Here is a 144,179-nt window from a genome sequence, read left to right on the forward strand (position 1 = left end):
AGATGCAGCCTCTGGGCCCCTTGGGAGAGTCCAGGGCTTCTACAAACAGAGCTTGTACCTGGGGCCTGTGCCGGGGGCCCATGCCTGCTATTGAGGAGCATAGGGCTACTTCAGGGGCTTTAAAGAGCTGCCTAGAGCAAATATTCTGAAGGTGACCGTGGCCTATTCCAAGTTCTTTGCACTCTCTCTGGGTGCCCCTACTTGGAACGATAGCCAGCTTTAGAGCAGTCCCCGGTGGCTATTTCAGCGTTTGTCGGTGGGTCAGGCTTTTAGGATCTAGGTATTAATAGTGCCATGCTGTAAACAAGAACTTTCCCGTATTTTTCACATCAAAGCAGTGAGAGGAAACGGTAACAGTTAGAGAGCCCCTGGGATAATTGGGTGCTGCTGCTCCCAAGCAGAGGTTCAGTGCCTGGGGTATCAGCACCTGCACACACCGGAGACCGACCCACCAAGGCCAGCTCGCCTGGCTGCGTGGATTCAATCTCAGTAGCCGACCCACAGAGCATTGATCATCTTCCCTACGCTCTCTTAATTTATCCTACCGTGTTTCATTTTAAGGATTTTTACAAGTCGTCTTAGACCAATTTTGAAAGAAGAACCAATATGTAAATTAAAAAATAAAATAGCCACAAACTAAATTCACTTGTAAATATGAAGAGATACGTACAAAATGTGTCCAGAACAAATAGGGTAGAGAATCCTACTTTCCCTCCAATTTTCCCATTTCTGGGTCCTCGGTAATGTGGAAGGGAAAAGCATCAGCAGATTCAGTTTAGCCCCCTTTGGCTTAGTGGTTTTCTCTCTTCTCTACCTTATTTTATTAGTGGAGAAATGCCCCAGCAGAAACTGTTGTCTGGTTAGACTGTGAGAACTTGAACCACTGAGGCGGCACCACACGTTGATGAGCTTCCAGCAGGCCAAGGAGCTCCGGAAGGGCTAGTGCAGCTTCTGGCAGCAGCAAACATCAATGGACCCGTGGGACTGAGGCCCTGCTGCGGTGAGTTTGCTTGTTTGGTTTTCAGTGGATCCTATCTTCTGATTAGAAGGGGTCACTGAACTAGGAAGGAATGACAGAATTGCTTTCTTTTCTACATTTTGCTGTGTGTCGCATCGCAGCTGGGTGCTACTGTCCTTCCTATGGGCTGTTTGTATTTGGGCAATTCAGTGAAGTAAATACTACTAGGTTCAAGTCTTTGTCACTCTGAGTCTCACCTCTCCCAAACCTCAAACAATTAAGATTCCTGCCATGGGCTCCTGCAGAGGTTAGGTTTGGATTTCAATAACATAGAAACAACACTTTTCATGCTTGTTTTGGTCAGTCCATTATTTTAGGAATTCTACTCCACTTTAGTGTGAAGTAGAGGTTGTTACTTACTGAGCTTGAGATGTTGGTTTTCCTTAAGGTGGAGCACAAATGGAGGACATGGTTTTTCTTTATTTGTGATTCTTTGTTTTGACTACATAATGCAAATATAACTGAGTAAAAGAGTTAGAGATTAATTCACGTGACTGGGTGATTTGTGGGTCTTCATTACTCCTTATGTGAGTAGTTTCACTCACTAAATTTATGGAACACCCAGCAGGGCCAGGCTGATGATAGGTAAGGGGACGCAAGAAAGAATGAAACACAGGCCTGCCCTGGGTAAGGTCATGGGTTAAAGGGAATACACAGACCAAATCACTTCAGTTGATTTCCAGTAAATTATGTGATTAGAGTCCTGCTCTGATACATTAGTCAAAATGGTTAGTATTGTGTAGACTTAGCTCTTTCCTCTGTTTTTTGAATTTCTGAATGTGTGAAGTTCTGAATGAAGCACAAAAGATGAACAGGAGGAAGTTGATCAAGAGGATCAGAGAGAGTGGTGGGCTCATGTGGGGGGCGTGTACAACGTACACACGGAGGGAAGCTGGTGGCACGGACAACCACACGCCACCTCCAGGAACAGCAAAAGACATAGAGTTTTCACTTTCGATTGTGTGGTTAATGAGTCTTCAGACTTAAAAAGAAAGTATGCATTTTGCAACTTTAATTTATAAGGCTGCGTATTAAAATTTCGGAACATCCCACCACAATAAATGTGACTGTCGGGCTAGGTGGATTTGTCTGAGTCTTTGCAAAGGGAACCTAGGCTCTGCAAAGTATAACTCACTTCCAACTGGACCATATCCAGTTGGAGAAACATTCGAATGGGTACATTTTGAGAGCGCCTTAGGCATGGCCATTGGTGTTCTCTCATCCTTGACCAGTGATATACATATGTCTTTTTAAGTCTTTCATGTCCTTCTGTCTGGAGCGTGAAATGTCCATCAGTGGAAGCAGGCCAGCACCATCACCCAGGACTTCCCAGGTCCCACCTGAGGCTGGACCTTAACGACTAAGGCCTGTTGCTGTTCTGCCTCCCTCACTTTTACTTAACTGCCTAGGGATGTGCTCTTCCATCTGCTTCCATTGTGAAGTCTGTTCATAGCCAGTAAAGGTTTTCCTCTCTGAACCAGCCTTCAGGAATGAGAAGGGAAGTCTCGGAGAGCAGGGAAAAAGAGGGATGGAGCAGAGCCCTGTCAAGGTGACCCAGGGAACCCAAACCTCTCTGTAAGTAAAGGAAATAAATGCCTCTGAGAAATGTCTCCAAGAAGATCAGCTGAACAAAACAGGAATGCAGGTGAGGTTGTAGGCATGCAGCGTGCTTCCAGTGGCAGGAGGAGTTCATGAGCCGGTTGCCGAAAATGTAGATGGCAAGAGGATATCAGTCAGGCAAGGATGCTCAGCCAGGGGGTAGCCAACCCTTTTGCAAACAGCAGGTACTGTCCCAGCTTCAAAGCTCTGGTGTGGAGGACTGTGATTACCACATACTACTGAGCAAGACCTAAAGGTGTGGCAGGTGCCACACTGGCTGGGGTTGGGAGCTAGCAATTGGTGAGAAGCACTTAGAGATCCTGCAGACCAGTCACCCAAAGGGTTCCCAGAGTACCTGCTTCAGTGGTTATTCTGGGGCCCAGTCAAACCTCAACAAAACAGTAAAACAATATGTCCACTGAGAAGGAGAGCCATTATCAACTGGCCGATGTGGACATGGCTAGAGACCGTCTCCTTTCAATATTTACTTCTGTCTAATAGGAAGAATGGCCAGTGTAATTCACAGAGTGCTGAATAATTGACTCACTGTTGTAATGTATGAAGTTTCCTTTCAATTCTCAGAGCACAAATAAGCAAATCACTATTTTGTACAGAATTAAATCATGGGTCTTTTTTCTATACAATAATTGAAATTCTGCTGGAAATAACAAAGGGCAACACTTCCCCAACCAGAATTTTAAACCTCCTGATGCAAATAAATTGCACATCTTTGACATTGCAAATGAGTTGCTACTATTATGAAAGCATTAATAGTAGTATAAGTATCCTTAAAAAGATGTGCATCAATTTATTCCAGTAGTAAATCCAAGATTTACTTAGATCTTCACATGGATCAATCATGCCACTTTCCAAGAAGAGTGAATATTAAAAGAGTTGATAGTGCATACAGCGATAGCAAGAATTAGAATAGCTTACCAATGTACATCAAAGACTTATCTACCTTAAGCTTCTGCAAAAGAGGAAGTTATTTTTTTCACAGTGGTATATACTATGCATGGATAAATAATCAAAATTAAACTGAGAAAAGATGGATGCAAACAGAGCTGATACGGGTTGGGAAAGAGCTTTGTTGTTTTGTTTCATAATTATGAGATGTAATGGACCCAGGAATATTTGAGAAAGAAATTGTCCAAATGAAAATCTGAATAGCTTTAGAAAATGTGTGTACATGCATACACACACCATCCCTGTCCCTGGAAAGCAGATTTCTCTCTCATTATGAGGAAATAATTAAGCAGAGGGGACATCAGCAGTCACCCTGAGGGTGTTAGAGGAAAAGAAACTGCAGGCAGTTTATACAGTTGGGACAGATAGCTGCCTGCTCTCCTGTCTGAGTTCAAAGGACAAAGTGAGAGAGGTCTGTAGTTACAGAATTTAACAAAATCAAAAAGCCTGAGGCTGATGTTGCCTCAAACAAGAGTCAACGCTGTGACCAGGCCCTTAGAAGAGATGAAAAGTTGCAGCTGTTTCCCACCTCCTGGTCACCATGTTTGCGACTGCGGTTCTTAGATATGAATGAAGGAGTATAAACTTCTTAAGTGCAGGAATGTGCCTTCAGTTGCAGGAAGCATTGTATCTTGTGTATCCTGGGTGCCCAGTAGCAGCTATCAACCGACCACTGTCTATTCTGGTGAAGGGTCTAGAAACAGTTTTGTGCAACTAATACATTGAGGGCCAGAGGGTGTGTCACATGAACATGAACAGACATAGAGCGGAAGCTAGTGGCTCTCTTCAAATATTTTAAGGGATGCCAGATGGAAGTGGTGTCTACTTTAAATTTTAACCAAGCAAGACCCTATGGGGCCTTCCCAGGACAGAACCACCTTGTCCTTCACCTGCCTCTTGTCTGTAGAAAAACTTTAGTCAAAGAATAAATTTAATCAGAGAAGTGAGAAAATGCAGAAAGAAAGGAGAACAGTCAAGCAAGACAAAATGATGATAATTTAACCGTAAACAAAGTCAAGGACCTTTAATTCCTCCTCAAGGGCTATAGATAATATTCTGAGGCATATCCTTTGAGCTGTTTTGCCGATACTGAAACCCCCATCAGGTGGAAAAAGTTAACTCCATGATAAGCAGACTGTAACCATGACATAAGCTGCTCCGTCTTACACAGTTCCAAAACTAACCTCAAGGAAATGGGAACAAAACGACCCTGGAACCGAAGGTTAACTGTACTTAAAACAATCAAGATGATGCTTGTCAGAACACTGCAGGACCAATTTCAAGATGATTGCTGGAGCTGACTGTGCTGCTCTGAACGTAGCTCCCTTCCCCCACACACCCCTGAAACTTCCCTTTAAAAGCTTTTACCCCTTGATCGACAGCAGAGAGGTGGTTCTTTGGGACATGAGTTCACCTTCTCCCCAGGTTGCTGGCCTCCTGAATAAAGCAACCTTTTCTTTCCTACCAATACTTGTCTCTCGAATATTGGCTTTCAAGCTGCAAGCAGCCAAAACTGAGTTCGGTAGTAAAATCACCAAAGGGAAGGTCTAGAACTAAGGGGTGGAAGCTACTTGGAAGCAGATACTCATTGTAATAGAGAATTTTTAGCCATCAAAGTGCCCCAGCATTTTGGAAGCAGTGAGCTTTATGTCTCTTCAGACTGAAAATGAGTAAGTTCGTGAACAGCTTCTCAAATCCTATCCCAAGGCAATAGGATTTGCTGGAAAGTCTAAAGAAGAGCTGTGTTTACATGACACATAAGTATTGGTAAATGCATCAAACTCTTGTCGAGAAAGTAAACTAATTTTACAGTTGTCATACAGCCTGAACATTAATTGAATTCAAAGGTCTTTGTCACTAATACATAATATCAGCTGGTTAAGAAAAGAGTGATAATCTCTCGAGTGACAACTTTGAGACCTGAGAGAGTTAATTGTGGAATTAGTGAACCTGGCCCTTCTGCTTCTGACACTTCTATACAACATCCTCCGCTCTCCTCTTGACTGACCATCTTGTTGTCCACAGTGGCCTAAAGGGCTGTATGGCCTTTTGGGATGGAGCTCAGATTTACCACATTCTCTTCCATGAGTGCACGAGGCACATGGAAGTCTCGGTGGGATGGCCATGTCTGGCCTCACACACTGGACTTGAGAAGAATTCTCTGGAATCAGACAGCAGGCAAGAGAACGTGTGACAAGTAAGATTTATGTTCTCACGGGAGCCTGATAAAATTACTGCAGCATACTAAACCAGATGTGACTAAGTTTAAAACAATCTTGTTAGGATAAATAGGTTCTTAAAACATCATTAAAACTGAAGGCTGATGACGTCTTGGACAAACACTGGCTTTTCTGAGTGTCTGCTCAGTCATTTTTTTGTGAGGAAGAAGCTGCAACACCGAGTCCTGGTCATGAATAATGTATGGTAACCAAGCCAGTGAAATGATCTCCAACAAAAACATGTCTCCATACCAAATTCACACGTCACAGGACCCCAGTTAAGTAGGTAGCTATGATTTCTATTGTGTCCCCTGCTTCTGGTGTTCTTGAACATTTGAACATATGTCTCAGGGCTCTGCTGAGAGTCCCTCTGTTTGAACGTGGAAGGGAACCAGAGGGGGAGAGTGTGGATACCTTCCTGTTGATAGGCCTTACAGTGCAAGACCTGGAGGGCCAGTCACAGAAAGGAGCAGGGGAGAGGCTTCCAGACAACCCAGGAGTGCCAGAAACTCTAGAATCTGCTGCTTGACCTCTTATGGCCAGAGAATTTGGGTCTATATTAACTTCCATGAAAAACTTGGAATTAGATCTAGGAAGAGTAGCTTGTGATGATGATGTTTTTAATCACTCAACTGTAACAGTTGGTTATTTTTAACCTACTGCTATCTTGGAATCCATAGAGAGAAGCAAGTTAGAAAGTGTCTAAGAGCTGATAAAATTTCAGCAGGAAATATGTGGAGAGGATTAGTGAGCAAAGCAATAAATTTGAACGTAGATCTATGACTGGCTAAGGAATATCTTTCTACTCTTCCCGTTGCCTTGGGGATGTTTCTCCTCCTCTGTTCTTATCCCATTTGTTTTCACTATGAGGATTAGCTGATATTGGATGATCACATGCCATTAGTTTGTGGGTCACTGCTTAGAATTGTCATCATTTAAAATTTGGTTAACTGATTTCTGTGAGCATTGTATTAATTACTAGTAGATGTCAATCATTTGCACTTACGGCTTCTGTTCTGCTTAGGTGTGCTGCTGGCTCTGGCTCTCCTTTGGGAAAAATCTCTAGTCTATCATTCACACGTCTTCCTTAGCGTCTTTCCCTATAGCTGCCTACAAATAGATAGAATGTCCTAATTCAGTGTATCAGTTGGATCACAAGATGTGGTGAAGAAATCATTTGTAGAGCTTCAAGATGGCGGAGGAGTAAGACGTGGAGATCACCTTCCACCCCACAAATACATCAAAAATACATCTACATGTGGAACAGCTCCTACAGAACACCTACTGAACGCTGGCAGAAGACCTCAGACTTCCCAAGAGGCAAGAAACTCCCCACGTACCTGGGTAGGGCAAAAGTAAAAAGAAAAAACAGAGACAAAAGAATAGGGACGGGACCTGAACCTCTGGGAGGGAGCTGTAAAGGAGGAAAAGCTTCCACACACTAGGAAGCCCCTTCACTGGCAGAGACAGTGGGTGGGCGGGGTCAGGGGAGGCTTCGGAGCCACAGCGGGAGAGCACAGCAACAGGGGTGCAGAGGGAAAAGCGGAGAGATTCCCGCACAGAGGATGGGTGCTGACCAGCTCTCACCAGCCTGAGAGGCTTGTCTGCTCACCCGCCGGGGCGGGTGGGGCCTGGGAGCTGAGGCTTTGGGCTTCGGAGGTCGGATCCCAGGGAGAGGACTGGGGTTGGTTGTGTGAACACAGCCTGAAGGGGCTAGTGCGCCACAGCTAGCCGGGAGGGAGTCCGGGAAAACGTCTGGAACTGCCTAAGAGGCAAGAGACCATTGTTTCGGGGTGTGTGAGGAGAGGGGATTCAGAGCACCGCCTAAATGAGCTCCAGAGACAGGCGCGAGCCACGGCTATCAGTGTGGACACCAGAGACCATCATGAGACGCAAAGGCTGCTGCTGCAGCCACCAAGAATACTGTGTGCAAGCACAGGTCACTATCCATACCTCCCCTTCTGGGAGCCTGTGCAGCCCGCCACTGCCAGGGCCCCGTGATCCAGGGACAACTTCCCCGGGAGAACACACGGCGCGCCTCAGGCTGTTGCAATGTCAGTGGCCTCTGCCGCTGCAGGCTCGCCCTGCATTCCATACCCCTCCCTCCCCCTGGCCTGAGTGAGCCAGAGCCCCCGAATCAGCTGCTACTTTAACCCTGTCCTGTCTGGGTGGGGAACAGACGCCCTCAGGCGACCTACATGCAGAGGCAGAGCCAAATTCAAAGCTGAACCCCAGAAGTTGTGCGAACAAAGAAGAGAAAGGGAAATCTCTCCATGAAGCCTCAGGAGCAGTGGATTAAATCTCCACAGTCAAATTGATGTACCCTGCATCTGTGGAATACCTGAATAGAAAACGAATCATCCCAAAATTGAGGTGGTGGCCTTTGGGATCAACTGTAGACTGGGGTTTGCTTTCTGCATCTAATTTGTTTCTGGTTTTATGTTATCTTAGTTTAGTATTCAGAGCTTATTATCACTGGTAGATTTGTTTTATTGATTTGGTTGCTCTGTTCCCTTTTTTTTTATATGTATATATTTTTTTCCTTTTTCTCCTTTTGTGAGTGTGTATATGTATGCTTCTTTGTGTGATTTTGTCTGTATTGCTTTGCTTTTACCATTTGTCTTAGGGCTCTGTCTGTCTGTTTTTTTGTTTTTTGTTTTTTTAGTATAGTTTTTAGCGCTTGTTATCATTGGTGGATTTGTTTTTTGGTTTCGTTACTCTTTCTTTCTTTTTTCTTTTTATTCCTTTTTTATTTTTAATAATATATTTTTAAAAATAAATTTTATTTTATTTTTCTTTCTTTCTTTTTTTTCCCTCCCTTTTCTTCTGGCCGGGTAGCTGACAGAGTCTTGGTGCTCCAGCCGGGTATCAGGCCTGTGCCTCTGAGGTGGGAGAGCCGAGTTCAGGACATTGGTCCACCAGAGACCTCCCGGCCCCACGTAATATCAAACAGTGAAAGCTCTCTCAGAGATCTCCATCTCAGTGATAAGACCCAGCTCCACTCAACGACCAGCAAGCTACAGTGCTGGACACCCTATGCCAAACAAGTAGCAAGACAGGAACACAACTCCACCAATCAGCAGAGAGGCTGCCTGAGATCATAATAAGGTCACAGACACCCCAAAACACACCACCGGATACGGTCCTACCCACCAGAAAGGCAAGAGCCAGCCTCATCCACCAGAACACAGGCACCAGTCTCCTCTACCAGGAAGCCTACACAACCCACTGAATCAACCTTAGCCACTGTGGGCAGACACTGAAAACAATGGGAACTACGAACCTGCAGCCTGTGAAAAGGAGACCCCAAACATAGTCAGTTAAGCAAAATGAGAAGACAGAGACACACACAGCAGATGAAGGAGCAAGGTAAAAACCCACCATACCAAACAAATGAAGAGGAAATAGGCAGTCTACCTGAAAAAAAATTAAGAGTAATGATAGTAAAGATGATCCAAAATCTTGGAAATAGAATGGAGAAAATACAAGAAACATTTGACAAGGACCTAAAAGAACTAAAGAGCAAACAAACAATGATGAACAACACAATAAAATTAAAAATTCTCTAGAAGGAATCAATAGCAGAATAACTGAGGCAGAAGAACGGATAAGTGACCTGGAAGATAAACTAGTGGAAATAACTACTGCAGAGCAGAATAAAGAAAAAAAAATGAAAAGAATTGAGGACAGTCTCAGAGACCTCTGGGACAACATTAAACACACCAACATTCGAATTATAGGGGTCCCAGAAGAAGAAGAGGAAAAGAAAGGGACTGAGAAAATGTTTGAAGAGATTATAGTTGAACACTTCCTTAATATAGGAAAGGAAATAGTCAATCAAGTCCAGAAAGCACACAGAGTTCCATACAGGATAAATCCAAGGAGAAACATGCCAAGACACATATTAATTAAACTATCAAAAATTAAATACAGAGAAAAAATATTAAAAGCAGCAAGGGAATAGCAACAAATAACATACAAGGGAATCCCCATAAGGTTAACAGCTGATCTTTCAGCAGAAACTCTGCAAACCAAAAGGGAGTGGCAGGAAATATTTAAAATGATGAAAGGGAAAAACCTACAACCAAGATTACTCTACCCAGCAAGGATCTCATTCAGATTTGATGGAGAAATTAAAACCTTTAGAGACAAGCAAAAGCTAAGAGAATTCAGCACCAGCTTTAAAACAAATGCTAAAGGAACTTCTCTAGGCAGGAAACACAAGAGAAGGAAAAGACCTACAATAACAAACCCAAAACAATTAAGAAACTGGTAATAGGAACACACATATCGATAACTACCTTAAATGTAAATGGATTAAATGCTCCAAGCAAAGACATAGACTGGTTGAATGGATTCAAAAACAAGATCCGTATATATGCTGTCTACAGGAGACCCACTTCAGACCTAGGGACACATACAGACTGAAAGTGAGGGGATGGAAAAAGATATTCCATGCAAATGGAAATCAGAAGAAAGCTGGAGTAGCAATTCTCGTATCAGACAAAGTAGACTTTAAAATAAAGACTATTACAAGAGACAAAGAAGGGCACTACATAATGATCAAGGGATCAATCCAAGAAGAAGATATAACAATTGTAAATATTTATGCACCCAACATAGGAGCACCTCAATACATAAGGCAAATGCTGACAGCCATAAAAGGGGAAATCGACAGTAACACAATCATAGGAGGGGACTTTAACACCCCACTTTCACCAATGGACAGATCATCCAAAATGAAAATAAATAAGGAAACACAAGCTTTAAATGACACATTTAACAAGATGGACTTAATTGATATTTACAGGACATTCCATCCAAAAACAACAGAATGCACTTTCTTCTCAAGTGCTCATGGAACATTCTCCAGGATAGATCATATCTTGGGTAACAAATCAAGCCTTGGTAAATTTAAGAAAATTGAAATTGTATCAAGTACCTTTTCCGACCACAGCGCTATGAGACTAGATATCGATTACAGGAAAAAATCTGTAAAAAATACAAACACATGGAGGCTAAACAATACACTACTAAATAACCAAGAGATCACTGAAGAAATCAAAGAGGAAATCAAAAAATAGCTAGAAACAACTGACAATGAAAACACGACAACCCAAAACCTATGGGATGCAGCAAAAGCAGTTCTAAGAGGGAAGTTTATAGCAATACAATGCTACCTCAAGAAACAAGAAACATCTCAAATAAACAACCTAACCTTACACCTAAAGCAATTAGAAAAAGAAGAACAAAAAACCCCAAAGTCAGCAGAAGGAAAGAAATCATAAAGATCAGAGCAGAAATAAATGAAAAAGAAATGAAGGAAACAGTAGCAAAGATCAATAAAACTAAAAGCTGGTTCTTTAAGAAGATAAACAAAATTGATAAACCATTAACCAGACTCATCAAGAAAAAAAAGGGAGAAAACTCAATAGAATTAGAAATGAAAAAGGAGAAGTAACTGACACTGCAGAAATACAAAGGATCATGAGAGATTGCTACAAGCAACTATATGCCAATAAAATGGACAACCTGGAAGAAATGGACAAGTTCTTAGAAAAGCACAACCTCCCGAGACTGAACCAGGAAGAAATAGAAAATATAAACAGATCAATCACAAGCACTGAAATTGAAACTGTGATTAAAAATCTTCCAACAAACAAAAGCCCAGGACCAGATGGCTTCACAGGCGAATTCTATCAAACATTTAGAGAAGAGCTAACACCTATCCTTCTCAAACTCTTCCAAAATATAGCAGAGGGAGGAACACTCCCAAACTCATTGTACGAGGCCACCATTACCCTGATACCAAAACCAGACAAATACGTCACAAAAAGAGAAAACTACAGACCAATATCACTGATGAACATAGATGCAAAAATCCTCAACAAAATACTAGCAAACAGAATCCAGCAGCACCCAGGAATGCAAGAATTCTTCAATATATGTAAATCAATCAATGTGATAAACCATATTAACAAATTGAAGGAGAAAAACCATATGATCATCTCAGTAGATGCAGAAAAAGCTCTTGACAAAATTCAACACCCATTTATGATAAAAACTATCCAGAAAGTGGACAGCGAGAGAACTTACCTCAACATAATAAAGGGCATATATGACAAACCCACAGCAAACGTCGTTCTCCGTGGTGAAAAACTGAAATCACTTCCACTAAGATCAGGAACAAGACAAGGTTGCCCACCCTCACCACTGCTATGCAACATAGTTTTGGAAGTTTTAGCCACGGCAGCCAGAGAAGAAAAAGAAATAAAAGGAATCCAAATCAGAGAAGAAGAAGTAAAACTGTCATTGTTTGCAGATGACATGTTATTATACGTAGAGAATCCCAAAGATGCTACCAGAAAACCAGTAGAGCTAATCAATGAATTTGGTAAAGTAGCAGGGTATAAAATTAATGCACAGAAATCTCTTGCATTCCTATACACTAATGATGAAAAATCTGAAAGAGAAATTAAGGAAACACTCCCATTTACCATTGCAACAAAAAGAATAAAATACCTAGGAATAAACCTACCCAAGGAGACAAAAACCTGTATTCAGAAAACTATGAGACACTGATGAAAGAAATTAAAGTTGATACAAACAGTTGGAGAGATATACCATGTTCTTGGATTGGAAGAATCAACATTGTGAAAATGACTCTACTACCCAAAGCAATCTACAGATTCAATGCAATCCCTATAAAACTACCAATGGCACTTTTCACAGAACTAGAACAAAAAATTTCATAATTTGTATGGAAACACACAAGACCCGGAATAGCCAAAGCAATCTTGAGAAAGAAAAATGGAGCTGGAAGAATCAGGGTCCCTGACTGTAGACTATACTACAAAGCTACAGTAATCAGGACAGTATGGTACTGGCACAAAAACAGAAATATAGATCAATGGAACAGGATAGAAAGCCCAGAGATAAACCCACACACATATGGTCACCTTATCTTTGATAAAGGAGGCAAGAATATACAATGGAGAAAAGACAGCCTTTTCAATAAGTGGTACTGGGAAAACTGGACAGCTACACATAAAAGTATGAAATTAGAACACTCCCTAGCACCATACACAAAAATAAACTCAAAATGGATTAAAGACCTAAATGTAAGGCCAGATACTATAAAACTCTTAGAGGAAAACGTAGACAGAACACTCTGTGACATACATCACAGCAAGATCCTTTTAGACCCACCTCCTGGAGAAATGCAAATAAAAACAAAAATAAACAAATGGACCTAATGAAACTTAAAAGCTTTTGCACAGCAAAGAAAACCATAAACAAGACAAAAAGACAACCCTCAGAATGGGAGAAAAAATTTGCAAATGAAGCAACTGACAAAGGATTAATCTCCAAAATATACAGGCAGCTCATGCATCTCAATATCAGAAAAACAAACAACCAATCCAAAAATGGGCAGAAGATCTAAATAGACATTTCTCCAAAGAAGATATACAGATTGCCAACCAGCACATGAAAGGATGCTCAAAATCACTAATCATTAGAGAAATGCAAATCATAACTACAATGAGTTATCACCTCACACTGGTCAGAATGGCCATCATCAAAAAATCTACAAACAATAAATGCTGGAGAGGGTGTGGAGAAAAGGGAACCCTCTTGCACTGTTGGTTGGAATGTAAATTGGTACAGCCACTATGGAGAACAGTATGGAGATTCCTTAAAAAACTAAAAATAGAACTACCATACCACCCAGCAATCCCACTACTGGGCCTATACCCTGAGAAAACCATAATACACAAAGAGTCATGTACCACAATGTTCATTGCAGCTCTATCTACAATAGCCAGGACACGGAAGCAACCTAAGCATCCATTGACAGATGAATGGATAAAGAAGATGTGGCATATATATACAAAGGAATATTACTCAGCCATAAAAAAGAAATGAAATTGAGTTATTTGTAGTGAGGTGGATGGACCTAGAGACTGTCATACAGGGTGAAGTAAGTCAGAAAGAGAAAAACAAATACTGTATGCTACACATATATATATGGAATCTAAGAAAAAAAAATGGCTCTGAAGATCCTAAGGGTAGGAAAGGAATAAAGACACAGATGTAGAGAATGGACTTAAGGACACGGGGAGTGGGAAGCGTAACCTGGGACGAAGTGAGAGAGTGGCATGGACATATATACACTACCAAATGTAAAATAGATAGCTAGTGGGAAGCAGCCACATAGCACAGGGAGATCAGCTCAGTGCTTTGTGTCCACTTAGAGGGGTGGAATAGGGAGGAGCTGTAAGAGGGCAGAGATATGGGGATATATGTTTATGTATAGCTGATTCACTTTGTTATACAGCAGAAACTAACACACCATTGTAAAGCAATTATACTCCAATAAAGATGTAGAAAAAAAAAAAAGAAATCATTTGTATTCAGAACAAAAGAAATACTGTATGCAAAGAAAAACCAAAAATGCAAATTAAGGAAAACATCCATTGTGCTGGATTTTTCTGATAATCCACTTGCACATGTTAAAAAAAAAAAAAGCACACCTAACGAAAAAGAGAAAGCCAACAGAATATTTCAGGGAAATAAAATTTTCAAGTGAAGAAACCCAAGAAAAATAGGGTTTAAATGTGTATTTGCATTTGGAGTTGAAAGATCTCAGTGTCAGGAATAATAGGGTGTAGCTTCTTTTTTTTTATTGAAATATAGTTGATTTACAATAGTATATTAGTTTCATAATTTCTTTTTAACTATGGGAAAACCAACCACCAGGATACCCAATGTGAGATGATAGATCCCCATCTTACTAATTCTGAAGGGGAACCATATGGCACCCCAAAGGCATGGAAATACCCCAGGAGTGCTCACATGCACACGCACTGTCATACTAGCCACACTTTACTAGAGAGATTTTCCTAGAATATATGTGCTTTTTAGAAATCGCCTTGTTTCCCTTTCGTTAACTCGAGCTGTAGGAATGAAGGGTGAAGCTAGTGTAATGTCATGATGCATTTGTTTGTTGCCTTCTTATACCTCAGTCTTCCAGAAAAATGGTCTGAGAAGGGAAAGAAAATCATTAATTTTTTTGTTTCCGTTTATAATTTATGCCCCCAACTGTTTCTCAAATGGGTGTGAAGTCACAATGATCCTGGTTACTTGACCAGCTGGGAACTAAATTATTAAATAATCCTTTGAAAATGAAAAGAACTTCTCATACTTATTTTTTTCCTCTGATGTTCTTATTTTTAGTGTTTTTCATGACATTTCAAATTTGGATCTAAATAACAGCATTAACTCTCTTCAGATTCCCAAAATATTATAAACTAACAGTTATTTCATGTGGCATTATGCCAGGCTCAGATGACAGAAGCCACATATGTAACATCCAACAGGTAACAACTCTGCTCTGTCAGACGGGGTAGCCGTGTGTCAGCCAATGGAGCCCCAGGAGTCACCGGGAGACTTATCAGTGCCAGGAGGAAATTAATAATAATGATAAACTCAAGAATGTTTTTGTGGTGTTGGAGGACAGACTCATTTTGAAAACAACTTATGGTTGGTGGGAGATAAAGAAATAGAAATGTTAGAAGTGTTTTAAAGGATAAAAAGGGGGCTCGTGGCTTTCACTGATACTCAAAGTTTGTATCAGTTAACAAGAACTGGGTAGAGATAGAAAAAAAGGAAAGATATTTGAGACTGGATAGAGCAAAGTTTGATCTCAAAGGCAAAAAGCCAGCTTTGAAAAGGATTCAGAAGTCATGATGGAGTAAAAAAAAAACTTTGAAGCATTCATTTTACTCCAGGGAAATTAGAAATTTCTTAGAAATGAGCTCTGCTGGAGCAATGATATGGAAAAATATCTTCACCACAAATAAGTCCATTGGAGAAACAACTTAGTTTCTCAAGTATGTGGAGCCACTGATGCAAAATGCATTTGACTCATCGTTGGAAGGGGAGTTTTATTTAGCTGTGAGGCTGGCATGATATTTTTAGAAATAGTAAAGTTCATGGAGTTTTTAAAGTGTTGAATGTCTTTAGCACATGACATTTTTAGGGGGTGTACAGAAGTGACCGTTCTGGGCTGGAGGCTTTAGCTCCTGTCCTGCTCTCCTCGAGGCTGGGCCCGGGGTGTGGCTCGGCTGCACTGGGGAGGCTCTGGGGCTGGGGCTGTAAATTCTCCCAAGGCAGCCCGCTCCTGAATTCCTTCCAATTCTCCAGGAACATGTGGTTCCCTGGAGAACACCACATCAGAATTTCAGAGCTGGGGTGGACTTTAACATCCCTCACCACGTCCTCCAGTCCCCACTTGAACCGGAGGAGAGGGAGGCGGAGTTCAGTGAGTGTACGCCGGTCAGCCTCAGCTGCACCTGGAGTCTCCACGTCCCCCCACTTCCCCCAGCTGCCTCTCGTTTTCGCCAGATGGAGTAGCGTGGGACGCTGCCCAGGGTGGGGAAAACTCTTGCCGCTTTACAAGAATAGTACACTTTTGGCTGAGGCTGGGCTGTGGTTTCCTGAGAAGTATGTTGCCTGGTCATCCTGCCTCTTGCCTTTCTGAGTAATACAATTTTTCTGTGGAATGGATGCAGAGAAGTGTCACCCTTCCATGGAATGACCAGATGTGGCCAGGCCTCTGGCAGGCTTCACCGTTCCAGGAGCGCTCCTGCCCTCCCAGCTTCCCTCTTACCCTTCTTCTGTCTGTGACTCGTGATCACCCACCACATCTGCCCCCAAATGACAAGTGGCCTCAGTGTTTTCGTGGGTCCAACCATGGCAATGAGAAGGCAGATAAGACACCAAACAAAGCCCACATGCAGAAAATCCATCTTTCTCTCCTTTAAAAAGAAAATCTATTGCTTTTTTTAAAATTGAAGTACAGCTGATTTATAATATTATATTAGTTTCAGGTGTACAACATAGTGATTCAAAATTTTTATAGACTATACTCCATTTAAAGTTATTGCAACATAATGGCTATATTCCCTATACTGTAGAATATATCCTTGTAGCTTATTTATTTTATACATCATAGTTTGTGTCTCTTAACCCCCGACCCCTATCTTGCCCCTCCCCCTTTCCTCTCCCCACTGGTAACCACTGGTTTGTTCTCTGTATCTGTGAGTTTGCTTCTGTTTTTTTATATACACCTGCTTGTTTTATTTTTGAGATTCCACGTATAAGTGATAACATAAGAGTATTTGTCTTTCTCTGTCAGACTTATTTCACTAAGTGTAATACTCTCTAGCTCCATCTACATTGTTGCAAATGGCAAAATGTCATTCTTTTTATGGCTGAGTAATATTCCATCGTATATATGTACCACATCTTCCTTATCCATTCTTCTGTCGATGGACACTTAGGTTGATTCCATACCTTTGCTATTGTAAATAGTGCTGCTGTGACATTGGGGTGCATGTATCTTTTCGAATTAGTGTTTTTGTTTTCTTTGGATATATACCCAGGAGTGAAATTACTGGATCATGTGATAGTTATATTTTTAATTTTTTTTTTCACACAACTAAGATATGAGCATATTAGTATATTTTGGATCTGTTTAGTTGTCAGAGGCTTAAGTAAATGTTTTGCTCATTAGGACTTGCTAAAGAATGTCTGAACGTACGTAGGACGTTGTTTTGTCATGAGAGCTATAAAATAAGAAATGTGAAATTCCAAATTTCTTAACATAAAGACTATAACATGACCCACCCAGACCAGATCCAAGTGGAATTTGGAGCTAGTGGTCATGTCTGAGTGCTGATTAAATGTAGAAATGAGAGACAGCCACCCATCCAGCTGCATGCCCTGGGCTCTCAGATGGTGTACTGGGTATGTTTTTTAGAAATTCTCCTCAGAATTCAAATTTCTGGAAATTCAGAAACTAGACAAAGACATATGTCAGTTTTGTTTCTGAAATATTGACTCAGGAAAAAAATCGTTCTCAATGAAAAACATTTTATTGTGCTGTTTCCTAATCCACCTGTGTAGTGGGGACTCTCCCTCATTTTGTATAAGACCAGTCAGTTTGATTTCTCAGCCCCTGGGATAGAGCATCGTTATAGCGCAGAGAACTCAGCTATGTAAACAAGTAACTTGAAACTTGCATCCAATCTATGAAACCAACTTCTAGATGGTGCCAGGACCCCACTAAGATAGTACCACCTTACCCCATTCTCCAGGAGGTCTCATCAAGAATTCACATTAAATCCCTGGGAAATCTGGGGATGGGTTACTAATGTCTACAGTGCTGAGAGGTGTTGTTTAATTTGATATTTGCAGTATGTTTATCAACTGGTGATAAAGCAGGAGGGATGAAGGTGTCCCAAGAGTAGTGACTGTTGAGGGCTCAGGACTTTGGCTCTCTTTTCTCACAGTGATCCTCTGCTTGGTGATAGGATACAGTCTCCACTGTAAAGCCTCTCTTTATATGGATAACTCCCCAATGTATATTTGGATCCTAGACCTCCCCTACATTCCAGATAGTGCAGCAAACCACCTATTCAACATTCCCACTTGGGTGGTCTACTGGCATCTCAAAACCAGCACGTCCAAAACTAAGCTAATGCTTTTCTCTGGCCAAACCCCTCGTCATTCAGCCTCTCTTGTCTCTACATCAATTCTGTTCTTCTGGTTGCTCGGGACAGAAACTTGGAGTCCCCCTTGACACGTTCCTTCATGTCACATGTTTGATACACCAGCAAACCCTATTATATACCCATATCTGACCACTTCTCACTGTCACATGACAACACAGACGTGAGCAGTTCAAGTTTCTGAGCCAAATTATCACAGTAGTCTCCTAGCTGGTCTTTGTGCTCTGCCCCATGCTCTATTACAGTCTATTCTTGACACAGCAACCAGAGAGAGTCTTTAGGTTGAAAATATAAGTCAAATAAAGTCACCTCAGGACTTCCCTGGTGGTGCAGTGGTTAAGAATCCGCCTGCCCATGCAGGGGACACGGGTTTGATCCCTGGTCTGGGAAGATCCCACATGCCGTGGAGCAGCTAAGCCCGTGAGCCACAACTACTGAGCCCATGCACCACAACTACTGAAGCCTGAGCGCCTAGAGCCCATGCTCTGCAACAACAGAAGCCACCGCAGTGAGAAGTCTGCGCACCTCAACAAAGAGTAGCCCCCACTAGCCACAACTAGAGAAAACCCACGCGGAGCAACGAAGACCCAATGCAGCCAAAAATAAATAAATTTTTTAAAAAGTCACCTCTTAGCTCAGTAGCTCCCCATTTCACTGAGTCAGAGTGAAGTTCTACCAGCAACACCCAGGATTCACTGGTGCCTGTTGCCTCTTTGAACACAACTCTGCTGCTCTGTTAGTGCTCACTCTGCTTTAGCCATACCTGCATCCTGGCCAGATGCCATCTCCCCCTAAGACCGTCATGCCCAGCCCCTCAGTTCTGCCCAGCCTCGCCCTGCTCTCCTTCCCCTCCCTCCCCTACACCCTTACCCTGTAACACAGTGTGATTGACTGGTGTGAACTCCTGTGTGAGGAACACCTTACACCATCAGAATGTTGATGCCACATCATGGAGATCTTTACTTCTTTGTTTGCTGATGTATCTCAAGTGCCAGGAACAGTGACTTGCACGTAGTGGGTGCACATTTAACGTTTATTGAATGAATGCATGTTTCTATGTGATCACGAGCACCCTGAAGGATGTGAAGAATTCTGTCTCCACACAAGCACACACAGCTCCGACCAGAGCCCACTCTCATCCTTCCATCTCCCACCAGAACCCGCAGTTCAATGTTCTCACAATGACTGTCCCACTTTACCCATCAGTCCAGACCTTGTCCCCCTCTTTTTAGACGATGACCAACTTAAGTGCAGAGAGTCATGTTTTCTTCCCTTGCGATCTCCCCATTTTTAAAGACAGTAATGCTTTTGAATGAGACTTTTCCTGATGACTAGGACTGCCTCTTAAAGTTCAAAAGCCAAGGTCAAAGGTACTAAGTATCCCCACATTCTAGTGAATGTTCTGGAACATTCTAAAGAATGCTGCAGTGCTGCCAGAATCATGCCCTCCCCCAGACCAAGATGTAGGTGTCCTGACCTTTGACACTCTTCACCCCACAACCCATCCAGCCTGCAAAACCAGGTCTGGAATGCGTTTTGCTCGAGTTGAGGACTTTTCTTGAGTTCTTGGCCCCCTTGGGGTGTTGTAGCAAACGGGTACTCCCTGGCCCCAAGACAAGAACTGGGCTCCAAAGTAACCGCTTCTGGAGATTGGGGTGCCTGGCGTCCCACACCCTGCCTGAGCACTTGTGAACAGCAGAAGGTTATAAGTCTTCCCCATGTGGCCCCCCATTGTAGCATGAGAAAGGATTCCAGGAACTCCACCTAGAGACACATACCCACCACTTTACTGAAAAGGGAAGCTAGCCAGGCAAGAGGAGAGGCAGCAGTGGCGTCTGTGTGTCTCCTCCACCTGATGTTGGGAGTGGAAACGAGCATTGAAGGGACGTTACTCAGGGGTGGCCTTGAGTGATAGCTCTTCTTCCCTGATGATTCTTGTACATGGTAGGGTTTTTTAAAGGGAGGACATGGGTGGATTACCCACCATGTTTTCATAACTCACACAGAATATTCCTGCTGTTTGATATGGTTCTTTCCAATCTTAGATAATTGAAAACAAATATCGTAGGAAAGAGGGAAGATGCTTCTGGAAGACTGGGCTTCAGAGTCAATAGAAACATGACAAATTGCTCTTTATGGACAATAGGGCAACATTCTCTTTCTTTTTATCCATTTTCCTGGAGCACTGAAGTATGACTCTTTGCAGTACAGTGTCATCTCCATGACACACTATTTCTCAGAAAGGATGCTTTAGCACTGATCAATCTGTACACAAGCCACGGTGTGAGTACAGAGTCCAGAAGTTTTGTGCTTAAGGAAATGGGCCCTTAGCAATAAAGCACTATTTACAGGACCCCTCATCATATGGGCATCCAGAGTGTCTAATATAAACACCAAGGAAAAGTAAATGTAGCTCAGTCACAAAGAAAATCACGTATGATGAGTTCCAATTTATTTAGAAGATTAACTACATGAGTGGTGCCATGGTCTCTCTATTTATATGGTTTCATAGATAAATGCTATGCTCAGAATAGCTCCAAATGCCTCACAGAATATGAGAATATCTTTTCTCTTCCAGAGACATTTTTCATGGCAAAATGAAGGATTAATTTATGTTAGAAATTATAATCTTATTGGGTGTACCTGATTGGATTATTGAAAGCAGGTGTGTTTTGAGTTGGTTTAAATGTTTTCTCCATCACTTCGCCATCTCTAATAAGACTAAACTTTTGACTTTGTCTCCTACCTAGAGCAGAATTTTTGGGAAGAAAGGAAGTTTCACAAACAGTTGGTTCAGCTCCCTCTTTTGCCGTCATCCCACAGTGGGCGTTGTCTTCTCATGTGTACAGAGCTGCCCAGCGCTGGGTAGGGCTCTTGCCCAGCATCAGTGCCCCTTCCTGCTGTGGGTTTTCTCCTTATTAGTACCCAGCCTCTGTTGTTTACTAGCTGTGTGGTCTTGGGCCTCAGTTTCCTCATCAGTTAGATGAAAGAGTTCAGTTAGATCATCTCTGAGACCTCCTCCAGCTCTGAGATGTAGCATCTCTAAGACTCACAGAGAGCCTTGTAATGAGCAAAAGTCCCTTAGCATAATGGAAGTGTCTGATCCAACAAAAAATTAACAAAATTCATTGTGGAGTGTATTTCTTCTTTTGTTCCGCTTGTCAATCAATTACTTAACCAGTGTTTCTTGTATTTTCTCAGTGACTCAGACATTGTATTATTTTTTTTCTCGTTCATCCAAAGGCACCCTCTCCAATTGCGTGATGTGCCAGCTACGTGGCCACCCAGAGAGGTCCTGCATCCTCTCTGGGTCAACTCCGTTCCTGGATAGTTTAGAAAGCCCTCTTTGTCCACTCTGACCGTATTTGTCCGTTCCTCTTATAAAATCAGAGTGATGCACAGATCCTTTGGCATTCAGGATGACAGTCAGTCCTTTGCAGTGTTAACCTTTATCATGTGCAGCTACTGGCATTGTGCATGTTTGCTTGTTCTGTATGCCATCTTCCAATGTAGGCTGTGAGGCAGGGCGGGTGCTCTTACCTACCAAATAGCGTCTACCTCAAGGCTTGGTCGAAGTCAAGTGTTGGTTGAATGAATGGTAAAGAGATAGTCCCAGGAGCCTGAACGGGAGGAGGACCAGCAATGCTGGAGACTGACAAGCAGGGCGAGCCTTCCGGCAGAAGAAGCCTCCTCGGAGTTAGGCATTGATTTGCTGTGGGGACATTTTCCACGATTCTAGGCCTGGTTTTCAGCCACATTGAACCAGAAATTAATCTAGAATGCTGACATATACAGCATAGTAAAGATTTCTAGCTCTGAATACATCTCAGAAAGAGAAACACAATTAGGTGATGTGGAGAAACATGTCAGGAACTATGAGTTATAGCTGCATTGACTGAGAGCCTGGCAGCACGCCAGGGTTTTGCATAGATGCTTTCTGCAAAGGAGTTTCACACAGGATGACATTGAAGATAGGAGATCCCGTAAAGCTAGATCCTCCACACCAAAGCTTAGGCTCTCTCCAGTGTGCCTCACTGGATCTTTCACCAAAACTCAGTAGAAAACGTACACCATCTTAATGAAGGTAGAAATAGTACGTATGAGAGTGTAGTGTGCTGTAGTATTTTCATGTGCTTTACCTCACTCAATACCTTAGGAAGGTAGAATTTTCTCCTTCACAGAAATGGGATAACCTCAAAATCACACAGTTTGTAAGTGGGTTAATACAGATTAATGAATGCAGGACTTTCAGAGTTCCAGATGTAGTCAGAATGGGCCATGCAAAGATTATTAACAGAAATGGTGCGATAATTATATCAACTTAAAATGCATATAGAAACTGGGAATGAGAACCACCTGTTCACTTCTTTAGAGGAAAATAATGCTCACCCTCGAGATAAGAGCAGGTATCTCAAAAAGAACAACAAGGTCTTGGAATTGTGTGTTGCATGTCTGCTCCTGCTGACGCAGTGGAGTTGGAGAGAGTTTAAAGTGAATCCTTTTTATTTTGTGCCCAGCTTGCAGCTACAGCTACATTCGCAGCCTGTAAGCGGAGACTAGCTAACAGAGAAACAGCATGGAGGCCAGGGGAGCCCTGACATTGATGGGGGAAATCACAGCAGACAAACTTGATTTTTGTTTCTGGTAGAATTATAAGGTTGGTGGAAATGGGGAAGACAGTGGACGCCGTATATGTTTATTTTAGCAAAATACTTGATATATTGTGTTTTCATGATGTCTTCTTTTATAAAGAATATCAGGTGGTTTGGAAGCAATCACTGTCATTTGTGTTTGAAAGTAGCTATGTTGTGGTAAATAAAGGAAAATAACAAAAAATCCAGTGGGACTAGGTTTCTCCCACGTGGTGAAAACAGTAGGGATGAGAGGGCTGAACTCCAGAATGCCTGATGCTTAACGAGAGACAGGGAGATGCGAAGGTACAGGTGGTTTGGAACAGTGAGTTCAAATGGAGTGGAAAGCAGGAAAACTCTAGAAATACCCTTAAAAGACAGAATCGGGGATAATTCACTAAATAAGTTCAAACCTAAAGGTTCCGGAAAGCACCTGCCAGGTGAGAAGCACATTGGAAATGGGGGAGCTAGCATATCGCTGGATTCTAGCTGCTGTTTTCCTGACAGTGGGCCCTGCTGCCTCTTGCTGGAAAGATGTCCAGACAAGTGTCAGGAAGGCCCCTCCCACGAGTCCCTGGGGCCGAGCGGCACCCACGGAGTTGCTGACTTTGCCCAGCGTGTCGCCAGCCTGGTCTCCACAGACCCGTCTGGCAGTACCAGTGTAAACATTCAGGTTTTTCTTTTTTTACATTTTCACCACAAGTTTTATTTCTTCCCTGTCCATTCAATACTGTTTTTCTACTAGAAAAATGTACTATTCTTTCACTTAAACAATAAAAATAATTGTCCTTGTGCTTCAGTGATTTCTGAGAAAATGGAATAAACAGGAGGAGATGTCAGTAAACGTACTGTTATCTTTTATTTTAAATGGGTCAAGGATTTTTGTAAAGCAAAATTATTCAAATGATTCATTTATAAAAATGCCTACTTTTTGTACTTTAAATATGCTAACAATATTAAGGTTCTCTGCACAGATAAGAGCAAAATATCATATTGGTTCTGTATGCATGTGTGTATACACACACACACACACACACACACACACACACACACACACACACAGAGAGAGGTTGAGATTTACTCTGAGGAGCTGGCTCATCAATTACGGAGGCTGAAAAGTCCTGCTCTCTGCCGTCTGCAAGCCAGAGACCCAGGAAACCTGGGGTTGTGTTTCAGCCCAAGTCTGAAGGCCTGAGAATCAGGGAGCTGATGGTGTAACTCCCAGCCCGAGGACAGAAGAAGATGAGATGAGAGGTCGCATTCAAGCTGTGAGGCAGAAAAAAAAGGCAGAACCCTCCTTCCTCCACTTTTTGTTCTATTCAGGCCCTCAACGGATTGGATGATGTCCATGCACTTTAGGGAGGATCATCTACTTTACAGAGTCTGCTGATTCAAGTGCCAGGCTCATCCAGAAACACCTTCACAGACACGTGCAGAGATGATGTGTAATCTGGACGCCCCATGGCCAGCATGGCAGCTACTTATCTTAACACTTGTTTTCACCCTTTGAAATCTATGGCAGAAGACTTAACACCGAGAGACTCCCTAACCCCACCTCCCAGATACATTAGAGCAGAAGATAGAATCACAGACATCTAAATCGGGAGAATTGTCAGGGATCACAGGCTGGGTGATAGAACTTCCTCTCCTGTGCCATTTATTCTGGTCAAATGCAAGTTCGCCTTCTTAGAATCTCATGTCCTAGGGGGTCTTGCTTAAATGACCACCATGTTCACTGGGGCACTGGCAGGGACAGAGGTCTCCGTCCAGAGGGAAATGGGGGTCTGGGGTGTAGGCAGCTGTTCCTTGAGGTCATCCAAGGACCTAGGTCCATTCTCTCTTGTTGCTTCACTCCTGCAGGATGCCTTCTCTGGTCTGCAGAGGTGAATCAGGCCCCTGTCCACAAGAGGGGAAGGAGGAAGTGAAGCCCAGTGAGTCCGTCCACGGCCATTTGATCTCTCTCCTTTATCTGGAAAGTAGTCACGGGCTCACCCCAGCTGTGCCTTCTAAAATCCCCCAGAGTGCAGATGAACGTGGGACACAGTGTCTGTTATTAAAAGGAAAAGGGAGGAAAGAGATGGGGTGACAATTAGAGCCTCTTTCACAATTACCCATCCACGTGCAAAACCTCTTTCACAATTACCCATCCACGTGCAATTACCCATCCTTATGCTAATAATAGCATAAGGTAAAGATAATTTGGTCGGGACCAGTCAGAAACAGGGATGAAATGACCACCTGAAAGAAGTTTGTGTTTAGTTTTCTGATGTAACAGAGGAAACTTATTAATAGCAGAAGGCAGCAGAAAAATGGGCATCCACAGCACAGATGTGTCCTTCTCAGCTCTGATGAAATGCGTCCCTTGCTTTCTGCCTGAAGACACCTCCTGTCACCTGGCAGTGCTCAATAACACAGGTTATGCCCTCCAACTGGCCTCCCTGCCTCTCGGGTTCCCCCACATCTAATCTCTCACACACAACCTTCTCCTCGCCCAACACCATCCCACCAAGGCAACAAGAAGCTGGGAGTGTCTTCACATTTACTACCAAAGCCCAGAACCCCTGGCCTGGCTCCTGGTCCTCCACGGCCTGGCCGCATGCCGCTGACGAGATCTTTTCTCATTCCTGCTCACGGATTCAGGCAGACATGCCCGCAAACGCCTTTGAATGTTAGGCTCCTAATCTTTTCATCCTTTGTTAAGAAATGCTTTTCATTTTAATGCCTCTGTACTTTCTGTTTGCGTTTGAAGCCCTTTTCCTGTTAATGACCTCAAGGTAGATGTTTCCCCTAATTGAAGAAAGAACAACAAAGCTTTAGCATCACCATCTTGCATCTCATGCCTGTTGCTCCCTTATTAAAGTATCATACAATGCACAAACAGCTGTTTTCAGAGCGCTTTTTACTTTCCGCTCCTGAAGCAAAGAAATATTAATGGAAAATCACCGTGAAGTGCCCCAGCCGATAGAACTAGCTGCTTTCAGAAATAATCACTCCTGATGGGGTCCCAAACAATATATATGTATATTTACAGAAAGAAATCAGTCAAGAACACTCCTCTTTGACCGGTTGGTAAGATGTGGTGGCTTTGGTCCTAAAAGAAGCTCCTCGTGCCTTTCATCTCAATTAGCTAGTGCACCAGCCCAGGCAGAGACAACAAAAGCTCCTTTCAGAAGGCCAGGTCAGAGGGCAGAAGGTAAATTGATAATTGGATGCCGTTCCATGGCAGAGACCTCACGGATAGAGGATGGGGAGCCGGCTGGTAGCTGCTAATGGGCAGACAAGAGCAGTGTCAGCATTTTATTACATATGGTCAGTGGTCAAAACACATCTTTGATCTTCCTCGCCCACTCTTTATAGAGCACTTTGTTCCTTCCCTCCTGAAAGCTTATTAATATCTGCTGTTAGGAAAGACGGTGGGATGCGAATGTGTTTTACTTGTGGGTGAATCACCTCTTCAGGCGTCCGTCTTCTGAAAATGAATCTGTTCTTGTGGAATAGAGGCTCCAGCCCCAGGTTTGCAAACTTCTGGCCATGCATGAGTTACTACCAAGGTATTTGTCTAAGTAGTAATAATGGTAATGATAAAAAGAAAAGTGTCATTCAATCGTTGTATTAGGCAAAATGGGATGAAAAAGTCCACAGTAAGTCTGTAATAACATTAAAATAGTTGGTCAGACACAGCCAGGCAGGTATGGATTTTAAGGGTGGTACATCCAGAGTAAAGATTGAGAAATAGCTTAACAACGGGCTGCTGCATCCACGGTGGATGCCAAGAACTCTCATTTCCCCTCCGTTCAAGAGCTTCAGGATGGAGGTGAAACTCCAGCTCCATTTGCTGTCATTTAGGAAGATGGATTGAATTGAGGAAGCCGTGAGGAGGCTTAGATTTCCACAGGGCCATATCTTACGACCAGTAAGCCAAGCAGCCTGTTAAGGGACAGTCATCTGCTTCTAGTTTTCTGGCTTGTTTTGTGACGAGTCACTGGGATTATAACAGTGCACCTGAAGTGTTGAAAACCACAGATGGATATTCGCTTACTTCGTGGGCACGTAGAGCCAAATTCTTGGAGGTCAATATAGGACATATTTTACCTAAGCTTTCACATTTACATTTGCCTGGAGCTCCTCGGGTTATAGAACAACAGGAAACAGTGCACTGGTTTCATTGTAATTTTTTTTAAGTTCAGTCATATCATAAAATTTTAATCAGGTATAACACAGGTTATGAATCCTGGGATCCTTGGTACAGTGAGAAGGTGACTGGTCCGGGAGACGGAAGACCAACATCTGCGTCTGGCCTGAGCTGTAAGCTTGTAGTATGAGCCTGGGCGAGCTGCTTCATCTCGCTTCCTCAAACGTGAGAAGGTGGTTGAGGATCATCTCCTCGGTCTCTCTAAGAGCTAACAGTCTACAATCCTTTTTTTTTTTTTTTTTTTTTTTTTTGGTTTTCCTGAGCAATTAACAAGGATGATTGAATGGGTGTGCTGCCTTTTCATCTTGTTTTATAGGAACTTAAGTTTGAAAAAGAAAAACCCGAAAGCTAAACAGAAAACCACAGCTCACTGCGCTGTGTGTTTACCGTAAGGCTGTCCTGGATGTTTGTGTGTGTCCTTTGCCATGTGACATATGCTGTGTGCCTTCCTGTGAAGGTCCAGGAAGGAAACACACATGTCACCTCCAGGCTCACCACTGACACCTGGGCTAGAGGAACAACCTTGAGGCACTTAACAGTGTTGGCCATTTTCCAGGGACCTGCCTGAAGCATTTCACAAGCAGATGCTTTTAGATTCCTTTTCCCTACAGCTTTCTCGAAAGGAACTATCTCACACTTGTGATTTTTCCATCATTAAACCAAAACCCACAGCCATTGTACCTGCCACACTTATGCATAGGTGCCTCGTCCTGAGAGCTGCATCATCATCATCTCCTGAGCCACGTGTTGTTTAAAAAATGGCACAGGCTCTGAGATGTCTACGTTATTTTTCTTACTTGCCTTTTCAAATTTAATCCTGCAGATTTATTCTGCCCTTTCACAAACAAGAATATATTATGTACATTGAATTTGCTGTTGATGCTGTGTCAGGCTAAAAAAAGATACTCTCTCATACTAAGAATTTTTGAATAAATAGGCAAGAATTTTAGGTAAAGTAGAGTATATATGTCAGATAAGGAAAATGAATCCATTTTCTTTATTAAATATGTGAGAGGATCTTGCCCGTGCAATGTGTGCTACTATAGCTTCTTGCGCTGATTGATTTGTTTTCAGTCATTGGTGTTGAAATCCTACTACGTTCACCGTTTTTGTCTCCTGGTTCTCTGTCTGGCAGCCCTCAGGCCTGGGCTGAGGGACGTGCAGGCACCCAGGGCAGCTCAACACTGACCCAGAAGTGGTTTCCTGTCTCTGGCAGTGTCATGGAAAAGCTGCTACCATGGCTGCCATCAACCTGCTCAAAATACTTTCTAATCTTTTAGTTGGCCAAAAAATCACCTATAAAGAGGAGTTGCTTCTTGTTTATAAACCTTAGCAGAGTCAGTAGATCTGTTTTACAGGAGAATAAGGGGGCAGTCAGGACAGTCGTGCGCCCAACCAACAGTAAGGGTTATTGACAGTCTTGCTTCAGTAACCCTGTACTTTTTCCCTGTTGCTGATCTAACAAAAGCTCAATGGGTTAAAGCAACACAAAATTATTATCCTACAGTTCTGGAGGTCGGAGTATGAAATGGGTCTCACTGGGCTGAAATCAAGATGTCAGCAGGGTTCATTCCTTTCTGGAGACTCCAGGGGAGAATCTGCTTCCTTGCCTTTTCCAGCTTCTAGAAGCCCCTGCGTTTCTTGGCGCATGGCCCTATTCCTCCATCTTCAAAGCCAGCTATGCCAGGCTGAGTCCACCTCATGCTGGCGTCTCTCTGTTTCTTCCTCTTCTATCTCCCTCTTCCAGTTTTAAGGACCCTTGTGATTACATCGGGCTCACTGGGATAAACCAGGATGAGCTCCCCCTCATAAGATCATTAACTTAATCACAACTGTGAAGTCCCTTTTGCCATGTAATATATATAACATATTCATAGGTTCTGGAGATTAGGATATGCACATGTTTGTGGGGTCATTATTCAGCCGACCACAGGCCACCCTCTGGTCCTCAGATTCATGTCTCTCACATGCAGAATATATTCACCCCATCCCAAGGTCCCTAAAAGTCTCAAACCATTACAGCATCAACTCAAGTCCAAAATATCATCTCTTATCAGTTCAAAAGTCCCAAATCTCATCATCTAAATCAACTAAGTCAGGTACGGGTGAGACTCGGTGTGATCTAACATAGGCCGAAATCCTTCTCCATTTAAGAGCTTGTGAAACTCAAAAAACAAGTTATCTGCTCCCAAAATACAGTGGTAGAACAGGCATAAGATAACAGTTGCAGACATTCACATTCAAAAAAGTAAACAAGAAAGGAAAAAAAGGAGTCCCCACCAGTCCTACATAATTCCAAAATCCAATGGACAAACGTTATTAGGATTACTAAACGGAATAATCCTCTATGGCTTGAGGCTCTGCCTTCCTGCTGGACCTGCAGCTCTGCCCTCAGAGACAGTCTTCCTAAGAAATAATGAATCAAGACCAAGGAAGAGTGTGTATAATAAGCTCCATTATGCCTGCCTTGTTGGAATTGTCCCCTCCTACTTCTTCACTGAGTCAAATCTGGGTTATCCAAGTCCAAATCAGGAACACTCAGAAGATCATTTGTGGGTCAAAACCCACAAATAGTATGGAGAGAATTCTCTGCAGGTCTTCGAGGCTGGAAAGGCTGATAAAGTGTTTCTGCTTTTAGTTCAAGATCTGGAGGCAACTAAGGTGAAGTTTCCTACAAAACAAAGGCCAACATTTGTAGAGAACATTTATTTAAAAATGACTCTTCTAAAGTTTGGTACTTTCCTAAAAGTGAAGAAGTCTACTTCTAGACATCAGAGAATACATATGCTCATCTAAAAGAAGATTAAGTTCCTATCTGTTCTGCTGCTCTGATTTAATGGTTTAGCCAAACAGGTCATAACACATTTCCTTGCTTTATGTTGGATTTGAATTCCAGGTCTCATGTAAGTCATATAAGACGAATATTAGCTTCCCATTTATACCTGGAGAGACAGACGCAGAAACAGAAGAATATGCATTAAAGCCAAACTCAAAATATAATTTATAACCTAATCCACTGTTTTAATCACTAAACAATTAATTTTGTTCATGTCCGGGGAATGTGAAAACTTGTGAAGGATTTCCATATTTAAGAAAAGAGACTGTAAGAGCTAGAAGAAGTTGAGTTACACCCATAATTCTGTATCTGTAGGGTCTCCTTTGCACCTCTGTGATTCTGTACACACGTTCTAGAATGTCCTTGCTAGTCTTCAGTTGCCATAAAATTAAAGGAGAACGTGGGAGAAACTACAGCTCACCCTAGACTCCTCGTCACAGTCACTGCTAAGGCGAGCTCTTGAAAGGTTAGGAGCAGTGACATTAACATAGTCCCACAAATGCTGACAGGCATTCTAAGCTCCCAAATGTATATAAAGAATTTTTTTGCAATCTCAAAATATTATCATTGGAGGGGATTATAAAGATTATGTGGTCTAATGCACTAATTTCACAGACGGGAAAACAGAGGCTTAGTGAGATTAAGAAGCGTAGGTCGTTATTCATGGCAGGGCCAGGACCAGAGAATTCAGTTCTCCTTCAGCCCAGTACATTGTTTCTCTGCCTTTGTGTATAAAGAAAAACGTATAAATCCTAGTAACTTCCCATATGTATGTGGTTTCCCCCATGGTGTAGTAGTCCAAATCTAATGGATTGATATTGTCATATTTTCTAAGAACTAAACATACGCACACATACACATAAAGACAGCTTGATAATTCCCATACCTTGTGTGATCAGAAATAAGGCGTCTCACAAAGAGCAGGCACATTCTCCGTGGTTAGCCCTGGGGCGGGCCCCTGGCTGGCCTCTCAGGTCTTCTCCCCACCCAGGCAGGGCCTTCAACGAGGGTGCGCCTGGGGCCAGGAGATGGGTTGATAGGTCCACTTGCCATGTGACCCTTCAGCTCCAGGACAGCTGAGGCTTCACCTCCATCAGAATGCACTCTTTCCATCACAGGCAGACTGCAGCATGTTACCCAAATACCGTGACCTCCCACTCATGCCAGGACTGAACAGGCGTCTACTATTTGGGGTATATTTTGTGTATTGTATTGAGTGCTTTACAAATATTACTTCATCCAATCCTCACATCTGTCAACAGAGTGTCACCAGTATTTGATCTTATTTGGCTTAGAGAGGTGAAGTGACTTGTCTTGAGAATGACAGACCCTGGATCCAATCGAGAGGGTGCGGGAAGGAGTCAGAAAAGCTTGTCTAACCTACACCTGCATGTTGTTGGAGTGAAACAAGACCTCCGATGCCCTTCCTCCTAGCATAAGAGAGCAGCAAATCAGAGACAATCATACTTTTAAAGACCATGTGCTTGAACTGACTCATATTAAAACACTGTTGTCCAGAGAGGGCAAAGTGGTTTGCCCATCATCATGTAATCTCTCTAGGACTCAGAGGGTGGGATGTGGACCCAAATGATCTAGGAGGTCCCTTGGACTAAAATATTATCTAGTAAACCCTTGTCTTTAAAGCTTTAATTGCTGGGAAAATTGGCAGCCGACCACCACTATGCAAGCACGGTAAATGCTTCAGCAGCCCGCTGACCGCCTGCACAGATGCCCTCGGTAAGATGTGCATCTCCCTCCACCCACTTGGGAGTAGGATGAAATGGCACATTCCATTTTCAAAGTGGGCTCCTTGCACGTATCGGCAGTATCAAGAATTTGAAAAACTGTACCGTGGAACCCGTAGTAACTTGCTAGCACGATTTACTCACCCAGGTAATCCAGGTGACAGAGGTTACAGAGTCACGCAAATTCCAAATGCCATTTCAAAGCCAGCCAGGGGGAGAATAAGCAGATTTGTGTTTATGATAATGACATTTAAAAGTCTAAAATTATAGGGTTGTTTACAGAGATGGACTTATTATAAAATAATTGCATCCAACTTCACATAAACATAAAAGAAAGTCGTTTTGTTGTGGATGGTTGAAAGGAAAGGTTTTCTTAAAAGAATGGAGAAAATAAGACTCAGTTTCAGACAAAAATCTTCAAAGGAAATTCATGGAATCTTAAAAAGAGAATCTCACTCAAAGAATTCTCTAGAATTTCCTAAATTTAAAAGCATTGTTTTTCTTCAGACATCTAATTTAGATTACATACCAAACCCTATAATAAACCTCCCACAAAGAAATAAGAGTAGACTGCATGCATTATAGATGTTCGGGGTTCGCTCCATTTAAATACAAGTATTGACCTTTTACTAACAGTCAGGATGCCAATGTTCTATGGCAACAGCGAAAGAAAGGTCACAATAATATTTTCCAAGGCAATTTTTGGCCCTTAGTGGGGAATTCACTATTATGCTTTAGAGGCTGTGCCACCTGAGAAACAATGGGTAATGATCACATTTCACCTTGAGCATGTTTTTTTTCTTTTTCTAGTCGCAGACAGCTTGCACCTAAGCGGTAGTTATTGTTCCTATAAGATACGTTTAGTCACCATTTAAGCATCAAATTGGCCATGGTGGCGGTTCGGATGGGATGTGTCTGTTAGTCTTTGGGGTGTTTGACAGCCGTTAAGCCCAGAGGCAGTGTTTGGAGAGATGTTATCGATAAAAAGCTTTAATTCTGGGATCAGCAAAACCTGAGTTTGACACCCAGGTCAGCCTGTTTCAGCTGGAGACTTAGCCCATCTCTGCCCCAATAAATGGGGAGTGAGTGACAGCACTCACTCTCAGAGCCGCTGTGAGGATTCCAGATGGTCAGATCCAGGCAACTCCTGAGACAGTACAAGCAGTCAATAAGCATAGCCATTCTTGTTATTGTTCCACACTTAATTATCTCAGTAGTTTAAGTTACATGTTTCGTTAAGTGTGAGCAGATGGTACAAAGCATTTTAAAATATAAAATATGAATGCATTATTTTAACAATTTCCCCTTGGCTCATACAGCTTGAAGCAGTTATTGTTTCATGGGTTTTGAAGCGGACTGAGATTTATTACTAAGTTTTATATATCATAGGAATAATAAATATCATTATACCATTGGTACATATATACATAATCTGTATATGTTTACATGTATGTATTCTTATGTGAATTTAGTCATTTTAATGATCTTGGCAAAATACATTGATGTTGGATTCTCCAACATCATGTGTTCTGAAAAACAAATATATTAAACAAAACTACAGTATCAAAAGATACCATTTTAGCAAATATGGGACTGACGATAAATCTTTTGTAGGCTGAAGTCATACCATTCACAGTAGTTTAACTGAAGAATCTGCAGATTCTACAGCTATTTCAATCCCTTCTGGGTTAAGGATTTCCCTTAATCAATATTTCATTTTCTCTATGGAATCTGTTTTTAAGAAGTAGAACAAGGAACCAGTTTCTCTGATTAATGGTATCAGGTGTAAAAGTTTCAGTTACTGAGGACTTTTTTTTTTTCTTTTTTTGTGTGTGTGTGTGTGTGTGCGTGTGACTGGCTTTATTTTGATATTCCCTTTATGACATATATCTATAAACATATCATATGAACCTCATAACAACCACAAAAGTAAGTATATATTATTATTAAACCATTTTTTTTCTTATTGATCCAATATTTTTTTTTGAATTTTAGAATTTTATTTTTTTTTATACAGCAGGTTATTAGTTATCCATCTTATACATATTAGTGTATACATGTCAATCCCAATCTCCCAATTCATCATACCACCCCAACCCCTGCCACTTTCCCCCCTTGGTGTCCATACGTTTTTTTCTCTATATCTGTGTCTCTATTTCTGCCCTGCAAACCACAGGTTCCACATACATGCGTTAATATACGATATTTGTTTTTCTCTTTCTGACTTACTTCACTCTGTATGACAGTCTCTAGATCTATCCACGTCTCTACAAATGACCCAGTTTCGTCCCTTTTTAATGGCTGAGTAATACTCCATTGTATATATGTACCACATCTTCTTTATCCATTTGTCTGTCGATGGGCATTTAGGTTGCTTCCATGACCTGGCTATTGTAAATAGTACTGCAATGAAACATTACAGTGCATGTGTCTTTTTGAATTATGGTTTTCTCTGGGTATATGCCCAGTAGTGGGATTGCTGGGTCATATGGTAATTCTATTGTTAGTTTTTTTAAGGAACCTCCATACTGTTCTCCATAGTGGCTGTATCAATTTACATTCCCACCAACAGTGCAAGAGGGTTCCCTTTTCTCCACACCCTCTCCAGCATTTGTTGTTTGTAGATTTTCTGATGATGCCCATTCTAACTGGTGTGAGGAGAGACCTCATTGTACTTTTGATTTGCATTTCTCTAACAGTGATGTTGAGCAGCTTTTCATGTGCTTCTTGGCCATCTGTATGTCTTCTTTGGAGAAATGTCTATTTAGGTCTTCTGCCCATTTTTGGATTGGGTTGTTTGTTTTTTTTAATATTGAGCTGCATGAGCTGTTTATATATTTTGGATTAATCCTTTGTCCATTGATTTGTTTGCAAATATTTTCTCCCATTCTGAGGATTGTCTTTCCCTCTTGTTTGTAGTTTCCTTTGCTTTGCAAAAGCTTTGAAGTTTCATTAGGTCCCATTTGTTTATTTTTGTTTTTATTTCCATTACTCTAGGAGGTGGATCAAAAAAGATCTTGCTGTGATTTATGTCAAAGAGTGTTCTTCCTATGTTTTCCTCTAAGAGTTTTATAGTGTCAGGTCTTACATTTAGGTCTCTAATCCATTTTGAGTTTATTTTTGTGTATGGTGTTATGGACTGTTCAAATTTCACTCTTCTACATGTAACTGTCCAGTTTTCCCAGCACCACTTATTGATGAAGAGACTGTCTTTTCTCCATTGTATATCCTTGCCTCCTTTGTCATAGATCAGTTGACCATAGGTGCGTGGGTTTACCTCTGGGCTATCTGTCCTGTTCCACTGATCTGTATTTCTGTTTTTGTGCCAGTACCATATTGTCTTGATTATTGTAGCGTTGTAGTATAGTCTGAAGTCAGGGAGTCTGATTCCTCCAGCTCCGTTTTTTTCCCTCAAGACTGCTTTGGCTATTTGGGGTCTTTTGTGTCTCCATACAAATTTTAAGATTTTTTGTTCTAGTTCTGTAAAAAATACCATTGGTAGCTTGCTAGGGATTTCATTGAATCTGTAGATTGCTTTGGGTAGTATAGTCATTTTCACAATATTTATTCTCCCAATCCAAGAACATGGTATATCTCTCCATCTGTTTGTATCATCTTTAATTTCTTTCATCAGTGTCTTATAGTTTTCTGCATACAGGTCTTTTGTCTCCCTAGGTAGGTTTATTCCTAGGTATTTTATTCTCTTTCTTGCAATGGTAAATGGGAGTGTTTCCTTAATTTCTCTTTCAGATTTTTCATCATTAGTGTATAGGAATGCAAGAGATTTCTGTGCATTAATTCTGTATCCTGCAACTTTACCAAATTCACTGATGAGCTCTAGTAGTTTTCTGGTGGCATCTTTAGGATTCTCTATGTATAGTATCATGTCACCTGCAAACAGTGACAGTTTTACTTCTTCTTTTCCAATTTGTATTCCTTTTATTTCTTTTTCTTCTCTGATTGCCGTGGCTAGGAATTCCAAAACTATGTTGAATAATAGTGGTGAGAGTGGACATCCTTGTCTTGTCCCTGATCTTAGAGGAAATGCTTTCAGTTTTTCACCATTGAGAATGATGTTTGCTGTGGGTTTGTTGTATATGGCCTTTATTATGTTGAGGTAGGTTCCCTCTATGCCCACTTTCTGGAGAGTTTTTATCATAAATGGGTGTTGACTTTTGTCAAAAGCTTTCTCTGCATCTATTGAGATGATCATATGGTTTTTCTTCTTCAGTTTGTTAATATGGTGCATCACATTGATTGATTTGCATATATTGAAGAATCCTTGCATCCCTGGGATAAATCCCACTTGATCACAGTGCATGATCCTTTTAATGTGTTGTTGGATTCTGTTTGCTAGTATTTTGTTGAGGAATTTTGCATCTATATTCATCAGTGATATTGGTCTGTAATTTTCTTTTTTTGTAGTATCTTTGTCTGGTTTTGGTATCAGGGTGATGGTGGCCTCGTAGAATGAGTTTGGGAGTGTGCCTTCCTCTGCAATTTTTTGAAGAGTTTGAGAAGGATGGGTGTTAGCTCTTCTCTAAATGTTTCATAGAATTCACCTGTGAAGCCATCTTTTCCTGGACTTCTGTTTGTTGGAAGATTTTTAATCACAGTTTCAATTTCATTACTTGTGATTGGTCTGTTCATATTTTCTCTTTTTTCCTGGTTCAGTCTTGGAAGGTTATACCTTTCTAAGAATTTGTCCATTTCTTCCAGGTTGTCCCTTTTATTGGCATAGAGTTGCTTGTAGTAGTCTCTTAGGGTGCTTTGTATTTCTGTGGTGTCAGTTGTTACTTCTCCTTTTTCATTTCTAATTTTATCGGTTTGAGTCCTCTCCCTCTTTTTCTTGATGAGTCTGGCTAATGGTTTATCAATTTTGTTTATCTTTTCAAAGAACCAGCTTTTAGTTTTATTGATCTTTGCTCTTGTTTTCTTTGTTTCTATTTCATTTATTTCTGCTCTGATCTTTATGATTTCTTTCCTTCTACTAACTTTGGGTTTTGTTTGTTCTTTTTTCTCTAGTTCCTTTAGGTGTAAGGTTAGATTGATTATTTGAAATTTTTCTTGTTTCTTGAGGTAGGCTTGTAGTGCTATAAGCTTCCCTCTTAGAACTGCTTTTGCTGCATCCCATAGGTTTCGGATCGTCATGTTTTCATTGTCATTTGTCTCTAGGTATTTTTTGATTTCCTCTTTGATTTCTTCAGTGATCTCTTGGTTATTTAGTAACGTATTGTTTAGCCTCCATGTGTTTTGTGTTTTTTATGTTCTTTTCCCTGTACTTGATTTCTAATCTCATAACGTTGTGGTCAGAAAGGATGCTTGATATGATTTCAATTTTCTTAAGTTTACTGAGGCTTGATTTGTGACCCAAGATGTGATCTATCCTGGAGAATGTTCCATGTGTACTTGAGAAGAAAGTGTAATCTGCTGTTTTTGGATGGAATGTCCTATAAATACCAATTAAATCTATGTGGTCTATTGTGTCATTTAAAGCTCGTGTTTCCTTATTAATTTTCTGTTTGGATGATCTGTCCACTGGTGTAAGTGAGGTGTTAAAGTTCCCCACTATTATTGTGTTAAAGTCGATTTCCTCTTTTATGTCTATTAGCAGTTGCCTTATGTATTGAAGTGCTCCTATTTTGGGTGCATGTATATTTATAATTGTTACATCTCTTTCTTGGATTGATCCCTTGATCAATATGTAGTGTCCTTCCTTGTCTCTTTTAACATTCTTTATTTTAAAGTCTATTTTATCTGATATGAGTATTGCTACTCCAGCTTTCTTTTGATTTCCTTTGCGTGGGATATCTTCTTCCATCCCCTCACTTTCAGTCTGTGTCTGTCCCTAGGTGTGAAGTGGGTCTCTTGTAGGCAGCATATATATGGGTCTTGTTTTTGTATCCATTCAGCGAGCCTGCGTCTTTTGATTGGAGCATTTAATCCATTCACGTTTAAGGTAATTATCGATATGTATGTTCCTATTACCATTTTCTGAATTGTTATGGGTTTCTTTTTGTAGGTCCTTTTCTTCTCTTGTGTTTCCCACTTAGAGAAGTTCCTTTAGCATTTGTTGTAGAGCTGGTTTGGTGGTGCTGAATTCTCTTAGCTTTTGCTTGTCTGTAAAGCTTTTGATTTCTCCATCGAATCTGAATGAGATCCTTGCCAGGTAGAGTAATCTTGGTTGTAGGTTCTTTCCTTTCATAGTTTTAAATATATCATGCCACTCCCTTCTGGCTTGGAGAGTTTCTGCTGAGAAATCAGCTGTTAAGTTTACGGGAGTTCCCTTGTATGCTATTTGTCGTTTTTCCCTTGTTGCTTTCAATCATTTTTCTTTGTCTTTAATTTTTGTCAATTTTATTACTATGTTTCTCAGTGTGTTTCTCCTTGGGTTTTTCCTGCCTGGTACTCTCTGTGCTTCCTGGACTTGGATGGCTATTTCCTTTCCCATGTTAGGGAAGTTTTCGACTATAATCTCTTCAAATATTTTCTCGGGTCATTTCTCTCTGTCTTCTCCTTCTGGGATCCCTATAATGCAAATGTTGTTGCATTTAATGTTGTCCCAGAGGTCTCTTAGGCTGTCTTCATTTCTTTTCATTCTCTTTCTTTATTCTGTTCCTCGGCAGTGAATTCCACCATTCTGTCTTCCAGGTCACTTATCCATTCTTCTGCCTCAGTTATTCTGCTACTGATTGCTTCTAGTGTATTTTTCATTTCAGTTATTGTATTGTTCATCTCTGTTTGTTCTTTAATTCTTCTAGGTGTTTGTTCTTTAATTCTTCTAGGTCTTTGTTAAACATTTCTTGCATCTTCTCCATCTTTGCCTCCATTCTTTTTCCGAGGTCCTGGATTTTCTTCACTATCATTATTCTGAATTCTTTTTCTGGAAGGTTTCCTATCTCCACTTCATTTAGTTGTTTTTCTGGGGTTTTCTCTTGTTCCTTCATCTGGTACATAGCCCTCTGTCTTTTCATCTTGTTTATCTTTCTGTGAATGAGGTTTTTGTTCCACAGGCTGCAGGATTGTAGTTCTTCTTGCTTCTGCTGTTTGCCCTCTGGTTGATGAGGCTATCTAAGGCTTGTGCAAGTTTCCTGATGGGAGGGACTGGTGGTGAGTAGAGCTGGGTGTTGCTCTGGTGGGCAGAGCTCAGTAAAACTTTAATCCACTTGTCTGCTGATGGGTGGGGCTGGGTTCCCTCCCTGTTGGTTGTTTGGCCTTGTTTGGCCTGAGGAGACCCAACACTGGAGCGTACTGGCTCTTTGGTGGGGCTAATAGTGGACTCTGGGAGGGCTCACGCCAAGGAGTACTTTCAGAACTTCTGCTGCCAGTGTCCTTGTTCTCACTGTAAGCCACAGCCACACGCCGCCTCTGCAGGAGACCCTCCAACACTAGCAGGTAGGTCTGGTTCAGTCTTCTATGGGGTCACTGCTCCTTCCCCTGGGTCCTGATACACACACTACTTTGTGTGTGCCCTCCAGCAGTGGAGTCTCTGTTTCCCCCAGTCCTGTCGAAGTCCTGCAATCAAATCTCGCTAGCCTTCAAAGTCTGATTCTCTAGGAATTCCTCCTCCCATTGCCAGACCCCCAGGTTGGGAAGCCTGACTTGAGGCTCAGAACCTTTACTCCAGTGGGTGGCTTTCTGTGGTATCAGTGTTCTCCAGTTTGTGAGTCACCTACCCAGAAGTTATGGGAATTGATTTTATTTTGATTGCGCCCCACCTACCATCTCATTTTGGCTTCTCCTTTGTCTTTGGATGTGGGGTATCTTTTTTGGTGAGTTCCAGTGTCTTCCTGTCGATGATTGTTCAGCAGTTAGCTGTGATTCTGGTGCTGTCGCCAGAGGGAGTCTACTGAGGACTTGAAAAGGGTAAAGAGGAACCTTGGTCTTCTGGTGCTTTTCCTGGAAGCTGTGGGAAGAGAAGTCAAACTTCATTGACTACTAATTAGGATTTTCACAAAACATTTTCTCTTAAAAAAAAAATCCATAATATATATTTATAACATCTTGCATATTTTGAATTCTCAAAAACATATAATAAGAAATCTATGCATGTTACAAAGATCTGCACATTCACTACATCTAGATCTTTACTAAACAGTCCTTCAGCCCCTCATTCCTCCTCTCCTTTCTTCCCTAAGGGCCAAAGTCACAACATCTCAAGGATTTGGGCAAATGAATTCTTTTGTCTTCAATTTCTTTTTGACTACATGCAAGAGAAAAATAGATGTTAGTGAAAGCCAAAGAAAAACCTTATTTTTCTAAGTGATCTGACATATCAAATGAAATACTGACTTCTAAAAAAAATAAAAGATTTTTGAAAAACATAGGTTATTTACAGTTCTCAAGAATAAAAAGTATTACACAAGGTGTACATATGCATACACTGCTTCCTTTTATTGGAGACCTGGCACTATCTTCCCATGATGTTTTCCTTGCTAGCTAGCTAACACTCTCTTTTGTTTTATCATTCAAGGCCTAGCCCTGATTTCTCACATCACGTGACAGTGTTGCTATGGGAACAGCGGCTTTGTGTGTCCCTGAGGGAACAAAGGGTGATTTCCATTTGAGGACTTCAGAGCAGGCTTGGTTCCCTGTTGGTAAATGATTGTGGTAACCAGCATATTAAATGTTATCGGCAAAATTCCATTCATATTTTACATGTCCTCTCTCCAGCAAACAGTTCTTTCAGTACATGTTATACGACAACCTTGGGAAACAGGCCAGAACAAAATGAAGCTTTGCAGGGTTGAGAAGGACCACCAGTCAAAAGCAAGTAGCAGGATTTTGAATCATGGCTTTTGTCTTCTGAATCCCAAGTCACAGCTGTTTCCAGGAGATTTAAGATTCTGCTGTCATTTTTAAAGAAAATCTTGGTACCCATATGACTGATTTTAAAGTGAATGAAGAGGCAGTCAGATAGTCCCCAGCTTTCCCAACTCCTTCCTGGTACCAATGCAGGTACCTGGTTTACGTGTGTAGACAGCCTTAGTGAAAAATCCAGAAAAACTCGAAATCTATTGAAAAAAATAAAATAACATTGTAGTGATTAAAGTTACAGCTGTTACATCAAATGAGTACGCCCACGTAAGTATATAATTGTTTACAGATACGATGTATTTAGTGCATTTCTTTTACTAATATATTTAGTTCATTTCAGCCTTAAAATATTATAACTTTTTTCTTACATACACCATTCATGTTGTAAAGTATACAGATCATAAGTGCACAGTCCATTACATTTTTAAAAAAATGAGCATATGCATATAACCACCATCCTGATCAAGTTATGGAACATTACGAACACCCAGAATTTTCTAATCATAGCCTTTCTAAAGGTGACCACTGTTCTCACAGCTACCATTACAAATTTATTTTACTAGCTTTGTAGTTCATATAATTGATATCATATAGTATGTCTGACGGGTGTGCATACATAGTTTGTTCTTTTTCATAGCTTTAGGAATTCCATTGTATCAGTATAACTCAAATTATTTAGCGCTATGTTGTTAAGGGACTTTTGTGCTGTTTCTAGTTTGGGGCTGTTGTGAATAAAGCTACTATGAACATTCTCATAAATATCTTTTTGTGTATATCTGCGCACTTTTCTCTTGGATAACATTGTTAAACTCATTTATCCTTATAGTTTATCTGCATAGTCTAATGAATTTTCTATCTGCACAGTCATGCTGTCTATGCAAAATGACAGTTTTCTTTCTAAGTCTCAGGATCTTTATTCATGCTATCTATGCAGAATGACAGTTTTCTTTCTAAGTCTCAGGATCTTTATTTCTCTTGCTTGTCTTATTGCACTGGACAGGAGCTCCAGTTTACTACTGAATAGAAAGTGTTAGAGTGAATTCTCAGTCAGAAACAGAAAGCTCTCAAAGTTTTTTTTTCTCAAGTATAATATTTTCAGGGGTTTTTGGTAAACATCCTTTACTGTATAAGGAAATCTCTCTTTATTTATAGTTTGCTACGAGTTCTATTATGAATGGGTGCTGAAAATATAGAGGGCTTATTTTGCATCTTTTGAGAATCTCATGTGATTTTTTTCCTTTAATATGATGTCACATTGTTTTAATTTTGAGTTTTAAATCAAACATACATCCCTAGAATAAACCCAACATGGTTGTAATGTATTACTCTTTTTATACATCATTGGTTTCATTTGTTAATATTTTGTCCAGGATTTTTGTGCCTGTGTTTATGAGAATGATTTGCCTGTAATTTTCCTATCTTATAATGTCCTTGCTAAATTTTGACATTGAAGTTATACTAGCCTCACAGAAAGAGTCTGGAAATGTTCCCACTTTTATTGTTTTCTGGTTGAGTTTGTGTAGGATTAGTGTGAGTTCTTCCTTAAGTATTTTTAGTGATTTAATGCTGCAGTCCTCTGGGACTTGAGTTTTCTTATTGGGAATGGTTTAAATTGTAGATTCAACTCCACTGAGAAATAGAATTATAAAGATAGCTGTTTCTTCTTGTTTTTGTTCTGGAAAATTGTTTTTAAAAAATTTGTTCATGCCATCTTAAATTTCAAGGTTATTTGCAATACATGGTTCATAATACCCTGTGTTTCTTTTTCCCCAGAACTGTGAATATGTTACTTTACATGGCAAAAGGAAGTTTCTAGATGTGGTTAAATTAAGGATCTTGAGATGGAGAGATTATCCTGGATTATCCGGGTGGACCCAGTGTTAATCATGGCATCCTTTTAAGTGAAAGAGAGAGGCAGGAGGGTTTGAGTCGGAGAAGAAGCAGAGGATGGATGATGGTATCCCTGAGAGTGGGACACAATCCAGGGAATTTGGGTGCCTCCGGAGGCTGGAACAGGCAGGAAGCAGACTCTCCCTAGAGCCTCGAGAAGGAACACATGTGGCCACCACCTTGATTTTAGCTCTGTAAGACCTCCTGGACCTTCAAATAACAAAATCTGTGCTTTTAGCACCAAGTTTTTGGCAACTTGTTACATCAGCAACAGGAAACTGATACAACCTGCCCTTATTTTTAATGTCTTTAGGATCAGCATCGATGCCCCCACCTTTTCATTCCTGATATTATGCACTTAGGCTTTTTCCATTTTTTCTTAGTCAGTTGTGCTGTTTTGTCTCTTTTGTCAGAGGACCACATTTGGCATTTACTGATTTCCTCTATTGCCTGCTTTATATTTCCTTGATAACTTCTCTCATCTTTATTAACTCCTCACTTCTAACTTTTCTCATTTTAGTTGGATTTTCTTTTTCTGTTTTATAAAATAGGTTACTTAGATCTTTAATTTTCAGCCCATTTGTACATCCAAAGAAACATCTGTACAAAAATCCTGAAAGATAAGTGTAAGAACTCATGGTAGTCTTGGTGCAGCAGCCTTAAACAGGAAATAACCTAAATGCCCATCAATGGTCTTGCATATTAAAGAGTTTGACTTTTATCCTGAGACAGTGGGTAGGGTAGATGGGTCATTGCCAGGTTTCCAGCACATGAATGACATTATCAGCAGGCGTGTTTGAAAGTCCCTCGCTTTGGCACAGCGTGGGGATGCACTGGAGGGGCCAGACTGGGCTGTAAGCAGCCCAGGGTCTGACACACAGGCAGAGGGCATGCCGAGAAGGGGCAGGTGCGTGCCGTACTGTTAGTATTAACAAGGGGACATCTGTGATTCACAGTCCATTGTGGCCAGTCTGGGATGACCTGGGGCTGAGGCATCCGTCCTGTCCACCTACCTTCAGTTTCCTCCACCTCCGCATCACCACACACCCTTGACAGCGCCCCTCCTGGAACCTTCTCCTCGGTGACAAGGATAGCAAGCTCTCTCGGCCTCTGCTTCCCTGGTCCATTCTTCTCTGTCTCTCCAGCAGCAGCTTCTCAACTTGACCTCCAGCTGTTGACTTTTCAGAGGGTAATTCTGGACCCTCTCTTTGTCTTTGTCTACACTCTGTTCCTAAGTGTATCCGTCTCCATCACTTAAAGTATCCCGCATGTGCTAATGACTCATAAACGTATATGTCTGGTCCTGCTCACTTCCTTCAGCTCCAGAATCTTGCCCCCACACACACACCGTCTCCAACCAAATAACCTACAGTGTCCTAAAATCCCTGGGTGCCTTGTGTAGACAGGGAAAACCAACCTTTTAGCCCCATGTCTACCTCATCTCTTTTCTTTCACAGCCACCTTTAGCTCACTAAGTCGGATCATCATCTCCTTAGTTACTTAAGCCAAACCTTGGTTCATTTTCTCTTTTGTTTAAAAGGAAAACGAAAAAGGAAAGAACTTCTAACTGAGGTCTGCAGAACCTTGTGAGACCTGGCCATACCCACCCACATCTCATAGGCATGTCCTGCCGCTCTGCTTTTATGCAGTAGCTCCAGACACCGTGGGCCCCTCTCTGCTCCCCAGGTGAGGCCTGCCCTCTCCTCTCTCTGGGCTTGGGCTGTGACACCTGCATTCCCTCTGCCTGGAAAGCTCTTCCCCCACCGTTCATCCTCCACTTGGATGCCGTCTCCCCAGAAAGGCCCTCCCTGGTCCTTCTGTCCAGGAATGCCTCCCTCCTCTGCCTTTTTTCATCTCGGGACCAAGGCTGCTTTCCTCCTGACTGTCACTGCAGGTTGTAACAACACTCAAATTTTCCATTTCCCGACTATTGTCTGCATCCTTTGCTGGAGTGAGAGCTCCATGGAGGTGGGGACCACACCCTTTGTCCTCACCCAGAGTAAGATGGTGTTGAGGGGATCTGGGAGGGAGGTTCAGAGTGCTCTTTAACAAGTTGGGAGACAATGTTAAGGGTGGTTATTCTGGGTTATGGGATGAAGACATTTTTATTTCCTCATTATACTTTATACATAAACCTGTACGTGTATTGATCACTTATTACCTTTATAATCAGAAAAACAAAACAAAACCAACAATAAAAAAAAAGGCACACAGAAGATGCATTTGTGATGTGGAATATTATCATGAGAAGCTTGTTTTTGAAGGTGCTTAGAGGGTTCACCTTGCCTGATTGGAAAGCCGCAGCTGTCCTGGAGCATCCCACACCCGAACACTCATTTAGTTAGTGTTGCTCTGGGTTTATAACAGTGAGATTATCGTGTCCATACACTGCACATGGGTAGAGGTAAAAGGAGGGTCAGTACTTCTGGCTTTTTAATCTTGGGTCTAAATCAAGAGTTTTCATTTCTAATACTTGGTCCTTTCTCTTTTTTTTTTTTATCTCATTTCTCCTTGATTTCAGAAAGAGATGGGATTTTATTTTTTTAACATCTGTCCCATGAGACTTAATTAATTTAAAGGGCATGGGGTTGGATGGAGTTGCCATTCTGCACAGAAGGTGTAAACTTTGTTGTAAACAAACTCCCTACTGACTTCCCCAAATAGCAGAGAGGAAATGTGGCTGAGCATGTCTTCAATCTACAGAGGTTCATTTGTGTGGATTCATAAGTGAGTCACAGCTATACTGTTATTTTATGCTCGAGCCATCGGCAGGGCATTAAAAAGACATTCTTTTGGCAGTTATCCTGTCTGACCAGATGAAACATGTCTCTGAGCTATAGTAGCCCGAATATCCACAGCCGACATTTACTGGACATGGACTCAAAGGGGAGGACTGAGTGGAAGTTAGTGTTTATTGGTCTCGTGTCATAGGTAAGGAAGTGGAGGCCCAGAGGCGAAATCCCTGACTCCTGGGCTCAGAGCCTCTCCTCGCTCTCATTCCGGCTCCACAGGTCTCTCTTCCTTCCTTTCTCCATCTCCTCCCCCTCCCCCACTGTCTCCCTCAGGCTCCAGCTCCTAAAGAAAGTAGGAAAGAAATAAACATAAAGCAAACCAGTGTCATGAATCATCTGTGAGCCAAGCATGATTTGACTTCAATATTGCACAGCATGTAAGGCTGATTTGGAGACTGCTTGCTTTTTCCCCTGTGGAATAGCATGATAAGGTCACTTTCTTGAGGAAATACAGCTGCCCCAAAAAAGACAAGAAACCACTTTCCCTGTTCTGACTCCCCGTTTGGAACTCTGCAAGGCTGTGTTAAGAACAACTGTCCTGCAATTCGTCCTTTCACCACTTCCTCCACCTGGAAAAACCACATGAGTCAGAATCACGAGCGTGGCTACATCCACAGCCTTCTTTCTCATGGCTTGGAAGAAAATGTGCATTTATTGGAAAACACCCTGATAAATCCCATAGTTAGTACTTAGAATATATTTTTACTTAGCAAAACAGAACATGATGGTACTCATCCAATCAAAGCCAGAGAGAACAATCTAGTTTGCCATATATGCACCAGTTGGAATTCACCAGTTCTCTCTGATGTTCACGTACTTCTGACAGGAAACAAGACAGTTCACGCTCCACACAGTTGCTGAAAGAAGTCTGGATAGAGTAGTGCAGAGGAAAAAGCACGAGGACTGTGGAAAACACAGAACCATGGACCAGCCAGCTGAATGATTTGATGGCTGTATTACAGAAGACAATCCACAGCACCTACTCTGACTCCTTGCAAACAGGATGTGATCCATTTTCCAGTGTCTATTATTTTATCATCCATGCTTTGGGACATGAGTTGGAGTCTTGAAAAGTCTGAGCTTTGGAGTGGATTATTTCATGAGGCAGAGGACTTACAGTGTGGCCTTATGTAACTGCCTCCTCTGTGACGGAAGTGCTCTGAGAGGTAGTCCATTCCCAGGCAAGAAAATGGACATTCGGATTGACCAGAAAGATTAGCCTCTTCCTATGTACAGATAAGCAAGGAGCTGAAAGCTGTAATGACAGGCTTGGAGAGAGAAGTGTTAAGGGGTGGAGACACCAGAGGTGCTACGACCTGAGGCAAGGCACTTAACTTCTCCAAGCTTTAATTTACTAACGTGAAAATGAGGATAATGATACCTGTCCTGATACCATCATTGTTGTAAGACCAAATGAGATGTTTTATGTGAAAGCACTTTGAAAATTCTAAATCACAACCAACTATAAGATAATCACAACTGACTATAAGCAGTGATTCCATTCATGGAATTTGGTGCAGAAAATAGCTTTTCCAAAAGAAATTAATCAAGAAAAATTAGTACTTGCAATCTAAGGTAGTGTTTGTTTGTATTCTATTCCCAGCACCTAAGTAGAAATTACTTGAAATTTATTTATATGAGTTTGCTTGCATTATATTCCTAGAAACAATATTTGTTTTTGAAAACAACAGAGATCCACTCTGGCTGTAACATGATAACTGTGTTTCTGGGGAAGCTTATACTGTTAAAGATTCTTTTATAAACTATTGTTTCAGTGATAAAAGTGGGGGATAGAGGTTAGATTTTATCAGGCTTACAACTGCAAAGTTGTTTTTGTCAGAGGACATTCTAGTCGTTGGCTGATTCAGTCATTGTGGATGTATAATTTAAACCTAAGCATCGTTGAGTAAATCCCACATTTGATGACATTGGTGCTTTATTCATGGACAGCGGCCTTTCCTTTATTCTCACCACCCGTGCGATCATTTATGTGGTGCTTCTTACACATTCTAAGTAATTTTGTCACTCTTCATTATGATGCTCAAAGAACAAAACTATTACTCGGACAATAACAATTAGTAACAACCAATTTCTGGCTCCCAGTGCAAATTCTATTCTCAGAATAATGCACCTCTTTATATCCAATTAAAATAATATGAGCTCTTGCTGTAGAATTGAGGTCTGTATTTTACTTTTTTTCCAAATTTTTAAAATAAAATTAAACTTGGGGATCTCCACCAATTTCCTGCTGTTCAAGGCAGGAGAAAATCGATACCTTACAGCTTCTGGCACCTTGCCCTTTCTCTCCAAATTCCCAGGATTTGATGTGAGAGGAGTCACTGGCATTTGTGCACCATCTTTCAGCATCCTGAGACTGTTAACTCAAAAAAAATTGACCGTGTGCTCCCTGTCTCCTCCCTTATCTTGGTCTTCAGTTTCCTCATCCTGAATGAGTTTTAACCTTTCCAGATTGAAGGTTGTGTTTCCTTGATGAGGAAAAGGGGAGAGAAGTGGGAGGTGCATCCTTTTCCTACTAGAACCCAGCTAATGACGCCATCTCTGCCTTTCTTAATAATAACAATGGGCCTCAGCCCTCCCGATTCAGTTCTTAAGCTTCCATCCCTGCTCCAACCGTTGTGCTTTGTCTTTGCCAGCGTTTCTCCTTCCCTGTCATCATCAACGCCACGTGTCACTGAGTCCTTGAGAAGCCATCTCAGTCCCTGGAGATACCCCCTCATCTGTCCTCATCAAAATCTTCTGTGATGGTATTGTTCAACTTTCTCAACTCAGTGGCTCAGACATAGGAGTGGGTGCTATGGACTGTGTTTGTGTCCCCTCCAAATTCATATGTGGAAACCTAACCCCCAATGTGATGGTGTCAGGAGGTAGGAACTTTGGGAGGTGATGAGGTCATGAGGGTGGGGCCCCCATGATGGGATTAGTGTCCTTATAAGGGAGACCCCAGAGAGCTCCCTCACCCCTTCCTCCATGTGAGGACACAGCGAGAAGATGCCATCTGTGAAACAGGAAGTGGGGTCTCCAGATCTAGATTGGACACCAGATCTACCTATGCCCTGATCTTGGCCTTTCAGCCTCCAGAACTGTGAGAAATGAATGTCTGTTGTTTGTAAGCCCCACAGTCTATGGTATTTTGTCATAGCAGCCCCCCCCCCCCCCCAGTGGACTACAGCAGTGGGCACTGGAGGGAGACCTCCTGGCTCTGGCTCCTAGCTCTGCCACCAGCCAGCCATGTGACTCTTGAAAATCACTTCACTTCTCTGTGCCTGAGTCTTCATCTTTAAATTGGGGCTAGTAAGAGCACCAACCTCATAGACTCGTACTGAGGATTAAGTAAGAAAATAAGCAAAATTCTTGAATAGAGCTTGGCACAGAACATGCACTCAGTAAATGTCAGCTATCATCATTATTTAAGGAGGGCAGGTGCCCTTAACCACAGGCCACACCAATCCTAATGGCCTCATCCTTGCCAGATTTATGTTTCCTACCTGGCCCTGGAGGCATCTGGGCTCCTGACAGCACCCTTAGGTCATAACTGAGTATCAGCCTATCACCCTGAGTTCTGTCAGAATGAAGTTTCCACCTTCACAGAACAAGCCTGTCTACATTTGAGCCCAGAATTTTTCCATCATATCAGTACTTCACGAGGGAAGTGGGTCCACCTGGGGCCTTGCTATAATGTGCAACGAGGCTGGGGTGTCCCTCTCACCAGGCAGAGCTTCCTTTCTGCACCTTGCAGCAGCTGCAAGGATGGAAGGGCCAATCTCTGGTGGGTGGGGAACCTGAAGAAGACCAGGTCTGTCAGCGGGGGCCCGGTGAGGCAGCTCACACCTCTACACCCCCCCTACCCCCACCCCCATCCTCAGGGGCTACGTGCCCACTGGTGCACTTCCACCAGTTTTTTCATGACAGTCTTTGCTGTCACGTCATTGCAAAGGCATTATTTTGGAAGGGCAAAGCCCCCTTTCTGGCTCCCGTCCAAAGCCTCACACGTCACACCTGGCAATGTACCTGTTTAAAAATACACTTTCCCCTTTCTGAGTAACTGAGGATGAACTGGGTCAGCCCAGGAATTTGGGTGTCATAGAGAAGTAGCCCTGGGTGCCGACCTGGAGAGCACTGGCTTCGGCTCACATAGAAGTCAGAACAACATAAAAAGAAGGATCCTTAACCTCCAGTCGGCAGCCCTTCTCACAAATCCGACGTGATGCAGAAACCACCTGGGAAACCCCACTGTTGCCATGGAGATGGGCACCTGGTGCTTTTCAGCTGCCATCAGCTTCCTCCTCGTTTCCAGGCCACGGAGTTCTAAACCGATAAAGTCAGGCTGACCCCATCTTGGTGCTGGACAGCAGGGGTTGGATTTGGTTTTGCTTTTTGCTTTCTTGTTTGTTTTTTTTTTTGTTATTTTGGGTTTTTTTGTAAACTACAGGGAAATTGGTTTAAACATATACCTAATGAGAAATGCACGCAACCCAAGTCCCTCACCTGGATAAACACACTGTAGGCAGGCTATACAAGCTTGAGCCAGTTATAAAGCTGGTTATAACACAGTGGGCAATGATCTTGCAGATGTTATGGTTCAAGGGGGGGCCTCCTGCTGCCTTCTTGGCTGCTGAGCGTCCTTCTCACAGGGGGTAGGACTTTGAGGTCGTTGATGCTGTGACACTTCCCAGTGTGGCCCAGTTACAGAGATGTCAGCGATCAATTATTTCTGCTGATCTGATGAAAAAAAAGGCCCCAAGTACCTCACTGAGCCATGGCTAGATGGTGTGGCCGGAAACTGCCCTCGGGCTGTAGACGAAGTCAGGGATGTACTGCTTGGAGATGAGCAAACGCATCTATCTAAGTGCCCTGCTTTCATGCCCCATCCGTAACAATTGTTCTTAAAAAGATTTTATTTTTTTAGAGCAGTTCAAGGGTCACAGCAAAATTGATGGGAAGGTACAGAGATTTCCCATGTACCCCCTGATCCCCCACATGCACAGCCTCCCCACTATCAACACCCCCACCAGATGGTCCATTTGTTATCACTGATGGACCTACATGGACACGTCATCATCACCCAGAGTCCATAGTTTACATCAGGATTCAGTCTTGGTGTTGTCATTCTATGGGTTTGGACAAATGTATAATGACATGTATCTACCATTATTGTATCATGCAGGGTAGTTTCACTGCCCTAAAAATCCTCTGTGCTCCTCCTGTGCATCCCTTCCCCCCAAACCCCGGCAACCACTGATTTTTTTACTGTGTCCACAGTTTTGCCTTTTCTAGAATGTCTTATAGTTGGAATCATAAAGTGTGTAGCCTTTTCAGATTAGCTTCTTTCACTTAGTAACATGCATTTAAGTTTCCTGCATGTCTTTTCATAGTTTGGTAGCTCATTTCTTTTTATCACTGAACGATATTCCATTATCTGATGGACCACAGTTTATCCTTTCACCTGCTGAAGGATATCTTGGTTGCTTCCAGGTTTTGGCAGTTGCGAATAAAGCTGCTATAAATATCCATGTGCAGGTTTTTTATGTGGACATAAATAGTCACCTTATTTGAGTAAATACCAAGGAGCTTCATTGCTGGACCGTATGAGTACGTTTAGTTTTGCCACAGTGTCTTGCAAAGAGGCTGTACCATTTTGCATTTCCACCAGCAGTGGATGAAAGTTTCTGTTGCTCCACATACAACTGTTCTTGGTTGGTTGGTTGGTTGGTTGGTTGGTTTTTACCATTTCCCCATTCCCTTTCCTTAAAATATACCTAAACAGAACTCATTTTAATCAGAATCATGCAGAGAGCTTCCAAATCCCGAGCTCACTGCTCAGTCAGAAATCCCACTCTCCTAGGAAGAAAAATGTATTTCTCTCCAAGAAATAAAAATATAAGGTGTTTTGGACATGGGTGTCACTCTGCATTTTAATCAAGTAAGAACCCAATCTGTTACTTAAGATGTCTGTGTTTACAACATTCTCAAATAGAGATTTGATATAAGTATGATCAGGGCATTTTAAATAGTAAGGTATCCTTTGTGTTCACCAGACAACTCTGCTAAATACTATCTTAAAAGAAAGGTGGTAAACAATAGCTTGTTGGAAGCAATATATTTTTAAGAATCTAATCTGAAATTTTTCCTATCTTTGTTTGGACAAGGACCCACTTAGGTCAATAATCCAGTGTTAGCCTGATGAGGTACTGTGACCGAATCCTGCATTAAGAATCTCAAACTCATTCACCTCCTAAATCTATGCTCTGAAGGCCTGACCCGCCTCAAAGCTGGGGAGGGCAGCCTTGAGCTGTCACTGCAATGTCCCCAACTTCACTTTAGCTCAGAGAAAACATGACTGGACTCCCCCCCATTCCACCATCCACTGAGGGCTGCATTTTTGCCAGTGAGATTCCTCATCACGTAGGAAGAGTAAGGATGAACAAATGCAAATAGACTGGCAAGAGCATGGGCTATGGTTTATACGTAAACAGAAGAGCAGGTTTTTGTTTGCTGCATTTAGACAACACCAAGTGAGAATTTAACATTCATCTCTAGCTGCAACTCAGCCTGACTGGAACATGCACAGTGGCATTGTCAATGTCTCCATGTGGCCGCAAGCCAGTGTTCAAGCAAGAAAGTGGGACCCAGGTGTCCCGAGCCACGTCCAGGACGGAGAGGAAGGCCTTGTCGCCCTGTGCACCTCCTCCCATCTGCGGGGTGAGGGAGGGCAGCCGCATGCTGTAGGTGGCTTTGCTGTCTGAGCACAGACCAAGCAGGTGGAGATACTCCCGTGGAAGGTGGCTGTGATGACATCATGCTAAGCAGGTGATTTCCCCACCTGGTCTCCACTTTGCAGGGGGCAGGACACAAGATGCTACTTATTCGAAAATTTGAAGAGTAAAATAGGCAGGAAAGAGTACAGACAATGATAATTTGGCCTAATGATAAGAACAAGAGGAACTCAGAATTGGGATGTGTGAGAATGTTCCCGTGTTCAGCGTGGGCAGGTACTTCCAGAATCTCTGGATAATGAGCAGGAGGCCCCACCCTGAGGTTCCCCCAACCAGGGTGATTCCTCAGGAAAGCAGGGACCAGCCCCACACACGGGAGCTTAAGGCCAAAGTTCCACGGCACCTCTAGCCATGGAAGATAATCTTTGCCAGAAACACTTCCTAACCAGAGCCTGTAGTGTCACAACCTCTTGCTCATTATAGCAAACAAACCTTCCATCAGCAGCTCCAGGGTCTCTCTGAGGGGCAACTCCACGGAGCTATGGACTTTCTTTCCAGAGCTTACTATGTTTCTCTCCTATTTAGCTAAGTAAAATTACCGGCTTTTTAAGGACCAGACCACAACAATTTTAATGCAGCCTCTATTGTTTTGAAGAAGGAACCTTTCCACGCTCATTAGATTGTCTACCTTAAACCCTCCTGATATTCCTCCTGTTCTTCCTAATTTCAGAGGGACAGAATGTTTATTTCCTTTCTGTAATTCTATATAAGAGATACCTAAAAGGGGATTCATGTCTCAAACAACAGTCTGACCAAGGTTTTAAAAGTGGCTGAATGGAGTAAAACTAAGGGATTGGGGAGGATGGGAAGGGAGGCAGGGTGCTGCCTCTGGGCACTTTCTCTACGCAAATCATTCGTTTTCTCCTTCGTTAACAGGATCTACTTAGAGGCTCCTGCTACCTATGTCTATTTCTTTTTATTTTATTTTATTTTATTTTTTTATACAGCAGGTTCTTATTAGTTATCCATTTTATACATATTAGTCAATATGACATATATATGTCAATCCCAATCTCCCAGTTCATCTACCTATTACTATTTCTATCACTGGCCCCTGCGACAGAAATGTACATATTTCAGACAATATTAAGGTATGAAATTACAATATTGTTATCTTTATACACACATTCTCCCATTCCCTGTAGGTAGAAACACTTTTCTATTTAAGTCATGTTTACAGCTCGCTAACTTACGGCATCTTCCTAATTTGCACTTGGTTTCTTACCAAATAGCATTTAAAGGGCTGAGCAGAGCCCAGAAGGCAGAAGCAGAAAGAAACTGCCAAATTGAAAGTGGTCCGATCAGACTGGGAGTGAAGCCAGTCATGGTAAAGGTAGAACCAAAGAAATCACAGGAACGGGAAATGACAGAGTCTTCAGCACAAAATAGACTTGTGAGAAACTAATTGCTGCAGATTGCATGATGCCCAAAATAAAACCCAGGGAAGATAGCATGAGCATGCCGTAATGCATAAAATCTTGACATTTCTGGTAAAATACTCCAAATATGCCTGGGAAGGTTGGAGCTTGTCTTCAGTGTTCAGTTCTTTAAATCATTGCAAACAGCTAGCCGTATTTGTGAGATCACATTGACTGGGTGTTGAGAGGAAGAGAGGAAACAAAAATAGATGCTGCTCCGCCTTGAGGAATGTGTGTCCCGGAAGGTGGCTTTTGAGCAGCGCAGAGCGGTGGCGGCCGATGGCAGAGTCTCTTTTCTCAGATGCAGAAATGGCGGCCAAGACGGATAAAGGATTTGGTCAAACCACCCTTTTCCTGGAGGCAAAAACTCAGAACTTGTACCACACAGCCTCTCCAAGACGGAGGAGTGGCTGCTCTTTGCAGTTATCACGAACGGTTGTTTATTCCTCGGGAGTTTAAGGAGGCCATGCAAAGATTACATTCCAAAGGCTTGATCGCTGAAAATGCTGGGGTTGGAACTGTAACTACCAGTGTTCTCAGAGCCCCACACCTCCCCTGGGATTACGTGCATAAAGGTATTGCCTGGGGCAATTCCTGGAAACAGCTGTGCCCTCACTGTCCTCCTGCGGGGAAGAAGGCTTCCCAGGTTAAGATTCTGGCCTAAGCCCTCGATCACCAGCCTCTGAGTGGCAGTATCTTTATAAAAATAAGCACACAGTGCTGTTTCTCTGTCGTTCTCCTGGAATATATCTGGAATAATCACGAGCACCAGTGGAGGGTATGAGCCCGGGGACTCTCAGCCGGTGGTTTCAATCGAACGTTGACCGTGGTGATAGTAGGATTGGAACTCGTTTTATTAGAAACCAGAAGGTGGAGGAAACCAGAGCTGGTGGCGGGGGTGGGGGGGGGGGTGCACTCAAACAGGCTGGGGTTTGGAGCCAGAGAATCCAGAATTTGAATCCTAGCTGTGCGTTGGGAGGGTCTGATGAAGTAGTGGCTGATGTCAGCGGGCAGTGCTTTATGGGTATAGGTGCTGGCCCTTTGGAACCTTCAGCAGTAGAGTGTGCAGAGGAAGAACCTAGAGAAGGGAGGCTCAGAGCCAGGAGGGGGTTGCTTGGTGGCCCCGGTGGAGAAAGTGGAGCAAGGTCCGAGTTTGTCCAGGACACGCCTTACAGTCCACTCCCCTCCTCCCAAGCCACTCACGCCACAGCTTGAAGGGGATCTATGTGTTGGCAGAGAAGCCCAGTGGGAAGAAGACACACTTTCAGGAAAGAGCTGGAGCCAGGGGTTCAGAGGGGAATCGCCCCTTCACCTGCAGAGTGTTAGTGAGGCAGTCATCCCTCTGTGAGATCCTTCTAGGCAGGACTGTTCCCCAAGGCCCGATGGCACCAGGGTGGTAGATGCTCTGGAACTTTCCACGGACTTTTCCTCTCTGCCTGAGGGACCCCCATACATGGCGTGGGGATGTCATGCCCAGTGTCACAGCTCCCTGTTGGAAATCCTACACATACAGCATTCAAGCTGACCCGTCCCGAGTATCAACTCCCCCCATGCCAAAAGGAGACCTCTAATTCTTTATATTAACTTGACTTCTACTAGTAAGTGTTTGCTTAACCGTCAGCTTGCCTCCTAATTTCTGATCTCATAAGCAAGGGATCTCTAACTCACCCATCATAAATGAGCCGTGGAAGCTTCTGAGCTGGTAGAGTAACCTCACCTTTCATCTCCAGTCACTTGGCTATGGGAAGCTCTTGGATGACCTTATTGGCTCTACAACAATTTATGTGCCCATAAATTCACTACATAAATATACCACGATTAAGGAAAGCACATGATTATTTCCTGAGCAAGTGCTGACTCAAGTATTTATCCAGTCAAGGACAGGGCAACAACAGTGCAACCATATGCACTCTCATTGATGATATTATATGATTTTGTTAAAAGGGGACCTAAGATACTCAGGGACTTAGGTTTAAAGGAAGCATAACCCACTGAGGGTTTTCTTCCCTCTCTTGACTGGGGCACGTAATAAATAATCTCAAATAAATATTGCACTGTAATTTTTTTTTAATAAATTTATTTATTTTTGGCTGCATTGGGTCTTCGTTGCTGTGAGCAGGCTTCCTCTAGTTGCGGCGAGCGGGGGCTACTCTTCGTTGCGGTGTGCGGGCTTCTCATTGCAGTGGCTTCTCTTGTTTTGGAGCACGGGCTCTAGGCATGCAGGCTTCAGTAGTTGTGGCACCCAGGCTCAGTAGTTGTGGCTCACAGGCTTTAGAGCACAGGCTCAGTAATTGTGGCGCACGGGCTTAGTTGCTCCGTGGCATGTGGGATCTTCCCAGACCAGGGCTCGAACCTGTGTCCCCTGCATTGGCAGGTGGATTCTTAACCACTGCACCACCAGACAAGTCCCTGTGCTATAATATTTTAATGAGATTTCTCTTACATCAGTTTTCTTTTTGTGCCTGATCATCCATGGCAAGTTTTTCAGGTTTCTGGACGCAAAGGTCTAATTACAAACACAGTGCACAGACAGGCAGGTGGTGGCGGGTTATTAATCTTGCAGACAAGACCTGGGCACACTTTTCTGACTTGTGCGATCATAACTAAGAAGCAGCTGACTGTGAGCACAGTGTTCTTACACGTCTTGGTGCCACCAGGGTGTGAGCGGAGTTTCCCGTTGTTCTTCTCAACGCTCGGCCTGACAGTGTGAACTCTGAGGGGTAAATGGACACAACCGCTGGCTCTTCTGCTCGTTCACTGACGTCCTGGATTGTGCTGCTTCGAGAGGAGGGTCCTCCTCTGTACACGTGGGCAGATGGGCCATCACTCTTCTCCTTTGTAGTCTTTGGAAGGTGACAAAGTTGTCCTTGATCTTCTCTCCTGTCAAATTCCTCGTGGGATGGGCTGACATATATCTTCTCCCAGGAACAAAGGGGTGAAGAATAAAGGCAGCTTGCTCCAGACTTCACGAAATTTCCATCATTTCTGCCTCAAACCTGCTCTCTTCGGAATCTAACAACTGTCCCAAATGAATTTTCACAATCTTATCCAATTTCATTATTACAGACATTTTCATTCATTCATTCATTCATTTTTTCCCCTACTTACCCCTTCCTCCACGTGAGGACACAGCTGTCTGTGAACCAGGAAGCAGGTCCTCACCAGACATAGAATCTGCTGGAACCTTGGCCTCAGGCTTCCAGCCTCCAGAACTGGTAGAAATCAGTATCAGTGTGTGTTGTTTATCAGCCACCCGGTCTGTGGTATCCGAGGCGGCAGCTCAGATGAACTAAGACACCCTGTCCCCTGAATTTATTTTACAACTCACAGAATTCATCAGTGAGATCTTGAAAGTGAAGTCACAGTCTACTTCTCTGCCCAGAGGAGTCATCTGGGTGCTTCCTGTCACTGGTGACTTACAAAAAGGCAGTGGTCAGTGACCTCATGGGAAGGCAGCTGGTTCCATCGAATTGGTGTTCTGACAAAGCCATACTTCCTGTGTTCCTCCTGGTTATACTGGGGACTAGACATTGGTTCTCAGCCATGCTACAGATTGAAATCCCCGGGAGCTGTAGCAATGTTGATGCCAGCTTCTGCCCCAGAGACCCTGATCTGACCACTCTGGAGAAGGCCTGGGCATCGGATGCTTAAACCTTCCCTGGGAAATTCTGACGAACAGCCATGGTGGAGAATGTCTGCTCAGGACCATCCCAATGAAGCCACCTGCTCCCAGTGGACTCAGAGGATGCTTTACATGTCTCCTCAAACAGCCGAGCTTCTGTGAGTGCCAGGCTGATGAGTGTAAATCGGATCCAATCCAACAAGTATGTCCTTGGAGCCTAAGGTATGGACAGTTCATGGGGGATTGGGGGTTGAAGCAAAAATAAAGCATATGCAGTAAGCACTCCAGAGTTTGGATTTTGTTTCCAGAGTGAAACTGATACCTGGGGGTACCTGCTCTGCATCAGAGGTTCACCGGATGGCATTTGTTCTGTGATACTGCTGTAACATCCCTACTTTACACCCCGGTCAACTAAAGCCCAGCAGCTTTCCCAGAGCTGCATGGCTGATCATGGCAGAACTGTGCCATCCTGGGGCCCAAGCCACCTCAAGGCCTTGCTCTTCCAATGGAAGACATTGTAAATACAGTGGGTTCTAGAAGAGTTCAAGGAACAAAATCACATGTTCAAACAATTTGTCTTCACCGGCTGTGTTCTTTCTAATAGCTTACCCATAAGTCTTCTTGGAAATACACTCCAGGGCCGAGAGCCCACAGGCTGGAGGCAGATGTAATCCCCTGCCTTCCTCGATGCATCTTGATCCTAAGAGCCCACTAACATGACTAGGAAACCCCCTCCCCAATGAGACACTGAGACTCTTCCCACAATGTGACTTTGTCCCCTGTTCTGGAATCCACTGGGTTGCCACACCTAATCTCCATTTACCTGCTATTCAAGTCCAGCCCTTCCCGTTTAAGCTGTGCTAGACCCATTCAAGGCCTTGCCCGAGCGGCCCAGGGGCCGTGATCATCCCTGTTTCCTTCCAGCCACTTTCTCAGCCAGACAGTAGCATCAGTTATTTGTAAGACCCACAGAATTGAGAGGATGCTGCTCTTTCCTGGCCCTCGGACTTTTCATGCACCCTTTCCATGAAGTCCCAAATACTGAACAACTCATGTCTGCCACCAAAGTGGCATGAGCCTCAATCTTCCTTTCGTGGTTGTAATCTGTAGGTTATGCATTCGTCTTTACTCCGGGGAATCAGGTCACTTTAAGCTTTGAGTGATGTCATTTTTTTCTGTCTCTGAACTTTGAACACTTCAGTGGAATACTGACTTATTGAGCCCTCAACTTTATTTAACCAAGTAATTCCCAAAAGCCCATTTCCCTAGTGAAGCTCTCTGAGGCTCCTTGGTCGTGAGCAGATGGTGTCCCGGAACAGATTCTCAGTGTGCGTTCTTGTTACTATGTTCAATTGTTGACACCATCTGTATCAACATATATCTGTATCAACACGACTTCGATTCTGATGCTTAGAGCTCATGTTCACTCCTCTCTTCACCAGGATTCATAACTTGGTACAAAACTGGAATATAGGTCAGAGGTTGTGCTGGAATTCCACTTGGATCATTCAGCTAAGAGTCTGAGTGAAAAGGCTGTCTGCAGACACGTGGGCAGAGTGAAGAGTACCAAAGGGACACCAACAGGGACACCAAAAGGGACATTGAGGCCCTGGAGACAAGCAGCAGCAGCAGGAGACAGTGTTACCAGCTCGGCCTCAGAGAAGGGGCCCCTAGTGGGAGCTAAAGCCGGGGAGGGTCCACATGCTCGCTTTCCCCGTCCTCCCATCTCCAGGAATTGCACTGGCCACACTGACCTTAAGGGCAGCCTCGCAGGACAGGGATGAGGACGGCGATCGTGGAGGATGGATGAGGGGCGGGAGTGGGCAAATGGGAAAAACCACACAACCGATTCTCGGTACAGTGGGCCGGCAGGGCGTGCGGCAGCGAAGAGAGGAAACCATCTAACCTTGAGTTAACGGCAGGAACCTGATTTCTACAGATTTCCTACTGGAATGAAAGCTCGAGGGGCATCGGTTTCCGAATCTCCACCTCTCTAACCACGCCTGGCACCCCTCAGGGGCTTGGTTCGTTGGTTAGTTAATTAAACACGTGATGTGTGTTTTAGTCAAAACACATCTAGTAGACGTCTGTGGAGGTTTCCCGAGGAAGCAAGCAGTGGCTGACGGCCAGGCAACACGAGGGCTTGTGAAGAAGCGGGGAGCAGACGTTCGTCCGTGCTTCCCAATCCATGGAGGCGGACGCCATCCAGGGTGAGCGAATTTGTAAAGGTCACGTCTGTAGCTGGTGACGGCAGTTTGTGAGACCACCTCCTGCCTGTGAGGCTGGGCGTACTTCCTCTGCTCTCTGTGTCAGTGCATTCGCTGGCCTCTGTCTCCTGTTGCCCAAGTATTAAGTCAAGAGGCTCACTCACTCAACCCCCAGACCCTCTGCGTACATGGGGCCTGTTGGCAAAATGTCTGCTTAGAGTTTGAGAATCATTTGATTTCGAGGAATATTTTTCAAGGTGCGCAAATACACATCACAAATATATGTTGGCTTTGCTCTTCAGGCCCCTCATAAAATTTCTCCCTTCTGTACCAAGCCTTTGAAATATTATTTATAAAATAGTTAACTGGGAAACGTAAATAGGTTTTCTCTCATGCCATAAACCATATAACTTACTCATATATTATGTTTATTGTTCATCTACTTCCATCACCATTGCTTCCTCATTCTACCTGACGAAATATAAACTCGGGAAGACAGGGATTTTTGACTCCTTTGTATGATGATGTAGCCAAAGAACTAGAACAGTGCCTGACTCAGTGCTTGAGCCATAGATGTTTGTTGTGCAAATGAAAGGATTCTAGTGTTTGTTCCATGTGTGTTGTTGTCCTACATGCAATGGAGACCACACTGAGAAACACACAGCCCCACCTTCACGAGACTTGCAGTCTGGTGTATGGGGAAGAACAGGGTTTGTTTCTGAATTACCCCCTACTTCCTGCAAGAGGAGAGAGGGTGAGGAGGAGAGTCAGAAGAGAAGGGGAAAGGAGGAGGGTTGCTTAGATGCTACTTTTGAAGCCCCAGGTGGGAGTGGCTCCCTGGCTCTTCCTCAGAGCATCCGGAGGCCTGTGGTCCTCCTGTGTGTGTCAGGGGCATTCGCAACGGTGTTCACCCGGGCTCCTTCTCTCCGTGGCTCCTGACGCCCCAGCCCGTTCACCGCTCGGTTTCTGCTGTTGCTCTTTCCTCTGTCGGAGCTCTCTTCCCTCCCCTGCTTCCTATTTACCTAGCAATCTCCTACTTATTCTTCAAAACCCACCTGCTACGAGAGTCTCCATGCTTCCTGCTCATGTAAGAGCCTTCCTCTGCCTCAGACAATGATAATAATAATAATAGCTTAGGTTTCCTGAGGACTTAGTGTGCTCCAGGCACTGTCTTCAGGAACCCGGAGTGCAGAAAAGCCCGCGTACCGGCTCAGCCCACAGCTGCTGTCACTTCTCGCAGGTGTCTTACCCACTAGACTCTGAGAGGGAGAGTCACAGTGCCTGTTTCTTTGTATCTTCTGGCGCTGGTACGGTGCTGGGCACTTGGTAGATGCTGAATACATATTTGTGCCATAGTTGGATAATTATTCTCTTTAACTCCTAGATCCCTCTCCCTCTGTTAGTCTCCCAGATCCAAGCTGCCTGGTACATTGTTTTCATGCCGAGAGATTAGAACAGTAAAGGTCTCATTGGTTTGGGCATTTGAAAGGAGAATTGGGTGGAAAATGTAATGCTTAGCCTAAAGGGAATGCTGGATAAGTGAGCACCACCCTGGAGACAGCTTTCCAGAATCTCCGGATTTTCAGTTTAGTTGGTTCCCTGAAGGGGCCTTAGCTGGGAAGCATGAGGGGGTGGAGCGGCAGCCGCAGGTTAGAGGCAGCTACTTTGTTCCGCCCTCACTCCCACAGCATTGGAGACCACGCTCAATCAGAGTGGGTCCTGTGTGACTTACATGGCAGCTACTGGCACTCCGGTCACGGTGGGGGGAGAGAAGGGGGGTGAGCACCTGGCAATCGTATGTGATGGGCTTTATCCTCACCCCAGACACCATGGGTGATGGACACACAGAGGAATTTCACTTTAACTGACAACAAAAACAACAGCAGCAAAACAACAGCCACAGTGACAGTCAACAGACAGAGCCCTGACTTTTGCAAAGTGTAGTTCTAGGTTCTTAATATATATAAATTCAATGATTCTTCCAACAACCTTACATGGCAAATATTCTTTTTTTTTTTAATTAATTTATTTTTATTTTTAGCTGTGTTGGGTCTTCGTTTCTGTGTGAGGGCTTTCTCTAGTTGCGGCGAGCAGGGGCCACTCTTCATTGCGGTGCGCAGGCCTCTCACTGTCGTGGCCTCTCTTGCTGCGGAGCACAGGCTCCAGACACGCAGGCTCAGTAGTTGTGGCTCACGGGCCCAGTTGCTCCGTGGCATGTGGGATCTTCCCAGACCAGGGCTCGAACCTGTGTCCCCTGCATTGGCAGGCAGATTCTCAACCACTGCGCCACCAGGGAAGCCCGGCAAATATTCTTATCTCCATTTTATAGATGGAGAAATTGAGGAACAGAAAGACAGTGAAACTTGCTGAAGGTCGCAGCTGGTAGCAAAAGATGAAAAAGTAAAGGGGAGACACCACGCACACACACACACACACACACACACACACCACAAACACACAGAAAAGAACAGAGTTAAGGATGTAAGATTAAAATTTATACATAATATAGAAATGGAAAACAGAATAAAATATTTTAAATATTGACATTTATTAGAACTAGAGAATTTGGAAGCATAACTAGGACAGGGTGATGATCCTGTCTTTAGTTAAAATTTTGACATTTTGTTCATCATGAATGTTTTTGCATTAATTGTGATTTTTAAAAATTGCATTACAATATTATTTATCTAGATTACTGAGTTGCTTGCCACCTCTTTAAACTTTATGCTTGAAGCAGATATGCCCAGTCTAGCCAGACACAGGTGGAAGATTTCAGACCTCAGAGCTTGAGAGCGAACATTCCGATGTGGTGATTTGTTGACGGGGAGCAGAGTCACCCAATACAGGACGAGATGCCTGAGGGAGAAAGACCCAAATCCTAGAGGAAAATGCTGGACTGGCAAAGCAGTGACCTCTTGGACTCCAGCCTCAACTTCCTACAATTCTAGGAATGTATTTCCTTTCTTTACAGCTGGGAGTAAAGGAAAAATGGTCTCTAAGTGAAGCTGAAAAACTCCTTGGGGCAGAAATTAAACAAAAAATTTGGCTCAAGAGGAAAAATTTAAATCACAGTTTTGTGAAACCAACCTTAAACCAAAATTCTCCTGATTTTCCTTACAAGTTGATTATTAATTCTTAATAAGAATATTTACAATTTGATCAACTAAAGTTTGATGCTAATCATCATCTGAGCCTTCAGCAAGTTTCAGTAATAACGTCAAAGATCACTGGACACACATCACCATAACAAATATAGTAAGAGTTAAAAAGCTTGAAATATTGTGAGGATTACCAAAATGTGACAGAGACACAAAGGGAGCAAATGCAGTTGGAAAAATGGCGCCGACAGACTTGCTGGAGGCGGGGGAATCAGACGTATTGGGGGAGGACGCCCCCTTCTGGTGAGGATGTGGGAGTCCTAAGAGAGTCACATTCATCCTCAGCGAAAAATAGCCACATCATCTACAGAATCGTAGGATTTTAAAACCCTTTAGAGAACTGAGGACACAGAAGAACCTAAATGAAGTAGATTGCAGAAAGTGAAAAGCCCTGCCCCACGTGGACTGCTCTCCCTTGCACAGAGGGGAGATGAGGTGAAGCCACCCTACACGTGCAGGAGGAGCCACCGGCTGGGTTTCTCCTGCATTGGTGGCCGGAGTGGACTGGCCTGATAGGCCCAAATCCCAGGTGAACCCAGCCCAGCTGCGCCCACTGGCCACCGCCCTGCCTCAAGCCCCACACCACAGGGAGAGGGAATACGCTCCCCAGGCCGCAGGAGCACGGGGGCCTTCAGCACCCTCCCAGCCAAAGAAAGCCAACAGGAAGAATGCCAGAAGTGATGGTTTGGAGGGATTCACTGGAAAGGGGCACAGGAGAACTTTCCATGGAGATAGAAATGTCCCGTGTGCTGTTTGGAGTGATGGCTGCCCAGAGGGTCCTCACACAGCACTATTATAACTTACACGTCAATAAAAGCAAAGTATTGGGCATCCTTGAAGCTGGAAGTTGAGCATCTATAAAAGTACAAGTAAATTTTTCAAATTATTTAATAATAATTTAACTGCTATGATATTTTGTAACTTAATTTTACTTATAACATTTTGCACTTACTAGAAGGGAGGAAGAAAGAAGCTTTAATTTACTGGAATTCCTTTTTTTTTTCTTTTAAAAATGGCATAATTAAGGTTTTGATGAGAAATTTTCATTTTCCAGATGTACTAGTAAAATTTCACTTTCATATTAATTTCTCAATTTCACCTTCTGACACACACACAAAATCCATCATTTTATTTATCTTTTATTTGTAACTTTGCCTCAATATCCTGTTCTTAAACTCAAAACTAACCTCCCATAAATATAAGCCTGGTGAAGAAGAGAGTTAATCTTCAAAGAGCTGTCACATAAGTCATCCAGTAAGATAGAAAGATGTGTTTGTATGCAAACTTCAGCTTTATAACTCTGACTCACTAAGAAATTCAGTGATTTAATGCGAAACAAGCCAGTTAAGAAAGTAAGCTGTTGGAAGAGGAGTGAATAAACATATTAAGCAATGTTACAATGAAATAGAACATGAGGCTCCTAAGCCGTAAGACAGTGAATTTGAATTTCACGTGGGAAGGACTCTGCCAGAGAGGCTTTTTTTTTTTTTTTTAAACTCAGTATGTAGTTTTAATTAAATTACAACTCTGAATTAGACATAAATCAACCAGACCCGTTTGGGTTTCATTTTTAGCACAAAGATCCTATCATCTTCAGTATTTCATTCAGAGCTAATTAAATATGGATTTATGGCTCTTGCTACCTTGAAACCAAGGAGGACTTCCAGAACATGCTGAGCCATTGAGGGGGAACTATTTGGGGGTAGTCACTGAATGTCAGTTGTTTGCCACAGCACTCTGCTTCTGAAAGCTAGATGTATTTTCTGGTGTGTAAACAAGCCTCCTAAACCTCTCATTGTTTCCACCCCTAGAAACAGTGGAAATCCTCCACACACTGAGCAGCCCTGTTTCCGCCAACACTATTTCAGCACAGTGCTTCTCTCCCTCCAGAGCCTGCCTGCTCGGCATCCCTCTCCAGGGAGCCCCAGCTAAGCCAGTGTGTGCACAGTTTCCATATTCAGACATCCCCCCAACCCTGACTCCCGGCAGAAATTTGTGCTGAGGATTTTCAGTCCTGGTGGTGGGTTAATAAATATATTCAGGGTGAGTTTATTGAGTCCCTTAAAAGGCAAAATGCCAGCTTCATCTCCTAATAACTATAATGTTTTCCTGGAACGGGCATGCTGCGTATAGCTCACAATTGAACACTTTCAGGTTGGAGAGCAGAAATATGCCAAGTAAAAACAACTTACTTCTTTCCGCTGTTTGCAGAGACAGAAAAACGCCCTCCTGGAAGTGAGGATCCAGGGGTACAAGAAGAAAAATACTGTTTTTAATAACGAATGGAAATTAAGTACAGCAAACCAATTTTTAAAAAAAAACAATGTTGGTGTGTGCCTTGAAAGGGATGTGGCAGCTCTGAGACACATAGAGGGGTTTTTGTGTAGAAACAGCAGGAGGGCAGGCTTCCGGCTTTCTGGTGCCTCCTTATAGTTTTTGAGATACTGCAGCATGCCTGTAAACAAAACATTTTTGGATTTTTTTTAAAAAAATGACTAAGAACATAATCAAAAAAGTTTTGATCAGAAAAGAAACTTGGTGGAGAATCCATTAGAAAAGGGGGAAACCACGATGTGGGGCATGTGATGTGGTGTGGAAAACAGAACAGAGGTGACAAGCTTGGAGGAGTCTGGACTCCCCCCGGGAAAGCCTCCTATAGACGGACAGGACCCCGTTTTGGTCAGTTGGTGGCATTTAGTGGTGAGTCGTCCTGGGCCCTGGTCAGGTTGTTTTGTACCTTGGTTCTAAGATTCAAGATTTCTAAAATGCACGTGTTAATTATTCTGTAGTTTTCACTACACACACACACACACACACACACACACACTCCAAAAATTTTTTTTGTTGTTCAGTAAAAGAAAAAAATAAAGATTCCCTTTGAAACTCATTATCTACCTTGAACCAGAAAAAATCTAATAATACCATCAAGGATCTGTTGCTCCGTAGGTCCTGAGGTCCCCGTTCTGGGGCTAGGCGACAGGAGCTCCTTTCTCTGGCCTTACTCGCCAAAGGTATGAGCTTTCCTAGAACAGATCCTTGTACACAGCTGGAACCTAAATCCCAATGGCAGGGGTCTGCCGTGGTTTGTCCCCACCGCAGGGCCATCACTGTGTGGCTATGACTGGCCTTCAGCAGCCAGCTTTCCATGAGTGCAGGCGCTGCTTTGTGGGCATTTGAGTTACTCTTCCCATTCTGGGCTACATCAGTCACTCTGAGGAGGGATGGCTCTCGCGTCCCTGTTGACACAGTGAAACCCAGGGAAAACAGGGAGTTTCAAACAGGGAAACCCAGGTCCCTGCCAGCACGGGGCAGCCATCTGTTCATGTCCAAACCTGAACTGCATTTGGCCCACACCCACTTTTCAAGGTGGTGTCCAGTGGTGGGAAAGAAAGGTCGACTTTGCCCCTTTTTTTTCTTTTGGCGCTAGAGACAAGCCCTTCCTTACTTCAGGTTCACTGCTATAGAAAGCCTGTTTGTCTTTTTCTCTCAGTGATTGAGCTGGTAGTATTCCTCCCCTTCTCTGCCCACATCATGCTCTGAGCCAAATTCTTCAAAGAAGAGAAAGACGTTGGCAGACTCAGTAAAACTTAACATTTCCAGAGTGTTAGAGGCGGGATACGGTCGAACGGCAGCTGTGGCGTAGAATCCCCCGCTGGACCCGTTTCTGTTCAAGATGGGGAATAGACCAGTGCCTTTGGGAACAGAAGCAGGACCCTCTGCTTCCACCCCTTCTGGCCCGAGTGGGAAAAGCTGGCTCAGCAATGTCTAAAATCCTTGGCTACTGCGGTTGGTCGAGCCCCAGACTCCACGGAACGTTTTTGGCTGTTTGCAATAGCACTGGTGAGTCATGCATTTCACGAGCATTTTTTAAAAAGGGGAAACACCTCCCTATTTGAAATGTGACTCTCAAGTGAAAAGAGACAGTGTCAAAACACCAAACAATTCCTCCACTCCTGGGTTCCTTTCATTCTTCCTGATTGAGTCTCTTTTGAAGACTAGTTTTAACTGTTTGAAGCCTGAAACCCAATCCAGTTGTAAAGCAAGAAGCCAAGTTCTCTTTGTGCTTGCCTATGAACAAACAAATTACCACCTCCCCTAATCTAAGGATCAGGTCCCAGGCCAAAAGAAACACAACTAGCTTTGCAGATTTAGATAGAAATGCGCTGAACCTGAGCTTTAAAAAAGAAAAGAAAAAAAAGAGGAAAACTGGCTTGGCCTGTACCTTGTGATGTGCTGACCTGGAGATGGATGGAATGCAGCTCTCCGCCACCTTGTTGTTTTTAGCCCCAGATGCCTAATACCTAATACAGTCACTTTTCCATCGGGGCTTCTCCCTTTGGGTTTGAGTCTTTCCATAACCATCCAGGGCTCCTAGAGCGTGTAGAGAGTTGTGTCACATGTGCATTCCCCTCACAAGGAAAAGTCCTCAGGTTTCCAGGGGTCATATTCTGCTTAGGCTGTCCTGTCTGACCCTAAATCAATCTCTGCATCCTTGCTCTTACATCTAACTGAGGATGAGCTCTTTCTCCACAGAGAAAGAAGAGCAAGATCCAGTCAGATGTGGTACCGGCTGTTTTGGGTTAGATGATTCAGCTCATTTTTGTGGATTTCCCAAGATGCTTTCTGAAACTCTGTTGAAAATATCTGTGTGATCTTGTAACAAATTAAACAAAAGGCAAACCACCAAGTGTCTGCCTGTTTGAATAGCATAACCACAAAAACTCTGATTCACCGGGCCCTACTGTGGAGGAGGAGAAGCCAGGGATGATCATCAGTTAAGTTCTAACTTCCTCAAATGCCAGCTCACCGCAGCCCTCTCTGGGGCGTATTGGAAGCTGGAGGGAGGGTTGGTTACATTTTTAATAGCCCTCAGGACCACTCCACTATGTCTTTATATTCACATGCCTCCTCGGCTGACTGTACCCGGATGCACTGTTTGGCCAGCTTCAGTTTTAAACGGATTGGGAGGTGGAGGGATGTGTGCTTGTTTTTTTATTTTGCTTTAATTTTAGGAGCCAAACATCATTTTATATACATTTTCCTTAATTAAAAAATGATTCCTACATTTTGTTGCAGTCTGTTTTCTTCCCGGCAGCACACACCCACATTTCTTCGCCAGCTTACTCACTGAGCAAAACAATAAGCGCCAAATCTGTTTTTCACCAGCCAGGCTTTTCCCAGCACACTTCATGCAGATGGAATTTCTAGCACACCCACTCATTATGCCCTTCTTGTTGATGTTGATGTTGTCGTTGGGTGTTTTCCTTGGTCTGAAGAGGAGGGATGCTCCATGCTCTCTCTTATCTCTCGGGGAACCATCACAACAAAGAAACATCTATTTCCAAGATGCACAGCCCTGCCCAACCCAGTGATGTGGTTTATCCAGCCATCACGCCTAAGACACAAATGCGCTCATTCACACACACAACTTCCTTTTCTGCACAATAATTACCTTCCTCCCCACTGGGGAGGTGATTCCCCAGTGTCTGGGAGATGTCCTGTCCTACAGGGTGAGTTTTGAAATGTGTGATTCTGCGAAGAACCACAATGACAATACTCTTTGCTTGTTCTTGTGAAGGTTGTTTTGTTGCTGCTCTTGATATCACTATTCCTCTTCAGAAACAGGAATTTCAGCCTTTAGAGAATTCCCAAGTTAGAAGGAATGCACAGACTCGGAAAACTTTAGCGCACACACTGAGAGAGGCGGAGCACCATGTGTTTTGCCAAAAACATCTAGAATTTCCTGTTTTGCAAGTCTAGGATGTAACTTTACCTTTTTGGGTCAAGTTTTCCATGTTCCTGGAAATATGGAGCTTTCTATTTCTGACTTCTCTAAGGATTTATGAAAGACATTCAGCGGGCTTCTTATAAAAACTACATAGTGCTTTTTTTTCTTTTTTTTAAATTGAGGTATAGTTGATTTACAGTATTATATAAGTTTCTGGTGTACAACATAGTGATTCACTATTTTTAAAGGTTATACTCCATTTCTAGTCATTATCAAATCTTGCCTATATTACCTGTGCTGTACAATATATCCTTGTAACTTATTTATTTTATGAATAGTAGTTTGTGTCTGTTATTCTCCTACCCCTATATTGCCCCTTCTCCTTCCCTCTCCCCACTGGTAACCACTAGTTTGTTCTCTATATCTGTGAGTCTTTTTCTTTTTTGTTATATTCACTAGTTTGTTTTATTTTTTAGATTCCACATATAAATGATATCATACAGTATTTGTCTTTCTCTGTCTGACTTATTTCACTTAGCATAATATCCTCCAAGTTCATCCATGTTGTTGCAAACAGTAAAATTTCATTTCTTTTTATAGTTGAGTAGTATTCCCTTGTGTACATATACCACATCTTCTTTATCCAGTCATCTGTTGATGGACACTTAGGTTGCTTCTATATTTTGGCTGTTGTAAATAGTGCTGCTATGAACATTGGGGTGCATATATCTTTTTGAATTAATGTTTTCCTTTTCTTTGGATATATCCCCAGGAGTGGAATTGCTGAATCGTATGGTAGTTCTGTTTTTAGTTTTCTGAGGAACCTCCATACTTTTCTCCATAGTGGCTGCACCAATTTACATTCCCACCAACAGTGTAGGAGGGTTCCCTTTTCTCCACACCCTCTTCAGCATTTGTTATTTGCGGACTTTATAATGATGGCCATTCTGGCAAGTATGAGGTGGTGTCTCATTGTGGTTTTGATTTGCATTTCTCTAATATCTAGTGATGTTGAGCATCTTTTCATGTTGGCCTGTTGGCCATCTGTATGTCTTCTTTGGAATAATGTCTATTCTGTTCTTCTGCCCATTTTTAAATCAGGTTGTTTGTGTTTTTGATGTTGAGTTGTATGAGCTGTTTACATATATTGGATATTAACCCTTTATCTGTCATATCATTTGCAAATATTTTCTCCCATTCACTAGATTGTCTTTTCATTTTGTCGATGGTTTCCTTTGCTGTGTAAAGGCTTTTAAGTTTAATCGGGTCCCATTTGTTTATTTTTGTTTTGTTTCCTTTGCCTTAGTAGACAGATCCAAAAAAATATTAATACTATTTATATCAAAGAGTGAGAGTGTTCTGCCTATGTTTTCTTCTAGGAATTTTATGGTTTCTGGTTTTACATTTAGGTCTTTTATCCATTTTGAGTTTATCTTTGTGTATGGTGTTAGAGAATGTCCTAATTTCATTCTTTTACATGTAGCTGTCCAGTTTTCCCAGCACTGATTATGGAACAGACCGTCTTTCCTCCATTGTATATTCTTGCCTCCTTTGTTGTAGAGCAATTGACCATAAGTGTGTGGGTTTATTTCTGGGCTCTCTATTCTGTTCCATTGATTTATGTGTCTGTTTTTGTGCCAGTACCATGCTGTTTTGATTACTGTAACTTTGTAGTGTAGTCTGAAGTCATGGAGAGTGATACCTCCAGCTCTTTTCTTCTTTCTCAAGATTTGTTTGGCTATTTGGGGTCTTTACGCTGTGCTTTTTTAATACAATTCTTTGTGAGCTGGACTCACTGGATCTGAAACTATATGCACTCAGTTTCCCTTTAACTATTTATCTCTTTATCATGAAGGGGGAAAAACCACCAAAAAGTGTATAAAGAATTTCATTTTATTGTTGAATGTAGGAAAATAATTTCTGACATTTAATAGTCTCTGAACAGCTAAAAAGTTATATTAAATATCTTATATTTAAAATGACTTAAGTCAATAGAAACCTAAATATCTTAATTTTCATTTCATATGGTCTTCAGCCATGTACAAATGCTAGAATATATAATCACATACCTACTATATAATATAATGCTTTAGTAGTCATAGAGGGAAAACAGCAAACAAGTGGTTATTTTTATATATTTAAGAGCAAAGTCTCTAATGGCTCCTCAAAGATTAACATATATATGTATATAGTTAGTTAGTTGTCTCTGAATACAGAAACAAATGCAAACACAGACTCTCATTGACATAAAATTGAATGCTATAGAAACTCCCAAAGAAGTTGGTCTCAAGTCTGAAATCTGCTTACTTCTTCTTTCAAATCCCCAAGGAAGTTAGTACTAAAATTAGTTGAAAATATAGCCTTATGAGCAAGACCATCTACTCTAGAAATTTCCTCCATCAAACTTAGAATCTAAAATAGAAACACTGTATGCTTTCCTTGATAAGTCACCCTATAATTTTTCTGGAAAATGCTCAGACGTGTCACCTATTGTTATAGCAGCATAGTCCTGTGAAAGATGAAGATACTCTTCTGGCTACCTCCCTGCTTAAAAACAGAGGAGATGCAAATACTCTGTGGCAATGCTGTTAGCTGGAGTGACCCTGAATTTTCCTGTTTGTGTTCTATCATTCTTATCTCCTGTGCAGATTCTAGTGTAGGCTTTAATTGGCTTTTACAAGCCCCTCTAATTATATACATTCATGTCTCCCCTGTTGAGTTTCTGTTCCTGAAGTTTGTTTAATGCTGAAGTTAAATTTTTACAAGCAACATTGAAAAAGACTTCCTGCCTTGAAATTAGCAGCTGCTGCAAGCTCTACTCACAGGCCAGTGGCAGCTCCTTTTCTCTCAGTGGACTTCTGTCTGGTGGCAGCTTGTAAGTGTCGGATTGCCTTCTATCTGTGTGACCAAGAGAAAGTTTGTCAGGAAGAGGTTGTTAAAAATGCATATCTGCTTGATAGTCATAAGACTATAATATTCATAATGTCATTTTGCTGATGACAGAAACTTAGAATTTGAAAAGTAAATCTTTGCTAACTTTTGAACGCATCCCATACTAGTCAGATAAACAAACCAATCCAAGTTAACTCCAGAGCTCAACTGTCATTACAGTCTTCCTGCTGCTTAGAAAAAATGGTGGGTTAAGCAAACTGTAAAGCCGGTGTGGAACAGGAGGGAGGAATATTCCTCTGAGTGGGCTTGAAGGACAGTCAAGTAAATGAGTGATTATGTGCTGATCTTTAATTAGCTCTTCTTTCCAAGCAGACACAGAAATTCATTTGTGAAGTTTCTATGTGTCACCCTTTCCTTCTTGATGAGATTTTAATAATCATTTGTCTTAACAAAGCCTGGAAAGGTGTTGAAAGAAACAAATGAGCTAATGGCTGTGAAAGCACTTTTGGGAGAAGCTATATAAATACAATGCTGTAACCATCTATTTGTGAGATTGGGGAGGGAGCGACTGGTTTCACGTGTCTGGAAATACCTTCACTTAGAATTTTGTGTCCAAGCTACTAATCACTTCTGATCATTAAACACACACATGTGGGGCTTCCCTGGTGGCGCAGTGGTTGAGAATCTGCCTGCCAATGCAGGGGACACGGGTTCGAGCCCTGGTCTGGGAAGATCCCACATGCCGCGGAGCAACTGGGCCCGTGAGCCACAACTACTGAGCCTGCGCGTCTGGAGCCTGCGCTCCGCAACAAGAGAGGCCGCAATAGTGAGAGGCCCGCGCACCGCGATGAAGAGTGGCCCCCACTTGCTGCAACTAGAGAAAGCCCTCGCACAGAAATGAAGACCCAACACAACCAAAAATAAATAAGCCTACACCTTTAAAACAAAAAAAAATAGAAAACAGAGTTACTGAATAATGACATAATTAAAAAAACACACACACACATGTGCATGAACACATACAGTACACACGCAATTAAGAAATACTTTTCAGAAAAAGATAAAATCATTACACTGATTGAAAGAGAATACATGTTAAAGAATTTATGTAGGGACTTCCCTGGTGACGCAGTGGTTGAGAATCCACCTGCCAACGCAGGGGACATGGGTTCAATCCCTGGTCCAGGAAGATCCCACATGCCTCGGAACAACTAAGCCCATGCGCCACAACTATTGAGCCTGCTCTCTAGGGCCTGAGAGCCACAACTACTGAGCCCGCACGCCTCAACTACTGAGGCCTGTGTGCCTAGACCCCGTGCCCCGCAACAAGAGGAGCCACCGCGATGAGAAACCCGTGCACTGCAATGAAGAGTAACCCCTGCTCGCCGCAACTAGAGAGAGCCGGCGCGCAGCAACATAGACCCAATGCAGCCAATAAATAAATAAATAAATAAGAATTTATGTAACTTATATGCTGTGAGGGAACCAGGCAGATGTGACAACCCATTCAAAGGAAAAGTCTAAACAGCACAAATGCACATGGAATAAGGGAAGGTTGAGATCTATTGGAAGTGGGCACAAGACTGGAGAGGATGGGGGGAGAAGGAAGCCAGTTAAATCACTACCAGAAAGGAAAGAATTTGCATATAATCAGTTACTTCTAACTTACAAAAAATTACAAAAAACCTCAGACAATGCACAGAGTTAGAATCTGATAACCCTGAAGGATGTGCTCTATAAGATACAAAACTTTCTCTACACACACAAGAATATAGATTCTTTACATCAGGGACTGGCAAACTCAGGCACATGGGCCAAATCCAGTGCAGAGACTGTTTTCATAAATAATGTTTTATTGGCAGCCAGCCACGTCTGCTCATTTATGTCCTATCTGAGGCTGCTTTTGGTGCCACAGCACATTTGGGCAGTTTCTACTGAGACTGTCTGGCCCACAAAGCCTAAGATATTTCCTGTTTGACCCTTTATAGAAAAACTTTGCCGGCCCTTGCTTTATATTAATACACAGAATTCTAGACCATATTTAGTTAATTGTGCATTTATTTCGTAGTTAAAGTGTATCCAGACATTCTTCTTTGCAGTGGAGTTTTGCCTCCAATAAGCCAAAAGTTTGTGATTGTCATTAAACATAATAAGCTGCCACCAACTCTTTTTATTATATCTTGAATTTTGCTAAATGTTTTAGTTTTAACAAGTTGGCAAACAAAGATATTGCTGTCTAAGATCTTTGGAGATATTAGTCTAACTGTGGGATCTCTTCTATGAAGGGCATATTTAGGTAATTCATCAGTCTTGGATGGCATAAATTATATGCCTTCAAGTGTATGGAACACATTTGAGTGAGAGCATTTATGTTATCTTCATCATCCTTGTATTCTTCATTTTAATCAACTTTATATTCTGCCATAAGACAGAATATAGAAGTCTAAAATCTCTAAAAAAGATGTCACCCAAATTACAAAGGTCAGAGCGGACGCTCTTGGGGCAGCTGAGAAACTGTTCCACATTTCTCCAAGATCACTCCTAATCAATACAACTTACTTGTAATAGGGTGGGCTAGTTGCTATAACAAGCAACCCTAAAATAAATATAAATAATATCCTGAAATATGTAATAGCTTCAACACAGAAAGTAGCATAAGAACACACAGAACTAAGTCAGTGAGTGTGTTCATAGTTGTCCAACTTCTACACAAAGACTCTGCCATCTTTCGCGTGTAGCTTCTAAGGTCATCCTTTGACCATCCTCATTTTTTTCAAAAGGGAAAAGAGTGTGGAGGGGCCTCAGGGGAGGGTCTTATGGGTACAGTTCTGCTCGTATTCCTTACTAAACTGTACTAGTATGGATGCCTCTGACTGCAAGATGGGCTAGAAAATGTGGTCCCAACTAAGGGCAGCTCCTAATGTGGGTGGGGAGTATGGACGGACGCTGTTGGTGATGCTCTCACTTCTGCCTCTGCATCCCCGGTACAGGCAGTTCTCCTGGCTCCCAGAGCCGTTTCCAGCTTACCCAATGAAGCTTGAGATTTCTGTAACAGCAACACGATGTCTCCAACTCTGCAATTAGCAATACTGATTTTAAAATACAAACATGCCTGAAGAGGAGAGACAACGATAGGAAATAATTCTCATCATGGTGCAAATAACTTATTTTAGCTTTGTGTTTTGATGTGATTCCATGGATTTAAAGGGAAAGAAAGAAATGCTGGGAGACAATTCTTTGTGCACCCCTTCTGTTTTTGCATGCCCTGTGAGCATTTGTTCTGGACACTCTTGATGGATGTTTGTAGAGTGAAGAGCTTTGGGAGACAGTGACAATGTCTCTCTCTGAGAAAGGGGCAAGTTTGCTTACAGGAGCACGGACGGGATCCCCCTCTGGAGCACAGGGCAGGCATGCCCCTTATGAAAGATTAGGGATTCCAAGCTTTGGGTTCCACTCTTGTAACCCAACTGTGCTGGTTAATCTTATGTTTGGACCTGACTAGCCACGTAGTGTCCATTTTAAATATCATTTCTGAGTGTGTCTATGAGGGTGTTTCTGGAAGGGATTAGCATTTTAATTCATAGACTGAGTAGAGTAGATGGTCCTCCCTGATGTGGGTGGACACCATCCAATCCACTGAGGGTCTGAAGAGAACAAAAGGCACAGGAAGGAGAAATTCACCCCTTGTATCCTGCCTGACTGATTGAGTTGGGACCTGTCCTCTCATCTTCTTCTGACCTTGGACTGGGACTGGGACTTACACCATTAGTTCCCTGGTTCTCGCGCCTTCGGACTCAGACTGTCACACCCCCGGCTCTCCAGCTTGCAGACGGCAGATGGTGGGCTTCTCAGCCTGCGCAGTCACACAAGCCTATTTCTATAATAAATCTATCATCTATCTACCTGTCTATTGATATAGATGATGTAGATACAGATATGGATATAGATATCACCTATTAGAGAACCCTGACTAATCCAGCAACCTGATGCATGTGCCTGTGTCACCTGGCCCACTTCATGGTGCTCCATGGGAACTGGAGCTTTAAGGAACCAGCACAGGAAAAATGGTGATATTCAGGCAACTGCAATTTCTGTGAGTAATAGATTGTCCTTTACCTCTGACCCAGGAATCTCACATCTTCTGCCTGCACCCATGAAACTGTGGGAAGCTAACATTTTAGCTTGCAAGGAAGGTAGAATCACAGACCTTTCATAGCTTTTGACAAGAAGAAATCATCACAGAAATAGAAACAAGTGACAGAGAAAGGAAATCTTTTTTTTTAAATCGTTACCTAGAGCCAGACTAGCCTTGCACCAGTTTTAGGATAAATGTGCAATGAGTACATTTATTATCTGCACCCTTTCACGTAAGAGCCTAGGTCCACCTCCTTCACATAAGGGCAGAGAAGCAAACCTTGTTGCAAACATATTTCTTGCTATATATTCTTGGTTTAGAGGCAGCCAGTTATCCAAGATTACTTATTTAGACTAAGTCTATTATTTTCATATTTATATTTCTCTATTACACTTTTATATATATCAGCCACACATATGATTCCAGATGGTTCTTCAGAAGTTAATAAAATTTGCTTACCCATAATGCATCTTAACCATGGACTTACACTAAGAACATGTAAAAATACACAGGAATACTAAAAACCTGGAATGGCTGCAGGACCACCTCTCTCCGGAAGGAAGCAAATAGCAGACCAAGATATATCGTCACGTGCCCTGAGTGTTCAGCCTTATCTGAGGAGTGGGAGCAAGATTCTAAACCAAGTTCTCAGTCCCGACAGTATCAGATGCTGATGACATTACATCAAAACAAGGATCTTGCTAAATGTTAAATGTGGAAATACAAACTTTGAGTAAAAAAAAAATAAAAAAGGCTGATGTCTCCAGGCCAAATACAACACATGTTATCTCACCAAGGTGACTCAGGAAAACTCGTAGGCTCCCAGTGATGGAACTGGCTTAGGGTAATAAAAGTAAAAATGGCTTCTTAGCGTCTCGTGGACTCAGTCAGTTAGTTAAATGGATTACCTTCTGGACTTGCTTCCCTAAGAATCTACTTGATACGTGTAGGTATAAGAAAGGTCATTTTTCTATAATCAGGTTCATTGTTTTGACTCTAATCTGAAGCAAATTATCCTTCTTCAGTAAAAGTGAAGAGGTTTAATCATGCAGGTACTTTCCAAAGTCAGAAACATCATATTATGCCAGCATATGAAAATCATATTCAGCTCATGTGTCTTGGTATTTTTGGCTATACTATGGCCCTTTCCAGTTTGTGTAATCACTAGATAAGACAACTGTGAGCTTATCGTCACAGAGCCAGGACATGTGTATTTATAAATCGAAGCTATTACCATCAGTCCTGAGTAACTGAGACCAAAGCATACATCTCTCTTTCAATGAACACCCCTTTAGCATCTCCAGAAACAATGAGCATTCACCATGACAGATTCCTACCAGTGTCACCTTGAGTGGGAAATAACAACTGGAAGATGCTCAAGTTTTCCTAAGTCTACTGCCTAATTTTTGTCAGATCTAACACAGCATCGCCATTGATCAGATTGTCTATCACTATGAAGTAGAGATTTCCCAGCAAACCTGAGAAGTACGCACTGTGGTTACCCCACGTTACCAATAGAAACAGACACAGGATGATTACTAGGTGTCAGAGACAAGACTTACACACACATGCTTCTGCCTCCTAAGCAACAGGAGCCTGGAGCAGGGAAGAGCAGAGGACACCTCTGGAGAAACAGAACTGTGGTATCTGACAAGATGGCAGGGAAATACCAGGAAAATGGGAAAAGGTTGGGAATTTAAGCTCATAGTCATTTGCTGTCTCTGGAGTTGACAGACCCCTGACTTGCCCGATGAAGATTACCTTGTACCAAGAGAAGGTGTTGGGTCACCAGAGACCGAGAGGCTGTTCGGGCAGCCCTGGTCTGTGGCCTCACTCAGGGAGTTCTTTGGGCATTTCTTCAGCGGGAGAAGCAGCATCAACCAGGCTGAATTCTTTAGGAGTTAGTGGGCTGTGGGCGAGTGCAGTGTGGACAGGCACCTGATGGTTCTGTCTGGAATCAAGTCAGGAGAGTGCTGTGTCTTCAGCACCCATGAGAGCTGAGGACGGGTCCCTGCAGGAGCGTCGGGTGGGCTGTCATCTTCCAGGGCCTCTCAGGGGCACCTCCCAGAGGGTGTCAGAGAAACTGGGCGGAGCCTTCAGCCAGGGGAGCTCTTGAGTAACTCGATGTGTGAATGCACTTCGGGAGTAAAGAAGCAGAATGTTAAGTAGGAGGTTTCAAGCTCAAGAATTACAGGACTGCAGCCTGGTACTCAGTGAAACTGCCTCGTGTACTTGGAAAATGACGTACGATGCAGGAAGGTGACAGGTTGAAAGTAAAGAGCAAATACCATAGTGGCAGGCGACAGCAAGGTGAGGGAGAAGCCTGGTGTTTGGTGCCTGCTTCCTCTCTGGAAAGAGCTGTGGGGTTTGAGTCTGAGGCAGGGTGGTGAGCACAGGAGTCACAGGAAACACAAATGCACATCACCTAATGGCAGAGGGACAAGGCAGAAGGAGACTGGGACCGATCCCTGTTCAGGGCTTTCAGGTCTCAGAACTGGCCACGATTTAGGGAGTCATGGTGTGGCATCCTGTCAACCAGGTTGGACTGTGTTTCCCGTCACTGGAATGATCCCCTCAAGCCCGTGGGCGAGAGGAAGAGATGCCCCAAGACACAGTACCCTCGCGGAGCCGTCAGGGCATGTACATGGTCCAGTGCTGCCAGGACATGGTTCTCAGGCTCTACAGCTTCTTTGTTAATGTAGCTCTCTTGCATTTCTTAAATCCATTTTCTTTCTTTAAATTAAAAATAAAAGTCTAGTTCAGATGTGAATAGCTTAGTTTGTTCTAAGAATATTTTGAAAACGTTCGTCTCTAGACTTGCAGCCAGATCCAGCTTCTCCCAGGGCAACCGTTCCCTGAATGGTAAACGCCACTCTCAACCCAGTTATTGAGGAAGATACACTCTCTACATTCTGCCAGAGAAGCTTAATCCCCCCTGCCAACCCCCATATGGAGATGTAAAGGAGGAAAAACAGTTGAATTTATTCAGCATCTACTTCGTGATTTTTCTTTTAAATATGTAGAGTATTTTAAAAGTTTCATTTCTAAAATTGGTGAGGGGGAATCAGAGCTACAAAAAAAACTAAAAGCATCTATTGAATGGCATAGAATTTTGGGGCCAAAATTTTGATTCAAAGATCTCAAGTCACTTTAAAATGTTTAGATAAGTGATTATGTTTTAAAACAATCATTTGAAGTGTTGGTGCTGTAAAACGTCAGCACTGTTGGAAAGAGTATACATATGGGGTCCTTGTGCTGCTTGGCCATGAAACAGAAGGGGAGCCGAGGGGCGTCATGGAGAAGGAAAGCTTGGCTGAGAAGCGGGAAGGATTCTCTAACCACCTCGCTGACAGTCAGAGGAACAGTCTACCTGTGGAGGTGGCCAGACCAGCTGAGCAAGCAGCTGTCAAAGATGCAGAGGGAGGTTCTTTTTCTGTTGAGTAGGAAACTGAATTACATTCACTTAAAGTTCTACTAGGTTCTGATATTTAATGCACATGTTTCATAACATACAGATGATATTACACGGCACTGCTGTGAACCTTCCACTTGAAAAGGTCCACCGCCCCCTGAGCAAAACCCTGAGATACATGTTTCAAAGTATATTTTTTGTCTGATTTTAGGAAGGTAATATAGTATATTCATCATATTTTGTATAACACCCCCAGCAGGGGCTGAGGCAGTGTTCTGTTTTGAAAATACAGTATTTTTTACCTAATTGTGTTCATATTCAGAATAAATGACATATAGATTACTAGGAACATGATGTAAATTCTGGTTAGTTTTTGCTGCCATTGAGTTTGGACATGAATATAACTTTTTGTTTCGGTGTCAGGGTTGCCCATGAGTAGCCCAGGTTTTAGGTTTAGAATTAGACTTAACCAGAATTTAACCCTCACCTTCCCAGCTAGTCGCTGCGTGACCTTGGGCCAATCTTTTAATCAGTTTCCTCACAGGCAAATGGGCATTACTAATCAATGTCTGTTCAGGATATCAAGGTGGGGTTAGGAAAGGTAAGACGTGCCCTTGTATATAGCCAAGGTCCAAACCTCTGGCTGGAAGTGAAAGGTATCCTGTTGACACCGGTCAGAGGGAAACACCGAGCTCGCCAGAGGACACACTCTTTCTGGAGCCAGAGCTCTTTGAAGTAGCATTTGTGTGTTTCTTGTTCGTACACAGTACTGTGTATCTAGTTTCCTTAAATTACGTTGGATCACACGAAAGAAAGAGAAATTCGGTTTACAGATAACAGACTCCCAAACCTTTGGAAAGGAGGTCCTGGCACCTCTCTGGCTGAGTGGTCCTGCCAACACAGGCAGGGACAGGATGGCCTTGGGACCACTTCCTTCCCCAAGTTCTAATGAATTCACCATTTCTGGCCTTCTCAGTGACAGATGGCAAATTAATAGTGATAATAGTAGTAAAATAATTATGATGAAGAAAGCAAAGATCCTCATTGGAGTGAGTTGCCAACATGACACGAATATCTCAAATAGTGGGTGTTGAATGAGGTGATTCTCTCTACACCCATTTTCAGATTATCCTGTTACACTTGTTTGTAAATCCCTTTCCCAAAGCTGGGTGTTTTTATTGTCCTGCAGCCATTGCTGCAGAGAAGAAAGCGCTGATCTGCAGCGGGCTGGGCTCCCTCCTGGAAGGAAGGAACAGGCCCTGCCTGGCAACCACCCACCACAGAGAAAAGCCTGTGGCTGTTGAGATGAGGCGGGGAGCAGAGGAGCCACGGAAGCTCCCTGCAAAGCACCTTCCTGGCTGAGTCCTCTCAGCAATGCGAAACAGGCCCTGAGTGTTATTGCAGGCAAAATCCTATTTTAATCTGCCCTCCTGACTCTTGGAATGTTAAATTTAACTGCACTTTGGAAAGCTCCAGCCCTTTGATCTCCCCTCAAAGTGGGCCGGCTTAGCCTCCAAGCAGAAGCTCGACATCTTCCAGCGTGATTTTTAAGTCAAGTATGCTAAGCATCCTCGCTGATAAATGGGAAAGCAGGTGCTCATTCCCTGGGGGTCCTGTGTCTACACGAGGGCAGGGCGGCAGGGGAGGACGGCGGACGTTGGGGGCTTCCCCAGAGAGCTCAGCGAGGACGTGGAGTGAAGCAGCAGGAATCCCTGCTCTATGTGGGCAGCCAGCGTGCCTACTGGTGGGCTCGAGCCCCTAACCAACACAGCCCAGACTCTGTGTGCCGAGAGTGACTCTGTCATATCCACAGCTCAACACATGACAGCCCGGAAAACAGCCCACTGCAGCCCAAGGCGGGGGAAGGGTGGGGGTGGGGGTGGGGGGCATTTATGGTGCTTTTCATGGTGCAGCCTCTTTAAGTGCTCACCACTTCGCTGGGATCGCAGACCAGCCCTGTTCTCTTGGGGCGTCGGGTGAGTTCTGAGCTAGAGTTGGCGGCCTGGAAACAGGCAGACATGGAACTGGGAGGGAGGGGGTGGGGGGAGGAGGAGGGGCAGGGGCGACCTCCTAGTATTTGGAGTGTCCTGTGGCCACTGCGCTCTGTGCGGTTCCTTCGCACGACTCCAGGCAGGTGTCACCCGGCGGAGCTTCGCTGTGGGGACCGAGCGATGTTCAAGGCCCAGTGGGTCTTTGCAAAGAGGTGCGGGAAGAAGAGCCATCCCCTGAGATGCTGCTGGAAACTGCCCGTGGCTCTTTGTTCCTCAGGATCCCAGAAAGTTAGGGCATGTGAGGATGCCATGAGTCACCCCGCCCAGCTTCGTAAGGCTAACCCCTTTCTCCACGATGTGACTCAAGTCATGAGTTTGTGACCCTCTGAGAAAAAGTGTGTGTCTTACAGCTGTGGTTACTGTAATGACGCCATGCTCCTTTGCAGTGACTGTCACCTGAGGAACGTGTGGCACCTCCAGCATCATTAGCTCCACCACCTTTTGCCTTTGCAGTGACCACATGAGCCACGATCCATCTCAACTCTCCGCACCTCAGGGACTTCCTTGTAGGGGTTAGTGATGAACCAAGAACCTGAGCACGTTGACCTCCAGTCCCTTATTAGTCTGGGGACAACAGTACACTGGAAAAAAAAAAAAGAGTATTATTTGAATCCAGTTTTTAAAACTATTCTATTGACATTAACAAGGTTAAGAAAAGGATGATTCATTGAGTCATCCATCTTCAGAGGGAAAGAGATGGAGACACAAGGGGAAAGTGATGGAAAAAACTAATGTGGAGGTTCGGGAAGTCTTTGTATTCCGCACACTTGTTTCATGGTTCATTTACATTCCTGGGGAACCAGTGTACCAGACCCGGACTCGAGGCCCGAGCTCAGCATCAGGCGGCCTTCTGGTCATACTTCTCCCTCCTTTCCAAGACGTGTAGCCCTGCCTTCTGTTAACCTGAGGGCCTGCTGTGGGTCCAAAGAAAGAAAGGAAGAAAGGAGGAAAAGAAAGAAGGAAAGAAGGGAGGAAGGAAAGAGAGAAAAGAAAAGAACAGAAAGAGAAAAAAGAAGGAAGGAAGTAAAGGAAGAAGGAGAAAAAGAAGAGAGGGAGACAGGGAAGAAAAGGAAGAAGGAGAGTAGCTGAATGGCTGTGGAGAGTGTTTAAGAAGTTTGGAGGGGTGTCTGCCACTTCCTACCTGTTTGACCAAGTTATACAGCTTCTCTCTAGTCTCGGTTTCTTCATCAGTAAAATGAAAATTATAATCATTTGCTATATATATATGATATGATGTACAGTCATATCATATATATAGTCATATATATAGTCATAATATGATATATAATATATGGTGATATATGATCTATATGATATGATAAATGACATATATACTTCTAGCCTACTGATTGGCACACAACTTTAACCATTGTTTCTATTCATATTAACAAGAATAATAAATATTATAATTGCTAATAATGTCTTACAATGCATACTTTCCAGAGGAATAATTTTTTAACAGTACACTCTTGCAGCAACTAAAAAAAAAAAAAAACCCAATGTCCACAGGTGAACTTTTAACAGAAAAAGAGAGGCAGGTAAATGTAGAAAGAACTTTGATTGAAGACGACTTCTTTTTAGTATCCCTCAACCCCAGGCAGATATAAGGTCAACCTTGAAGAGGAAAATAGCATTAAACCACCCAAATATGCTGCACTTAACAGCTCCAGCCAAGGTTTGATGAGATGAAATTTTATATTATCAACTAAAATGTAGTTCTGAGATTAGGATAGATACCACATAACCTTCTGTCTCCCTGGAATTCTGTAGCCAGACAATGATTCAGTGAAGGCTTCATATATGTTAATTGATAATGATAAAAATTATCTAGAGATTTAGAGTCTCGCTCTAAAGCTTTCCTAGAATAAAAAGACCTAGGTTTTTTTTTCTGTTTTCTTTATTCCTTCCCTATTGTCATTAATCTGGTTTTTAATCACCCCGAATATGATGGCCTCATGGTTGCACACGTTTCCTAGTTGTCCAGGAGAGGTTGGTGCATTCCAAGCTGCCTGTTTTCCAGGCCGTCACCCATCAGGGATCTCTGTGCAGATACAGGAATAGTCTCTCAATAGCTTCTCCTCTGCTGCTTCTCATCCATCTGCCGTTTTAGTTTAAGCTTTACAACAAAAAGTGTTCTGCAAAATCCAAAGGTGAGATGCAGTCAGTATTTCAAGAAAATGGATGAATCGAAGCTTCTGCACATAAAAAAATCTTGGATGTTGGTTAGTGACCCTTTCATTGATTTGGGGGCAACTTTTTTTCCTTTATAGGGAAGAGGATAATTAGCTTGATTCTTCCTTTCAAATGGAGACAGGATTTGACCAGGAGGCTTCAGCTTTTCTCAGCAGCGCACCCCGAAGATGCTTAGGTCCAGATGTTACCACTGGAGTCACAGAACGCTAAGCCCATCATGGGCTCCACTGCAGTTCTTAGCTGAAATTGCTAATTACAGAGCCCGAAACACAAGCCGACAAGTGAACGTTCTCCACCAAATGCTGTCTATTAGCCTCTTTCATCAAAGGCGATTTTTTCAATTTTAATGTCATTATGAAGAGCAATCAGTTATACTGAGGCTATTTACAATGTTTATGAAATGTCCAAAGTCTCCTAATAATGCATTAGCACTGAGCCAGCTGGAGTCCTTTTGACAGCAGCAGTTAATGGGAATCCCTGTAATAAATGACAGGCCCCCTTCTCGTGGCACGCATGGGATGTTAGCATCTTCCCTGGAATTCTGTTAGCATCTTCCCTGGAATTCTGTACCAACCACTCTAGGAGTGCAAGTTTAATATTGGCGTGCCCTGTTTTACCAGTGAGGAATATCTTGGGTTTGGGGAGGGTCATGTTTATTTATTGTTAGAACAAAAACAGTGTCACACATTTTGGCTACTTAAAAAGAATGAGTTCGGGCTTCCCTGGTGGTGCAGTGGTTGAGAATCCGCCTGCCAATGCAGGGGACACAGGTTCGTGCCCTGGTCTGGGAAGATCCCACATGCCGCGGGGCAACTGGGCCCATGAGCCACAACTACTAAGCCTGCGCGTCTGGAGCTTGTGCTCCGCAACAAGAGAGGCCGCGATAGTGAGAGGCCTGCGCACCGCGATGAAGAGTGGCCCCCGCTCGCCGCAACTAGAGAAAGCCCTCGCACAGAAACGAAGACCCAACACAGCCAAAAATAAATAAATAAATAAATAAATAAATTTATTTTAAAAAAAAGAATGAGTTCTTCTCTTCCAAGGGTCAAGGAGGTGGTGAGAAAGTCTGCTGTGAAAGTCCATTCCCGTCACTTCCTGGCGATCGTGTGCTCAAGCCCTTCTTCATCATTTCTCTTATCCTTTGTAGCCAAGTGGCCACTCCCTCTCATTAAAAGCCCAGGAGGATATGGGGAGGGGGAAGGGTAAGGTGTGACGAAGTGAGAGAGTAGCATGGACATATATACACTACCAAACGTAAAATAGATAGCTAGTGGGAAGCAACCACATAGCACAGGGAGATCAGCTCGGTGCTTTGTGACCACCTAGAGGGGTGGGATAGGGAGGGTGGGAGGGAGGGAGATGCAAGAGGGAAGAGATATGGGAACATACGTATATGTATAACTGATTCACTTTGTTATAAAGCAGAAACTAACACACCATTGTAAAGCAATTACACTCCAATAAAGATGTTAAAAAAAAAAAAAGCCCAGGAGGGCTAGAACTTGCTGGATGAGGGTGAGACAATCCAAAGGAAATCCAGGCTGCCTGGGTTTAAAGAGCAGACAGTCATCTGTAAATAATGAGTAACCTTTGAAACCAGCTGCCCTTGGGCATCTGTGGAAAGTGGAGGCACCTGGCACCCTGGTTTGCTCATCCATCCTCTGATGGGTCATCCTCTGGATCAGTAGACGCCTCCCGCAGGGACCTTGGTGCTACCGTCGGGGTGCTGCATCAGCACATCTGCACACAGGGCCCAGAGGACTAGAATCCTGCCTTCTCCGCCTTTTCGTCCAACTCAGACCAGTGAGTGCACTTCACTGAGCCTTGATAGACACCTCTGGTGTGATTATTTTATACTCTATTGCAGCATATTGTAAAAGGAATGTTTGTCTTCGTCGTAGGGACAGCACTGGGTTCTCAATGTAGCTCCACTTTCTGACCTCAGCAAGCCTCATTTTCTGAGCTGGAGAATGGAAATAGCAATACGTTCCTGGTCAGTCTAATGGGATAGTTGTGAAGAGCAAATGCAAAGATGTATATTCAGGTATCTGAAAAAGCATAAGCCATGAAGCAAATGTGAAGTATTGTTTATATTCTTCTGAAGGGTAGCAGGACATGCAACCCCACAATATGCCACCTGAGCGTAAGGACTATTTTGAGCAAAATGCACTTAAAATAACACCAGGTGCAAGAAGGGTGCTCTTCCTGGAAGCCCAAGAGAAGACTCCACATGGAAGATGACCCCCCTGTGCCTGGAGGGAAGTAACGATCTCATCCTGCAGGACAGGGAGTCAAGCTGAGGGCACTCTGTGCAAACAGACCTTTTAAAAATAACTCACATTTCTCAGCCTCCCCATGTATTTTAGTTACTTTTCCGCAATTCCTTCTCTTTGTTCAACCCAGTATAAAAGCATTCAGGTTTGTCGCTTCTTTGCGTCTTTGCTGCCTGTGAAGGCTTACCTAAACCTATAGTAAATGAACCTGTATGCTTTTCCCCTCTTGATTTGTCTTATATCAGTTTAATTCTCAGGCCCAGGTGAAAACCCTGTGAGGGCAGAGGTAAACTTTTGTCCCTTTACACTTCTGACCCTTCCCCTCAGAAGTCTCAAAATTCTCACGAAGCCAGCCTTCCTCCTTTCTCCTCAGAGGGGCATGTCTACCTGCCTCCCCTCCCAGCCCGACATAGAAACTGTACAAGTAAGATGGGGACAGGCACCTCTGGGGTGAGACTGGCAAAGCCAAGTCCCCAGAGAGCCCTGGAGCACTGTCACTTCGGTCATTCCACCCTTGGGGCTACTCTTTTGCAGGCAGGATCAGACGCCTGATTTGTCTGAAGGCTTCTTTCTTCAAGGGCAGACTCATCAACCTAACTGCTAGAGGTTGGGGTGGATTCTTGTCTTACTGCCAATGGTGTCGTCTGTGGGACAAGACATCAGGTCCCACCGGGCTGGTGTTTGGAGATGTGCACCACAGTCAGCAGGAGGTCTGGCTGACACAGACTCTGAGCAAGACGGGGCAGTTGGTGGGTCAACCGTGCATGGCCTCAGATAAGCCTCCAGGACCCCAACGAAGACACTCCCCAGGAGTCACCGCCAGCCTCCCGCTGTGACTTTCTTCTCCTAGGAAACCTCCAAGGGACCCACCATCATTCCTCCTGGGACCCTCTCTCTTAGGCCCCACCACGGTCCCAGCCAGTAGGATCTGCTCCGGCTCTGTAAGATGACTCATCAGTTGTGGGTTGGTTACTAATGTTTAGAGGACAGTTGTATATCATCCTGGGAAAATAATCCAGAATGGAAAGGGAAAGGAAATTGTTTATAAAATTCCAAGCGGTCAAGCATTATTACAGGAAAGGCAAACTTGAACATATTCTTAAAATTCTGACTTCACATCCATTTTGTCAGACCCTTTTTTCTTCCGGTTGGGTCCCAGTGAAATCATATGACTCTCACTCAAGGAGGACACGTTCTGCTGTGGGCCCCCAGCCACCCACGCCTTCTGTCCCGGGAGGAACCTCAGTTTACCTCGGTTTACCTTACCTGGGAGAGGACTAATTGGAGCGGTTTCCAGAGACACGTCCTTCTAATACACAGGACCTAAGAGTGGCTATTTGCCTGGGGATATACGTTTTTCACCACCACCACCCCCCCCCCAAGCTGAGCTGGGAGACTATTTCCTGGCAGCTCTGCTCAGTTAAAGACATTTTCTGATAAATGGAAACTGTATTTTACTGGATTCTTCATCCATCAAATTAGGTAGTTAAACTAGATCATCTCTTAGGGATTTTCCAGCTCTGAAGTGGTACAATTCCATGATTTTATGGTGTGGTGCTGAGTTTCTTTTATTTCGTTTTGCTCAGTAAGGATTATGCAGCCTCATCACGACTTGTCACAAGAAAGGGATATTCTGTCACGCCCAAGACAGGTTCAGCATCCAGGCTTATATGCTCCATAGCCAATGTACACAAATAATTCTCTACAACATTTAAACTCAAAACAATTAGGAATGTCCAAAGTCAGTCTCAGTATTGTGTTCTGTGCTCATTCACTTAAATATAAATCTTATTTGGAATGTACTTTAGTCGGTCAAGAGCAACAGCACAATTTCAAAATACCTATAATATAAACTCGGCATATAGTAGTACATCGTATTTATCTGTCTTGAGGAGCCCATCAAAAGACACACTTTTCAGATGTTGAGCCATTGCCTAACAATGACAATCTTATTAGAGGCAGTTGCATTAGAGGTAAATGGTTTATACGTTGCAGTAATGTATTGATATTTAACTTTTGTCCTAAGTGGCTATTTTCTCTTTCTATAAAATTAGCAAGAAAGGACCACTAAAAATCACCAATTCGGATTCAATGTGTGTCACGCGGATGAAAACACAACCTATTTAAAGAAGCCCAGATGTAGTGGGGGGAGGGTGGGTAGGCAGAAGTGGGGAGGACGCTCATCTCTAGTTTCCAAACTCAACTGAGGGGAAGCCTCTCCTGGGGGGCGTCTAGGAGTCCTGATGTCCGGCCAGCAACCTACACTGACTGAGTCAGAGTGCATGAGGGTGGAAGTCAGCTTTACTGGTTTTTGAAGATGGTACTATTATTGCCCCAATTTTGCAGGCGAGAAAATTGAGGCACAGGCAGGATAATTAACTTTCCCAAGTCTGCACAGTGAGTAAGTGCAAAGCTGAACTTCACATCCAGGAGGTGTGACTCCAGAGCTGGTGCTCTGTATTGCAGTGTCATACACCTCACATCAAACTCAATATGAAAATATCAGAAAATGCAAACTAGCAAAATGCCAAATAAGAAGAAACTTCAAATCACACACACTCAGAGGAAATAGTCATCTGCCATTCTTCAATTATTTCCCTTTGGAGGGGGTCTTAGGTTGTATATATAATATGTTAATGACAGGTTCAGAGAGTCGGAAGCTGGCCTAGTGACTAGATATACATATGGTGAATATATATATATATATATATATATATATATATATATATATATATAAAACGTTTAAGTTGCCTTGGATGCATCTTTGCAACACCATTTTAAATGAATGGAAGATGTAAAGAAATGTGTTCTTCTCTAGAGCCTCCAGAAAGAGCACAGACCTGCAGATACCTTGAGTTTAGCCCAATGAGACCTGTGTCAGATTCTGAATTCCAGAACCATACGATGGTAAATGTATACTGTTTTCAGCTACTAAATTTGTGGTTAATTGTTACAGTAGCAATGGAAAACTAACACACTCATCAAAACTATGTCTTAAGATTTTTTCATGTTCAACTTTGATAGGCCAAAAAATGGGTTGATCATTTTGTCTTGATTGACAAATTGTCTTGATTTCCTCCCATGATCGCTGTTTACTACACTATAAAGTTACTGGAAATGTCTCTTCTTCTCTGAGTTCTCTGGATCTCTTCCTGTCTTGTACCCACCTACCTAATAGTCCTTCTGCACCATGCATGTTGTCTACAGTGACATTTCTATGAGCTTTTAGAAGTTTTCGGTGCTGTTTATTTTGATTTTTAAGGTCATTTTTAATTCTAAGTCTCCTTTTCAATGAGTGGCTAGTGTACAAAGTAAGACAAGAGTCAGAATTTAAAATAAGACTTTGCCTTTATAAAACTGCATTTCAGGAAGGAAGAAGGAAAATAATCATTGGCCAATAGTTTGGAAATCTCCACACCCCTCCCTTAGCACATCAACATGACAACCTTTGTTTGGATATAAGTACAACCTCCGATGACCCCCTCCAAGAAGATGCCCTGAGGTCTTGTGGGGAGATACTGAGAGATAAGAGCCCTTGACACTCAGCAGGGTGGGAAAGCCGGCCCTGGAGGGATCAATGGGCACACTCCAAAGAGCTGCTTTAGGAGCACTGACAGTATGAATTTAGGGGAAAGTTCAATATCTGACCAGAAAAAAATATTAAGGGTCGCTACTTTCATTGAGAAACACGTTGACATTTAGTGTTGGGGAAATAAAACAATCCTGCCAATGAAAGACCGCTCTGCACCAACATAGATGAGAGGAGTAATTTATTATAGAACAATTCATTATCAAATTTACAGGCGTGCAGGACAGCACAAAAGTGACGACAAAGTCTGGACAGGATTGCAGACATTTATATGGTAAAGTAGAAGAAAGAACAATTAAAACTCCTCTTGTCTCCTTGAGCTGTGAAAGGACGGGTGTTGAGATGGTCTCCCTTAGAGAGCTGGGAGCTTAGTCCAGAGGTCCGGGTTACGGTTCCCAGGGGCAGACGACCGCATTGTGAAATCAGGAAGTTGCCCTCTTATTCGCCTATGACTTTCTCAAGGAGCCAGGCTAAACAGGGAAGAGATGCCCTCCCCAAAGAAAATGGCATCATTTACACTTACAGTAGTGCTGCTTTATGGTGGAAGTGTTGATTTACTCATTACTGCCTGAAAACCCACCTTTCTCTTGCCAGATATATGTCATCACCCAGCTTCAATGAATCTGATACTTGATTAAAATGAACAACAATAGACCTGTTGAATGTTACCTGTGTCCCTGAATTTCTTATCGATCTCTGAATAACTACCCTTTGAGTGGGACTTTCTTGGCAATTCTCCTATTAACAACACTATATTTCTCTTGAGAAGAGCTTTAGAATGACCTCTATTTAATAGTAACCTGGGTTCAATTTTAATTAGGCTATAAGTGGTAAATATTTGTTAATAGACTTTAGGGTGAATAATTAATTAGTAAAAGAGTACTGTGTACTGACATTTATGTGACCAGATTAATAGATCAGACCCAATAAAGTCTCAGTGAAAGCAATTTTTTCTAACCTAATTGTTAAAGGTTTAAGATATCTACAAAACTGTTGTTTAAAAAAATAATCACACTCTGTGTGATTTTTCTTTAAAAATTTATTTCTATTTCAATGGCTTGTATAAAGAAGATATTCTTTTTATTTTGTTACATTAGTCCAAACGACTGTCCTATTAAAACATAATAAACTAGAATTAGACAGATTCTGTAGTTTATCCCTTTGTGGTACTTGTTTCTGCTAGAATATTGTTTAAAACAACTTAGGTTTTATTTTATTCTTCCAATAGATAAAAATTGTATAATCTGGAAGTCCAGTTATTTTTTAACAGTTTTATGGGGGTCTAATTTACATACCATAAAACTCACCCATTGCCGTTCAATGATTTTTAATAAATTTACAGAGTTGTGAAACCATCCCCACAGTCCAGTTTTAGAATTGCTAAAGTATCTCACTCCTCATTCCCACCCGCAGCTCCATGCACCAGGAATCTTTTTTCCTTTTAAAAATGTTTATATTTTTAAACACGGCAAAATACACATAACATAAACTTTGCCATCTCACTGCTTTTTTTCTTTTTTTATTATGTAGGTTTCAGGTGTAGAGCATTGTAGTTCAACGTCTGTACACACTGCAGTGTCATCACCACCACAAGTCTTGTTGCCCTCCAGCCCATACAGTTCACACCCTTCAGCCATTTCACCCATCCTCCAACCCTCTCCCTCTGGTAACCACTAATCTGTTCTCTGTATCTATGAGTTTGTTTTTGTTTTATTTTGTTTGTTTTGGGGTTCTTTTTAGATTCCACATATGAGTGAAATCATATGCTTTTGTCTTTCTCCATCTGACTTATTTCACTAAGCATAATACCCTCAAGATTCACCCATGTTGTTGCAAATGGCAGGATTTCATTCTTTTTTATGGTTGAGTAATATTCCATTATATATATATATATATATATATATATATATATATATATAGCCACATCTCCTTTAGCCATTCATCCATCTTTGGACACTTACATTGTTTCCCTGTCTTGGCTATTGTTAATAATGCTGCAATGAGCATAGGGGTGCATATATCTTTTCAAATTGGTGTTTTTGTGTTCTTCACATAAATGCCCGGAGTGGAATAATAGTTCTCTTCTTAATTTTTTGAGGAATCTCTATGTTTCTACTGTTGTGTAGTGGCTACACAAATTTACATTCCTGCCAATAGTGTATGAGGGTTCCCTTTTCTCCACATCTTCACCAATCTTTGTTTGTAGTCTTTTTGATGATAGCCATTCTAACAGGTGTGAGGTGATATTGTGGTTTGATTTGCATTTCCCTGATGATTAGGGAGGTTGAGCACTTTTTCATTTGTCTGTTGGCCATCTCTGTCTTCTTTGGAAAAATGTCTATTCAGGTCCTCTGCCCATTTTTTTAAATCAGGTTGTTTGTTTTGTTGCTGTTGAGTTGTCTGAGTTCTTTATATATTTTGGATATTATCCCCTTATTGGGGAAATGATTTGCAAATATCTTCTCCCATTCAGTAAGCAGCTTTTTTGTTTTGATGATGGTTTTCTTCAGGGTGCAAGAGCTTTTTTAGTTTGATGTAATTTTTAATTACATTTATTAATTTTTGCTTTTGTTTTGTGGAGTCTGACGCACAAAAACATTGCTAAGACCAATGTCAATGAGATTACTTCTCATGTTTTCATCTAGTAATTTTATGGTTTCAGGTCTTATATTCAAATCTTTAATCCATTTTGAGTTAATTTTTGTGTATGGTGTATGACAGTGGTCTAGTTGCATTCTTTTGCATGTGGCTGTAGAGTTTTCCCAACACTGTTTATTGAAGAGACTGTCTTATCTTCATTGTATGTTCTTTGCTCCTTTGTTGTAAGTTAATTATCTAAATATGTGTGGATTTATTTCCAGGCTCTCAATTCTGTTCCATTGTTCTGTATGTTTGTTTTTGTGTCAGTACCATATTGTTTTGATTACTGAAGCTTTGTAGTATAGTTTGAAATCAGGGAGCATGATACTTTCAGCTTTGTTCTTGGGAATCTATTTTCTATCTCTATTGATTTGCCCTTTTTTGGATATTTCATATAAAGGGAATCATATACTATGTAGTCTTTTGTGTCTGGATTCTTTTCCTTAGCATAATGTTTTTAAGGTTCATCCAAGTTGTAGCATGTATATGTAGTTCATTTTTTTAAATTGCTGAATAATGTTTCACTATATGGATATTGCTCATTTCGTTTATCCAATCACTAGTTGTACATTTGGGTTGTTTCCAGTTTTGGGCCATTATGAAGAAAGCTGCAGTGAACATCTGAACATCTGTCTTGGTATGAACATATATATATATATTTTTTTTTAGCAATTTCGTGTATCTTTATTTATTAATTTATTTATATATGGCTGTGTTGGGTCTTCGTTTCTGTGCGAGGGCTTTCTCTAGTTGCGGCAAGTGGGGGCCACTCTTCATCGCGGTGCGCGGGCCTCTCATTATCGCGGCCTCTCTTGTTGCAGAGCACAGGCTCCAGATGCGCAGGCTCAGTAGTTGTGGCTCACGGGCCTAGTTGCTCCGCAGCATGTGAGATCTTCCCAGACCAGGGCTCGAACCCGTGTCCCCTGCATTGGCAGGCAGATTCTCAACCACTGCGCCACCAGGGAAGCCCCTGAACATATATTTTTAATTCTCTTTGATAGATTCCTAGGGTTAGAATTACTGGGTCTTATGATATATTTATGTTTAACTTATTAAGGAATTGCCAAACTGTTTTCCAAAGTGGCAATACAATTCATATTCCCATTAGTAACATATGAGAGGTTCAAGTTTCTCTGTGTCCTCACTGACATTTGTTACTGTCTGACTTTTTGACTGTAACCATTCTAGTCGTTGTGCAGTAGTACCTCCTTGTGGTGTAAATTTCATTCTCCTGATAACTAATAATGTTGAGTGTCTTTATATGTGCTTCTTGGCCATTGGTGTACCTTCTTTGGTAAAATATGTCTTCAGTTATATTTATATAGTATTAGATATGCATTACTTTAACAGCATCTCATATTCCACAGATTTTTAAAATTCATTTGATTATATGTGAATAAACATTTATTATGTGTGAACTGCTGCTGGGCTATTTGCTTTATAACATTAAATGAACATCTTCTATGTGCGATGTGTCAAACTAGTTGCTTTGTCAAATACTAAATAAAAATCCTTAATTCTTGAGGACTATATAGAAATAACCACACCAAAAAGTAGATGATTAATGAATGTTGAGAGCTGTAAGAGATCATTGTATACAGCGTTTGGTACTTCAAAGGAAGAAAAGAAATCTCTCCCATAGCAGGGAGCTATCAAGGCAGGCTTATAGAAGAGGCAGTATTGGGGCGCTATTTGCAGAAAGGTTAGACGTTCAGTCGTGTAGAAAGCGAGATGGAAAGAGCGTGCATTCCAGCTTGCACAAGTAACAGAGGCCTAGAGCAGGGAGAAAACACTTTGCATATATGGAGAAACATGAATAATTCAGTTTAGCTGTGCTACGGAATACACGAAGGGAAGTCGTTACAAAGTTAGGCAGGGTGCGATCTTGAAGTACTTTGAAATGCTGAGCAAAGGAGTATGTATTTTATTTTCAAGAATGGGGAGCCATTCAAAGATTTTCAGCAATTGAGGGTCATTATTAAGTTGTTTCTTGGGAGATTATTCTATAATTTATATATAAGTAAAACAGGAGAAGGAAGAGGAGGGAGAAAAAGACACCACCTAAAGAGGCATGACTTATGAGAGCATTAACGGAAAAAAAATAATAGAGGCCGATGGAACAGAGGTTGTAGCAGTCGAATGTACGGGACTCAGCAAGTGACTGGCTTGTGGAGACGAGTGGTAGGAAAGCCAGAGGAGGCCCTGGGGCTTGGGTGGTTGATGAGAAACTGAGTACGGTTAACGGGGTGGACAGAGCAGGGAGGATGTGATGTGTTTGGCTTGGAGCTCTTAGACTTGAGGTGCAGGTGGGTCACCGAGTTTCTGTAGTGACCTTGGAGACCCAGAGCCGTAGCTCAGCAGCGCCATCAGGACGGAGACGCTGTGGAGACAGAGTCGTGGAGGCCGCAGTGCTTTGATGCGGGGCGGACCCCAGCCCTCTTTGAAGTCCAAAACCCCACTGATACCAGACACTCACAGTTCTTTTTGCTGGAAACTGTAGGGCATGCTTCTAATTTTCACAATGAATTTAGCACCAGGATTATAATTTTCCTCTCTGCTTTTTCCCCTGATTTCATTCTTCGGTGATTCGAGGTGACCCTTGAATTCTCAGTGATAATCCTTCCAACAGCCTCTCCAGCGCTTCCTTGGCCTCATCTGTTCTAACCACCTCCATCTCCTCCCCACTGCAGCTGCTCGTGCACACGACACCTCGGAACTGTTATCCTGCATACTTTATTCTTCTCATGATGGCTTTTCCAGAACACACGTAATTAAACTAAAATCCTCCCAAACAGGTGTGTCCCTGTTTGTCTTAAAATGTTTATTGTCACTCACTCTTGAGACAAAGATGAGCATCTGCGAGCATGTATAAATATACTTATGGGTCTACCCAGAACATTTTTTGTGCCCAGAACATTTTTTCATAAATGTGGCCTCCATTGGTCCTCAGAACAATGCCATGAAGATGCGCTGTGGCTGCATTTCTCAACAGGGTAATACCTGCCAGGTATCACTTCCTGAAATTGATTCTGCACATCCAGGTGGGAGATGACCTAGTACATCCTTAGTGAAACCCTGAGAAATCAGAGGGGAGAGAGACTTTAGGGAGTTACCGTGATGAGTCCCCACAGAAGCCGGTTCAGCTGGGGATGCTGCTCTGAGAACTCAGATGAGTTCCTCGTGGCATGGGGCTTTGCAGGCTTTAATCCATGCCAGGCAGCTCTTTTTAAGGTTCACTGTGTCACCAAGTTTTAACTAGATTGCCTCCTCCTCCTCCTAAGAAAACACAGAGAAACAGAGCAAAAGACCAAAACCAAAAAAAAAAAAGCCAAGAGAGACTTTGGAATCCCAGTCAAGCTCTGTAAAGATCTTCCAAGTAGGAAAGAAAGTCACAGCAACTAATCTTCCCTTCCCCCTCTTTCCTCGTCAGTGTAGGGGTCACGCTGGCTGGTGGAGAGCTGTGCATCACAGCAGCAAACCTGGCTCTTTGCCTTTTTTAAACCAATTTTCTTGATGAACATGTTGATTTATCTTGTTCCCATAGCAGTGTGTACGCTGTAGGTCAGAAAGCCAATGTGGGGTTTCTGAGGATGGCTGGGGGTGCTTTTTCCACATTCACTCTAGTGAGTCCTTGGCAAAATGGTCACCGGGTCTCCAGTCTGACTGGTGAACCACAGTGGAGTCCTGGGTACCCAGGGATTCGTACTCACTAGAACCTGCCTCTGTGGTTCTCTGAAGCTCCCCCTTTCACAGACAGCATTACCCTTGAGAATGCTTTCAGGTCTGCCTAGGGGAAGGCTGGGAACAATATTCTCTGGGCATACGTGTTATGTTACCTCAGATGCTTCTGGATTGTGTACTTGGCACTCAGGCACATGGCCCAGAGTCTGTGACCTGATCCAAGCCTGAGGATTGGGTGAGAATGAGCACTGTCGAGCATGGTCCCTGGAATCAGGCATCAGTTTGTCAGAGAGAAGCACTTTCATTTCTTCGGATAAAGTGTGACTTCAGGGGCTGTCCATCTTTTATTAATTAGCCACCACCAAAGTCCCTGAGGGTGAAGCCGTTCTCCCTGATCCTGGTGTTGCTGCCCATGTTAGGAGCCTTGCCTTCCACACCATTGGCAGGTAAGGGCTGCTCAAAAGCTGCTCTTTAAAAAAGTTCTTTGTGACCACCTAGAGGGGTGGGAGAGGGAGAGTGGGAGGGAGGGAGATGCAAGAGGGAAGAGGTATGGGGATATATGTATATGTATAGCTGATTCACTTTGTTACAAAGCAGAAACTAACACACCACTGTAAAGCAATTATACTCCAATAAAGATGTAAAAAAAAAAAATAGAAACCAAAAATAATTAAAATAAATAATTTGTTTTTCTTCAGTCTCATCAGAGGAGGGGAGGAGGACTGGTGTGGCTGGCAAGGCAGGCTCAGCTGAGTTGGAGGGCACAGGACACTCAAATATGCAAACGTAGCTCCACCCCAGTTCTTGGGTTACAACTCTTATACTAAAAGTACACGGATCAGTTGCGAATTTATCAAGCATTGTAATGTAATAGCACGCTAAATGAAAGTGTGCTTTTGGTTTTCAGTCATCGTAGCACTGTAGCTACAAGAGAACAGATACTCTTTTAGCACAGACACCAGAAACTCATGAGTTTCCTCAAGTTAAGATTTAAAGATTTGGGCTTGTTTCCCTCTGTCTCCAAGTGCAAGTAGTCAGCCATCCAACCCAAGTGTCCTTGAACTCCTTATGCCCTAATTCAATTCTACAATAGCAGCAACTGAGTTCCTCAAAGCCAGACCATCAGGGGATACTCTTTTCTAGGTGAAACCCGGACATCATTTACTGAGCTGCTCTGTCGCTGCATGTCAGGGGTTGCCGAATTCATACCTGTGGTATTGTGATGTAATAAGACATACATATTTTGGTCTTTGTCCCTGGCTCCCGACCAGAGCTCCTAAAACCCTTGTGATTACCTAAGTGATAAGAGCAGTCAGAGCGTCTTTGGTTATATTTGCTTTATGTGCCCAGTTGCTGAAATAGCTCCATGGTGATAAAGGTGAAAGGAGCATTTCTGTTATTCATAACACGCCCCTTTCAACCACATCTGAGTTTGTGCTGAGGTGACTTTTAGAAGCACCTAAGGATGGGGACTGGTCTCCAGGGAAGCCAGCCATATGATTAGAGGGCTGGAACTCTCCCCTGCAACCTCTGGGGAGGGGAGAGGAGCTGGAGGTTAAGTTAACCACCAATGGCCAACGATCGATTCAGTCACACCTACATAATGGAACCTCCATAAAAACCCTAAAGCAAGGGATTAGGAGAACTTCTGGGCTGGTGAACACATCGACTCTGGAAGGGTGACATGCTCCAACTCCACAGGGACAGAAGCTCTTGCACTTGGGACCCTTCTGGACCATACCCTATATACCTCTTCATCTGGCTGTTCATCTGGATCCTTTATCATATCCTTTACAATAAACTGGTAAATGTGTTTCCCTCGATTTATAGCAAATTATGGAGCCTAAGGAGGGGGTTGTGGAATATCTGGATTATAGCCAGTCTCTCGGAAGCCCAGGGGACAACCTGGGACTTGTGGTGGGTGGCTGAAGTGGGGGAAGTCTTGCGGGACTGAACCCTTTACCTGCTGGGTCTTCACTACATTCACATACTTAGTGTCATAATCGAATTGAATTGTAGACACCTGGCTGGTGTCTGAGCAGTTGGAGAATTAGCTGGTGTAAGAAAAACCCACACATTTGGTGTCAGAAGTGTTCTGTGAGGAAAGGAAACTAGCATTTTTTGCTTTAAAATCCCTTAATACAAGTTGTATTTTTATGCCTTCTGCCTCAGAAAAACAACCCCAGACTCCCCAGATTTCCCTGGAGCCTGCTGCCGGAATAACCACCCTTGGTACCAATTTCCGTATCAGTCAAAGTGGTTAGTTGCAACCAGCAAACTCTCAATGGTTTAAAAAGAAAATAAATTTTTGAAGGGCCATTGGGTGGTTAGAAAGTGGGCAAGAGCAACCAGAGGCTAGGAGCCAGAGCCTCAGACAAACGTGTCCTGCAGAACCGGTCCACGGGACACTGCCAACACCACCTGCCCGCGGGGCCCTGGCTTGTCGTCCAGCATCACCAACGCCAGCCGCAGGAGGCTCCCAGTGGTGCTGGTGGCCCTGGGGCTGAGTGTTGCTCTGCGGCTACTGAATCCCTTCTCCTTTCTCTGGCTTCTTTGCATCTCCTGCCGTGTTAGCAGCTGGGGCTGCCGTGAAGCCATGCTGGGGACTGGGGGGCTTGAACAACAGTAATTTATTGTCTACACTCGGAGGCAGATGTCTGAGGTCAACATGTCTGCAGGATTGGTTCCGTCTGAGGCTGTGAGGGAGAAGCTGTTCCAGGCCTCTCTCCTTGGCTTGTGGACGGCTGTAGACATCTCTTCCCTCTGTGCCTGTCTGTGTCCAGATTTCCCGTTTTTATAAGGGTGCCAATTATATTGGATTGAGGCCCATAGTAATGACCTCACTGTAATTAATTACCTCTGTAATGATCTTACCTCCAAATAGGGTCCCATTCTGAGATAGTGAACCTAGGACCTCGGCCTATGAATTGGGTTGGGGGAGCACAACCCATAACACTAGTTCCATATACAAAGTGTCTAACAGGGATTATATGATCCCTGGCCTGTTCCCTAGTTTGGGGAGGGTGACGTGGAGAAAGGGTAGCTGCAGACTTTGGGTCTTCTTTAGTGGAAGGTTGGCTTTCCTGTCTGCAAAGCTCACACAGTGGGGAGTTCCTCAGCCTTGGGAAGGGGTCAAGATCCTGTATGGCTGAAATTTCCTATGTCTGTGTGTGCCAGCTTGTGTATAGTGTGTGTGTGTGTGTGTGTGTGTGTGTGTACAGCACAGACATCATCCTAGCTTTCAGACGCATTGCTGTGTAAAAGAAGAGTGATCTAATGTAAAATTCTTCATGGTGGGTACACTAGTTCTTTATTCCCATAAGCCAGGCATCATTACATTACCTTTTACCAATAGTTGGTGAAATCGGTGAGATACACAGGAATAAGATTTATGAAGCCATTGAACATACAGCTATTAAAATAGATAAAGCAACATCATCTAATGAAATGTGAGCTTGACAGTGAAAAGTGTGGGCCAGCTTCAGGAATGCTTCAGAAATGTCACACTATTCTTTTGTAACCGTACCATAGGTAGCCCAAATTTGCTGTGATTCCAGTACCTTTAGAGAAAAACATATTTAGTCCCTTTTTGTGTCTCTCTTATCACTGCCAATCTTGGCCTCAGCTGGGTGGCCCATATGAGGGATCTAGTCTCTAAAGAGTTCTCAAACTGTTGACATGTTTTTTTTCAAAATATTGGTATCATTAAGATTCCAGTGAAAGCATGATTTCGCCAAAAAATTATGTGGTTCATCATTTCTTCAGGAAGCATATGTTTTGTGCACAACTCTGGAACGCTTGCCTTGGGTTATAAAGCAGAGTTATCAGAGCAGATACTTAATGCCAAACCAACATCTTGCAACTGGTGTTTTCATCAAAAATATACCTGAACCATGATTCAAATATGAACAAGATAACAGGGAACAGAAAGTCACTCATATGTCAAGATCAGAATAAATAACAGAAATAACCAAGGAAAGGTGGGATTGGTCCAGGAAGACTTGTAGGAGTTTTGAGCTAGATGTAATAAAACATGATTACTGAGTGAAAGGAAACTGAGGGCAGAGAGAGGTAGGGCTCCGTTAGGATAACTCCATCTGTGGCCACTCTAAGTCCCACCTGCCTGTGAGTCCTCAAAAGGCATCTTCTCAGGCTCTTCCTGGCATAAGCCAAACAAAATCCCAGAATACTTTTTTGATATTTACAGATTTCATAATCTGGTCCTTGCCCAGACAAATATTGACCACCCGCAGGGGAACCACCAGCTTTGCTTCTCAGCAAGACTGCTGGGTCCCCATTCCCACCCACTACCTCCCAGAAAAGCCTCCCATGGCCTCTGGAGACTGGGGCACAGGCCATCTTTTCTGGCTCCCAAAATAAGACAGGAACTGCTTGGGTGGTAGCCGAACCGACTTTGAGAAACCTGATGTGGGTCAGTCATTTGAGGCTAATTTCAAACCTTTCAGTAAACATCAACCCTCCCAACTCTGGGAGAGATACAGATACCTACCCAGAAAGCTACGTAAACATGTTTTCCCTGCGATTGCTGTACTTCCTGTATCCAGTCAAGCCAGAAAGACCACAAGTGCTACCTTTCTCACAGTATTTTTCCACTTCTTGGCTGGGTCTCAGCCCGAACATGGAAGTGCAGAAATAAGCAAGAATAATAAAAGCTGGGCCCCTTCCAGGAAACGTGCAAGAGGAGTTCACACTGTTCTCTTCAGTTTCACTAGCAGTCACAGCAATAGAACGAGCCCTGGGTTTTATGCCCTTGTCACGTGAGTGAGAATGTCTGGGAAAGTGACAGCAGAGAAAACGTACCCGCTCCCCAACTCCTCAGGTCCTACAAGACCAGAATCGTGGACTTGGCAGGTTTGTAAGTCAATACCTCTCATTCTGAGTTAACTGAGGTCCAGAGAAGTGAACCGTGATAACAGCTGTGCCAGGGAAAGAGGTCAGGGCTCCTGGCTCAGACCCCGCTGGAGCCGCGCGGTGATGATCAGTCTGTGGCTGTCCCCACAGCTGCTTCTGTTGCCCTCCTCACACCCGCCTCCTTAGATGTCGAAGGCAGTGGGAGATGCACAGGCCCTCGTTCCACATGCTGTGAGGGACCATGACTACTGGAAGTGAGAGGTGTGGGGAGATCCAGTTTCACCTGACCACTTAGAAATTCAGACTTTTGGAGCAATAGCAAATGTTTGACTTCTCTGTTTTTCCATTATTATTGTGCCATTCAGTCATGATGAGAGTGCCATGACCTCGGGCATGTAGCCTCGGTCTTCTAGTCTGTAAGATGGTGATCATCATGGAACCCACTTTATACAGGTGCCTGCTCACAGCACCACTGCTGTTAAATCGTTGCTATTATAAATCAGCGGTATTTTTCCATGGATAGCATTTTCTGATAAACTGTGAGCAATAGATCGAGGATACAGGGCAGTATGCAAAATGAGGACGTAAGCAGGAAGAGTCCGTTGTCCTGGGTTCATTTGAGACAGTGAGTGAGGACTCGAGAGGAGTTGGTATAATTCACATTGCCTTCATCCAGCTCTGGGTGCTCTCTGGAGAACCCAGAATTCCGAGGTCCATAAACGAGTTCAACAGAAATCCCTTCTTAAGCATATACTTATGGATTTCTGGCATTTAAGAGAGAATTATAAAAAAAAGGAATGTTCAGAAGCCAGTCTTTTTAACACATTTGAGTGCTTTAAAAAAAATGAAAAACAAAACACCACATACTTCTTACAATCTTAAGAGCAAGAAGGTAGATATTTTCAAATGCAAACAAAATAAAGTGAGAAACTGAAACAGTGTTAGCGTATTTGAGGGAATTCTATTGATACTACTGCAGAGATTTTAAAATACCAGTTGAGAGCAGAAGAAAAGCCACCTGTCAGTGAGGTTCATCTGCACACAGTAACCTGAAAAAGTCACGTTCTTTCTCTCATAAAATTCTAAAACAGATGATTAATACAGCCAAGGACTGAATTAGATTAATTAATTTGGCTAATTTGAAATAATATGGCATTTCGACAGCATAATTTAGTCTCAGCTCAGTGATGAAAAACAGACTTCAAGAGATCCTTCCCCAAGCGTTTCAGTCTTGAAATCATTTCAGTTTCATGTTGCTCTAATTAGTCAGTCCAGTCACAGGAGGAAGGAGAGGAAAATACATTTCCTCAGTTCATGGTCAGTCGTTCTCTGCCCATATGGACGTTAGTGCTCTCGCTGCTCACTCAGGGGCTGGACCGCTACCATAATGGACGGTAATGGATGGACGGGGCTCGGGGGAGGCAGCGGGGCTGCTGAGTCCAGGGAGGGAGGACTTCACAGGCACATCACTCTCTGCCTCCGGGAGCATGTCCGCCCCAACACAGGCAGCTGAAAGCAGGTCCGCTTATTCATGACCATCTCCTTCAATATTATGTGAAAAACCAAGCAGAGAGTGACCAGGCCAAAATCAAGGGTGAGATCAGGACACACAGTCGCATGCCTGGCCCTCCTCCTACCTGGCTGGGCTCTCCCATGCTCCTCCTGGAGCTCCCCACTCCCCTCGTGCCCTCTGAACTCTCCTGCTTTCTCCACACCTGCTCTCTCTTGCTTCTCCCCGAAGCTGGTCTGGTCTCAGAGCCCTCCGTCCATCTCTCCTCTGAACCTCTGAGAGCTTACGACCTGTGCCACTCGCAAAGCCCTGGCCACTCACTGAGTTATTTCATTCGCCATGTCTCTCTGTGTGTGCAGACACGTATCATGTCCCCCCATGGAGGGGGCTGAGTCCGCCTCTTAGGGATCTGCTTAAGTGTTTGGCCTCTGGTTCCCTCTCTAAGAGCCACATCATGAGCTCTCCTTGCGCAGACTTCAACTGAACTACTTGACTGATTCTCAGACCATCAATAAAAGTAGGAGTTGCTTGTACCATGCTGTTCATTTTCTAAAAATATCAAGTTACATTAGACCCTGGGGTCAACAGTCTAGAATCTAAATAATTCAGATACAGTGAATTCTGAAATGTAGCTGTGACCTCAGGAAATGTTTCAAATACAAAACAAGGGCGGTGCTGTTGGTAGGGAACATAAAAACCGTACTTCTTAGGCGAGTCCATTTATCTCTGGGTTGTATTTCAAATGGGATCTGGAAGGATCTGGAGCAGGTTTGAAAGCCGGTGGCTGTCGTCTGGGACATCAGTGTGAACATGGACAGCGTTGCTGCATGGGTCTGTACGCCCTGCTTTTTCAGGGACATTAGGACACGTGACCAGCAAGGGCGGTCCCAGCAGGAACAAAGCCTCCACAGAGAGCTCATCAACACTGTCCTGGTGGAATTTGGCATGTGGAGACGCTGGCTCACTGTCCGAGGGCCAGGCCTGTGTCGTCTGGCTTAGAGCTGTATTTGCATTCTTATTGTGGCATTATCCATCTCTGTTTTCCCTCTTCTCTAAAACTTAAAATTCCATCTCAACTAAAATTAATGCTTTTTCAGTACAAAACACTTATCCTAACCATCCTTTCATCAATTTTCAAGAATTGTATTAATGCAACAGTTGGATAATAATGACCCTTTTTACACCGAAATAGTAGCTGGTGACCAATTTACTTTCAAATTCAAAGGAGGAAAAAAACAAACACGAAAATAGACTCATTTGTTCTGGGACTAAGGACCAAGTCATTCCTTTTCTTACTTTTCAGTGTAAATAATTCCTGCTCAAAAGCTTCCTGGCAGAAAGCTGAGCAGGAAGAGAGAGAAGAGGTGGCTCGTTAAGTGTTTGAGGCCATGGGTGCTGGTGCACCACAGCCTGGGACCCGGACGCTGGCCCATGGGCGTCGTGCCCGGGGAGGAGAGTCCTCCTCTGCCTCCCAGGCCTCCCTGGGCAAAGCGCCAGGAGCAAGCGGTTCTCTGCCCCCCACCCCGACCCTGAGGGCATGGCTGGTGGGATAAAACAGGGCCAAGCTCAGTGCTGAAGGGTCCTGATCCCATCAAGGAGGGGCTGGTGTTCCCTAATCGCGGGGATTAAGGATCCCGGATCCCAGGGCAGAACCCAATCCCAGAGCCCGATGCCGCCCGTGTGCCCTGGGCAGTGGGGCCGCACTGTCCCAGCACACATGCGGGTGCCACACACTTTCCTCGGCCTGGCCGGCATCTCCCTCTTGACCTCCTGATCCCTTTCTCGCTGAGATCAGGAAGGGAAAGGCAGGAAAGGAAACCTCATCGCTGACTTCCGGGACTAGATCTTACTTCAGTCTTCCCATGACCAAGAGGCAGGAGTTGTTATGATACTGAATTTTATTTACAGTGAGGAAATGAGATTCCGAGAGTTGGGGATTGGTACAAAGCTGCACAGCAGTCAAGTGAAGGGCTAAGCTTTGGGCACAGAACTTGGTAACTCCAACGTCCGTGAAGAGTCATCCCCGTGGAGCGCCCCCTGAAGGGCTCCTGCTCCTGCTGCTGTGGGTGAGCGGGTACTGGACACCCAGTGGACCTCCACCCCAGGCCCTCACCCAGTGGTGTGTGGAGCCCACTCAGGACCCAGGCACCCACCTGCAGCTGCCGTGCTCAGCCAGGGGACTGCCCTCCGGGGAGCCCACCCAACCTGCACTGGAGACAGGGGACCGCTCTGAAGGGCCCTCCCACTCCATGGGCTCCCCGGGGGCAGTGACAACTGTATTGTATCTGCTGTCTCTCGCTGCCTGGATGTGTGTCCTTACCCAGAGCCCACGGCCCCCCTCTTTGCTGCCCTGAGTGTTGCCCGAGGACCAGCAGCAGGGCACCTCCTGTAAGCTGGTTAGAAATGCAGACCCAACCCCCCTTCCAGACCTGCTGGACCAAGATCTGCATTTTAACAAGATACGACTCAGGCCTCAAATAGGAGCTGTTTAGATACATTCTTGAAAAATGCCAAAAGTAGACAAAGCAAAATAGAATAATGATAGTACCAGGGTTTTTTTTGTTTTTTAATTTGGCATCATTTTGAAAACACTGTTCAGTATTTAAAAAAATAAAAAGTAAGGCAGAAAAAGCACATTGTAAAAGCTTTTTCTAAATTTCAGTGAAAACCCAATTTAACTTTTAATTTATTTGCTGGTCTTTCTGACCCACCGTAAGTTTTGCTTGCCTGGTATGGTGTTCCTGCAGTATAAATACTGCTGCAGTAAATCACTAGGTTTTTAGCCTCTGTGCAGCAGGAGAGGAAGGCTTCCAGATAATGAAACCTGTTGCCCTCCTGTCCAACCATCAGTCTCATCTTGAGTCTCATCTTGCCAAGGGTTTCAACTCAGCACCCCTGGAATATGCAGCTGCTTTATGAGCTGCTGGAAAAGTAGCTTATCGACTTGGTTACCACTTAAGGCTGTAAGAACAACCAAGATTTCAGATGAGATTCCTTGGCCAGCAGTGTCTTTGCCCAGCTACTCAGAATTGACATATACGAAGTTAGAAAATCTGTTGTGTGTGAAATAGAAATCCACAGGGTGGAGAAGGGGGGACACTTCGCTTGTCATTTCAGTTTTTGTATTTCAGAACTTCTCCAAAAAGGCAATAATAACCTCTTACCATGGCATTGCCGCTTCTGCCTTCCATTACCAAGTGACAAACAGTAGGGCACGCTGAGAAACTGAGCTGAAAACATGCAAAATGTGACCTTAGGATGACAGAATTCACCCCACAGCCCCACAGGCTCAAGCCACAAATGTAGGAGTCCTTCCTCCTCATATTTTGTCCTTCTCTCTTCATGTGACAAAGCCTTTGTGGCTCCACCTTCAGAATCTCTGTCCAGTCCATCTGTTCTCCTCACGCAGGGCCCACCTCCCCACAGGGCCATGTTCAGTGTCCTGGATCGGGGAGCCTGGTCGGTCTCTGTTCCACACAGGGACTCTGCACAAGGCTGTGCTTCACACACCGTATTTTTAAAGGAAAATACGATTAGTCCCTCCTGCAAAGAATATAAGAAAGAAAATTAAACTAGAAGAGACAATAATTGTATGAAGAGATATTAACTGAATGATAATCAGTTCTTACAGACGCGGAGGGGATCTTCCTGAGATGGGCCTGTAAGGGCCTGTCTGTCCCTTCAGGAGTCTTTGCTTGTAGTCCTAGGGGGGTCAGGGCTCGAATTCAAACAGAACAGATTCTAAAATAAGACCCCAAATAGTGTCCTGGCTAGTAGGGGATTAGGAAGAAATTTCCCGGTAGGACTAGAGAAGCCCCCACTACTGGGGGGGTCAGGTGCCAGGGTGGTGCTGGTGTCCCCTGGCCTCGGAGGCAGAGTCTGCAGCCCTGCACGTGCTGTTGGCCATGCACCTGTCCGGGGCGCGGGGCCCACATGGATCGGGTGAGGCCAGCAGGAGGCCATCCCAGCTGCCAGGCGTCGAGGATCCCAGCAGTGCCACACCCTCAGGGAACCCGGGGAAGGGAGAGGGGCCAGGCAGGGTGACAGCGGGACAGACGCAGAACGTGCGAGTGGCCGTGATAGCATTTCTGTTTATTTTGCAGTGTCCCCAAGGCCGTGTGGACTGGACGTGGGCCTCGTTTCCTGTCGTCTTCTGGTCCTCCCTGTCCATGTGTCCAGCCGGGAGAAGCTCCCCGTGTGCCGGGAGGGAAGCCCTGGCCTCTGGGCTTAGATGATGAGGGAGACTGAGGCTCCTCCCCCACTTTTTGTTGTTCGGTAAAACCAGGAGGTGGTTGATAAGGGCCTGCCGGGGGCCCTGCAGCCACAGCTGCCCAGCTCAGCCCCCGGTCGGCAGGTCGTTTGGGTAGGGGATGCAGCGTGTTGAGGGTGATGACACAAGTCCTCCGTGGCCCCTTTAAGGGCAGCCCCCCAACTCCCGTGACTGAGTCCTACTCCCACTGTGGCTCAGAACCTTCCAGAAGCAGAGCCTACGTGGCCCCCAGCACCCAGCAAATTGGAGGGTGAACTTGGCCTTCTGAAATGCACGCTTCTCCTGAATTAGGAAGTTCAGGAGTGTAGGAAGCTGTCCCATCATAGCTACAAAAAGCCAAAACCAACATCAGGGGAAGACAGCCTCATTCTCTGGCTGAATTAGACAAAAAGTGGAAATCGCCTCTGTCTCCTACCACCCGGAGTTCAAGGCTGGGAGAGGTCTGTGTGGGCATGTATGGCTGATGCCTCGGGGTTTCCCAGTGGGGCCCCAGCCAACCACCCAAGGGCAGGTTCCCTGCGGTTACTGGAGATGCCACATGTCCTGTCCCAGACCTCCGTCCTCCTGAGTCTCAGGCGAAGGGGGCAGAGGGTGGAGGAAGGTGAGGAGCATTTGCTGAAGGCCTGCAGGAGAAGCAGAGTCCATTCATCGCGCTGCTTCACAGGCTGGTGCTGAGCCAAGCATTTCTCACAGACCGACTTTCACCCCAAACCTCAGCCTGTGAACACAGATAAACACAGAGCTTCTTTTTATTTTTTTTAAATTTATTTATTCATTCATTTATTTTTGGCTGCGTTGGGTCTTCGTTGCTGTGTGCCAGCTTCCTCTAGTTGCAGCGAGCGGGGGCTACTCTTCGTTGCGGTGCACGGGCTTCTCATTGCAGTGGCTTCTCTTGTTGCGGAGCACGGACTCTAGGCGAGCGGGCTTCAGTAGTTGCAGCACGCAGGCTCAGTAGTTGTGCCACACAGGCTTAGTTGCTCTGCGGCATGTGGGATCTTCCTGGACCAGGGATCGCACCGTGTCCCCTGCATTGGCAGGCGGATTCTTAACCACTGTGCCACCAGGGAAGTCCCCAGAGGTTCTTTTTAAAGAGAAGGATACAAAAGGGGATGTTTGAAGCTGAATTATGTCCTCCCCATACTCATCAGCTTAAGTCTAACCCCTACTAGCTCAGAATGTGACTGGATTTAAGGAGGTGATTAATGAGGCCACTAGGATGGGCCCTGATGCTGTAGGCCTGGTGCCCTTATAAGAGGAGATACAGGATACAGACACATGCAGAGGGAGGACCATGTGAGGATGCAGGGAGAAGATGGCGTCTACACACCCAAGAGAGTCCCCAGAGGAAAGCAGCCCTGCTGACCCCCGGGCCTCGGATTTGCAGCCTCCAGGACTGGTGGTGAAACCCTCAGTCAGGGGAGCCTTGTTATGGCCGCCTGAGCTGACCGCACTCTCTGGGCACCCCCTGCTCTCCCCAGACACCCCCAAGGAAACCTGGCACTTCTTGGAATGCCGTTTGAAAGACCCTGATCTAAGCCATTCCTCATTTTGGAAACACGAAATCGCACTCAGGGTTTGCAATGCGTCCATTAGGCGCCCCCGGGCCCTGGCAGAGCAGACAATGCACCATAGCTGGTCCCCAGGGCACCATGATGGGGATGTCTCAGCTGAGGCTGGACCAGCACTTCCGGAGCCGTCCTCCCTGCTGGCTGGAGACGTCGTGTCCCACCCCTCCCACTTCCTCCTCTCCCTTCCCTCTTCCTCCTCTCCCCTCCCTGCTCCATATCAGATGTGTGTGGACATGGGGTTCGCAGCGCACCACACACCACTACTGCTCAGGTGATGCGTCAGTTATTTTCCCGTTCCTTCACACAGTTGGGCCTAACGCTTATCTCCCCGGACGGCCTGGTGACTGACCCTCAACAGTGTGGAGTGAACACAGGTCAGAGGATGGTGGTCTCCTGCTGCAAGTGCCCAGGCAGTGACAGGCACGCCATGGAGGGAGAAGGAATCGAGCAGAGCGTCATTCGACTTGGCCACTTTGGCTGCTTCTCGTGTTTCCTCTACAGGAAGGGTTGGCTTCCTGCTGCCACAAAGACAGCTCTGCGAGAAGCTGATCCTGACCCCGCACTGGTGGGGTGTCCATGCTGTGATCGAAGGGGAGGCATGGAGGCTGTGGCTGCCAGTCTGTTTCCCTAAGGAGCTGGGGACCCAGCCTGCCTGGTGGGACCTCTCACCTGCTGGTTACACTAGACCTCCCAAGCTTTGTGCCATCCAGGGGTGTTAGTCAACTCGAGCTGTGTAACAGACACCACAAATGGTGGCTTAAACGACAGACATATATTCTCTCCCAGGCCTGGAGGCTGAAGTCCGTGATCAAGGCATCACCAGCAAGGGCTGGTTCCTCCTGAGGCCTCTCTCCTTGCGGTGTAGACACCGTCTTCTCCCTGTGTCTCACATGGTTGTCCCTGTGTGTGTGTCTGTGTCTGCATCTCCTCTTCTTATAAGGACACCAGTCCTATGGGATTAGGGCCCCACCTACATGACCTCATTTTACCTTAGTCTCCTCTGTAAAGACCCTATCACCAAATACCATCACCTTCTGAGGTGTCTGTGCCTGTGTTCGTTGCTCCACATCCTCACCAGCATTTGGTGTTGTCAGTGTCATTCTAATAGGAGTGTAGTGGTATCTTGTTGTTTTAATTTGTATTTCCCTGCAGACATATAGTGTGGAGCATCTTTTCATATGCTTAGTTGCCATCTGTATACATCTGTATATCTTCTCTGGTGAGGCGTCTGTTAAGATCTTTGGCCCATTTTTAATCTTCTTATTGTTGAGAGGTATTGCTTTTTTCACGAAAAGAAAAAAGGTTATAGGTTTTATAAAGAGATATCCCCATAAACGGCAGAGATGTGAAGATAGTGAACTTTCATCTCCTTTAAGGTGCATTCAGTTGCTTTTCATACTTCATACTGAGGAACGATCAATTACTGATTTATTAAATGCTTAGAAGGTGCTTATCACCTCAACTTGGTCTGTGACTTCCCAAAGATTGTAATTTTGCTGATTATGTAAATCTACACATACAGTCACACCAGCAATTCAGAGATTCATGCAAGGAGCATCTTTAGTTAGGGCATGATCGCATGGTTCGGAGTTTAAGGAAAGAGGTGGATGTTGCCTGGAGTGGAGAGGTCGGGGTGGGGGGAGGGAAGAGCCCTTCGGGAGGACAGACACACACATACACACACACACACACACACTACACACACACAGCCAGAGCCCCTCTGGAGTTATGATTATGTTACACCAGCTTTGTGATTCTAAGCAGGTCCTTTACACTTTCTGCCCCGAGTCTGCTTGGTTTTGTTTTTCTTCTGAGTAATAAGGAGCATGGTTCCATCCTCATGTGTTCTCCTCAGTGAAATGGGAGAGCTAGTTTGAACTTGTGAACTGTAGTGTCTGCCACAGGCCTGCGTGGTGTGAGTGCTGTCTTGCCATCCTCATCCATTGTTCCCTGCAGGTGGACCCCCAGGGGACCCCGAGGTGGGGGGCTGTGGTGATGGGGCTGGGGAGCCTCTGGGGGTCTCTCAGGCCCCACACGCCTGCACCCCAGTTCTTCACCCTGGCCCCGAGTCACCCAGGCATTTCCCTGAAGCACTTTCACCCTGGAAAGGCCCACTCTGGGCTGGAACATGCTCCCCACAGGAAGGTGGTGGGGTGGTTTAGACCCCCCTTCCTCCCATGGAGAGCCAGCTACTCCCCAAGTGCTCTTGACTGGATGTTTTTGTGTCCCCCCAAATTCCCTATATTGAAATCCCATCTCCCCAGGTGATGGAATGAGGAAGTGAGGCCTCTGGGAGGTGGTGAGGTCATGAGGGTGGACCCTCACGATGGGATTAGAGAGTCCCGTCACCCCTTCCTCCAGGTGAGGACAGAATCTGCCTGTCTTGCTCCTGGACGTCCAGCCTCCAGAACCGAGAGGAATCAATGTCTGCTGTTTATAAACAGCCCCTGCCAACACAAGTCTGTGGTTCTGGGACAGCAGCTCAGCTCACTGAGGCGGAGCCTCTGGGGACTCAGCCTTCTGGGTGACAGGGAGTCTAGGGGCGAGGCCCCTCCTCGCCACAGGAGAGGAGCCCGGGGAGGAGATGGAGTCGCCCTCAGGGTCCAGGCTGCGAGTCATCATGATGACGCCGCATCAGCGAATCCCCCAGGTGGCGTCGGGGTGGCTGGTCAGCTCCTCGTCCTCGTTTTGGGCTGGGCATTTGGTGGGGCAGGGGAGGGCAGGGGCTCGGGACCAGCCCAGCTCGACTGGCCCCTGTGCAAGCCCCTCTGTCCCAGAGGCCATCTGTGCTGAGCTGGCGCCCTGTGGTCCTGGATTCCAGGCGGAGAGTTAACCGAAGCCGAAGCCTATTCCCTGTGAGCGGGGCCCTGAATGGATCGTGGACTCTGAATGGATCGTGTTCTTCCTTTAGATGCAGGAGGCTCAGGAGGCGGCCCTGGAGGAGTCTGGCGCTGTGGGCATCACCTTTACCAGCATGCGATTCTTCATCACTAAGGTAAAACTGCTGCCTCCTAAATAGGGCACAGAGGTGGATTGCAATAATAGAAAAAAAGTGTCTTTTCATATATTATTAACTGGTGATATTACCAAAATATAAGGAAAGAGGGCCACATTCATTGATTAGTTAGGGGTGTCGATGTCTCTTGCTCAAACTAGAAAAAAAAAGTGAGTGGCATCTGGGTCATTTTTCCGTCCAGTACGAGTGTGGGTGACCAGCTGGCTTCACATTCTGGTTCTGCCAGCGCACACAGCCTGTGACGAGTTCCATGACCATCCGAGCCTCCTGCGTCCTCAGTGATTGCAACAAGTAAATGGAGCTACACAGGCACATACTCACACATGGATAAATACACACACAGTCACAGACACACACACACAAACGTGTGCATTATTGCAACTCTAGAACATTCTGGAAAAGGTAAAACTATGGAGACGGTAGAAAGATCAGTGGTTGCCAAGAGGTAGCGGGGAGGGAAGGATGAATAGACAGAGCACAGAGGACTTTTAGGACAGTTGAAACTTCATTCCTTGCTGGTGGGATGCAAAATGGTACAGCCACTTTGGGAGACAGTTTGGTGGTTTCTACCCAAACTGCAAACTACAGATCCTACTCTACGACCCAGCAGTCATGCTCTCTGTATTTACCCAAAGGCACATGAGAAACAGCAGATGCGGGGGGAGCTTCCTCTGAACCCCCTCATCTGCCTGAACACAGAGCCTCCAAGGAACTCAGGGATCACAGGTCCCCTCCCCAGGAGCTTCACCACCAGGAAGACTGACTCTTGTCACAGGAGAGGAGCCTAGAAGTGGATCTCACCCCCAGACGGACCCTGTCACCAACTGCCATCCTCCTATCCGTCCTCTAAGGGCCACTCATCTTCCCTGGAAACCATGTTCTCTCCCCGGAGAGGCCTGCACCCCCTCTCCTCCCCCTACTGAGGCTGTAGACAAGCTCTCAAATCTCACTGCCCCTTTGGGCAGTCACCTTTTGTCCTGTAAAGCCCTCATGCACATAATATTAAAATTTGATAAATGTATATACCTTTTCTCCTGTTAATCTGCCTGTTGTCAGTTTGTTTCATAGACTGAGCCATGGAACCTCAGAGGGTAGAGGGAAAGTCTTTCCCCCCCTGCAGTGTACATCTCAAAAGGTCCTACTTTCTAGCCGATGACAAAGAGGGTGTTTTTAGGAGGGAAGAGGGCTTTGGATACAGAAAGATCTGGATTAGAATTCCAGCTCTGAATTACCTGCTCTGATCCTTGGCAAGTTATTGATCTGTTGAAGCTTTGGTATGTTGGTCAGTAAAATAATGATTATTCCTATATCATAAGGTGCCAATGAAAATGAAAATAAATGACATAATGTATGGAAAACATTTGACACAGTGCTCAAGAAGTTGGTCACATTTCATAGGATCCAAAACACAAACGACTTAGAAATTCAACCATAATGTAATGTCATAAGATGGTCTATTTAACCACACACATGATCAAAGCTCATTGTTTTGGGTCCCCAACTGCAAGCTCCCACAAGCTCAAGCAATGTCGCTAACTTAAAACACAGAATTTATCATCATCCTTGGATCACAGACCTGCTAGCCCAGACGCCCTTCTTAATAATTCAGTCTACTTTAAACAAGAATCAAGGTTATATCCTATATCTGTCTTATCGTAACAGCTTTATTGTCCTCAGTTTAATTATGTTGTATTTCAAAACCATTTTAGCAAGAAGCAGGGGTTAAAATGCCCATGTAGGGCTTCCCTGGTGGCGCAGTGGTTGAGAATCTGCCTACTAATGCAGGGGACACGGGTTCGAGCCCTGGTTTGGGAAGATCCCACATGCCGCGGAGCAACTAGGCCCGTGAGCCACAACTGCTGAGACTGCGCGTCTGGAGCCTGTGCCCCGCAACGGGAGGGGCCGCGATAGTGAGAGGCCCGCGCACCGCGATGAAGAGTGGCCCCCGCTTGCCGCAACTAGAGGAAGCCCTCGCACGAAACGAAGACCCAACACAGCTAAAAATAAATAAATAAATAAATAAATAAATAAATAAATAAATAAATAAATAAATAGAGTAGCTATTAATTAAAAAAAAAAAAAAATGCCCATGTATATATGTGTACATAGACATACAAATATCCATTACAGTAAACCCATAAATGTCAATTCTATTCTACATTCTGTTTAGAATAGCAGTCACAGTGGAAGTTAGCAGTTTTCCATGAGTAAAATGCATCTTCCTCATCATGCCAGCTTTCTAAATCAGGGTCCCTGAAAGAATGAAGAGTATACCAGCAGTGGAGTGATGTGGTATAGATTTGGGTCCAGCTGTGCCCCCAGCTTGCCCAGCAGTTCTTGAAAATCATTTAACCTTCCTGAATCCACCTTTCCTCATCCCAAACAAGAGAAGAATAAAACTCCCCCTTCAAATCACAATGGTGTTGTTAGAGTAAAATTAAATTAAATTATAAACTTTGAAAAACCGTAAGGTAAGAACTATACAGACATAAGGTAGTTTTAGGTATATTTGTGTCCTTTAGGTAGAAGGTACCCAGGTAAAAGAAATTTTTAATATTACAAGCAATAAGCAAAGAGCAGAACTCTAATTCCTTGGCTCTCTGGCTTTTATCACCCATATTATAAACAGCATGAGTGTAATAACTAGCTTTCCAAATGAAATACCATATCTGGCAATTACCTTAATAACATTCCTCTGGATGATCATAAACTTCCACCTTCAGAAATGCCTGGAATAAATGTCCTCGGGTGCCACAGACTGATATAGGCTCTGATAAATGTGAGGCATTCAATTTCAGAATCTCCCTCATAAAATAATTCACAGGCTATTTAACAGTGTCTGCATTTTTACTTCTCTCGTGCTGATAGAAAAGCGAGGGCAGTAGCGTTTATCAGCTGTCCACTTGGCGCCACGTATGGCGCTGTGCATTTCACACAGGACACCCTGTAGGTCTGGCAGTGAGGAAACTGAGGCTGGGCTGCCTCTGTCATCAGCTCAGCCCCTGCCCACGAGAGTGACAGCCCGATTCCACTCTGCCTCCCAAGACTAGGAACAAGCAGATTCTTATTTTTTTTAAATTAATTTTTATTGGAGTATAGGTGCTTTACAATGTTGTGTTAGTTTCTGCTGTACAGCAAAGTGAATCAGCTATATGTATACATATATCCCCTCTTTTTCAGATTTCCTTCTCATTTAGGTCACCACAGAGTATTGAGTAGAGTTCCCTGAGCTATACAGTAGGTTCTCTATTTTATACATAGTAGTATATATGTCACAAAATAGCAAGTATTTACACAGGGTCATAGCATTTGTGTAATGGACCAAATGTCTGTGTGCCCCCCACCCTGCCCAGAATTCATATATGGATATCTAAACCCCAATGTGAGGTTATCAGGAGGTGGGTGTTTGGGAGGTGATGAGGTCATGAGGGTGGAGCCCCCGTGATGGGATTAGTGTCTTATAAAGGGGACCCCAAAGAGCTCTTCAGCATGTGAGGACACAGAGGACATAGGACAAGGTGACCATCTGCAACCCAGAGGAGGGCTCTCACCAGAGCTGACTGTGTGCTCCCGGGGTCTCGGACTTCCCTCCTCCAGAGCTGTGAGAGAGAAATTCCTATTGTCTATAAGCCAGTCAGTCTGTGGCCCTGTTTTGTAGTAGCCTTAATAGACTAAGACAATTTGTATTATTCAGTATGCTTGTCAAGGTTACCTTCATCTTTTTTTTCCCTGGGATTCTTATATATATGGGGCCACATATATTTTTTCCCAAATAGTCCTAAAATAAACATTTGTCCTATTGTCCAAATAAATAAAAATAATCCAGAAAATCCAATTTTAAAAAAGTAAAAATTTTCCCCTAGACTACCTAGTATAGGAAATATCATAAAGATTCTGTGTCGAGCCATCGTCCAGATTTAAAGAAAATGTGATCATTGATAGAGGTGAGAATTACGAGCTGCAGAAGTTGTGAAATCCCTTCCCACTTGGTCACATTCTAAGGTGGAAAAGCATTTAGGTTTTCTCCCTAATTTGGTAACTGGCTGACCAGAGCCTGTGGACCTGCAGCCGATTTGAAGGACCTGCTTCCTGGTTGGGGGAACTGCATTGTGGGGTTCTGATCTTGTTTGCCATTGAGGTCAGCCTGCTGAAAAAGTTGTCCTAGGTTAAAAGACAAGATCTCTGCCTAACAACTGGGCTTCAGCTAAAGTTACTGCCACAAGCAATTTACTGCCTTTTGAACTTAAATTAAAATATTGATGCCTATTTCTTTTTATGAACAAGTCTGCTCATAAAGCATAATTATTGTAATGAAGATGCATTGCTTCTCTTTGGGGATTTATGGTGACTTATTTTGTTCAATTTGCTGAGGAATGTGAGACTGAAAGGAGGGGTAACCCCAAAGAGAAACTACCAAGGACAATTCTTAGGTAGAACAGATGAGACCAAGTGGGAGGGTGAGCGGTTATCTGGGCAGTCAGATGTCCTGGTCCCTGGCTAGAAGCACAGAGCTCTGGGTCAGCTGATCTGGATTTCCATCAAAGGGAAAATTTTACTTTCCCTTCTATTGATGGTGTCTCCTAATAAAATAATAATTTGCATTTCTATGGTGCCTTTCATTTTCGAGGGCTTTACAGAAGCTAAATTATTTAGCTTTATCATAGCTCTGAGAGGTGAGTTTCTTTATATGCTAACCTGAGGCATTGATAAGCTACATGACCTCCCCAAGGGCACTACTCAGAACTGATCCTGAAGAACAGCTTAATCCTGCTCCTGGGGACGCGGCTGCTGCCTCCTTTTTTATGGTTCAGCTCATCTGAGTACTTTTCTCACATCTCACAGATGTTTCTTTTTAAACTCCCATCATCATCACCCCATTATTATGTGTCATAAAGAATCATAGCCAAGGAAACCCCTGTGGAACATAGCATACTCTATAAGGGATTCCCGCCTAGTTTCTTTCCACAATTAGTGAAGGGCTCACCCACCCTGTACGGTCACTCTTCCCTGGGGGTTCTCTCACAAGAGTGGGGACCGGGAGGATCCAGAGTCTCATTCCAGAGGGACACCCTACTCAGCCCACACTCAGAGGCCACTCTCCTTTGGATAATCGTGTGTCATTTATGAGACTCACTCAGGAGTTGTGTACTCATATGTTATAGTCTCTATTTGGATAACAGAATAATAACGCCAAACAGTTTTCTCTTTCAGCCTTCCAGATCTAGGACACCCCAGTTGAGCTTGAGGCAGGATTTGTGAGGTAAAGAGGAGAAAGAGTTTAGGATTCCAAGGTTACAAAGGCTGAGGAAGACGTATCATTGCGTGGGCCTGAGATTACAGAACGAGGGGATAAGGCCTACGTTTACAAGCCACCCCACCCCGTCCCCCAAATATGTGTACTCCAACTAAACTGAAGGATGACAAATGGATTTTCATTTGCTAATCTAAACTTTTCCCCAAGAGACAGTATAGAATCTCTTTCAAAAATGATATTTCTTAGGTGTTATTTTTGAAGAACAAACGTAGACTCTTAGCGAGTGGATACCAAAGCCCAGTTTCTTAAAATTTTTGTTGTGAATGTGACTTTTTTGGTTGGGGTTTGGAAGGAGATGTTACTTAATTGTCTGAGATGTAACTGTCAACTCAAATGAACCCAAGGACAGTCACCCCATGGGCTCGCTCCTTGAGAGGTGTGGAGCCTGTGAGGCAAAGGGCAGGCACGGGATCCGGGGATCAGTGGATCTGGTCCCCAGGGCAGTGGCCTGCTACCTTAGCATCCACTGTGGATGGAATTTAGTTCCCTCAGGGTGTAATTGGGGGTCAGGGGTAAGAAGAGTCTCTTTGCCTCCTATCTCTGAACCTAGCAAACCAAAAATAAAGACAGGGAGGCACACCACAGAGCAGCCCAGCACCTCCGCCCGCCTCCACTGCCCCCTCCCCTTGCTGGATGGGCCTGAACACGCAAGGGGTCTGGATCACACACAGCTCTGAATGGCGCTAACAGGAAACCGCTTTGTTTACAACACTGAACTGCTTCTGCTCACAGGGCTTTGCTGGCCAGACAGAGATGCTTTGGAGGTGACGTAATGAAATGTATTTGAATAAACTCTTTCCACTGGTGTGAACTTTTTTTAATGAAAAGAAAGAACTTCTTTTCAAAGATGAGCTCTCATTCCTCTGAACACGATTTCAGAGCTCTTCCACATTTACCTCGTCCCTGCCAGGGGTGGGATTGGTGCAGTGATGTGTCCTGAAAAGTGATCACCATCGGAGAACTCTGTGAACTTGCCTCTGCGGTTCTGGTACTTTCCTTCCTTGTGGCACTTCTGAATTTGCTTTATCATTTATGAATCTTGGTGGCCAGTACTCTACATGGAAGTACACAGTGTACTTGGGTGCTTGGGTGGTGGTCTATGCAGTGAATCCAGTTGAGGTTTTCATCAGGCACCTTCGTGAATCTCGGATCAGCACAACCTCACACAGACGGGTTTCTAGACAGTGTCTCTTACGTCTATTGTCATTATGAAGAGCATCCTTTTCAACTGTTTTCCCTGTTTCTTTGTCATAGTCGGTGTTCTCCACAGCAGGGCTGCAGTTGAGTTGGGCTGAGAAGGCTTCGTGTACCAGCAGGGCTGTCATCCTGCGGGGTGAGTGGCAGGCGTGAGGGCGGCAGGCAGCCTGGGCTCTGTTCTGACCACCCAGTCGGCAGTCAACGGGAGCTCACGGTTGATGGAGCATGTCCGGCCCTCAGATCCCCAACCCCAAACGCATGCGCACACGTGCACACACACACAGGAGTGTCTGTGGTCCTTCCACACCAGGCACCAGGAGCCCAGGGTGTTCGGCTCAGCCGACTCTTTCCAGCACATCCCAGCAGTTGATGCGTCATGACAGCAGCTCTGCTGAAGACATTGCAGAGATTAAGTATTAATTTCTGAGGCCATATCTCTGTCCATCAGGCAAAGGTTATCACCGGTCAGTGGTTCTCCAAGTGTGGAAATGCTGTTTTGTAGCCCCGAGACCCACTGAATCAGAAACTGCGGTTGGGGCCAGCACTCAGTGTTCTGAGAATGCCTGCAGGGACTCTGATGCCTGCTCATGTTGAGGATGAAGGGATTAAAATGACTTAGAACTGAAAACATCTGAACAATCAGCAGCCACAGAAAGAAATGTCATCTAAATTTAAGCAGATACTCCAGAAAACACACTTCTATTCATATCCTCCAGGGGAGTTTCCTGTTAGGAAGAAAGCTGACTTAGCACCTGGAAGTGAGAATTCAGCGGCCCTCCAGAACCCTCCACACTTTCCCACTGAAGTCCTAAGCTCTCCTTTTGTTTAAGCTGGTATATGGACCTTTATCCATTATGGAGCACACACGAGTGTACACAGACACATGCCAGTCAAGCTTGCACGTTTCCTGTGAATCTGCCTGTCGTCCATTAATCCGAAGGCCCCCAGTCATTGACCCAAGGTGGTAGAGGAAGCTTTCTTCCCAGTAAGAATTAGTGGTCTTGGACTCACTTGCTCATCTAAAACATGTTACCAATTACCAATGTCTGTTTTTACACGTCAGCCGGTGAAATCTCGTGTGGAAGAGATTGACACAAGAACCTGCTTTTCTGGCCTGAGACAGCACTGTGCCAGAATCTCCCATGAAGTATCTCACCTCATCCTCACATTAACCTTGAGAGGTAGCAATCGTTCACACCATCTTGACGAGGCAATAGGTTAAGAGAAGGCAAAGACCCAAGGTTAGGTAACATATTTTAGGGGAGGAGAAATATCTTCTAAGTTCTTGACTGGGACCCCAGCAACAAAAGACAGATTAACAAGAGAAATGCAAACATGTTTGTCTAACATAAGTTTTATGTGACTCATAAGGAAATGATGACCTGAAGAAATGGTTAAACCTGAGAGTTTTTATACTGGGTGTGATAAGAGTGGAGGGTCATGGAAAGATGTGATAGGCAAAGAGTCTGAGTTCAGGGTGGTGCGCTGGAGGGACAGCTAGGCCTATTCACGAGGTTCCTCTCTGCGTCCCTCGTCTAGTAGGATTTGCATTTCTTTCCAAGCAAAACTGGAGAAGATTCAAGGTTGGAAGTTGAGTCAACATTAGTTGTCCAAATAGGATAAGCATGAGCCTGAGAATGAAGTGACAAGTTTGAAGGACAACTGGAAATCAGTGCCGGGAGAGACTGATAAAGGGGTAGTAGCCCTCTTACCTCCACGAATGCCCCCCTGTTGGTCTCAGAGAGTAGCACGCTGGGTCAGGCATTGTGTGTGCATGTGTGTGTGTGTCCTTCAAGTTAGCTGTGGTTCCCCCAAAAGCTGGTAGACTGCAGTGCTTTAAATCCACTCAGAAATATTCATTGAACCAGTATAGAAATACAGTCCTTGCTCGTTCTTTTCCCTCTCTGAAATCTGTGAAAACAAAAAGAATATTTATATCCATGGCAAACCGTTCACTTATAGAGCCAACGCAATTCCTAAAGATATAGAGCCAACTTAAAATGTGTTAAATTTTTTAAAAATCAGTTTATTTCTGTGACTGTTTGAAATTAGTTTATATGCAACTTAACAGGGAAAACAATGTTCAAATAGCAATGCAAGGTATTATAAACTTTCTGATAAAAAGATGCTATTTTCATTTGGTCAATATTAAAACTAGATTTGAAGGAACCATGCAAATTTATACTTTGTAACAAATACATTTGTATATGTACATTTAAATTTCCCATTCACAACTACATAAGCTCTTTCCAAATAAGGTAGTTTATTGCTTGACATAAGGCACTTATGCAAAGATTTAGGAATACCAGGCTTGGTGAAGTTATAGCTACATTTACAAAGGGCTTTAACTAAATTAATTGAGTATAACAGACTTGAGTTCTACAAAAACAAATATTTGGGATTTTGCCTGTTACTGCTCTGGTTTTTATAATGTCAAGCAACTGGTCCGATTAAAATTCTCACCACTTTGGCATTGTTATAGGCAAACTACAGGGAAAAAATGTTTATTCCAACTGTCAGCCAGTATAGGCTAATGGTTCATCATATCCCTAATAAAACCTAGATCCAGATGTTTTAGAGGAAAGCATACGATTTCTACTGGCTATACCACATGAGAAAAGGAGAAATAGCAGTTTAGTAACAATCAATCTGGAACATTCACTACCACCAAAGTACTTAGGACAGTAAATTATCCAATTCTGTGACCAATACAACGGTGCTTGATCATGGTTAATGCCTACTGTGCTATCTGCTGTCAGTTCTCACATGAATTAATTAATTTAGCCAAAAATCTTAGGGAAAGATTGCATCTGAATATAATCCTATGTTTTCGCATAATGGAAATAATCCAGGACAGAAAAAATAAAACACACACAAGCAAAACATTTTTTCTTGCACATCAGAAGTTAAGCTATGAGTGTTTGGGGGACAGTAGGGGGGGAGTCTCAGGCTTTGGATTGTCTGGGAAGTGTTCCCCACTTCTTCCAGTTTCCTTACCAACTTCCATGCGGCAGCCTACAGCTTGATCAGGCTTACAGTTCCCTTTGAACATTGTAAAGATGCACGTTCTCCTTATTATAAATGCCTAATCCTTAGTTGAAACTATCTGTCACAATAGTGTCCTGTAGTGAAGACTTGTACAAGATAATTATGTGGTGAGTGAGCAATACAATGTTCCCTTTATCTGTTTGAAATGGGATGCCTTCTCATCTAATCAGCTGCCTTTTGTCCTTACATTATCAGGCAGGTGAATGAGAGCCACTGAATAGCCTTTCTAAAGCATTTGGTGGTACACATTCCACTCTCTCTAGATTAATGAGCAATATTTAGTGTTTACCATCTCCCCACTTTATAAGCATCAGTTTCCATTGTTGCTCTACAGAGTGGAAGGAATATCGAGCCCAGTCTTTCCCTCTGAATGCTTGTAAGATTGCTCGCAAAATGTTCTCTGATGACAGGCTGGAGAGAACGTGTCTTCTGCATGTTGCAGTTTACCAGGAGACGCTCACTGCCTGCCAAGTGTGGCCCACGTGGAGACCAGTAGTGGACTTTGCTTTGATTCCCTTTTCTTTTTTCTTCCTCCTTCCCTCCTTCCCTCCTTTCCTTCCTTTAACATATATGGAGCAATTACTATGAACGAAGTAAATAACTGTTGTTAATGCCATTTTTAAGATGAGGAAAATGAGGTTTGTAGAAGTTAAAAAACTTACCTGTTGTTACACATGTGAAAGGCAATGAAGCTGGATTTTAATCCAGGACTGCCTGACCCTACAGAGCACACTGTTACCCGTTCCCTTTACGGCTTCCAGAAACCTCTTTAGGACGTGGTCTGGCATCATTCAGGGGGACAGCAAACACAGTCTCATTGGAGGTATCAGGGCAGCACCCAGATGAGGGACTCTCTCCTCAAATAGTCATGCTCTCACCCCTGAACACCTTTGGCTACCTCTCTACCCCTCACTTGCACGAGAGCCAGAGCTTTCCACGTGTACAGCTGCCTCTGCATGCGTTGGGGAAGGTTGATGGTAAAAGCTCAGTTCAGCGTGCTGTGCAAGCAGTAGTGTACCAGGGATGCCACGATCTTTCTTCCTGTTCCTTGTGCAAGTTGTCAACCTATTTGAGAGGGAAAGCCCACCCCCATTCCCACACTCCATCATCCACGGCTCCCAGCTCTTCCTCCCTCTTCTAAAATTCAGGGGGTCAGACTGCCTGCCTTCTAGGGAAGGGAAACCTTTCCTCTTGTTGATGGGAGATTTAAGCTCTGACTTTTTCTATTGAAGTATAGTTTATTTACAGTATGTGTTAGTTTCAGGTGTATAGTGTGGTGATTCAGTTTTTTTGCAGATTATATTCCATTATAGGTTATTACAAGATATTGGGTATAATTCCCTGTGTTATACAGTAAATCCTTATTGCTTATCTATTTTATGTATAGTAATTTGTATCTGTTAATCCCATACTCCTAATTTGTCCCTCCTTCACCCCTCGCCTTTGGTAACCGTAGGTTTATTTTCTATATCTGTGAGTCTGTTTCTGTTTTGCATATACATTCATTTGTATTGTTTTTAGATTCCACATATAAGTGATACCATATGATATTTATCTTTTTCCATCTGACTTACTTGGCTTAGTATGATAATGTATAGGTCCATCCAAATGGCTGCAAATGGCATTATTTCATTTCTTTTTATGGCTGAGTAATATTCCATTGTACATACACCACATCTTCTTTATCCATTCATCTGTTGATGGACACTTAGGTTGCTTCCATGTCTTGGCTATTGTAAATAGTGCTGCTATGAACATTGGGGTGCATGTGTCTTTTCAAATTAGTGTATGTTTTTTCCCGATGTAAACCCAGGAGTAGGATTGCTAGATCATATGGTAACTCTATTTTTATTTTTTTAAGGAACCTCCATACTGTTTTCCATAGTGGCTGCACCAACTTACAGTCCCACAAACAGTGTATGAGGGTTTCCTTTTCTCCACATCCTGTCCAACATTTGGGTTTTCTTTGTAGACTTTTTGTTGATGGCCATTCTGACAGGTGTGAGGTGATACCTCGTTGTGGTTTTGATTTGCATTTCTCTAATAATTAGTGATGTTGAATATCTTCTCATGTGCCTGTTAGCCATCTGTATGTCTTCTTCGGAAGAAAGTTTATTCAAGTCTTCTGCCCCTTTTTTGGTTGGATTGTTTGTTTTTGGTAATGAGTTGTATGAAGCTCTAACTTTTATGGGCCATTAACTTTGAACTGTCAAGGATTAGGAAGGAAGGGAATTGGGTACTTCTTGAGTGAGGTATAGAGTAAGTAGAGACGGGACCAGGAGAGGCCAGGCTGAGCAAGTGAGGGAATGACCAGGTGGAGTCTTAGAGGGTCTGGTGCTGGTGTCGAGGAAGATGGCAGTGGGGGCAGAAGCCACTACCTGGAAATACTAAGGAAATGCAGGCAGAAGGGCAGAGGTGGCGAGCTTTGCTCAAATGCCCAGCAGCTTCTAGAATCCCGGACACACACCCCAGCCTACCTTACCAGTTACCACTCCCACCCTTAAGAGTAGAATTGTGCCCCATGCTTCCTGGTGGCACATTAGGGTGCCCCTAGGTCTCATATAAACCCCAAGTGGATGCTCTCCCCATACACCCAAAGCAGGAGGCCAGGGCACCTGGCAGGGTGGGTGTCATGGTGTTCCTGAAGTCAGCAAGCGTGAGCCCTCAGCGCTGGCCCATTGAGAAGTTTGAGCACCCAGAGCAGCAGTGTTTAAGTATTGGCGTAGAGACCGTTAACACATCCAGCCTGCCTTCAAAAGTGTTGCACAGACTTTGCTCTTGAGCCATAAGGCTGGAATGAAGCAGTGCAAGGTTTTGTGACATAGAAGTGGGAGTTCCTCAGCTGGAGTCCCTACAAGCTGTGCCTCCAACCTTCCTCATGGGCTGATGCTCCAGAGGGTGGAGCGCCTGTCTCTCAGCGACTGTGGTTCACCAGGTCAGCCATGCGTGTTCGTGTGTGTGTGTCCGCATGTGTGTGTGTGCATGCATGTGTGTATGTCATGATGGGGGTGCCTTTTGAAAAGCCCCCCAAGTGATTTGCAGCTCCCACTCCCCTTGAGAACCTTTCTTGGAAGCAAACTGCAATCCGAGGATCTTCTATCAGAGGGATTAGATAAGGTCTGTTCAGTATTTTGTGACAACTAAACGCCAGGCGCTGAGCTAAATATCGCAGACACCTGCAGAGAATCGCTGACACCTGCCGTCAATTTCAAATGGGAAGGGCCTTCCTTATGCTCAAAATATACACTTAATGTAAATGTGGCCCAATTTCCCCAGTCTAAACAGTAATCGGCACGCGGAGGTCTCGTTGAATATGCGGTAAACCCTGCCCCTCATCTCGCACTCACCCCAGACTCTGCTTTCACATAAAGGTTTGCCGGTGAGGGCGGAGGCCTGAGTGTAGAGGGCCAGCCCAGCTCCACACCTTTGTTGTTTATTTGCTCTAAGTGAATATTTACAAAATACTACTATTGCCAGTATTTTGCTGAAGGCTTTTATCTATTATTTCAGCCATCCCTCTATACATTCATTCCTTCATACATTCATTCAACAAGTACAGAGTGCCTGCCGTGTTCTGGGCATGGTTTGAGGTGCTGGGAGAAGTTCAGAGATGTTAAGAAATGCAATTCGGGCCCAGCAGTTTGTCCTGGAAGAGCCGGGACTAGACACCCTGTCAGTCCGATGCCAAGGTCTCACCTGTGGTCCCCACTCTCCTGGAGCAATGGTTCTCACCACATCCCAGCTGAGTAAGGGTAACTACGGTTACCAGACAGACGTAATTTGATTTATTTGCCATTTTAAAGAACACATTATTATAGACCATTTTAAAGATACATATATTAGGGAAAGTAATGTAGTAAATTTCCATGCACTCTTAACCCATTTGTGACAATTTTCTTATTTCCTCAATCTCTACCATTTTTTAACTATAAAACGTTAAAGCAAATCTCAACACATCATGTCGTCCATAAATGCTTTACTATTTATTTTTTGTATTTAACTGCAATTCCATTATCACTCCCAATAAATTTGGCCGTAATTCCTTACTAATATCTAATGCCCATTCTGGGCTCAGTTTTCACTGATTGTTTGAAATGAATGTCCTTTTATTGTTGGTTTGTTTATACCATGATCCAAAGACAGACCACACTGTGCATTTGGTTGGTGGGTTTCCTTTATCTCTTTTAGTCTGTAACACTCCCATGACCCTCCCACCTTATTTTCCTGGCATCTGTTTGCTGGGTCATTTGAAGAAACTGGCTCATTTGTCCTGTGGAATTTCCCACACTCCGGGTTTGGCTGATTGCATCCCTGTGGTTCCTGTCTTAAACTAACTTGGTCCAAGTGTGAGTCTAGTGTCTGATCACAGACGTGGGCTTCTCCATAGTAAGAGCTCTGTTGGGTAGTCCTGTCTATAGACAACATTGCACATGAGGCAGTCGGTCTGTAGTCTAGCAAGGGGTGTGTGGCAAATACCCAACAAAGGCAATCTTTCTTACTGTACTTTCACGTGGTCCCTAGGTAGATAAACATCCTTTCTCCCAGAAAATATATAAATGAAATCACAGTGTTTTTATTTCGAATTCCAGCTGCCACTTTAGGGCTGTTGGGTAGGACAGGTAATAGGATGGCTGAGCAATGTGGGGTCTCCCTAGAATCCGGTGTGCACCCTCTTTCTTTTTGTATGGCCTTTTCCCTTGAAGATTTATTCTGCTCTTACTACTATGTGGCAAATCTCTATTTTCAGAACTGAATTCATTCCAGATCACGTCCAGGTTCTAACCACCTTACTGACTCTTCCATTGAACTTTACTAAAGTGACTACAGCCAAACTCAAGATTAATCTCCAGAACCCAAGGCTCACCCTAGAATTCCCCGTTTATCAATGGCACCATCTTCAAAAGCCTCAAAACCCCTAAATGATGTTTTCTTTCCACATCCAGTTACTCACCATTGCTCTAACAGTCCTTCCTTTGTACACACTGAAAATATGTGCACCATGAACAAAGCAAAGACAGATACCACGGACAGGTGTGGGCACGCCGTCCTGTCTCTGCCTGCATCTTGAGAACACCTGGAGCTCATGGAGATGAGGAGGAACTCTAAAGTCTGAGGCTGCTGATCACAAGCATCTCAGAGCCTGAGCCTCCAGATGAGTGTCACTCTTTTAAAATAGTCAGTACCCACTTCATTCAATAGACTAAACTCCAAATAACTTTAAATTATTTGCAAAAACTAAACTCAATTTCCAATACAAAGACTTTCTATTCTTTTTTTTTTTAATAATTTTAGCAATTTCATGTATCTTTATTTATTTATTTTATTTATTTATGGCTGTGTTGGGTCTTCGTTTCTGTGCGAGGGCTTTCTCTAGTTGCGGCAAGTGGGGGCCACTCTTCATCGCGGTGCGCGGGCCTCTCATTATCGCGGCCTCTCTTGTTGCGGAGCACAGGCTCCAGACACGCAGGCTCAGTAATTGTGGCTCACGGGCCTAGTTGCTCCGCGGCATGTGGGATCTTCCCAGACCAGGGCTCGAACCCGTGTCCCCTGCATTGGCAGGCAGATTCTCAACCACTGCGCCACCAGGGAAGCCCCAAAGACTTTCTATTCTTGAGAAGAAACAGAAGAATGTACTCAGAGTCCTAAAAGCAGTTTCAAAAAATAGCTCCAAAATATTTTGACTGATTTTTTAGAATAAGTGTACTGCTCCCCAATAGGACAATTGTCAATAGCTTATATTCTTCCTTAGTGGTTTATGATTTAAGATTTGGTGCATTTATAGCTCCTGTCAAAGGTCAATGTTTTCTCCAAACCAAAATATAATGTGAGTGATATTATAAAGCATTAGACTGACCTAGAGATAGAAAATGTTACTCAGGAAACCGCTTGTATTCCAAGACTAACTGACTTCTATGCATATTTTTGAATTCTATTGTTACACCTCTGAATGGTTTAATCTCAACTATGCTTTTTTAAGTGCGTGATTGGATATATTTGGGTAATTGAATACAGCTGTATAACCACCACCACAGTCAAGATCTAGAACAGTCCCATTGTTCCAAATGTTTCCTGTTTCCTTTTGCGGCTGATTCCCTCTCCCAACCCCCAACCCAGACCAACAATGACCTGCTTCCTGTCACTGTCACTTTGCTGTTTATGGAGTTTCGTATGAACGAAACAATACACTCTGTAGTGTTTTCCGTTTGATTTTTCATCCATGTTGTGGTGTGTATTACTGTATTGCTCCTTTCTGTGGCCGAACAGTATTCTGTGGTAGGATGGATATTACAGTGTGCTTATCCATTCATCAGCCCAAGGGTATTTGGGTCGCTTCCAGTATGTGGCTATTAGGAGTAACGCTTTATGTAGACATATGTTCCATTTCTCGGGGGGGGAGACGTAGGAGTGAGATTGCTGGGTCATAAGTAAGTAAGTGCATATTTATCTTTACAACATTCTGCCTCACCTCTTTCCAAATAGCCGCACCATTTTGCGTTTCCACCATCAATGAGTGGGTGTTCCATTTATTCCACATCTTCACCGGCACTTGAATTTGCCATTCTTTTCATGTTTAGCCGTTTCAGTGGGCACAGCAGTATCTCCTTAGGGGTTTCACTTGCATTTCTCTGATAACCAGTGATGCCAAGCATGTTCCATGTGTTTGTTAGCCATTCATAGATCTTCTGTTGTGAAATGTCTACAGTCTTTTGACCATTTTGATCCGGGTCTTTTTTTCTTATTGCTAAGAAATTACTAATTATATTTATATATTCTTTTTTCATTTTTAATTTATTATATTTATATATTTATATTTGTTATTAATTGATTATATTTGTATGTATACTTAATTTTTATTTGCAATTTTATATTCTTATTTTAAAGAAGAACCTTTCAAATGATCTATTTTAAGCTCTCCAAAGAATGGAGGGGCAAGTTGACTTATTTGTATGATTTAGGAGCTCAATTGCAAAGAAAACCTCCTCTGAATTATGAGAGAGTGAGTATGTGTATAGGGTGGGTGCATGTGTGTATGTGTAAGGGTGTGTGTGTGAGTGTGTAAGGGTGTGTGGGGGTGTGTCAGCATGGAGAATGGGGAAGAGGCAGGATAACCACAGGTTGGTAGACTGTCTCAGGAAATATCCTGAGCAAAATATCAAGCAAAAACTGTGTTGTTTTTGTAACCCAGACTTCCGGGAACAGAACGTCAGCCCCGAGGTCTGAAAGGACGAAAGCCAAGGCCTCGTTTCTCAGATCAGCAGGGCCTGGTTGCAGACACAGTCCTTGCTCGCGTGTCAGGTCCAGCAGCGGGCGGCTCCCGCCTTCTCACTGGAAACTGACATGTACAGTCTGTTAATGCCTGAGTGAGTACAGAGAGCCTGGGAGAGGGAGCCACTGTCAGTATCCTGGCAGCAATAGAGAGCTGGAGGGAAAATGCAGTATTAGAAAGAGATAAATGCAGTAGGAGTGAGCCAAAAACATATGGCTGAGCAAAAGCAGAGGCTCCGTTTACAGACAGCTGAATTCACTATGACATGGCACTTAAACTGACCTGAGCAGGCTATTTTTCTTTAACCCCCATCACCTATGGCATTGTACCAAAGAATTAATTCATAAGAAGTTTGGAGAGAAACCTAACATATCCCGGGAGCAGGTGTGTTATCTCTCATCTTTCTCAATACCTGTGCCAAACCTTATTTTGGTCCAAGCCTATTTAAATAACGAACACTGCCCAAATGGTGGTCATTACCTACCTGCAGGTACTATGTCTACTCAAAGCATTCAACCACTGAAATGTGATTGAATGCAGCATCAGATCCTTCACTTTGGAAGGGATATCTCGACATGCCCCCACGCCGCTGGGCCTCTAGAAATTTTACTGAAGTACAAGCCTGCTGGATTTTTGTTGGATTTATTTCCCATCCTCTGACATGCAAATGTCTTACCAAAAAGTCTAGACCATTTACCACTTCTCACTAACTAGGTCCAGTTGCTCCTGGCCAAAAAAAAGCGAAGAATTAGATTGTGTAACTTCCAAATCAGTGTGAATTAAAAAGGAAAATGAAGAATATTTCATCAATCCATAAAAAGGCAGAAAAGCAGAAAAAAAGAAAAATCGCCATGAATAGATCATTGTAAATGATAGGTAGGCAACCCCAAATAGATGTTAGATATAAACAGAACCATATAGTTATAATAAATGTATCACCTTCATTCTCAGGTTACATTAAAAAATCTGCCTATGTACGTGTTTTGTTGGGGACCTCCTAAAAGCATGTGGTGAGACAGGGTTAGCCACGAAGAGATTCATCAGGGGCGACTACTGTGAAGGGGAAGGAGGAAGGAGCTGGGAGTGGGGGGGGGCTGGCAGAGCTGCCCTGGGGGCAGGTCTGACCACAGGTGAGGGAAGCAGGAGGGAGGTTGGGGGAATGCATCTTAGACCGCAGCTCTGGGGGAGTCTGGTTGTGGGCGTTCCTCCGTCCCAACCACCCCCCAGCACCCAGCATGGACCTGCCCTGGTGCACCTGCCCCGCAGGGAGCAGGGAGTAGCAGATGGGTCTCGGAGCCACCGCTCAGAGACCAGAGTGGGGCACGCTCCTAGAGGCAGCCCGCAACCCTGCCGTCCACCAGGCATACACCACAGGCGTGACACGAAAGGTTATAGTAAGAGGGTTGAAAGAATATGCTGAGAAAGCAAACACTTAAAGAGCTTTATTGAAATGTAATTCACATACCATTCAGCTTACCGGTTGAAAGTGCACAATGTTTTTAAACTTATATTCACAGGGCTGAGCAACCATCACCACAATCTAAATTTAGAATATTTCTATTCCTCCCAAAAGAAAGCCTGTTCCTATGAGCAGTCACTCCCCATTCCACCTCCTGCAGCCCTAGGTTACTACTTACCTTCCTGCTGTCTCTATAAATTTGCCTGTCCTGGACATTTCACGTACATGGGATTACATAACAACACATGGTCTTTTGTGTCTGGCTCTTCATGCATAGCATGTTTTCAGAGTTCATTTGTGTTGTAGTGTGTATCAGTACTTCATTCCTTTTTTTTTTTTTTTTCATTTATTTATCTTTGGCTGCATTGGGTCTTCATTGCTGCACGCGGGCTTTCTCTAGTTGCGGCGAGCGGGGGTTACTCTTCCTTGTCGTGCACGGGCTTCTCATTGCGGTGGCTTCTCTTGGTGCAGAGCACGGGCTCTAGTCGCACAGGCTTCGGTAGTTGTGGCTCCCGGGCTCTGTTGCTCCGCGGCATGTGGGATCTTCCCGGACCAGGGATCGAACCTGTGTTCCCTGCATTGGCAGGCGGATTCTTAACCACTGCGCCACCAGGGAAGCCCTCATTCCTTTTTATTGACAAATTACATTCCACTATATGGATATACCATATTTTATTTACCCATTCATAGATTGATGGGCATTTGTATTGTTTCCACTTTGGGGACCATTACAAGTAATTCTGCTAAAGCATTTGTCTACAAGTTTTTCTGTGGACGTATGTTCTTATTTCTCTTGGGTAAACACCTAGGAGCATGATTGCTGACTCATAGCATAACTCTTAACATTTTGGGGAAATGAAAACTGTTTTCCAAAGCACCTCCACCATTTTATATTCCACCGAAAATGTATGAGTGCTTTAATTTTCTGTACCCTTAAACCTTCTCCTTGCACACTTGACTTAATAATACCTAACCTTAATCAGTTTACCTACATTTTTAGAAAACAATGCAAGAGTCTTAAAATAAATTGACTTCAGAAGATTACCTCCTCCTTTCTTGCGTGTTATGATTGGGTCATATTTTGCTTCCACCTTGATTTCAGAACCCCCAGAATCAGAACTTACTGTTTTTACAAGAGTCAAAGTATATTTATTTCAATTCTAGTCACATATTTGCAGTATCTTTGATCACCATTTTTTTCCCCTTTCATTCCTATTCTTTCTCCTGGAATCAATTTCTTTCCCTTTGGTAGTTCTTTCAGCAAAGGTCTGTGAGTTGTAGAACCTCTTCTGTCCGTCTTTCCTTCTTTCCTGCCTTGTCTTTCTTTTCTTTTCTCTTTTTTGGTCTAAAAATGTCTTTACTCATTTGAAACAATATATAGGGAAAAACAGAATTGTGAGATCAGAGCTGAGTTACCCTCAGACTGTCTGCAGGATCCTTTGGGCACGAGGAGCTCAGTCACTTACCCAGGCAGCCGCCAGTCACATGGGTCCCTCCCAATCCTCGTCACCTGTGGCTCCCCTGTCTCTCCCGGCTTTTCCCATCTGTTAATAGCTGGTGCTCATTGGATTCTCAAACCTGCTCTCAGTCTTCCCATCTCACTGTCCAGGTGGCCCAGGGCTATTTCTCTCCGGGGTCCTTCTGTGTGGTCACATCTCAGGTCAGGTCCCGCCAGGGGATGGGCTCGGATATTCGTTCCCACAGGGCAGTCCAGCACCTTGAAAGTCGGCAAAGAGAGACTTGACTTCACCCCAGGTTCCAGAGCATAAATGATTCCTCGTGAAGGGGGAAACCTGTGACACTTCTGGGGTTTTATGACCTTTCCTAACAGAATTCTGTATATTCTCTGGCATGTATCTCCCAGCAAAACTTTAGGTCTTTTCCCCAGGAGAGTAATAGTTATCAAGCTCACCAACAAGACTGCATAACTTTTGAGAAAAAAGACACATTTACCATAATCTTTTCTAAGCTTAAAATTAGCACCCTAGCCAGTGCTTTATTTAAACAATGATATCAAGGTTCTGAGGACGAGGAGTTGGAGAATGGCAATGCCTAAAATATTCTCTAAAAACACTTTCTCATAGAAAATGATGCTTCTGTTTGGCACCCGTAACCATAACTCAATCTGTTAGGCAAACATAATTTAAAGGTTTGAGGTTTTTTTTCTTTTTCTAAGAGAATTTAAACTTAAAAAGAACTATTTTAGAGCAAAGTGATTAAACTGAAAAGCAGACTCCCACCCAAAAAAACTGCCGTTACTTTAATCTTAATAATTAACAAGTCATTGAAGGTCCCATTTCTTGATGCTTATCCTCAAATTCTGTTTAAAAAAGAAATACAGTCAAGTTTATCTCTTTTCCCAGATGTTTCTGTTAAAAAAAAAAGAAAACAGGTATGCTTTATGGTCATTTGAAAAATATTAATAGAAGACTTAGGCATCTGCTTTGTTAGAGGTTTGGGTTTGCTGTCACGGGGAGACCCCTCTTGAGGGGGAGGATGTGGGAAGGGTGCAGGCCATGGCTTGCTTTCAGAAGGCTGTGAGGATGCCCTCCGGCTGAGAACAGGCCCCAGCATCCCCCATCTCTCTCTTCTGTCCCTGTTGGACCGTCACCCAGATGCCAGCACGTCCCTACTTCCATGCTTCTGTCTCAGAGGCAGCTTCTTCTGGTGACAAGCAGGAGCTTTGGAACTGCTGTCTTCTGTGCTCGCCTCCCGGGAGCCCTGCCCAGGGTCAGCGCTACCCGCCACGCACGCATGGCAGAGCCGGCTGCTGCGGGGCCAGCAGACTGGTCCACACAACCACTGGGGGGAGCAGGGTGGGGCAAACCCTTCCTCATGCTGGACACCTTCTTCCATCCCCACAGGTCACTGTAGGTGAGTCCTGGCTGTGTAACAAGCAAACCTCTCCCAGCCACAAAGGCCTGAAGTACAGGCATTGCATTTCTGATTGTTCTGTATCTATGAGAGGCAGGCCACACCTTCCACCTCACTGGCCTCCTCAAGACCCGAGACCTGAGGCCCAGGCAGCTCTGTGACCCCAGGAGCCTCTTTCCAGTCTCCCAGCATAGACTTTCTTCTCACTGTCTTGTGAGACACCACAGGGACCAGAGTCTCCAGGGGTCGGAATTCCCTTCACTGACTCTGGGAATCTTGGGCACTGCTGTCCAGGAAGGTCCAGGTCCCATGGCCAAAGGTTGGGAGTCACCTGATAAGATCTCCTTTTTCATATTCTCAGTGTGGCGGACTGCCACCATGCCGCTTCCTTTAACTGGTGAGCCTGTTAACCCAGGACCAGCTACAGATCTTGTGGGGCCCAGTGCAAAATTAAAATGGAGGACCTTTGTTCAAGAATCATAAAGAATCTCAAGACAGCAACAGCAGAGAGAGCATTGGCCAGGTGCAGGGACAGCACTGGGCTAACCGTACACCGTCTCCTGAGACAGATGGCCCAAAGCCATGGGAATGGAGATATGTCCTGGGTTGGGAAGATACATTTTCCTGGAGTCAAGATGCCTCATCATTGTAAGGCATTTGATACCTTTATGGCTCTACCTGTGGAATTGTTCTATAATAATAGTAGCTGAAGAATGGCAAAACTGTTGTTGAACCCAAGTTCTTATGCCCCTCACACAGTGAGGACAAACAAACCGAAACCTCAGAGTTTGGAGCAGAGAAAACTTTTATTGCAAGGGTCAAGCAAGGAGAACAGGCAGCTCGTGCTGTAAGGACCCAAACTCCCTGATGGTTTTCAGGGAAGAGTTTTTAATGTAAATTTTAGGCGGAGGGGTGCAGGATGCATGCTTTCTTCTGATTGGTGGTGAGGTAACAGGGTGATGTTTCAGGAATCTTGTGCTCAGCCTGAAGTTACCACCCTCCACCGGGTGGGGGCCTTAGTTCCTGTAGAAGAACTCAGAGACCTGTACCAGATTAATATGTATATCCACTGGGGAGGAACTAGGATTCTGCTTTATTGCTGCATTATTGTTTCTTGACTGCTTTTCCTTTGTTTCTGCATTCCCTCACTTCCCTAATAAGTAACCTTTGGAACTCAGGGAAAGCCTACAAACAAGAAATGGGGGACATGGAAAGGCTTTTGTACCTGGGAGGGCCCCACAGAGACCTGCTCAGTTTCAAAACCAGGAAGCCATAGGTCATGTGAACACAGTAGTTTTATTTTACTGGGTTCACATAGCATTTTAAAAGCATACAATTTCATGTGAAAATCTACATTTCCAGCTCCTTCTGAAACATCAAAAGTAAGGACCTTGAACCAGCTTGAGAGCACTGCCCCTGCAGTAACTCTGACCACTCTCCAAGAAACCTGTGCTCCCAGGGCCCGGCAGTTTCCATCCTCTCCGCCCAGCTGGCTCAGCCCGTTTGCACCTTCACAAGAAAATACCGTAGACTGTGCAGCTTATGAACAGCAAGTATTTGTCACAATTCTGGAGGCTAGAAGTCCAAGATCAAGGTGCTGGCAGATTGGGTGTCTGTTGAGGGCTCCTCCTGATTCCTAGAAGACATCTTCTCCCTGTGTCCCCACGTGGAGGAAGGGGCGAGGGAGCTCTCTGGAATCTCTTCTGTAAGGACACTGATCCCATCGTGGGGGCTCCACCCTCATGACCTCATCACCTCCCAAAGGCCCCACCTCCTGACACCATCCCCTTGGGGGTTAAGACTCAACACAGGAATCTGCGGGGGCACACAGGCATTCAGTCCATAGCACCTCCTCAGTCATCCATGCTTTCTTCCTGCCCTCTGGAGGCAATGATGCCTCTCCTACTTCAACGGCTCTGCCCTGAAACAGGAAGATGAGCTGTCTCATCAGGGGGATGCCTGTTTCCAGTCGACACTACCCTCCCCAGTCCCTCCCCAATCCTTGGAGAGCAGGCACAGCTTAGGGCTCATTGGAAAATTTGGGCAAAGTAGGAAAGTACATTTCCTAGTTACTGGGTAAAAGTTTGAGATAGAAGAAGAGTGATATTCACCCAAAATATAATCAGGACTTTTTCTTTCTCCCTTTTCCCTCCCCTCAGTCCCTGCTGCAAGGATCGTATCCATCTGATCCTCACCTGCACCTGCTCTCTCACTGGAGCGGGGGCGTGGAGCCCTGAACTGGGGAGCTGAGTCCACGTCACCACCTTTGTCTGCCTTTGCAAAGCGTTGGAGAGGAAGGCGTTTTCCTCTGCCTTCCGGGTTCTTCTGGCTGGTCTAAGAATTGCACTGACATGAGACAGATGAACAGGAGAAAAGCAAACGAAAGTTTAATAACACATATACATGGGAGTGACCCAGGAAAACTGAGTAAATCACCAAAATGCCTGAAGCCCTCACCTTACCTACCACCTTCAGCTAAAGACAGAAGAGGATGCTGAGCATGGGGAGAGTCAGTTATGGGAGGCAACTGGGTGAGGTTCTTATGCAGATTGAAGTCCTGCCTTCTCCAGTGATGAGAGTTTCTAGAGGCTTGGTCATCCTCTTCCTGCTGCGGTGAGGGAGATATCCTTACAAACAGAGCCTTCCCTTCTAAATGCAAATGTTTCTTACAAAAGAGTAATTCCTACTTGGTTTTCAGAGTTTTTCACATGTATGCTGTTTCTTAGAAAATAACCAGCTTAAAATAATTAATATGCCAAAGAGACACACTTTCAGGTGGCAAAATTGGCTCCCCTACAAAAGCCTCCTGGAGACGCAGTGCAGCTCACACCCCTCATTTGTCCAGTCGGACACTTAGCTTAATTGAGTGCAAGTCAAATTATTAGTTCACAGCTACAAAAGCCTCCATCCCCACCACTGTAGTTGGCCTCATTAGGGGGGGATAATTTGTCTTAAAAGAGATTTGTTTTAAAATTCCTAAGACTCAAATTGCTCCTGTCTAGTGAGGGCATAATTTAATATGACCACCAGAATGCACATGCCCAATTCTAGGGGACCTATTGGTATTGGTTTTATCAGTTGGAAGACATTGGTGTTCAATTGAATAATGACATCTTCAGGAAAAGCGGGCCCTGCTCGTTTTTATGAAATATTATCTACTGGGAGCAAGTGCTGGTCTCACAAACAGTTTCTGTCCAAGCTCCTCAAGAACAGGATGTGATCAACAAAGTGAATGATTTTCTCTTTAACACAGAGTAATCTGTCTGCTCTCGTGTAAACAGCATTCAATTTTTCTTGGCATAATGGCTTCCTCTGTAAATGAAATGAGCCTTTTGTACTTAAGAAAAATGTGTATAATTTTGGCCATTGGCTGAGATAACTTAACAGCTTTCTGAAGTCAGATATTTTTAGAGCGCATGTAAAACAGCGACTAGTAATTAATAGAATATCGACTGGTTCAGCCTCGTCTAATCATAGACTGCATATAAATCATAAGGTGTTTTGCAATTAGGAAAATCCATATGAAATAACAAAGTACTGTTATCTTAGTAACCTTAACAAGTGTGGACTAATGCAGTATGGAATAATTGCTCCAATACCGATGTACCTGTGTGGAACGAGTCTCCATTTATCGCACGTAAAACAGACTTCTTGTTTTTGTGGATACGGCTATACTGACTAAAGGTCACTGGTGAAATACTTCACTAATATCCCCAAAATGCTTGTTTCTCCTCCAGGGATTTTCCATACTGTCTGTCTGTTCCAAACACCAGCAGAGCCTTCTCTTTGCATCTCTGCACAGGTAGTGATTAAAGGCTCCTTGATTTCAGCAGTGCCAACCAGGATCACAGCATTTATGGAGCTTTCAGCATCCCCATTACAAACGCCTCATAAGTGATCAGCTGTAAAGCAAATTTGAACCAGCTGAGGACAACATCGGCGTAAAAAGATCTCAAAAGATCTTGGCCTGAGAGTGGATATTCTTTTTATGATGAGATTTTCCCATTTATTTTTAAAATATATAGAACACTTTTATTTATATTTGCCATCTATTTCATAGAAAAAAATATAGAAGAGTATTGTGTTACTCTTTTTACTTGGGCATATATTGCTTCTAAAAAAATAAGACACTGGAAACAATTTTTATATTGGATGGCTATTTAGTTATTAGAGTTTTTTCCTTCCATGACATGCTCCCATTTGTATCTATGGAAAGTTAAAAGGCTATGAACTTACTCTCATTATTTGGTTGAATGGTGCCTTTAAAATGTTTATTTTAGAGCAGGAAGGGATCTTCAGGTCATTTAATCTAATAGTCATTTGTGAGATGAGGGAAGTAAGGAGGAGATAAGTAAATGAAGGGGTTCAGGACCTGCCAACCCCAAATGTGCCGCTTTGATGTGTAACCAAAAGTGGGGTCTGGCTGCTCACTGCTCAAAAGCCAATAAAGAGGCAAGTTTGGTGGAAACGAAAGTTTGTTTTATTTTGGGTGCTGGCAACCGACACTTTGCAAAGGCAGACAAAGGTAGGGATGTGGACTCAGCTCCCCAGTTCAGGGCTCCACGCCCCCGCTCCAGTGAGAGAGCAGGTGCAGGTGAGGATCAGATGGACACGATCCTTGCAGCAGGGACTGAGGGGAGGGAAAAGGGAGAAAGAAAAATAGTCCTGATTATATTTTGGGTGAATATCACTCTTCTTCTATCTCAAACTTTTACCCAGTAACTAGGAAATATACTTTCCTACTTTGCCCAAATTTTCCAATGAGCCCTAAGCTGTGCCTGCTCTCCAAGGATTGGGGAGGGACTGGGGAGGGTAGTGTTGACTGGAAACAGGCATCCCCCTGATGAGACAGCTCATCTTCCTGTTTCAGGGCAGAACCGTTGAAGCAGGAGAGGCATCATTGCCTCCAGAGGGCAGGAAGAAAGCATGGATGACTGAGGAGGTGCTATGGACTGAATGCCTGTGTGCCCCCCCAGATTCCTGTGTTGAGCCCTAACCCCCAAGGGGATGGTGTCAGGAGGTGGGGCCTCTGGGAGGTGAGGTCATGAGGGTGGAGCCCCCATGATGGGATTAGTGTCCTTATAGAAGAGATTCCAGAGAACTCCCTTGCCCCTTCCTCCATGTGGGGACACAGGGAGAAGATGCCTTCTAGGAATGAGGAGGAGCCCTCACCAGACACCCAGTCTGCCGGCACCTTGATCTTGGACTTCCAGCCTCCAGCACTGTGAGAAATACTTGCTGTTCATAAGCTGCACAGTCTACGGTATTTTCTTGTGAAGGTGCAAACGGGCTGAGCCAGCTGGGCGGAGAGGATGGAAACTGCCGGGCCCTGGGAGCACAGGCTACTTGGAGAGTGGTCAGAGCTACTGCAGGGCCAGTCAGCTCTGACAGTCATCTTGATATTGGTCATGCAGTGGTCTGATCAGCGTCATCCTGATTGTTTTAAGTGTAGTTCATCTTCAGTTCCAGGGTCAGTTTGTTCCCATTTTACTTGAAGCCAGTTCTCAGAATTGTGGCAGCTTATGTCATGACTACAATCTGGTCATCGTGTAGTTAACTGCTTCCACCTGGTGGGGGTTTAAGTATCTATAAGACAGCTCATAGATATGGCTCAGAACATTATCTATAGCCCTTGAGAAGGAACTAAAGGTCCTTGACTTTGCTTACTGACTAAACTATTATTGTTTTGTCCTGTTTGACTGCTTTTCTCTGCTTCTGCATTTTCTCACTTCTTGATTCAACTTATTCTTTGGCTAAAGTTTTTCCACAGGCAAAAGGCTGGCAGAGGACATGGCCGGGGCGTGGGCGGGGACCATAGGGTCGTGTTCCATTTCAGATGTACTGATTACTTTGAGCTGAAGGCATTTGAAGGGCAGCAGATGCAGGGGGAGCTTCCCCTCAACCCCCTCATCTGCCTGAACACAGAGCCTCCACAGGAACTCGGGGTCTTAGGTCCCCTCCTGGGAGCTTCACCACCAGGAAGACTGACTCTTGTCCCAGGAGAGGAGCCTAGAAGTGGACCCCACCCCCAGACAGACCGTCACCAACTGCCACCCTCCCATCCATCCTCTAAGGGCCACTCATCTTCCCTGGAAAACATGTACTGTCCCCAGAGAGGCCTGCACCCCTTCCCCTTCCCCTGTTAAGATGGTATATAAGCTCTCAAATTTTACCACCATTTGGGTATTTACTTGTTTTTCCCTGTGATGCCCCCAAGCACATAATACTAAAAATGAATAAATGCATATAACATTTCTCCTGTTAATTACCTGTTGTCAGTTTATTTCATAGACACGTAAGAGGGTAGAGGGAACTCTTTCCTCCCCTACAAAACTTCCCAAGGTCATGGGCGTCAAGTTTCAGTTTCATGAGAGCTGAAACTCAAATGCAGGACCCAGGATCTAAACCCGACACATGGCCACTCCCCACCAAGTATAACCCTCGGCACCAGGCACGAGGTTACACAGCCAAAGTGAGACCTCAGATCTAAGCTTCCGTCACCCTTTCGACCGCTCTGTGCCTGGTGCTGTCCTTCTGACTCAGGTGATGTTACCCAGACCCATGCAGGTGTATGTGACTCCTAAAGGTACAGGGCAGCCTTGGTGACTGATCACCACTGTGGTCTCCATCACCCATATCACTCGTGCGCTCAGTGCTGTGTGCACACTTGTCCTGGTGGCATCCCTGTGAGGTGAGTGCCCCAGACAGGAGAATGGAGCCCGAGTAACCGTGGCTTGTCCCTCTAGCCCGTGCCTGGACCAGGCCACGAGGCCTCCGGCCCACGGCTCCACTCCTGATGGCTGTACCAACCCAGGCCAGCAGCAGCCATGTCAATATTTAAATAAGCAAAAAATACAATATTAAAACCTGTCTGTATATATCAGATGGAAGCATTTTGTTTGGAATAGCATGCATTTTCTTCAGTAGTTCAATAGTTGTTTCTTTTCATTAAATGACAGTCCCCACCTTTGATACTAGGGCCAGTGTGGAAACATGAAGCACCCAAATTGTTCCTTTACTCAAGACATAAATATATATTTTTTCAACTTTAACATAGAATATAGTAATTGACTTAAGCCTGTCTATTAAAAAATTCCATGAACCAATTGAAGCTAAAGAGAGCTATTGAAATGTACAGGGTCAGTGATGAGAACTTTTTGGATGAGTGTTTCCAACGGGCCAGTAAAATACACACTAACTATGTGTCTTCATTATGTCTCAATATTCATAGAAATAGATTTTATTGGAAAATGTGGTCACATCTGTTTGCTGCTAAATAAAAATCTGTGTGAATTTAAGGACCTGATAGAAAACAAATATATGTATAAAAACAGTTTAAATGACCTAAATCACTTTTAGTGTGGAGGGTTTATAGAAAAAAAAATACATATAAATACATATAAAAATACACTTTTTTATGTGCACTCTGGCACTGTCCATTTTATTTTTTAAAGAGGAAGATTAAGCAAAAAATTTATTCTCAATTTATAAAGATTAAGAATTAGCAGGTTGGTCTGTGAATAATGGTTAATAAACCATTTATCTTAGGCTGTTCAGGCTGCTGCAACAAAACACCACAGACAGGAGCTTAAACAACAGACATTTATTCCTCACAGTTCTGGAGGCTGCAGTCTGAGGTCAAGGCACTGACACTGTCTGGTGAGACCCCCTCCTGGTCCATAGATGGCGTCTTCTCCTGTGTCCTCACCTGGTGGAGGGAGAGGGAGCTCTGGTCTCTCCCTCTTCTTATAAGGGTACTAATACCATCCTGGGGGCCCCACCCTCATGACCGTATCTAAACCTCATCACCTCCCAAAGACCCCACCTCCAAACATCATCCCATTGGGGGTCAGGGATTCAACATGTGGATTTTGGGGGGACACAAACATTCAGTCCATGGCTCCAATCAACATTTCAAAGGGCCTATACCCCCTGATGAACAGATTTCACATTTCCACCTGCTCTCATTTCTAACCCAAAACCTCTGCTTCTCTAGCACCTCAGAAGTTTTGCTTTTACTTTCTTTTTCTCTTATGCTCTTTCTTCGGGAAAAGCTTTCCTGCCTGCACTCTCACTCTCCACACACTCCTGTCTCCTGGGGATCTGTTTACTTTCATTCTCCCACCTCTCAGATTTCTGCTCCTTTTTCCACCAGCCATTGCTCCCCACCTGATAAGACCATTTAGCACATTTTGTGTTTGTTGATTAAAGTGTGTTCCCAATCCTGAAGTTAAGAAGAGCTGAGTTAAAAGTTTCATATTCTTCCCAGACACTTTTGTTCTCAAAGTGTGCTCCCTGGACCAGCCTCACACGAGAAGTTACTAGAAATGCATATTCCCAGGCCCCACCCAGGCCTGAGTCAGATACTGTGAACTGGAGCCCAGGAGCTATGTTTCAACAACCCCTCCAGGTGGTTCTAATGCCGTTGCATGTTCGAGAAGCATTGATGTAAGAAAAAAATTGATTTTGAGGAACTTGAGTTTGATTTCATTTTGATTTCCTCTCTTATTCCCTACCTGCACTTCTCTGATTTTCACAGAAAGAAAAAAGGGAGTGTCCTATGCATTCCTCAGGTGGGAAGGGAGGAAGACTGCTCATTTCTGTCACCTCAAGTAGATCATTTGAACTTGATGTTACATCAGAATCACCTGGAGAACTTGCTGAACAACCTGGTTCAGTAGATCTGGGCTGGACCAGGATCTGCTTGTCTGTCAGGCCCCCCTGTGGTGCTGGTGTTGCTCTGGGAGTACCACTGGTCTCAAAGAACACATTGGTTTTCCCCTCAGGTGATCCAGTTGATGGCTATAAGAGGAAAGAGTCCAAAATAACACACCATACATGATGAAAGCCAATTTGAGCATAAATATGGACTAAGAATAATGATCTCTGCATGGACGATGGTGATCATTATGTTTAGCTCTCTAGCAACCGGAGTTGAGATGACTTCACACACAATCTTTTCAGGCATGTTGGCCACAGCTGCCATCCTCACAAGGTTTCCCTGCTTTCCTTGAATCTCCAGATTTCATGAGTGTACGATATGGCCCAAACTCAGATTACCTGTAGTTGATTCTGAATTGTAGCAGCCTGTAGCACATCTGAAACTTTTCTGAAAGGCACCTCTCAGTTATGGAGCAAGACGGACAAATAAGCTAATTATATCAACTAGGTACTCTCTGCTTAATCAAGAATTACTCTATCAAATGCCGTTATTAGGATGCCACTTTCTGATGAATGAGAATGGGTCAAAACAGTATATAACTCCAAATAATAGCTTGTACAATCCAGTGTGGTTTCCATGATGGAGTGAGAGAATAAATGTAAAGGTGTTTAATAATGTTCCATATTCATCTCTATGTAAGATTCCAATAACTTACCCTGTACCATTTCACGATGATCGTCATTATCTTCGCACTAGAGATTGATTCACTTTACTGTCCCTGTGTTACTATACTGATGTGGCAGGTTATTATTTAGTGTATTAATATTATTTGCAAAGCTCTGTTTGTTTCTGGAAACAAATCTAGGAGAATGATTTGACTGTCATTTCCAACCTCTGGATAAGATTTGTTATCTCAGATGCATTTCCTATAATTTATGCATAATTCAGCAACATGAAAATACTTCTTTATGCAAATAATAAAGATGTTACAAATGTGTGCAGTCTACACTAAACTTTTGAAAACAGTTTTGTACCTCTTGTCTTGTTTCATCTTCATGACACCCTCTGAGATAAGTATTTTCATCCCAAGATGAGTAAAATGAACTGCAGTTGAGAACTTGAGACAATGCAGATATTTGGTGTCAGAAGTGGAACTAAAACCTGCTTTTCTGGCTCATTGTTCCTTATTCTTCCATCACGATGGTTTCTTTTTCCCACTGAGCCCAGAAACCCACTAAACGCAGCCATCTGGAAACTCACATGTGGAAGACTTACATTGTCTCTAATCAAGAACTTTGGTAAACTTGCAGTTTCAAACCTTGAATATTTTGAATTTGCCACTTGGAAGTGAAATCATAAACATTCTAACAGAATCAAGCAAAAGCTGGGTAATCTTCCACAGTTCATTTTAGTAAGCATGTATTGAGGGTCTGCTCCCTGCTGTGCCAAGACGTGGAGGACACAGAAATGACTGAAACATGGTTTCAAATTGCTAGACACTTGCAGTCTGGGTGGATGGGATGGGTTTGGGGAGGAAGACACTTGCAGTCTGGGTGGATGGGATGGGTTTGGGGAGGAAGAAGCCCTAACTTACCATCAAGTCATAAATTTACATTCCTATTAATGAAAGTACCTACAAACTGCATTATTCACTTAGTAGAAACAAGTTTTGTTCTTTTTTCACAGGTTAAGAAATTAAAAGTTAAAGAATACTACTGACATGATACAGGAGGTTAGTACTATCGTTTTGTCTCTCTACTCTGGGATTCACGATTTGTGCACAGTGTTCACAACTCCATATAATAGTAATGGGAGTCACACTTGGATATTGGAAAGCGAATTTTTCCCTCTAGAATTTGCAAAGGAAAATCCCTGAGAGAATAATAATTTCCACAGCCCAGTCATTGCCCTATCGGGACCCAACAAGTTACTCTGCACCATAATTAAGTAAGCACAACAGGCAACGTCAGATTTCAAGACTCTGGGTTTTATGGTTACAGATGTTCTTCTCACTGTAGTCTGTTCAGTTCCTTGGGTCATAAATGTTTAATTTTTAATCTATTTTTTATCGGTTTTATGTAATGCAGGCTGCTGGTATACCAAAAGAATTTTTACTAGTGCATTTTATGTGTGGGAAGTTTGTGATAAAAGCTTTAGTGAAATAAAATGAGGTGTGTTCCCTCAAGAAAATGAACATTAGCTCAAAACACAGGTGAATGTTCTTTTCTTAGGACATGGACTATTTGGATCTCATTTACAGTATTGTTTGCAGACTTAATATGATCCTGGGAAATCACATGACTTGCAGGTGTATTACTGAGGGCACATGGAGTTACATCATCTATTTGCACTGGAAATGTCCTTTGAAATGATTCAGGGGCTGGAAACAATAGTCATTTCAGGATATATTTATCTTTTCTGACTCAAACAGCTGTCCCACTTTTCAGGAGACCTTGTGTTATAGACCATATGTGCCAATGAAAGGTAAATTGTTAAAATACCACAAACAAGAGCTGACAAAATCACCAGTGACATCACGTGTTTACATATCTATTATAGCCAAACCTAAATTTTAGTTGCTCTGGAAACATAACAATCATTTCGACATGTTCTGGGTGTGAAACTTTGAGGTGAAATCTTCTGCTGGGTATTTAACACACAGCATAGCGCAGGGTCTGACAATTTTAAAATGATTCTTACACCTTCCATTTAGCTTGACATATCCGCAACCTTTCCTCACTCTCTCCTTTTGGAAGGACTGTCTGATGCACCAGTAGACAGGGTGGGTTAATCATTACCCTTTGGCAAAGCGGACTTACTGAAAGGGAGAGGAGGAAGCCAGCTCTTCAGCCAAAGAGAGTTGTAGCAAAGGAGTCAAAGAACATGAACTGTGACCCAGGGAGAGGTGTGCCCGCCCAACGGGCTATGGCTGAGCTGCACTCATGCTGCCCCACGGCGCCTGACTACGCGGTGACTTCACGCAGAAACTCCCTGGAACGGCCACGACCCGCACCTTGGCTACCATTTCTCCTGATTTGGTCTCTGTGTTGATTCCAGAGTTGGCTTTGGAATAATAAACTGAATAATCTTGCTTCAAACCAACAAAATTTCACTTTCTCCAATTTTACTAAAACCAAAACATCATGCTTTCTACTTCCATGGCCAGAGCCGATTTTCTACCACGCTTTGCCCTCTCCAGCAGCCGGACCATGGCCGTGTCTCTCCCTGCAGCGCTGGTTCAGGCACAGGCATGGGTTCTCTTTGCTCCAGGCACTTACCCAGAGTCTTATGTGCCCCCAGCGAATTAAAACACAATCCTTCTCCATCGAGTTCTTGCAGGGCTGTGCCTTTCTTTCTGCTCAGCCCTTCACAGTGGAGTCTGCCATTTTAAACTGACTAGCTGGTAGGAATTTTTAAGACACTATACATAGCAATACTTGGCAGTTACGTTAAAGCACTTTATCATCTTAGAGTTTACAAATAACCCCTATAACTCTACGAGGTAGGACTGAGATTCAGAGAATCTGTCTTTGAACTCCAGCTTTTCACCAGTTGGACAAATCAACTGAATTTGCTGAGTGTCTTCTGGTCTGTCTCCCAGAGTAATGGAGGGGAAGGTACCCGGGTTAGAGGTGGGACTCAGAGAGATGGAATCTGTGTTGAGTCTACTGCTCCATGACTTGCTGGTCAGTTTGGGACTTGGACTGGAGCAGTGGGGACCCCTGGGGATTCCTCAGACACGTTCAGGAGGCCTGTCAGGTTAAAACCATTTTTACAGTGATCCCAAGACTCCTTTTGTCTTTCCACTCTCACTGTCTCGTGAATGTATGGAGGAGTATCCCAGAGGCTATGGGGTGTGTGCTGTCATGACAGACTGAACGTGGAGTCCGCCGAGTGGGTCGTGTTAGAGGTGGTCCGGTGACCCAGACAGCGTCTGTAGCTCCAGGTGATGCTGAGTTGGTGGAGGAAACGGGGGTTTTTCACGGCAAGGAAAGAAAGGTGCGAGAGCTGGTGGAGGGATGCTGGACTCACATTACTCTCCCATGACC

The 144,179-nt window shown here is 43.7% G+C and overlaps 1 long non-coding RNA gene across 1 annotated transcript; it reads left to right on the plus strand.

The window, feature by feature from the left end:
• The first annotated feature begins 39,021 nt into the window (after positions 1-39,021).
• Positions 39,022-111,305, plus strand: LOC133084878 (uncharacterized). The gene is made up of 3 exons (XR_009699482.1): positions 39,022-39,176; positions 110,205-110,288; positions 110,945-111,305. It is a non-coding gene; the product is annotated as an uncharacterized LOC133084878 (long non-coding RNA).
• The last annotated feature ends 32,874 nt before the right edge of the window (positions 111,306-144,179 follow it).

This window comes from Eubalaena glacialis, chromosome 2 (assembly GCF_028564815.1).
Source record: "Eubalaena glacialis isolate mEubGla1 chromosome 2, mEubGla1.1.hap2.+ XY, whole genome shotgun sequence".
NCBI lineage: Eukaryota > Metazoa > Chordata > Mammalia > Artiodactyla > Balaenidae > Eubalaena > Eubalaena glacialis.